This window comes from Thermobia domestica, chromosome 13 (genome assembly GCF_964235325.1).
Source record: "Thermobia domestica chromosome 13, izTheDome1.hap1.1, whole genome shotgun sequence".
Lineage (NCBI taxonomy): Eukaryota > Metazoa > Arthropoda > Insecta > Zygentoma > Lepismatidae > Thermobia > Thermobia domestica.
The window spans coordinates 75,280,354-75,424,532 of record NC_137466.1 but is presented as its reverse complement, the minus strand read 5'-3'; the positions used below and the strand labels follow the sequence as shown (position 1 = coordinate 75,424,532).

Here is a 144,179-nt window from a genome sequence, read left to right as displayed (position 1 = left end):
GCAGTATATATATATATATATATATATATATATATATATATATATATATATATATATATATATATATATATATATATATATATATATATATATATATATATCACACACTAGATCACACGTATGCACAAAAAAATCCTCGCAATACAAGTATTTGATGGAGAGTATTGACCTGCAACGTAGTATTATTTTCAGGCAGTAAAATGTCCTTTAGAAGTTGTTGTCCACTCAATTTACGTCATGAGCTCCTCCGTGGCTAAGCGGTTAGCGTACGCGTCTTTGACGCGGGAGACCCGGGTTCGATTCCCGGCGGGAGCTCATGTGGTTCGGATTCCACGTTAATCAGTAGGTTCGCGTCTCATATAGCCTCGCTGCTGAACGGGACGTTAAAATCAACTCAACCAACCAACCAACTCAATTTACGTCATAAAAAATCAGAGAATCCCTAACGTCATTTGGGGAATCTGAAAACTGCAAATTTGGATAGAGCAGGTTAAGATTCTTTGTCGATATCATGCCGCATCACGTCTACAATCAGTAGTTTGTGCAATATTTAACTCTAAAGTTTGTTTTCCCGCGCTTTCGGCAGCCTATAACACATAAACGACACACTTTTCGTCCTATGTGTATTGGAACTTTTTTTGTTTGTTTTGCTCTCAGGAATCACCCCTCTGTTTTTGTACAACGAATTTAGCGCCATACTGTGTAACGTCATCAGAATCAATTTGACCACACAAACGGGACAAAAGTAACTGTTCTCAAAAACAGCACAAATTTTCTTGGTTACCTCATAATATTACACCACGATATATTCTACATACAGGGCGTAAATCATGCCTCCCCCTGGTCATTTCAAGATGAGTTTAATGTTTCATTCTAAACGTAGCTTCTCCTGAAATAGCATCCACCCTTCAAGTAACTGCCTCCCCTACCACGGTATGTCCTAAATCCGCCCATGCCGTAAAGTTGTCTTCCAACGGATATTAAGAGTTTTATTCCAAAATCCAAAGCATTAGTAAAAGTACCCACACAAGTACGACCCCTCAATTGTTTCCGTAATATCGAAATAATTTTAATCTGAATAAAATTATACCGAAAAACGTAACATTCAGCCTTATTGTAATGTCTGGGTGGACGGTTTCTAATAACGCAAACTGCATTTCTGTCGATTTCAAATATTGAACTGAAACCGAACGAAACAGTCCTCAAAAAGAGCCCAACGGTTCTTAAACCGAACCGAACCATTCTACAAACCGAACCGAACAGTTTACAAACCGAACCGTTTCAAAACCAAACCGAACCGTTCCCAAACCATACCGAGCCGAATCGTTCCCAAACCGTACCAAACCGAACCGTTCCCAAACCAAACCGGACCGGTTGGAAGTCCAAACCGATTGATTCGGTTGAAACTACAAACCGAACCGAAACCGGTTAACCGGTTCTTGGAACACCCCCCCCCCCCCGCCGATCATTAAAGTGAATTGTTACTTAGAACAGTCATGTGACTGCAGTGCAAGTGGCGGAGGAACTAAAAAAAAAAAAAAACTTCCTACAGTCCACCTCCAGTTATACATGACATATGTGTACAGAGTCTGGTTGCACCAGCAAAACCGCTGATAATAGACCTTAGCGCTTTAGCACGACGCCAGTGGTACCACGTACGTAGCAGATCCATTTTTCATTAAAAGCGACAGTCCGATGCACGAAGTATTCCCTATTCTGTATTCTCAGAGACATGTACATGTTGCTGGTTGGTGTCAACTCTTGCGGCACGCATGAGTCCATTTTTTTTTTTTTTTTTTTTTTTACTTTACCGACTACGTTGTGCAGTCAAACGACAGTGGTGTAGTGTATACCTAATTTGTTTCAATTGTATAAACACTTTTTTGAGGGTACGCTTTCATTATGTTCCTGAGAATGTCATCAGAATATACTGTTGATCGGTGATAGGAGAGTTCATTTTTTAATGTTGTTTCAATGACTCAAAACTTCACAAACCAATGGTGTATGGAACGTTAATTCACCACTCCTGGTTCAAGTTAGGGATGCGCCCGATACAAGATTTCTGGCTGTCTCATCTCGAAAATGTGCTGTAAATGTGATGTCTCGACTCGAAAAATGTATATTTCACTATTGGAAGAGCCGTACCTCGACTCGAATTTTGTCAGGAAAATCCTGTCTCGACTCGTCTCGTGCGCATCCCTAGCTCAAGTGCATTGTTTATGTTTTTCGCGCCTAAATATGCAGAATGTCCCAGCTTGGACTGTATAGAAAATTACTCACTTGTGTGCTGTCCATAGTGCACTTTCACATGACGCTTTTTAACATCTGCCAAGTAACTGGTCATCACTGCCTATTTTCTAAAAGTGTACAGAGTGTATGACGTCGCTCATGTAGCCTCTTTTCATTTTTTGGTTGTAGTACAGAGAGGTTGGGTTCACCATTGTATATAAAAAGGACATTTTAATTCCGCTAACTCAATACTATGTTCATAATGTTTATACCAGCATTAAATCTACAATCTATGTCGTTTACATTAATTTTATTTATTATTAGCAAGTAATCTGGAGTATAAAATAAAATTTTCCTTGTCTTGGGTGGAATCCGGACAAAATCGTAAAACCTTGTGATAGCTTATAGAAGACATGATACACAATCACAAATTAGTTTTCGCGTAAAGGTGCAGTGTTCAAAATTTTAAAACTTAAATAATTTAATGTTTTTACATTAAATTAAATTATGTTACATCGCAATCTGACGAAAAGAGTGTCTTTTAAAAACATTTAAGTAATACATCTAGTAGTAAACATTAATGAACTTCTAAAAACAAACAAATACAGTAGCATAGTGCTTGTGAGAGACTGCGAAAGCCGTATATGAAAACTTCAGTAGTTGGAATACTTTCTAGTGATCAAGTTGGAGGAAGTTTGAGCTAATTATGCAAAATAAAATATAAACTTGGTATCCAATTGAGATGTAAAAATATTAAAGATCCAATCTTCAGAATATTTAATCTATCGTCTACAAATTTCACTATACTGTAGTAGAAAATAATTCATATGAATTTGAACATTGATAAATACTCTCTAAAAAAATCCTAAACAATACTCAAGATAAATATTTTCCTTTTCACTATTAAAAGGATAATGTTATGTTTCAGCCAAATAAAAATTCAGCTATAGAAGAAGGGTAATGATTATTTATTATTATCTATATAGAAAGAGATATTTCATGAGAAATTTGAATGAAATTTATCACTTGCGATGTAATACAAATATAGATATATTTGATAGCGTAATTTAGATAATATTATTGGTGCACTTCTTAAGAAAAAGATATTGAAATAATCAAAGAAACAATATATTTAAAAAAAAAACTATAAACTTATCATGTCATTTAGTGAGTAAAAATGATGAAAACCAATCTTAATTATATTTAATTTAATATAATTTTAGGTAATGAGAATAACAATCTTGTATGATTTTCTATTAGATACATAGTAACGATGATGAATTAAGTGTAAGAAATTAACTAATACGAGGAAAAATACAATTAGAATAGAACAAATAAATATGGAAGATATATGTAGAAAGATGTATGTAGGGTATGGGGTATTGAAATGCACAATTTATATAAAAAAGAAAGATTGACTAGAAGGTAAAGATGTTAGAGAAGATATTATCGAGGAAGTTCACAAACCAGCAGAAAAACTTTGCGAGATTAGATTTTGTTACAAAAGGAATAGATGATTTATGGCAATCCGATCTTGTTGAAACGGTGAGTGGTATTAAAAGGTATTGCTAAATTGAGTAAAGGTTATAAATAATAACTACCGTTGATGAATTTCTAAATATGTGTTTACTATTCGAGTTAAAGATAGGATTGGTGTTAATTTTACTATACCGTTTAAATCAGCATTAAAATTGAGAAAACCTAATAATTTACAAACCGATTAAAAAAGAATTTTATAACAAAGACTTTAATGAGTTGGTGAAAAAACACAATTTGAATCATTACTCAACTTATATGGTTAAAAAAAGTTCTCATGATAAAATGTTTTTAACAGGTCCCTTAAGCAAAACACATGGAAATTTTCCTATTCAAGAAAATTATCAATGATTAAAAACATTACACGAATTGGTTTATAAGTATAATGGTAAGGTACACAGAACTATTTAGCTTAAAACCTGTAGAAGTAAATAAGGAAAATGAGCAAATACTATTAGAAAATATGTATAAGAAAGAATATGTGCATGTTAAACCTAAATATGAAGTTGGTGATTATGTTCGTATAAGTAAATCTCAAGATTCGTTTGGGAAAGGATAGTCATCAAATTGGTCAATAGAAGTATTTGTTATTAGTGAGGTTTTTCCATCTAACACACCTACGTATAGAATTAAAGATTTAAATGAAGAAGAGGTGCAAGGAAGTGAAGATTTTTACGAATGAGAATTACTAAAAACTAAATATAAATATGAATGTATAGTTGAGAAAGTTTTACGTAAGAAAGGAGATAAAACATAGAAGATTCATATAATAATTGGATAGATGAAAGTAATACTGTAATGTGAATTTAGTAAGTCTAACATTTTTGGATATCTATATATATAAAAGAGAACGCACAAATCCTTTGTGAACTCATCACGCTAATACGGCTGAACCAATTTCTTTCATTTTTGGGGGGTTATTAGGATTTGGACCCTAGATGGTTTTTATCATATCACTTTAATTTTTAATTACCAGTGTCTTGAGATAATTGACCATTCAAGTGTCCATACGTACAAATCCTTTGTTATTAGTTCATCATAGGTAAAAATAAACGTATTTATATGCAACCCGCATGACCATGTGACTCGGCGGGTTAACATAAATGACAGGCGCTATAATTTTAACATTTACTGCAATTTGAAAGCGAAAAAGTAAAAATTATCTAAGTAACAAAGTTTATTGCGTTCCGGGGTGACCGCAGCGAAGCGGGGTGAACGCTGCTAGTTAACTATAAAAGGCTTAAGACAAAACTTTTGCGAAGTCGAGATCACGAGGGAGAAAAAATTTCCAATTAATTTAAAGTTCAAACGCAACAGATCTAAGACAATTAATTTCGAATATAAAGTTGCAGAACCAAGTAAATCGTGTTGCTGGTAAGTTTGTCCCTATTAATAGAAAGCTATGTTAAAAACTTAATTCTTGGAATTTAATGACTTTAATAAATTAACATATATATAGTAGAAGTAGTTGCTAACATAAAAGTGGTCCTCCGAATTCGGTAAATCGGAAACGGAACTCTTTATTCGTAATTAAAGGTGATAATAAATTGCTGTTACAACAAAATACGAAGTAGTGGGAGTTCTGACTACTTTAAGCAATCAACATATTTATATGATAAAAATAACTGGGTAGAAAAGTAAGCAGTCAAACAATGTAGCAAAATACTATGAAAAAGGCGATCCGGTCGTTGCTTTACGTATCTAGAAAAAGAAAAAGAAACGGAGGAAGAATAAAGATTATCTCTAAAAATAAAATTAAATTAAATGATCAAAGTAAAAACGATAGGATGGAAGATTTAACGTAATTGATTTGAAAAAGCTATGCATGCAAAGAAAAGGAATAAAAGGTTATTCCTTACTAAGAAAAGATCTTTAGTAATAATCTTATTAAACAGCACAACGACGATGGAAACACATCCTCAATCAAAACCTTAAGTATTTCACAACAACAACTTGTATTCAATAATATTTGTTAATACCCTTACTGTGAGGATATATGAAGTTAGTAGTAGAAAATGGATCGATCTGGGCCATATGAGGCCAACATAGAACAACTCAGGAGCCCCTGGGAAATTGAGCACCTTACACCGTGAACCCACGGTCTTTTACGACCTCCATTTTAGGGGTGAATTTATTCCCTTTTATGAGCACTTTTTAGGGGGTGTACTCGTTCTCTTTTATGGCCAATTTTTAGGGGTGAACTCGTTCCCTTTTATGAGGACTTTTCCAACCCCTATTTTAATTACGAACACACAGCAGAGCAGATAACACATAACATAGCAAGGGTGTATTCGTTCTCTTTTATGAGCATATTTTTCAACCCTTATTTTAACATAGCGAAACATAGCGAAGATTAAACATAGTCTATTTTAAGGGGTGTACTCGTTCCCTTTTATGATCACTTTTTCAACAACTATTTTAACATAGCAGATAATACATAAGATACGTAACATAGCAGGGGTGTACTCGTTCCAACCCCTATTTTAACATAGAGAACAACTCAGGGGCTAGTAGTAGAAAATGGATCGATCTGGCTCATATGAAGCCAACTTAGGCCAACATTGGCCAACTCAGGAGCCCCTGGGAAATTGAGCACCTTACACCGTGAACCCACGGTCTTTTACGACCTCCATTTTAAGGGTGAATTTGTTCCCTTTTATGAGCACTTTTTAGGGGGTGTACTCGTTAAGGGGTGAACTCGTTCCCTTTTATGAGCATATTTTCCAACCCCTACGTAACATCAGACTACGTAACATAACAAGGGTGTACTCGTTCTCTTTTATGAGCATATTTTTCAACCCCTACGAACACATAGAAGAACAGATAACACATAAGACTACGTAACACACAGTACGTGACATAACAAGGGTGTACTCGTTCTCTTTTATGAGCATATTTTTCAACCCCTATTTTAACATAGGAGATAACACATAAGATTACGAAAACATAGAAGAGCAGATAACACATAAGGCTACGTAACACACAGCAGAGCAGATAACACATAAGAGTACGTAACATAACAAGGGTGTACTCGTTCCCTTTTATGAGCACTTTTTAAGGGGTGTACTCGTTCTCTTTTATGAGCACTTTTTAGGGGTATACTCGTTCTCTTTTATGAGCATATTTTTCAACCCCTATTTTAACATAGCAGATAACACATAAGATTACGAACACATATAAGAGTAGATAACACACAGCAGAGACTACGTAACATAGCAAGGGTGAACCCGTTTCCTTTTATGAGCATATTTTCCAACCCCTATTCTGAACATAGCAGATAACACATAGAAGAGCAGATAACACATAACACTATTTTAACATAGTAGGTAACATAAGATTACGAACACATATAAGAGCAAAAGACTACATAACATAGCAGGGTGAACTCGTTCTCTTTTATGAGCACTTTTTACGGGGTGTACTAGTTCTCTTTTATGAACACTTTTTAAGGGTGAACTCGTTCCCTTTTATGAGCATATTTTTCAACCCTTATTTTAACATAGCAGATAACACATAAGATTACGAACACATATAAGAGCAGAAGACTACATAACATAGCAGGCCTCCATTTTAGGGGTGAACTCGTTCTCTTTTATGAGCATATTTTTCAACCCCTATTTTAACATAACAGAAATGACATAAGAATACGTAACATAGCAGATAACTCAAAAACGCAGGTCAAACTCAAAAACGTGAACAAAGGTCAAACTCAAAAACGAAACAACATATCGAGGTGGTGTTTCCACATTTAGCAATTGGTCATCAACTACTGACCATCGAGGTCAAAGATCAAAACTCGTAAACGAAGCAACATATTGAGGTGGTGTTTCCACATTTAGTAATAGGTCATCAACTACTACAAGTTCCAAAAATAGTGGTCATCGAGGTCAAAGGTCAAATATTTAAACCCGAATAACTCTTAAACGGAGCTACGTATTGAGGTACTGTTTCCAAATTTAGTAATTGGTCATCAACTACTACAAGTTTCAAAAATAATGGTCATCGAGGTCAAAGGTCAATCTCGTAAACGAAGCCACATATTGAGATAACGTTTCCTCATTTAGTAAATTTGTGTGATCTATTCAATTTTGTATCAAGCAGAAAAAAAGTGAAGAAGGAATAAATTTGAGTGGCTTATTTACTTTTGTATTAATGAGAAAGAAATCAAAGAAACACAATTTTATCTCAATATGTGGATTCATTTTCGAGTTATTAGGTTTTAAGTATTTTGACCTTTGACCTCGATGGTCATTATTTTTGGAACTTGCAGTGGTTGATGACCAATTACTAAATGTGGAAACAGCACCTCAATATGTTGCTTCGTTTACGAGTGATTGGGTTTTAAGTATTTTAACCTTTGACCTCGATGACCACTAATTTTGGGACATGTAGTACCTGATGACCTATTGCTAATGTGGAAACACCACCTCAATATGTTGCTTCGTTAACGAGTTTTGATCTTTGACCTCGATGGTCAGTAGTTGATGACCAATTGCTAAATGTGGAAACACCACCTCGATATGTTGTTTCGTTTTTGAGTTTGACCTTTGTTCACGATGGTCAGTAGTTTGGGGACATGCTTGTGTCATTTCTGCTATGTTAAATTAAGGGTTGTTAACGAAATCAGTGCTACGTTAAAATAGGGGTGGAGAATGTGTTCATAAATTTGTGCTATGTTAAAATGTTCAAATAGGGGTTGAAAAAGTAATCATAAAAGGGAATGAATACACCCCTAAAAGTGCTCATAAAAGGAAACGAATCTTATGTATTATCTGCTCTGCTATGTAATTTCAATTAGGGGTGGAAAAAATGGTCATCAAAGAGAATGAATGAATACACCCTCTAAAATGATTATCTGTAGACCGTGGGTGTTCGATTGTAATCTTTGCTCGTTATGTTAAAATAAGGGTTGGAATGAGTTATCTGCTATGTTACGTATTCTTATGTCATTTCTGTTATGTTAAAATAGGGGTTGAAAAATATGCTCATAAAAGAGAACGAGTTCACCCCTAAAATGGAGGCCTGCTATGTTATGTAGTCTTCTGCTCTTATATGTGTTCGTAATCTTATGTTATCTGCTATGTTAAAATAAGGGTTGAAAAATATGCTCATAAAAGGGAACGAGTTCACCCTTAAAAAGTGTTCATAAAAGAGAACTAGTACACCCCGTAAAAAGTGCTCATAAAAGAGAACGAGTTCACCTTGCTATGTTATGTAGTCTTCTGCTCTTATATTTGTTCGTAATCTTATGTTACCTACTATGTTAAAATAGTGCTATGTGTTACCTGCTCTTCTATGTGTTATCTATGTTCAGAATAGGGTTGGAAAATATGCTCATAAAAGGAAACGGGTTCACCCTTGCTATGTTACGTAGTCTCTGCTGTGTGTTATCTACTCTTATATATGTTCGTAATCTTATGTGTTATCTGCTATGTTAAAATAGGGGTTGAAAAATATGCTCATAAAAGAGAACGAGTATACCCCTAAAAAGTGCTCATAAAAGAGAACGAGTACACCCCTTAAAAAGTGCTCATAAAAGGGAACGAGTACACCCTTGTTATGTTACGTACTCTTATGTGTTATCTGCTCTGCTGTGTGTTACGTAGCCTTATGTGTTATCTGCTCTTCTATGTTTTCGTAATCTTATGTGTTATCTCCTATGTTAAAATAGGAGTTGAAAAATATGCTCATAAAAGAGAACGAGTACACCCTTATTATGTTACGTACTGTGTGTTACGTAGTCTTAGGTGTTATCTGTTCTTCTATGTGTTCGTAGGGTTGAAAAATATGCTCATAAAAGAGAACGAGTACACCCTTGTTATGTTACGTAGTCTGATGTTACGTAGGGGTTGGAAAATATGCTAATAAAAGGGAACGAGTTCAACCCTTAACGAGTACACCCCCTAAAAAGTGCTCATAAAAGGGAACAAATTCACCCTTAAAATGGAGGTCGTAAAAGACCGTGGGTTCACGGTGTAAGGTGCTCAATTTCCCAGGGGCTCCTGAGTTGGCCAATGTTGGCCTAAGTTGGCTTCATATGAGCCAGATCGATCCATTTTCTACTACTGAAGTTTTAATTTATCAATTGGAATGTTAGATCACTTATTTAAAAAGGCAGGAAGGAAGACTTTAAAAAACTTGAGCATTATAATATATTATAAACACACATGCTATATATATCTTTCAAATGATTTGTTGATGTCTTTAAGAAAACTGCAATGAAGAATTATTTGTAGTGATAATGAAAATATGAATAATTTTTAGGATTGTGAAAATTTTCCCTTAAAAATTATTTATATGAAAATATAAGGATAAAGTAGATTGATTTATTATATCAAAATGTCAAGATTTATCAGAAAATCTTATGGAACAATTTGATTCAAAAGTAAATTGCTATATTACATATAAATATCAAAGATTTTATAAAAGAAGTTACCGATAAAGTTAATTGGAAGAAGTATAATTTAACCAAGATGTGACTAAAGATTTTATTAGAGAATTTGAAGATGAAGTTTATTTTCGTGGGAAATATTAAGGTAGTAAATTTTTAGAGGAATTTATACGAGTATGCTAATAAACTTGATTGGAGACGATTTTCTACTAATCAAACTTTATCAGAGAATTTTATAAGAAATTATTGATTTCTTATAAGAAATTTTATAAGAAATAAATACGATTGAGAAAAATATAAATACGCCAAAAGTTGACAGATAATTTTTAAATGAATTTTTGAGTACAATTAGATTATATTTTAAGATATAAAAAACTCTCAAATGATTTGGAGATAAGTATTAGGGGTTGTAGCTGGCTATCATTATTACTAAACCACCTTAACATACTTTTAAAATGATTTTTATATAATAAATGTGAAGAAACACTGGAATTTAATACATGATAGACTCAAAATATTCATGATCATCTTGAACTTTTAGCAACAATAACAGAAAAACAAATATTGTTAGAAGAAAAAGAAATGGTGTTAAACGAACAACATATGTTATTAAAAGAACAGAAAGATTTTAAAGGAAAGCTATGGGATAGTAATGAAGAAACTGTAGAGGATAGTGAGGGTTATGATGAGGTATATTCGTAAAATGAGTTAGTTTTTGTTATATTATTAGTGACTTTGATGGGTTATTCCTATAAAATCCGTGTTCGTAATACAACGTGTTGGTAAACAGGGATTTTGCAGATCACATAAATAGTAGAATGGAAGTCAGTTCGTCTTTGGTGTGATGTAGGTATTGACGCCTTAACCTGGTATCCAACAAAGATCAGGAAATCTCTTCCAAAACAGAATGTTTCCAATCTTAAGATTGTAGAGAACAAACTTGCAGATTGTAACACCCGTGGAGCAGTCCGTCTACTGTCAGATGATACTGTTGCAGTCCCCGACATTTCTGTGTTTGAGACGCTATTGGAGAAGCATCCAGCCCACCCTGGTGAATTTACTTTACCGAATCTTCCAGATGACCCAAAAAAACTGTCAAGGAGTTTCGATTAATGAAGTTAAGGTAGCTATTAATTCCTTTCCATCTGGTAGCGCGGGAGGTCTCGATGGTCTTCGCCCTTCGATTCTCAAAGATCTCCTATCCTGTCAAATACTTGAATCGAGGGAAAAGCTCGTAAAATCATTATGCGATCTGTTCAATTTAATTATTTTAGGAAAAGTTCCCTTGGAAGTTCGGCCATTGTTTTTCGGAGCCAAACTTACTGCTCTAAAAAAGAAATCTGTCGGAATTAGACCTATTGCCGTTGGTAATGTCTGGCGCAGAATATCAGCAAAAATTATATGCTTCAGAATACGGGAGCATTTTAAGAACTTTTTGTCTTCCCATCAACTTGGTGTTTGTACTCCTAACGGAGCCGAAGCAGCTGCACATGCAACCCGGGTTTATGTTTCCTCCATTCACAATGCTCCTAAGGCTATCTTAAAGCTGGATTTTCGCATGGCATTTAACGAGCTTCACCGGGACTTTATGCTCACTACAGTTTTGAATGAATTTCCTTCAATCTATCCATATGTTTACCAATGTTACGCTCAACTCAGTGATCTATTCTTAGGTCAAGACACTATTTCATCCCAGAGAGGAGTACAACAAGGCGATCCCCTGGGTCCAGCACTTTTTGCTATAACCATTCATTCCTTGTGAAATCAATCAACACTGAATTAAACATTTGGTATTTGGATGATGGAACTATCGCTGATGAACCTGAAGTAGTTCTTTCAACTCTAGCACAGATAAATGAGAAGGCATCTGTACTTGGCCTATATTTGAATTTTCAAAGTGTGAAGTTGGTTTTCTTGGGTCAGACGAAGCCAAGTTCGACCTATTATTTAAAAAAATTGACGAAACTGCTCCAGGAATACGTCTCCTAACTAACCAGGATGCCTGTCTTCTAGGCGCCGCTCTCACAAAGGAAGCTTTTACCAATGTCCTGTTAAGCAAAATATCGAAGTCAGAATATTTTTTTGTCTCGACTCGCCTCGATTTCTGTCCATGCAGATTTCTTTCTTCTACGTGCCTTTTTGTCGATCTCTCGTTTAAAGTACTTCTTACGATGCTTTCCATCTTGGAATGAGACTCCACTACTGGAGGAATATGATCATATCCTTAAAATGGGTCTGGAGTCAATTTTAAACTGCTCCTTAAGCGACGAATCTTGGATTCAAGCATCCTTACCTGTGAGATTAGGGGGTCTTGGTATTCGGCGATCCGTGGATATGGCAATTCCTTCCTTTTTAGCGTCCTACCACGGATCTTTTCGTTTAGTCGAGGCTCTTCTTGCGCAAGGTTACCACCTAGACCCAGATGGCACAGTTCACGAAGGCTCTACCAAATGGAAAAATTTAACAGATACAGATCTTCCAGAAATTAACAAAAGAGGTTCTCAGGCATCTTGGTACACATCAATTGCAGAACATTTTCATGAACTTCTCTTACAGTCAGTTATTGCTCCAGAGGATAAAGCCAGGATTCGTGCTGCCTCATCCCTACATGCTGGGGCATGGTTGAATGCAATACCCTCCCCACCATTAGGTCTTCATATGACTAATGAGGCATTTCGAATCTCTGTCGCCTTAAGATTAGGTTCAGATATTTGTGAGCCACATCGCTGTCCAGCTTACGGGGATCAAGTTAACCAATGTGGTCTGCATGGCCTTTCATGCATGAAGAGCATGGGTAGACATGCTAGACGCTCCTCTGTGAATGATATCATTTTACGAGCCCTTACCACAGCTGGAATTCATTCCATACGTGAACCTTCAGGATGTTGTTCAGATGGTAAACGACTTGATGGCATGACATTAGTTCCTTGGTTGAAAGGCAAATCTCTAGTATGGGAATTTACATGTTCAGATACATTTGCCCATCAAGTCTCCCTTTAGCCGTTATGAATGCTGGAGCTGTTGCTAGTCGTAGAGAAGTAGAAGAGCAAAGGAAGTATAACAACCTCCTTGATAGATTTATTTTTGCTCCAATTGCCATCGAGACTAGTGGTACTTGGGGATCTGCAAGCCTTGATTTTATTAGAGAAGTAGGCAGACGCATTTCTATCGTTACTGGAGATATTCGTTCAACATCTTTCCTAATTCAACGCATATCTATTCCTATCCAACGTGCCAACGTGTCGTCGGTTCTTGGCACCTTACCACATGGAAAAGAACTACATAAGGTGTTTCTTCTCTAACACAAAGGACAACACTGAACATTTATACAACTGGACGACATACTATACAAATAAGGTGTAATATCATTGGATGGCGTAGAAAAGCAGACAGTAACACTAGATATGATGCCGTTGATAGGTGGTTTTCTACCCCTTCCTTTGGTTTGACTGTCGAAATATATTTCCTGCTGACTTAATTATTTTTCGCAATTATTTCATAAATTTATTTAATGTAATTGTTACAATTTTATTCAAATTATTATATTTTTCTGTTATTCTGTTAGTCATTATTGTTCCATTCCTCATTTATGTCTGTTGTTATTTTATTTGAATGTCGAATAATTTAGAATTGTAATAAAAAAAGTAGAATGGAGTATTTAAATAAATAAGGATGGTAAAAAGATTTATTCTATAACAAAAGAGATGAATTTTAATAGAACTGTTAAAAATTAAATAATAAAAATTAAATCAAATTAAGTGCTGGAAGTAGAAAACAGTAGAATGGAAGATTTAAGCAAATATACTGTAATTGAATTCAAAAAGCAATGCAAAGAAAAGGAATAAAAGATATTTCCAATTAAGAAAAGGAGAACTCATTAATCTGATTAAACAATATAAAGGGAAAAAACGAAAATCAATATAACATTCTAAAACAATATGAAGATGAAGAATCAAAAATACAAGGCAAAGATGATATTATGAAATACATTATTAGCAAACTAGAGCCTAAATATGTGGTAGAATATTTTCAAAACCTAACAAACAATACATAGAAGTATGATAATCGAGGTGCTTCATAAATCAAACAAAGTGTGGAAATAGTTTTCAAACTTTAAGAACTTACCTGAAGCCTATTTATTACTTTAGAAAAAAACGGAGAAACAATTCATATTGCCATCCACTTTCATATTTCTTCATTCATCATTTTAAAAAATAAATATAGATTGAAGAAATATACCGAATATATGTAGTAGATTAAAATTAACGAATTACTTTCATTTAGAAAAAGAGATATTTGAAGAACCAAAAGTAAAAATTGAAACATTACAAATTGATGTAAAATTTCGAAGTTCAGCATTTAAAACAAGATTAGAAACATGGAGATTTAAAACAGATTAAAGTACATTAAAGCACAAGAACAGTATAAAGCACATGATACTCTAGAACAGTACATTATTTCAATATCAAAAGCTTTAATAAAAAGAATGAAAACCATCCTAATGACACGTGGTTCGTTAAAAGCTAATTTTTAGATAAACTGTCAATATAGGAAAGGAAAAGAAATTCAAAACTTTAATAACAGAGAAGTGCAACAATCAACCAATTTCGAAGGCTTCTCAACTAATGCTAAAGAAATATTAGGAACAAGGATGGATGAAGTTGTTGCGTTCAGTCGAATAATAAAATTTCTGTTTAAAAATGTTCGTAAATAAAATCTCCCATTTAAAGACGATAAGAATAATAGCGGAATAACGTTCGTCTTTTGCACTGGTTTATCTAGCGCTGGTAGTTATTCTGCTCCCCGCTTATAGCGCTAGTTGTACCTGAAGGCACTTGCAAGGTGATCAGCTGTGGCAGAGCACAGTGTATCAAGTAAATGGATTGGGTGTAGCTCGTAAATGGTCCAATATGACTTTATAATATGTAGAATATTGAAAATGGATTCGTGTTAAATGTAGTGGAAAGAAGAAGTACATAAATTACTATTTGTTCTTTGGCTAATGGAGATTTAATACCAAATTTCTAACCACTAACTTATACATAATTAGATAATCAGTTTTGAGACAAAAGGTGAAAAAGTGAAAAATAAAATGAGTGATTCGTATTTTTTTTTTTTTTTTTTGTATGTTAGAGTTAAGTTGCTTCTTTGACGAAAGTTGTTTGACATGCTTTGTGTTCTGTGCATTGGTGTCTGTTATAAGAAAATGGAAATCCATTTTGAGTGGGCAAATGCCTTTTGAGTGCGATTAATGATATTGGCTAGGTTTGCTGTTTGATAACCTGTTCGATTAGTCTTTTCACATTTTAAATTTACAGCTAACCTAAAAAGGAAAAAAGCTTAACAGAATAGAACTATGAATGTTTTCAGAGCTATTGCCTTATTGCTCTTTATAGTGGTTTTTTTTTTTTGCTACTTCAGCTTTCTGTCAAACAAACCTTGAAAAAAGCTTGAGAAATATATTGTTAAATATTGAAGTTATGAAAGAGACAGTGTTAAGTGAAGACGAATGCTTGTGTCTCTATCTATATTAACTTGTTGTTTGATATACAAAAGTTATAATAAAGTTGTTTGTTATTTGTTATGGGAATTAGTTCGTTAATTCATTTGAAATTAAAATTGATAACCTGCTATGCAGCTTAATCGTATTTCGCGTTCACCTGTCGTATCACCGTTCATTTTTCATATTGGTTGTTTTGTGTTGTGTAGCTTCTTGAATTAATTATTTGAATTTTGGGAATTATTTGTGCGAAACAACCTCTCACATAAATTATATATATCTTCATTGCGCAACAAAATCCAAGTTAGAGTTTCTGGTAGGGCTATTATGAATATTAACTTTTCAGAATTATCATTTAACAAATATGCACTATATAGAGGATCATCAAACATAGAAGTGTCAGATGAAATTAAAAAGAAAAAAAGCAGTTATTAATGTAAAAAATGAATTTCAATATATAGAAATTTATACCCTTCAGAGTATCATAACGAATGAGTACCAAAACGTGTTGAACTATTGGAAAATTTATAAGAAAAATTAAAAATATTCATAAGTGACATTTCAAAAATTGAAAGAAAACTCGATACAGGCTATCCATTAACATTTATACAGACGATAGAAAATATATGGTATGCATTTTGTATCATACACAAGACCAAAAATATGTAAATTTAGTATATGTAAAAGAGGACAACAAAACTCGTTATTGTTGGATTAAAGACTTGAGTAGATTAGTTTGCGCTCAAATAACTAAGAGTAAAAGAAAGATGTATCTATAAGAGATGTTTATTATATTTATATTCGCATAAAAAGATTAGAAACACATAAGAAAGCTTGTTCTAGTCATGAAGCTATCAAAATAGAATTGCGAAAAGAAGATACATAAGTTGAATTTAAGAACTTGTAATGTACGATGAAAATGCCACTTGTGATTTATTCTGATTTTGAATGTTTACTGCATAAGGTTATGGGCTGTAAACAGTGTTATCCAGAAAACGAAACATATGCGAAAAATATTAACAGCAGAAGCCATGCAGATTCTGTTATTGTAAAAAGTAATGGAACTAAAATAAATGCAGTTGTATGTAAAGGTAAATAAGCTAGAAAAATTCATAAGAATGTTAAAGAAAAAATCAAAACAAACATCAAACATATATAAACAAAATAACGATTTAGCTTTAATGCGTAAATAGAAAAAAAAAGTCAAGAAATCTGAATAGTGCACTTACTGTAAAGGAGAAAATACTGCAAAAAATAATAAAGTTAAACACCATGACCATTTAAGTGGAGAGTTTGTAGCGGCATCATGGAATAATTATAATTTAAATGGTAAAATGTCTAAGTTTGTACCAGTGATTATACATAACTTAGCAGATTACGATCCTCACTTATTTATTAATGAGCTTGGATGTAATAGAGAAAATAGATATAATAGCTAATGACGAAGGACGATATATATCAATCAGTAAAAAGTTGCAACTATTAAATTAAAATTTATAGATTCATTTGGATTTGTAATTTAGTTTAGACAAAATATCATCAGACCTAACAAGAGAACAAATGGTTCATACACAACATGTTTATCCTGATCAAGGACAAATTAAACTTGTAATAGGAAAAGGTGTTTATCCATGCGATTACGTTGATGAATGGAATTAGATTAGAAATAGAAAATTACCGCTAAAAGAAACATTCTTCAACAAACTCATAACACGGATATTAGTGAAAAAGATTATGAACATGCAGAAACCGTTTGGAAGAAGTTCCCTTTTGTGCCGGAAGTGCCACTACACCCTTAAACATCTTCCATCATGTACCGTGGTGTGGGATCATCAGTTAGTAGCTCAGAATATAATCACTAAATGCTTACTAAAGGGATCTAACATATGGGAATGAAAATTGATGTCCAACACGGCGCTTTACTGTAAAGGATACGTTTGAATTTAAATTAAATTCAAATGCTTCAATTTTATTAAAAAGTGACTAGTTGGAAGGAAAGGTAAAGACATGTTTAAATTATAAAACAAAGGAATACCACTAGCCTGAATAATTTCTGATCGACTGGTGTCTTAATCGTCATCTGGAATGATGAATGGATTTCTCTTATATCTTTTCTCTGGAGGAAACTGGCAACACTAGATCTAGCTAACAACTGGAACCTAATCCTGTTAAGCTGCTAGGGTATTTGGATCTTCTATGGTGAATCTGCGATGAAGGTCGTTCTTCATTTCTACTTCACTTAATAGATGTTATAACAAAAAGTTTCTGCAGCAATGAACTTTCAGAATGGTATTCAATCGAATATGGAGATAGGCTTCTCCAATGGAATGGTCTCTTCTACACTCGATGTGATCCTCCTCAAAACTTCATGATGAATACCTCTTGCGTACGTGTTCTTCGTGTTTTTTGTTTATAAGAAAGCGATGACCTTTGAGAACAATGAATTGGAGAGCATCAGGCTAGGCAGAGGGTATTGCACCAGCACAGGAAAGGAAACTAGTCTTGCATTTATTGGTATCTTTTGTAATGATGAAATATATGCTTACTCAAATTGTCTGAGAATGTACATCATAAGTAAAAGTTCTGTCTTGATAGAATTAAAGATTTCAAAGATTCTGTTAAAATTCAGTCGTAGAAAGAAAATAATCTGATTAAATAATGAAAATTGAATTTAACAAATTAAGACAAAAGAGCACTCAACAATGCGTTGCATCACAGTTGTCTTGTCTTGTCTTCACTTTAAAAAAGTGCTGAAAAAAATAAGAAGGGCACCAGGATGACCAATTTGTGCCATAAATGCTACAAAGAATATGGTAGTAAGTTAAAAAATTTCTTCAGTAGAAATTGTACTAGTAAACCTTCTTGAATATGTCAACACACTTTTATATATATTTTATATCGAGATTCCGGTTTTTTTAAGAAATTGTATCATAGCTTTAATTGGTATTCGTTGATTAGAAGCTAAAATATGTTTGTATGAAAACGGAGCATAACCTAGATGATTATAAAGTTGAAAAAGAAATTGATTTCTAAACGATTCAAATAGATCACATTCGAATAGTATATGATTCATAGTTCCAATGCCTCTGTCACACCAACAATGATAAGTTGGTTTTTTTTTAATTTGGTACAATTTAACAGGAGTTAAAGCCGTTCCTAAAAGCAGTCGATAATACAAAATTATTTCTTGCCGAGTCCAAGATTTTATGTGTTTCTTGAGTTGTTCTTGTGATGATGACGATATAGACCAGTAAAATTTTCCTGGTAGGGTTTTTTCAACGTCATACCATTTCCCTAATTCTTTATCGTGGAATTCTTTGATTGTACGAAAAAGGTTACATGGCGCAATTTTGATGTTAGTAGGATTTCCTGTTGAACATGATTGCTTTGCAAGATTATCTATTATATTGCTATTTTCTTCGATATTTACATGTGCCTTTATAAATGCAAAATGAATCTGATAATTATTCTTAGACAAATTTATGTATAGATATTTTATATTTAAGAGTATCCATGTCATTGATTTATCCCAATAGGTATATTGTAACTTCATGAGTACACTCAGCGAATCAGAACATACCACAGATTTTTTGATTTTGTGTTTTTTTATGTATAGTAAGGCTTGTCTAATAGCGAATGCTTCTCCTTCAAAAATAGTAACTTCTTTCGGTAATTTGTATTGGAGGGAGATTTTATTCTTCGGGATGTAAACTGCTGCTCCGACATTTCTATCATTGTACTTTTGCATCACAGTTACTTCACACTAATAAAACACTGGCAAAACAAAATCACCTATTATTACCAAACTTGAACAGTTAGAAATATTACTTAAGAAACGAAATCTTCCTTACACTCGTAATTATCCATGGATAATTCAGGCTTATCTAAATTTTAAAATATTAAACACGAGGGTACATAAAGTTCCATCTCTTCCATGCTTTGTCTGGAAATATAAGGTTAATACAACACAAATAGCAGTGATGAAACCGACTTATATCTCGGTATCAAACGAAGATCTAAAAGAAAAAAATTATCAACATCTATGGAAAGAATTTAAACAAAAATTTGATGAAGATGCAACATTCATATATACAGACGCATCAAAATACAATAATATCAATGTAGGAGCAGCAATATATATACCATCCAGTACAACAACACTCAAGTATAAGTTACCCATTAATACAACAATTTTTGAAGGAGAAGCATTTGCCATCCGGCAAGCATTATTATACATCAAAAAATATAAAATAGAAAAATCTGTTATCTGCTCAGATTCATTAAGTGTGCTGACAGCATTAAACTCTATTCACTGGAACAACTCTACAACCTGGAGCATCCTGAATATTAAATATTTATATCGTAACATGACTGAAAATAATTATAAAATTTATTTCACTTTTATTAAGGCTCATGTTAATATTGAAGTAAATAGTAATATTATAGATAAAGCGGCGAAAACAGCATGTATAGAAGGACAACCAACGGATATAAAACTATCATCCAGAAATTATTTTAATCTCATCAAAGAATATCATAAGGACGAGTTAAACAAATGGTATGACAAACAACAACCACTACCTGGTGAATTTTATTGGTTAATTACTACTCCTCTTCAAAATTCAATGAAACAAAATATTAAAACATGGACTCGCCGAGAAATTATAATTTACTACCGACTTATTTTTGGAACAGCGCTATCACCTTTAAAATTATATCAAATAAGAAAAAAACCCACATATCATTGTTGGTGTGATAAAGGAATAGGAACTATTAATCATATTATTTTTGAATGTGAATTGTTTCAATCTCTACGACCCCAGCTATTAAAGCAGTTATATTTTTATCTCGGATATGCACCTTTCTCCTATAAATACATATTAGCAACTAACAACTGGCTACCAATCAAAGCACTAGTAACTTTTTTTGTAAAATCTGATATAAATATTTAAAAAAAAATTACTACATAATATTACTAATGGATCATATGAAATACAGCGAAGTAATATGCAACAACAAAAATACTAGAAAATATTTTTATTCATCTTTTTACTAACCCAGATATAAATTACGACACAGGAAAACCTGACAAACATTGCATTCATAGTGGAAATAGATCAATAGAAACAGCAAATCAAAATGGGAAATATATTGCTTTATTGAAAGTTTATACTATTTGTGGTTTATAAATTATTTTTGGAAAATGAATAACGAATTTATTCCACATTTATAGCATATACTGGTGAAAAACCTGGTGCGCCCATAGAACACTGATAATAGTGAACAAGACAAGACAAGACAAGACACTAATAAAAAACATTGGACAATAACATGATTTATATCTAAAACTATGTGTTGTTATTAGCATGTGTGTTCGAGAATTTTCGAAAAACATGTTTTAAGGCTTATGGCCTTGACCCTGCTTAGTATATAACAGCTTCAAATTTAGCTTGGGCTGCAATGTTGAAGATGACATGTATAAAATTAGAATTATTAACAGATTATAATAGGTCTTGATGATAGAAAAAAGTATAAGAGCTGGAATTAGTCAATGTTTGAAAAGATATAAAAGCAAATAATGGATATAGGGAAAGATTAAAATGAGAATAAAGAAGATTCATTCCTATCTAAGGTATTTAAACACACAATCTGTATGGTTGGGCAATGATCAATATCTACCGTGTAAAGGTTTCAGAAGGTTACGTGAGGAAGAAATAAAAGAAGAGTTCACAAATATACTAGATAATTGCAATACTGGTTATATATTAGAAGTTCATCTTGAATATCCAAAAGAATTACATGATTATCACAAAGATTATCAGTAGCTACTCAAAATATATGACCACCTGGCTTAAAACCATCAAAGCTATTAACAACTGTATATAATAAAGAAAAATATGTAATTCACCAGTGGCGGCCGGTGGATTGTGGTTTCGGGTGTTGCAGTACGAACGATCGGAGACAGAAGATATAAAATGGACTCATTGACTAATCAGCAAAACTTTAGATGCAAATGCTATGTAACATGTTAAATTAAATAAAATTCTGTTTTTTAAAAATAAAAAGCAGAGCATTTAATACGATTAATCACCTTATTTAATTAGTAAGCAGTGGCGAAGGGTCGTAAGAGGCCCTGAGGCCCGGCCTACCCATTTACTTTCAGAAATTATTATAATTAATCATTTTTTCTTGCATAGAATGTATGATATTTTCTAAGTTGAAAAAAAAATTGTTCGATAAAGAAACCATGGTTAGCACCACTGCTGGGAGGCTCACCGAGCAGTGTCTCAGGCGGCAGTAGAACTACCGCCAAGCTACTCAGAAAATTCCGCGAGAGAACGTGTTGATGATAACCTGCGAAATAGACCGGCCTCAGCGCTTATCGACTTTCGTTTCTACATAAAACGTTTCTCTCGAGACCTTCGATTTCGATTCGATATATCAAACAAATAAAGAGCAAGAGAACGTGGGCCCCATTCCGTTTAACTTTGCTTAATTTTGCGGACTCTAACGCAACGCAAAAGCTGGAACAAGTATTTGCTACGCTTATTATCACAAACTAATGCCCCTTTATTCTGTTACGTTGGCGCAAACCTGTACGAAATCAGACTCGTTGAGTTCATTAGAAAGAGTGTGTTTTTTTGAGATATTGTGAGTGGCGTTTTTTTCTTACATTTGCAAAAGAGAATGAGAGAAAATGTCAGTAAGTGGAAAATGTCAGTAAGTGGAAAATATCAACATAATATAATTCCTATTAAAGAATCCTCTATGTAAGTGGTCTTTTGAAAATTAAGGATGTGTTATTAAGGAACGAAGACCAACCAACGCCTGTGTTGGAAATAGAACAAGTAGAGGACAAGAGAGTTCTGCACAGAGAAAAATACGTTCTTCAGACAGCGGTATATTGTACAAATATAGGGTATCCTCCTGCTTACTATAGAAATCAGTATGGAGCATGCGCTATCCGTATGCTACATAGGCACTGCCCTTAGATGTTACATCATGCCATTGCAGGATGTCTGACATCTAACAGTTTCCCGTATATCACATGCATATACTTATGTTACCTTCGTCAGCTATATGTTATATAGGGCCTACGTCCATTTGTATGTGAGATTCTGACCGTCTACATTGTTTCAAATGGAAAGTACGTATAGATGGAACACTTATACAAAAAGTATTATAAAACATGCGTTTTCAGTTATACGTCTGCTGTACGTTGTCCAAAAACTACAGGAATTACGCATGTAACCTATCTTTTTAAGTACGCCACCTACATTTTTTTTTGTCAGTGTGCATGCATTGGTACAAAAAATATTTGGAGTTGTTGACATATAAAGAGCACGATATGAAAAAAAATATTTGTCTTATTCTGTTTTTAAGGGGGAATCAAGTGAAATACAAAATGAGTTGATTGAATGCTTGTCATGTGTTTTGAACAATATAATTAAAGACGAAATTTTACAAGCAGAGTTTGTCTCAGTACAAGTAGACTAAACAACATGGGCCTTATGCAGAGTCGTTCTGACGCGTGATTAGTGCCATACTAAAGAGATCGACCAACATGTTTCCTGGAGTAGTCAAACCTTTAGTATGACGCTAATCATATGTTAAAACGGCTCTGCATAAGGTGGCATATGTTTCTTGTAAAGCACAGATAATGTGATAATAAATCTTCCCCATCCGATCACGCCCAATTAAAACAATTAAACTCCATTAAGGCGAATTAAGATCAGCTATGAGTCACATACGTGAATTTCATTATGGAAATTGAGATCCGGATCGAATACGTGCTGTCGATGGACTACAATTACGTTAAATTTATGTGAATTTCTCTTCTTGTGTTTCTGTAGTAAAATATTTATGTCTAATCTTTTTCATTTATTATTATTATTATTATTATTATTATTATTATTATTATTATTATTATTATTATTATTATTATTATTATTATTATTATTATTACTACTACTACTACTACTAGTAGTAGTAGTAGTAGTAGAAGAAGAAGAAGAAGAACATTGGGCGTACCCTCTTGAAACAATCACTTCTCGCCACTGTTGGTAAGTTCATTCTTCTCTCGTTGATTGAAACAAATCTGGCTAATACATGCTGGTTGAACTCTAGTATTCTAATTGTCAGGTCTTTTTCGATGGAAAGCATAACCAATGGTGATAACTTTCTTGGGACATTCAATTTCTTGAAAGTGTCAATTCTTTTTGATATAAAAAAAAAAAAACTTTTCTTCTTTTACTGACGCCATAGGTACAGTTAATATTAATTTCAGAAGCTTTGTAGATTCACCAAATATTTTTTCTAGATTATGGTGAACAATTCTAGCAAACTCAGTCCCTGACAGTGATCCGAATTCGTCTTCAGCAGTGGCGGTTGGTGACAATTTATTAGGTAGTGACAGAACTATATTATTATTATTATTATTATTATTATTATTATTATTATTATTATTATTATTATTATTATTATTATTATTATTATAACATATATAGAATTTCAATTTAATTATAATCGATTGTGCTTACATTATCAGTAATCAGGTAGGTACTGGTTCTCTTGCTTCTTTCACTGAAGTTCTATTCTTCTTCATGCCAGTCAGTTATGTATTGAAGTGAATTCAGAAATCAAATTTGGGGAATAAATCTTGAGATGCTCTTATTTAACTAAGTTTATTATTTATCTTGTTGATAAAAAAGACACATACACACTGATATTGAATAAAACACGAGTACACTGTTTAAAAAGAAACACTTCACTTGCACTGTTTATTCTCTTCGAACTTTCAAGTGAACACGTTTGGTTGACTAGTTAAGATGCACGACACTGAAACTCCATGCGACGATTTTTCTTGCTGGAAAAGTCGTCGATAATTATTTTGTTAAAATTATCTATCTCATTAACGAATGTCTTTTCACATAACAACATGCCTAATGCAGTTAATCTTCCCTCTTTCATGGTATTCCTTAGGAAAGTTTTTATTCTGTTCAACATCGAGAAACATCTCTCTGCTTCTGCTGTTGACATTGGCATAGTTATCAATAACTTTAAGAGTTTAACTGTTTCTTGAAACATGTCGCACAATTCATCGTCTATAATGAACATTAAGAATGACACCGCGCCGTTCTCAGTTCGCGTCTCGAATAGCACACTTGAAGTTCGCTTTTTAATTTCTTTTCCTCCAAGAAGGAATATTTTTTAACCATCTCACTGAGATAATTATCGGGGAACTCCTTTTTGTAATTGTCAAATTCTTCTACAGCAAATAATCTCGTAGCTACAAGGTGCTCAGTGAAGTGAAATCTAGATTTGATCTCCACTAGGATTGAATCACAAACTTCTAATGCTAGTCTTTTTTTGTCGTTATAGAACGCCTCACTTCGTCATATTTTTGCACATGGTCCGTCTCTTGCAGTTTCTAATTCGGTTTCTACTTCCTGAATAATGTTGTCAATTTGTTCTCTGACTGACTGCATACCAAGTTGAAAATTATGCAGATGTTCTCGAACCTTGACAGGATCAGTACATTTCTTCTGTAGTTGGCTGAAAATAGTTTCTACGTGTGGCATAATCTTGTGGGAAAAAAAAAAAGAAGTCAACCAAAATACGAACTTTTCTTCATTTAATAATAGCTTATACGCGAAGATTGAGTTAAGGTGGTTTGTAATGTTATATCTTCACAGTTTTCTATTGCTAACATAACATCAATTAGATCTTTCCGATACTCGTAAACTGTATTTACTCCACAAGACTGAAAATTCCACCTGGTGTGAGAAACCCGCGGCAAGCCCTAAGCAGTGTATATGAGATCGTGAAATATCGGCTGCTTTCGGATTCTGCGTGACAAGCTTTCGTTGTCACGAGCTAGAAGCAATGGAAAGCCTTTCCCGTACACAGGGCGCGTATATGGTGATACCGCTGTGCCAAGCAGCATTCAGAAGCAAGGGCCTGGTGACAGTCACCGAAGTAGAGTTGCCACCGCCAGGTCTTGCGACTAAATAGATACGGCAGCGGGCAGAAAAAAGGAAGAAATTCAGAAGCAGTTATATTTAACTCGCTTTCTTTTAATATTCTGAATCTTCTACATCTCAAGGCAGTGACATGTCACGGCGTCACTGCCTCAGAGGCCGCCACTGGTCTTCAGTGTAGACTGAAGAAAGTTCGCAGCAGAGATTAATGTTATAAAAAATGTACATTGAACAATTCTAGCAAACTCAGTCCCTGACAGTGATCCGAATTCGTCTTCAGTGTAGACTGAAGAAAGTTCGCAGCAGAGATTAATGTTATAAAAAATGTACATTGAACACGCTTTATTCACAATTTATCTAGGAAAGTTAAATAAATTGTGGAAATGTATCTAGTGCATACAGCATTACTGCCATAAGATGTCCTGTAAATTTAAACCGTTTTTTTTTTCCGAACACTCTCCTGAATTGCACTCTGCTTGTTTTGTCTAAGCCTTAAATATTACGTTAGCATTCCAGAGAGCTAGTTCATTTTTATTTATTTATTTATTTATTTATTTTAACTTTCCATTTCATACACGTACATGTTTTTAAATAGTGCTTCTTACTTTTCCGTGGCACTTAAACATCTGTCAAAATACGATTTGCTAATTAAGGGGGTGGCATGTGAAAGTACCGCCCAGAGCGGCGAAACTACCAGCGCCGGGCTTGATCACACACTATTAGAGAATATCTACAAATGGGAAGTCGGTTAGCTAAAGAAGCGTGAGGCGCATGTAGATTATTATTTTAACTTTCGTGCATTTTTAAAACTCACTTTCGTTTTTGTTGAAGTGAAATTAATCGTAAAGTATAAAATATATATGTTGTAGTCAGTGGCGTATTTACGATTTTGTTTCGGGGAGGGCTTTGCTAACTTTCGGGGGGGCTTTGCCTGAAAATGTGAAAATTCTGCAAGATATTTCATATACTTTACTATAGTAAGTAAGATTTGGGGGGCTTAAGCCCGGAAGCCCCCCCTAAATACGCCACTGGTTGTAGTAAAAGTAAAGTTATTGTTAAGGCTCTGTAATCTAAATGTCATATTATTGTTAGTAACGTATAACTGAATCGATTGCGTTTACACTTGTACTTTTCTCTAGCTTATACACAGCACTATGAAATTGATCATTAGAGCGAGAGAGGGAGAATTTTTCTTTTTTTCTGGGGGCGACTTTTCACTGAGAATTGGAGTCTTTTCGTCTTCCATTTAGTGACTTTATGTATCAACTTTTTGGCAACGCTGGCGGCAACACACGAAAAACAAGAAGACGCAAAGCGGAGGTGAAGATGGTAGTGGTGTGAGAGTCTTTTTTATATAGAGAAAAGTGAATCGTTGTAATCTATCCGTAATATTGTAAGTAAATAGAACATGGCTTCATTTCCAGGAACTTTGGCCTTTGATGAATATGGTCGACCATTTATTATTATTCGTGATCAAGATAAACAAAAACGATTATCTGGAATTGATGCATTAAAGGTATGTTCTAGAACGCTTAGAAGTAGTGTGTTTCAAATTTACTTTATTGTGGATAATACATATGTATTTTATACATTATGAATTACAAATATAGTATTATTTCATGAGAAATAGCTGAAAGTAAGTGGATTTGTGGGTATAACTATGTCAAATTAGAAGAATATGTGAAAGTTAAAAACAGAAGGTAATTTCGATATGAGCGAACCGGTTGAACAATACTGGTGAAATATTTACTTGGAAATTGATAATTGTATTCATTTTAGGAGTGTGATTAATATTTATAACGCTGATACGATATGCGTACGTTCAGGTGTCATATGGTTACTAAATTTGCTTATGAAGTTCTACCAACGAGATTTTTACCCCTGTTACTATTCATTAAAATCTGTAACATGAGCAGTATTTTATTTTAAGCAATTTATACGATTATTCCACTCGTCTTAGGAGCGCATTTATTTCATTATATTACAAAATATCAAAAACTAGTAGGTAGTTTAGGAATTAGTAATATTCTACAGTCCGCAGTTTAAATAAAATCATTTTGCGATTTGTAAATAGTTCATATGTTGAATAACTTAAGAGCGGTAATACTTTACAGTGCTGGTTTATCTCTTCTAGCATACTTGGATATCCCATATCATTGTACGTATTAAAATCCTATGTATTATCGGTACCTTATTACCTAAGAGTGGTGATATACGTTGGTAACTAACAATATTACCATGTTGTTCCCTCTCACTATATAACAAGAAACCAAAAGTACATATAATATAAGAATATCGAATCTACGCATACCCACAATCACTAATACGCCTTCACCCGATGTCATTCGGCTTCGCCCTGCAGGTCTTTATTTTGACTCGCACAGTGACTAAGACCGATTCATCTGACTCGTTTCCCGGAGCAGTTTAGGAATCATTTCCCAAGAACGATTCAGTTCATCAGAGCAGTCTAGGAATCAGTTCCTCGGAACAGAACCTGTTACTCTCCCTCAGAACTCCTAGACTACTCCGCAGAATAGAAACATCTTGGGGAACTGCTTTGCAAACTACTGTGGAAACCGGTTCAGATAAATCGATTCTTAAACAACCATAATTCACAAGTTCTCCAAAATGTGGATCAAAAACAGCCACAAATAAAATTAACATATTTTAACTGAAGTGAAAACCAGGTTTTAAACTAACCCAGTTCAAGCTATTCATAATCTTTAACTACGATAATTCTCAGCTAAAAAATTCAAAAGGAAAAAAAGATAAAATGCGGACAGCTTGTATTCGGAAGTACATGAGGGCTACCGCCCCCAACCCCCCTAAAATATATCTGGACAAAATAAATCCTATAAAAACACATTTAATAACTTTTTTAAAAAAATGTACAAATGCCAAACAAATCAAGAATAAAAATGTCAATTAACAAATTAAAAACACTTACCGCTAATGATAGAGATCTAGCATGCTCGTCGACCTCTACATGCAAACCAGCCAACCTATTAAACCACCTGATTCTTTAACTAGAGTTTCTAAGCAGACCTCCCGTCAAAACGTTAGCCAATCGGAGACAGTTTTAGTACTTAACGTTTTTGCCATACCAGAACACTCATGAATAATATACTCATGACTACTAATTCCACACACGTAAAAATAAGATAACAAGAACACTTGCCCAATGCTCAAGTTCACATTACTGAAAAATGTTCCTTTCCACACGGACGCAGATTTATTAAAGTGAGCACTGTTTCTGTTATTACAAAAAAAAAAAAAAAAAAAAAGTCACTTTTACCATACGTTGAAAATAGCTTCAACCCAGCCAGAGTAGGGTGGTTGATTGGAGAGACTGTGTTTCGTCCTTTCCTGCTTATTGTCTAAAGATAATTACACCAAACAATATAGAGTTAGCGCAAAAAGTATTCATACACCTACAAAATGGAGCAAAAATTAAACTAGTGGATAATTGAAATGTTCCTTCCAGTAGGTAGAAGTATAAGTTTCTTTGTTCATTGTTTTCATGATGTTCCAGTAAATAAAATTGTTCCTTTTTCACAGCTTTATGAAACCTATATTTTTTCGTTGTGATTTCCTATATTTTTTTCATTAGCATGGAAAGCCTGGAATTACAACGTTGTGAAGACTTCACATTCCGTCTTTTCTTTCACTCAATGATAATTTTATTTTCGTGCGAAACAAACTGTGCAGCCCTGACAGTTGATGCAGAAACCATTCCTACTGAGAACTGGTCGCCAGCTCTAAATTTCTAGTCGCCAGTGGCGACCTGGCGGCTGGAAATTTTGCGCTCTGCGCGTAAATATTACTTCGAGAATGTTCATTAACACACGTATCAAGTGCTAAGCTGAGTGGGTACACAAACATATCATAAGACCACGCCAAGTAATTCGTGCAATCACAAACTAAAAATTAAATTTAGTGAAGCTAGATTATTACATCTGGCAACATGAATTTCCATTTACGATCTATAATTTCTGCCAAGACTAATTCTTTACATTTTACTTTATAGTACAACGAACTCCATTGCCATTTGAAGTACTCCGTCATAATTAAAATTCTTCCCCATTTACAAATGTTTCTCTACATGCTTGCACAAAGCTGCTAAATTTAAACAATCAACATGGCATCTGTCCGCCACACTTTATGTTAACGCAAGATTTTAAATAAAATTTATGATTACCTACAGGTAAGTTAGTCTCCGTTATCAGGGTTAATTGATCGAGAATGTTTGTTAATGAAAATAAAAGAAATATTGCATCTCTACCTACTTGGGAAGTACCATGTTAACTATGTCAAATATTAATCAGAGTAAAATAAACGAATTGATACATGAGAGATTACTCGTTAACTGTCGCTTACTTTGTTTTGGATAAATGAGAGGATGTGTATGTGTAGAAAGGGAAGGAAGAAAAAAAGATAAGGTTTATCAAAATTTATTATTTTTATATTCATCATCTAATGATTTGATTCGAGCTAAGTGCTGAAGAGTAAGTTGTTGGGTTTTTGGGAAGAAAGGATAAAGAAAACTATCCTCAATTTAGCGAGATGTCAAATTTGTTATTCTCATTTGAATGACTGTTGATTTTTTATTATTTCAGTCCCATATTCTGGCCGGACGCTCTATAGCAAATACGTTGAAAACGTCATTGGGCCCAAAAGGATTGGATAAAATGATGGTATCCGCAGATGGAGATGTGACTGTAACAAATGATGGAGCAACAATTCTAAAAATGATGGATGTGGACCATGAAATTGCGAAACTAATGGTTCAGCTTTCACAGTCACAGGATGATGAAATTGGTGATGGAACCACCGGTGTTGTAGGTATGTATGACGTTTAATGTTGTATATGCGGGATTTTTATTTATTTATTTTTTTTTTTTTACAGCAACGACCAAAATAGTATGATGTTTCTTAACTGATGAGTGTAGTTAGAACCATAAGGTGAAGAAGTTTTGTGACAGTATAGTATGTTACGAAATTTTTAGTTTGAATCCGGCGTCCCTTTTCAGCACCAAATGATATGAGTTCCTATTGGGAATCGGTCCGAGTCTCCCAACTAAGTAGTTCATGGGTGGATGATGAATGATTCTGAAAGCGTACATAGCCGAGATCTGGTATTTTAAATTTTGGAATTCTGATCATTGGAGTAAATTCATATAGGAAATTAAAGTGTTCGTGTATTACCGGTAGAGTTTTGGTAAGGTGTTACTTGTATGGTTTGTGTGGAAGAGATTAATAGTTACTAATAATAATGTAGCAGAGTTGGCTGGTTTAAACCAGCTGGTTTTTTACTCTAAAACCAAAGTTTAGACAAAAAGAAAAAAAAACGAAAAATGCTTTAAATTGTGTGAACTTCATGGTGACGTCTCCACATATCAAACCATCTGCATTACGTTTATCTACTTTTCACCTTTTAATTAAGGGGTCCCGTGATCGAACCACAACCCATCTTTCAAGTGTAAACCAAGTAGCGATTCTAGGTGTCCCTTTAAACGAAAGTCTTCTCCGTGATAACCTTGATATCTCAAGGATGTTAAGCCTAAACATACGAAACGAAACCTAACTATATATTTCTACTTGCCTGAATGCCTGTTGTTTTATAAAGAAGCCAAGGTTGCTTAAATATATTGATAGAAATTGGCAAAATTTATCAACTGCCTACGTAGCTTCCAACATCAGCTTTGATTAAACTTTGTTCTAATTTTATTAAATGATACCTACATACCAAATTTGTAATTTTAATACCTCAGTTTTAGCGTAGTGATTATGATACGTTGACCTTAAAATTTTACATACAAATACATTTAAAGTAATAACAGGATTTTCCCAATGGCTAAGACGAGAGTTTCCCGATTTATATATAATTCTGGTATAATGTTTTTACTTGTGTAACTGTTTATCTTTTTGTCCTTCTGAAATGTCTCTTGACAATTATATTAACAACTAGGCCTATTTAAAGATCAGTACAACGTATATTTATCAGTCCTTCGTGAGTGAGTCGGCAATCTCATTTGTGACCAATTAGTCCCGGTTTCGTGTCGAAATGGACAATTTCTCTTGGATGTAAGCCGAGAAGCGGTTTGGATTCCGCTTTGTAACGTGCCACTATGTGCTCCGTCCTGGGCCGCTGGTTGTAATAACCAGGACAATTATTAGAATGCGGGATTCGTACTTTATATGTATAATTGCTATATTTTACAAGTAAGCATTTAAAAATATCCATGCAGAATTATCAGGAGGTATTCTATATTTTGAGTGCATTTCAGACTAGATCTAACTTAAATATTACCAGAATAATGCAAATTTCTTTTAAATTAAAAAAAAGTAGTGAAATACTAAGGTAATTTGGTTAAGTAAAAGTAACTGATTTTCTAACTTGTCAAATTTTATAACAAAAATCATGAAAAATTATATATGCAATACAGAAAAATATTGAATGAAATAACATCAATATTTAAGCAAAATTGAAAAATCCAAAAATATATATATCTAAATTGAATTGTACTATGCTTTCTTTTGAACAAGATTACAACTTTCGTGTATGAATCCAATAAATATGATAAATAATATACCTCGTAATATTTATAAATCCAATTATAAATTCAATATTTGATCTTCAGGAAAAATTTAACAATAGATATTGAGAATATTAAATAATAAAGATTTTACACTCACCCAATTAAATATGCTTTGAACAACCATCAAATACCTTCAGGAGGACAGTTTCGAATTTCCTCTGTTAACTCGATTTTTATATTATCACACCAATTATAGATATTTCGGTATAGAAAATAGAACTTTCACAAATATAATAGGTTGATTTTTTGGTAGCTTTTAACAAATTCACAAAATTCTTGAAATTTATATCAAATTATGTTGGTGCTATGTTTGATGAGTATAATGAATATTGTTATTGTTACTGAAATTAATATCAAAAGAAAAAGTAGGAATACCTCCTGAGTATATATATATAGAAACATATTGAGAATGAATTTCTGTAAAATTTTATGAATAGATAGGGACTATTAGTAATAACTAATACTTATTGACTAACTAGAGTAGTTGGGATTAATAGAATGTTAGGTAGTGTGATTGAATTTATGGGGGAATTTTTTTTTCTTTAGTTCAGTTATTTTTTCCGTTTGGTATGTAGTGAATAGAGTAAGAGTGATGGTTAGTTAGAATCAGTAGTTGATTAATTAGCTGGTAGAGTAGTAATAGTGACCTAGAAAGATTAACAGAATCTATCTATTCATAATTAAATTTGGGATAAGAATACTTTAAAATTATGGTTTAAAATATAAATAAAAAGTTGTGCCAACTTTTTACAGCCGGGAGGGCGATATTTGTTACGTGTGATGAGATCACATTATAAAAAAAAAAAGTTATGTCAATGATATCCTAGATGGTTATGCTTTCAGTACCTACACTTCAGGGTACTAGAGCGCCTCTAGCGGAAATCTTTGAAAAACATACGTTCGAATGAGCTGTAGGAAGTTTGAACAGCCATTCGAAACGATATGTCGAACTGGGCAAGGTTTATCTCTGCTTAATGTGAATCTTTAACGGTTTCATGGAAGTTGTTTAGCCGAAAATTATCGTGATTTAAATTTCAAGAATTATGTGAAAATTGTTAATAGTTATCAAAATATCAACGTATTATATTTGTGAAAGTTCTATTTTCTATACCGAAATATCTATAATTGGTGTGATAATATGAAAATAGTGTTAACAGAGGTAATTCGAAACAGTCCTCCTGAAGGTATTAGATGGTTGTTCAAAGCATATTTAATTGGGTGAGTGTTAAATCTTATTTATTTAATATTCTCTATATATATATTGTTAAATTTTTCCTGCAGATCAAATATTGAATTTATAATTGGATTTATAAAAATTACGAGGTATTTTATTTATCATATTTATTGGATTCATTCTCGAAAGTTGTATTCTTGTTCATAAGAAAGCATAGTACCACTCAATTCAGATATATATTTTTGGATTTTTCAATTTTGTTTAAAAATTGTTGTTATTTCATTCAATATTTTTCTGTATTGCATATATAATTTTTCATGAACTTTGTTATAAAATTTGACAAGCTAGAAAATCAGTTACTTTTACTTAACCATATTACCTTAGTATTTCACATTTTTTTTAAATATATGAAGATGATAGCACTTTTCTGGTAATATTTAAGCAAGTACTAGTTTGAAATTCGCTCTAAATATAGAATAACTCACGATAATTCTGCATGGAAATTTTTATATGCTTACTTGCAAAATATAGCCATTATATATATAGAAATTACGAATCCCGCATACTAATAATTGTCCTGGTTATTATAACCAGCGGCCCAGGACGGAGCACATAGTGGCACGTTACAAACATTTTTTTTTTTTTTTTTTTTTTTTTTTTTTTTTTTTTGTCTTTGTCATATTGGAATTATAAGGATTAGGAGGTGTTATATTTATTATATATATTAGATTTATTACCGAAAGTTGTATTCTAGTTGTGCAGATTTCATATTTACCAGTCAACTCATATATATTTTTTTTGGATTTTCAATTTTGCTTATAAAGTGTTGATATTTAATTATAGATATTTCGGTATAGAAAATAGAACTTTCACAAATATAATAGGTTGATTTTTTGGTAGCTTTTAACAAATTCACAAAATTCTTGAAATTTATATCACGATAATTATTCAACTATACCACTTTCTTGAAAACCGTTAAAGATTCACATTAAGCAGAGATAAACCTTGCCCAGTTCGACATATCGTTTCGAATGGCTGTTCAAACTTCCTACAGCTCATTCGAACGTATGTGTTTCAAAGATTTCCGCTAGAGGCGCTCTAGTACCCTGAAGTGTAGGTACTGAAAGCCTAACCTTCTAGGATATCATTGACATAACTTTTTTTTTTTTTTTTTTTAATAATGTGATCTCATCACACGTAACAAATATCGCCCTCCCGGCTATAAAAAGTTGGCACAACTTTTTATTTATATTTTAAACCATAATTTTAAAGTATTCATATTCTAAATTTAATTATGAATAGATAGATTTTGTTAATCTTTCTAGGTATCTATTACTATTAACTTCCACCAGCTAATTAATCAACTATTGATTCTAACTAACCATCACTCTCACTCTATTCACTACATACCGAACGAAAAATTAACTGAACTAAAGGAAAAAAAATTCCCCCATAAATTCAATCACACCACCTAACATTCTATTAATCCCAACTACTCTAGTTAGTTACTAAGTATTAGTTATTACTAATAGTCTCTATCTATTCATAAAGTTTTACAAAATTTCATTCTCAATATGTTTCTATATATATATACTCAGGAGGTATTCCTACTTTCTTTTGAAATTAATTGCAGTAATAATAACAATATTCATAATACTCATCAAACATAGCACCATCATGATTCCAATAAATCTTGGGCTTCGTTACATCTGGTTGATCTTCGTTACATACATTCCATAAAATTTTCCATGGCGGAATTTGGACTAATACAATTTTTTACAAACATTTTCGGGACATAGATACAAGACATCCAGATCTGGAACACTAACAAAAACATATATTAGAAACACATTAAAATATTTTTAAAAACAATTTAATATATTATCTCTACTTATATAATGTTTATCTGACTAGATGGTTTGTAAGATTTTTTTTTATAATTCTGACTAGATTAATTATTTCTACTTTTTTTTTTTTTTAACTTCAGTTGGGAATCATGTTCAGAAATATGCTTAATACATTTAATATTTATGATGCATTTCCTCTCCTTTCTCTATACTTCTTTGTCAAACTAACATGACTCTTACGGATATCTCTGGGATTATCTACATTAACAACTCTTATGGTATTCCTACCCAGAAAACATTCGATCTCGAATGGTCCACACCATTTCGCACACAAAGATTTTGTTCTTTTATCTTTCATTGATGATAATACCTGTGATTTAATTAATACCTTGTCCCCCACATTATAATCATTATCTAGCCGGCGTTGATTGAATATTTTCTTTTTACGTTGCCATGCTCTTTCCATGTTATCTAAAGCTCGATTCCATAACTCGGGATCCCTAGGATTCAAGTCCAACATACTTATATTCCACTTAATGTCCAGTGGATTACAAACATTATAATTAAATACTAAATCCATAGGACTGCATTTCGTATCCTCATGGATGGCATTATTGACAGAAAATTCTATTTCCCACAATCCTTTATCCCATGAGCTTTGTTTCTTTCCAAAATATATTCTTAATGAATTTTTTATAGTTGAGACGTATTTTTCACTAGGATTTGAAGCCGGGTGATAAGGGGATATACTAATATCCTTAATACCATTTGCATAAAGAAAATCTTTGAATTTAGCCGATGTAAATATTGAATGATTATCATGACATATGCTAAAAATAAATCCATTTCTACACATTAATTTATATAACTTATTAATCACACTTTGTGACGACAAGACCTTAATTGGTTCTAGAAATACTCTTTTAGAAAAGGAATCGACAACTATCAAACAGTAACGTCCTGACTTACTTTCAATTAGTGGTCCTAGTAAATCTACTGCCCAGAGTCCATTAACTACATTCTCATACTTAGATACTAGCTTTCCAGTAGGTTTTCTATTAGGGCTCTTATTTAATTGACAATCTGAACAAGTGGATACGTAATCTTTTATTTCCTTTAATATCCCATTCCATGTAAAACGAGCACAGATCTTAGCTATTGTTTTATTTATACTAGCATGAGAACCTGGCAAAATATTTGAATGAAAGAATTCTATTATACTAGGAACTAATTCCTTGGGCAAACATACTTTGTATGGATTTCTTATGGCTCTTGTTTTCTTACATAATATGCCTTGGATTAATTTATATCCTTCTACTTCCCTTTTTGCTTTTAATTCCCTTATAATATTACCTAATTCAGGGTCTTTTAATTGATGTTCTTTAATTGATATATTAGCAAAAGGCATATTCCAAAGGTTAATTAGACAATAATTATTTACCTGTTCAGAGTGAGAAAGTTCAGTTTCCATTTCCTCAAAATTATTCTGATCATATAACCTTGAAATAAAATCTGCTGTTATATTCATATTAGAGGATATAGATTTTACATCAAACGTAAATGCAAATAGTCTGTATAATAATGATCCATAACGTTTAACCCTTTTCATATTCCTCAAGGCATACACAAGTCCAGAATGATCCATTCTTAATTCAAAAGGTTTATGCAAGTAAGTACTAAAACGTTCCATAGTTTCTATAGCTGCTAACATTTCTAGCAAGTAAATCGGCTTATTAAAGTCATTTTTCTTTAGACGTCTACTATAGAATGCTACAGGTACCAAGTTATTATTATCATCATATTGTTGTAGGACTCCCCCTAAACTTTTGAGACTGCTATCCGTATTGACAATAAACTTCTTATTTAAATCGGGTAGTTTCAACATTACCTGATTTGCAAATAATTCCTTAATATCTTCCAATGCTTTTTGTTGTTCCGGTCCCCAAACAAATTCAGCAGAAGCCGCCCTTAAACGTTCAATGGGTTCCATAACCTCATGGAACTGCGGGACGAACTTTGCATAGTATTGTAAAAAACATGATAAAGAAATTAATCCTTTTTTTGTCTTTGGAGCAGGTAACTTTCTAATTACTTCTAACCTTGAAGGGTCCATGTACATTTTCCCATTTTCAATAATAAAGCCTAAATATGATATCTTCTTTGAAAAAAAGGTACATTTCTTTGTTGATAAAGTTAAACCTTTTTCTTCCAATAACCTTAAAACTTTTTCCAATAATTGCTTATGGCTTTCTATATCTGAACTTTTGCAAATTAGGTCGTCCATATACCATTGAACCCCTTCATCTTTCAAAGGATACAATAAGTCAGTTAATATTTTAGATAATACATGACTCCCTGCTGCCAAACCAAAAGGTAAGACTTTATATTCATATAAACCCCTATGCGTAAGAAATGCTGTTAGATGACGGCTTTCCTCTGTTAAAGGTATGGTTAAATATGCTTTCCGTATATCCAGATGGCTAAAGATTTTACCATCAGATAATTCAGACAATATGTCTTCTATCCTTGGTGTGAACTGAGTATTTAAATAAAGATGACGATTCAAATCAGAATAATTAACTATTAATCTCTTTGTTCCGTCATTATTATTTACTAAAAAACAAGGGAAAGCATAATCACTGTTACTTGGTTGTATTAAATCAGCCTTTAACATCTCATCAAGAATTTTATCCATCTCTCTTTGAGAACTCCGTGATAACGGGTAAGCCTTCTTACGAATAGGAGTGTAGTTATTTAACTGGATTTGATATTCAAAGTCTTTAATTTTACCAACATGTGATGAAAAAACAGAAGGATATTTACTAAATATCTCGTTAACATACCCTTGTAATTCAGGATTAGCTTCTAATACAACAGGATCCACCCTCAACGGGCTATCCATCTGGTCCGACTGGATGTTGGGACTGCTATCCAAGGATGGACTCATAGATGTGGCAACACTGCAAAATCCCTGTGCTGGATCTCCCGGATGTCTACCTCCATCCGTATCAAAAGCCTGAACTGTGGACCTTTCCACCAAGTCTGAGTCACGCAGAAATAGTTTAGAAGTCTTATGGTCTGGTTCACTGTAAAATAGATCACACGAACGAGTATCTCGATTTAAACAAGGGGGGTGGATATTTAATGTATAATGTAACTGTACGTCCACTCCTTCCAAAGGGAGAATTAATTTATTATTCACGAAATCAATGTTCGCTTTCAAGAATTTTAGTTCATTTATTCCCAGTATAAATACTGGTTCTAAATTTTCAACTAGGAAAAACTTTAGTCTGTAAACACGATTTTTAAACTTAATGGGTATAACTACGCACTGATCCAGTGTTAACTTTTGTTTATCAACACCTACACCAATGAACTTCTCATTTATTATATTCACTGGGTAATTCAACTGCCGATTCCATTGAATAAAGCTTTGTCTATTAATTAACGATGCTGTAGAACAAGTATCTAAACCTCCTCTAATACTTTTACCTAAGACAAATGCATCGACAAAAGCCGCAGTCAATGTTCCCAATGAGAAAGTATTTCTATTTTCACTTTTATTTCCATCAGCACTAATTTTAATCCCATCAATAGTATGTTCGCTTTTATTATTACCTTCTATTTGTTTATAATTACTAAAAGAATGCAAATCCTCTCTATATAATGGTTTGCTATTCTTACTGCTGTTCCCTCTAGAGCCGCCATTGCATGTAAAGTTTCCATAATATTGCTTACGCATTCCTGTTTCACATTCCCCCACATTCACAGGATTCACATTGAACACCATATTCTTTTCTCCCAAATGTTCACTATTATGTTCCCCTCGGGATCGAGTCCGGAACCCCTCCATAGGAGTCTTCATCCGATCATTATATTTCGTACGTGTGTTGTAACCCGCACTACTATTAATGTTTCCACCTTCTAACAAAGTTTTTTCTGAAACCGTTTCTTCCCTTTCTGGAACTTCGGACCTCTCACTTTTAGTCATTAACCGTGACCGTCGACTATTCCCTGCAAAGCGTCTTTTATCATTGCCATTTTTATATCTTAACTGTTTGTTATTATCACCCACACTACTAGGTAAACCATTAGTTTGAACTCCGGTTCCTATAATCTGAGTCGGAGCCCTTAACCGGTCACTAATAGCTGCAGAGCGTCTTTTCGAGTTCACATCCATATTCAATTTAACTAACCGTTTATTTAAAAGGTACTGTTTGTTAGAAGCACAGTTTGCAATGCGATGTTGTCCACCACAAAAATAACAATTAATCTTATTTCTCGGATTTTCACTTTTTTCCGAATTCCTCACCAGTGCGGTATACATTTGTAAATTACGTTGATATTTTTCGTATTCCATAATATTACCCATAAGATCATCTAATGACATTGGATAGCTATATCTATAAATTTCAAATTTAATTTGAGGTTGCATCCCCTCCATAATAATATCCAACAATTCACTAGATCTACTATCATTTATAGCTCCGTAACATATTTCATAAGCATCACAAATATTATTAACATACTCAAGCAAATTTTCTTTAGGTTTTTGTATCACCTTCACATAACGATTTATAAGTTCTCGCCTACCTAAAGGAGTTATTAATCTACGAAACAAATATCCTGATATTTGCAACCAATTATTAGTCATTTCATACAATGCTACTAGCTCCTGATTTAAACGACCTTCAGCTTTACTCAAAGCTGCTATCAAAACAGACTCAACCGGGAATATTTTTAATTTAATTATTCTAAGAACTGTCACTAGAAATTGAAATAACTGTATATCGTCTGTTCCATCTGTTCTTGGGATATACTGTATTTTCTCATTAAACAAATTACTGGAAACACTTCCATTTAATTTATCAGCCCGTATTTGGAATGGCATAAAACTATTAACCAAAGGTTCGCTACTTGCATTTATTTCTTTTACCTCTATCGAGTTTTTATCTACAAAAGGATTTGTACTAGGATTTTCTTCTTTTTCTTTTATGTCAGCTGTTTGCCCCAGGTCAATAAACGGGTTTGTGTCTGCACTGACACAACTAGCACTATCTACAGACATAAGCGGTTGGAACTCGTTATGCAACATTCCACCCTCTGCTAAACTCGCAGTGGTGTTACTTGCTGTAGACAATGACTCAACCATTTTGCTGGGTTTATAAACAGCAGAAATTTGTAATGACCTTGACTCCCTTCCGGAATCTAAATACGATAAATCCCAGCGTTGACCTTCAGTCTGCGGTACAACAACTCCTGAATCTCCATTTTCAAATCCATTCAAAAATAAACGTGGTTGATTTCTTTCTTTCTTAAATTCCATATTAATTACCAAGCAAATAAAAAGAGCTATTCTAATGCAATTTAAATATCGAAAATAATTACTATTCCTTACGGTAAGCGACAACCCTTTAACAATCATTGGCAGTTTTATTGCTATAGGCTATAAATTTTTACGTACTCTGAAAATACTGACATTTAATCAATCCTAACTGAACTAATTGTAATATCCTCCTTAACATAATTCAAAATAAATAGATATATACAGATTGATCCTGAAAAATGTCCATATATTTAATAGCTTACTTAACAAGTTTCCCACCTTAGTCAGATTTTCCCAAACAAAACCCGCAATTTTAACATGTCTTTTACTTCGTTTTTTTTTTTTTTTTTTTTTTTTTTTAGTTAGATTCGAAACGATATGTTTGTTACGTGCCACTATGTGCTCCGTCCTGGGCCGCTGGTTGTAATAACCAGGACAATTATTAGAATGCGGGATTCGTACTTTATATGTATAATTGCTATATTTTACAAGTAAGCATTTAAAAATATCCATGCAGAATTATCAGGAGGTATTCTATATTTTGAGTGCATTTCAGACTAGATCTAACTTAAATATTACCAGAATAATGCAAATTTCTTTTAAATTAAAAAAAAGTAGTGAAATACTAAGGTAATTTGGTTAAGTAAAAGTAACTGATTTTCTAACTTGTCAAATTTTATAACAAAAATCATGAAAAATTATATATGCAATACAGAAAAATATTGAATGAAATAACATCAATATTTAAGCAAAATTGAAAAATCCAAAAATATATATATCTAAATTGAATTGTACTATGCTTTCTTTTGAACAAGATTACAACTTTCGTGTATGAATCCAATAAATATGATAAATAATATACCTCGTAATATTTATAAATCCAATTATAAATTCAATATTTGATCTTCAGGAAAAATTTAACAATAGATATTGAGAATATTAAATAATAAAGATTTTACACTCACCCAATTAAATATGCTTTGAACAACCATCAAATACCTTCAGGAGGACAGTTTCGAATTTCCTCTGTTAACTCGATTTTTATATTATCACACCAATTATAGATATTTCGGTATAGAAAATAGAACTTTCACAAATATAATAGGTTGATTTTTTGGTAGCTTTTAACAAATTCACAAAATTCTTGAAATTTATATCACGATAATTATTCAACTATACCACTTTCTTGAAAACCGTTAAAGATTCACATTAAGCAGAGATAAACCTTGCCCAGTTCGACATATCGTTTCGAATGGCTGTTCAAACTTCCTACAGCTCATTCGAACGTATGTGTTTCAAAGATTTCCGCTAGAGGCGCTCTAGTACCCTGAAGTGTAGGTACTGAAAGCCTAACCTTCTAGGATATCATTGACATAACTTTTTTTTTTTTTTTTTTTTAATAATGTGATCTCATCACACGTAACAGCTTTTAAGCTTATGTGACCCCTTCCAGCATAACCTTGTTGTTGCATAATAACACCAAGGTGAAACAAACTAATTTCTGTCCATATCTAATATAAATACATAGCGTAAATTATTTTTTTAAAAAAGTTTAAACCAGAAAAAAAACTTTTTTTCAATAAAAACCATGGTTTATGCCAACCCTGTAATATAGTTAATGCTACGAATATAACTCCCTGTAAAAATATGCCGTGATTTCTACGAGTCACATGTCAAAAAAATGTTTTTTACGCGGCGTTCGCAACACTGATGAAGTTTATCATGCTGTAGTATTCTATGCTTGTAATGTAGAATGATCCAAGTGGAGTTGCGTGGCAGGAATGTGAATGGATGCTGTAATACAAAATTCCGGCCAAATATGAGGTGAGATCTGTCGTAGATTTTTTGAACGCTAAAAAACAAAATGCAACTGATATTCACCGATGATTGTATGCTACATACGGAGCGACAGTAATGAGTGAAGGAAAAGTCAGGCAATGTGCAGAGTTTCAAAAAAGGCGTTCAAATATTCATGATGATGAGCGTTGCGGAAAGCTTAGTGTTCAGACGAAGAATGAGGTGGAGTGTGTTAACGTGAAAGTACGATCTAGTCGCCGTTTCACAGTAACTAAACTCGCCCAAGAGTTTACAGAAGTGTCTGCGAAAAGTGCATCGAATTGTGATTAAGAGAGGTGGATGCAAAGAATTCTAATATGCTCACAAAGAGCAACAGCTGTACGTGATTTTTTTGCCTGCAGCGGGGAGGATGCGGATGACCTGCTATTTTCTCACATAGTGACGGGAGATGAAACCAGGATATCGTACGCAGCTAGGGAATCGAAACACCAGTATGTGCAATGGCGGCATTCTGGTTCTCGTAAAGCGAAGAAATTCAAGCAAACACCATCAGTTCACAAAACCGTGGCAACCGTGTTGTGAGTTCCAAAGAGTGTGATTCTTGTGGAATTCTTGGAACCAGGACGAACAATTGCAGTGTATTGCAAAACACTGAATAATCTGCGACGTGCCATCCAAAATCGGCGAAGAATGTTACACGACTGGAATTTTTTTGATCCATGACGCCCGCCCACACAGCCCCGACCTTGCCTCCATCAATTTCTTCAATTTTTTTTTTTTTTTTCACCTGAAAGAGTAGTTTGCGTCGAAGCGTTTCAACGGCATTGAAGTGCTCAAGACATCAGTTCTGGACTAGGTGCACTCTCAGACAGCAAATTTTTACACAAAGGATACACGAAAACTTATGCGATGCTACTAGATATGTCTGGAGACTCATGGTGACTACGTTGAAAAATAGCCAAGAAATTAATGTTAATCACAATAGATTTCTTCTTCCATTTTTTTTTTCTTTTCGATTCTTTGTTAGAATATACAGGGTGGGTTTAAAATAACTTGGTATTAAAAACATGAATTTTGTAAAATTGATTCTAATTTATTAGAAAAGCACTTACGTGTTCTTCGTTACGTAAAATGTAAAAATATGTTAAATCTCAATATAGGCACCTGGTCCGCGGTGGCTCAGTGTTAGAGCGTTCACCTCTGGTGCTTGGGGTCCCGGGTTCGATCCCAGCCCCCGCCAAGTGAACTTTGTGGTGGACAAACACCGCGTGCGTGGGTTTTCTCGGGGTTCTCCCGTTTCCTCCCACTTTCTTCATTCCACCATTTCATTCATTACTCGTCATCACCGTCACCTTTAGCCTAACCGGCATAACCGTGGGACGTAAAACTCAGATTTCAATATAGGCACCTGTGTTGTTAAACACCACCAACAATTGTTCTTTTCTGAAAGAAATGTTGGGATGTTGGCAATAACATCTTTAATGTGTGCCGCCTGTTCCTCCACTGTGCGAGTTTTGGATTTGTAAACGGCCCTAATGTAATCCTCGAGAAAAAAGTCAATCACATGGAGTGAGAAATGTGAACTTCTTGCTAGCCATTTTATGAGGTTCACGCTGTCCGAGACATCATCCATGAAACTTCTGGTCCAACCACTTTTGAACAAATAGTGCAGAGTTGGGTGGTGCACTATCTTGCATGAAAATGAAGTCATCAATGTTTTTCTCTGTAGCCCACACATAATCTCGAAGCATCCGAAGGTAGTAATCGGCATGCGTGGTATCGCAGATGGTATTGGCCAGTGGGTCTTGTCGCTGTCATTCCGCACCGTGTTGCCTCTTTGGGACGAATTTGCATCTTCTCAACACTTATTTGGGGATCATTATCACGTGATGCCCAGTAATGGCAGTTATAGCAATTTTTGAGAATATCTCCAACATGGAATACGGCCTCGTAACTTCACAAGGTATTTTGAAGCGATATTACCCAATCTTTGTCCCAAACCAACCTTAATTCCTTGAATTCCATCCTTCGATCACAGTCCTCGGGTTAATCTTGTACACCGTGAAATTTCCATGGGCGAAAATTATTCTCTTACGCAAAACCACACCTCGATAATTATTGCATGCCTCGATAATTCACGAGCTGGCTAGCGTTTTGTTTCTGGCTGCGGGTAAACATTTCTTGAACTCGTCACATTTTTTCCGACCGTGATATGGATGGGCGGCCACTGCTTCTGAACGAATTGTAACTATTCACTCCATTCACCGTACACCTTCACCTCTGCACTAAAACAATCGATTTTCACACTACAGTGGTGGCCAAAAGTTTGGAAGCACCTTCCCGGAAACAGCATGTTACACTTGGGACAACCTTATATTGGCATGACATTCCGAAAAAAATATCGGGACTAGAAACAAAGAACACGTCGGGATGTCCTTTAGCCTCATGGGGATAACCGTGGGATGTTAGAGGTCTCTGTAGCGAAAGGTTTATTAATATCTCTAAATTCGCCAAAAACATATAATTAAGGGGATTAAGGTCTTCGGAAGGAATGTTTTGAATGCTATTTTATCAAGACAAAAAATCCAGGACAATTTAATATAGATAAGAGAAGCATAAACAATGAGATTGCATAATTAACAGTCACAATTATCACGTTTTCAGTTTTGTTTACAAAAAGTTCATTAATTCATTAAAAGTTCATAAATAGATCAGTAATAAATATTTAGAATTATTTCGTAACTAGTACTTGCTTCCGTTGGCTTTTTCACTTATTTTTATATCAGAATATTGCACCGCATTACCAAGTATATATTTGAATGATAAATGAAGAGCATTTTTACATCAGTCAATAGCTCTACTACTTAAACTTATTCTAACTATAAAACATATGTATGGTGTAAATTTGATTACGAAGTAAACAATCATCAGCACGTGTTGTTGATTTCTAAAGTTATTGCAAGAAGCTATATCCTGCATCAGTCAGGGTTTGCCCAAGTGGGCCTAGCCCGAAAAAACCTGCCTGAAAAGAAAACAAGAAAGAAAAAAAAAAAAAACAACTTTAAACCCACCTGGGTTTTTGAGCTTTCTGTTAGTATTGGTACAACTAAGGTGATCACATTGAAAGTGACTTTTATCAGATTTTGAATTTTTCTTGAGTGAATTAGATGCTTTGACGTTAAAGTATACAACATTCAGTATAGAACGTTTATAAAGTTCTGAATGTATTGAATAAATAAATAAATAAATAAATAAATAAATAAAAAATTACCTTAGCTTGAGATAATTATAGAACAAATTAGTGTATGGATTATGCTTATAGCGTATTTGAATAAAATGTGCATTATTATATCGTAGAAAATACTTTCCGTGAATGTGATCGGCGATGCCGAGGGACATTATCCGTCATACGTTTGACGGGTTTAAGGCCATAGATGCCGGTACTACCAGTAAATATGTAAATACATTAGTAAAACTGTTTTATTTCTTATCTTTGATGGTAACACAAGCATTCAGTAAATTTTGGTTTTCCAACAACAACAGTTTAGTTTAGTCATTTGTTGCTACTCTTCAAATAAGTATTCTGTAGAATCAACACCAGCAATAGCGTAAAAATTCTTGTCAAATTTAAGAAGCTTAATGCTTGGAGTTCCGAAGACTACATAATGCTTACTATTTTAAGTACTTAATTCAAACTTCCGTACTAGTGGAAATTTCGATGTACAGTAAATGCTTTTCGGGAAAACCCGTCGTGAAAGAAGTGCTCAGGAAATTCCCGCAATTGAACGCACAAAGCTTCGGAAGTGAATACTTCAACAATAAAACTGTTTTACGGTGGAAGATATTTATTTAATATACGTTAAAACATTTATTTTATAAAACATGAATTATATTTTTGTTTTAAATTAATATATTTGGTATTCATATTTGGGGAACGTCACAGGCTCCTGAGATGACTCGATCTACATTTGTTAGTTTGTCGCCTGTACCACACACACTACAGGGTACAACATTTGGTCTTTTAAGTGTAAATTTTCAGGATATAAACACGAGACACTCTAAATTTCCTGTATAGATTTTGGCGGCATACAAGCTTATATATATATATATATATATATATATATATATATATATATATATATATATATATATATATTTTAAATAACGGATATCTACGCTACAAAGAGCAGTTTTCCGTCTTTTAAGTTGAAATTTTCAGAGAAGAACGACAAGACACCCTAAAATAGCCGTATGTATTTTGGCCGCGATCCAACGTAAAATTTCAAAATGTCGGCCATTTTTCAAAATAGAGGGTATCTACGCTACAGGTACAATTTTCGGACTTTTAAGTTGAAATTTTGAGGGTAGAAGCACGAGACATTATAAATTTCCTGTATAGATTTTTTTTCGTCGATCCAATGTAAAATTTTAAAATGGTGGCCGTTTTTTACAAAACAGCACTGAATAGAAAATTGTTCCAAGTTGTGACAATGGCAATCTTGAAATGTAAATCATTTAACACTTTTACTCCAAAGACATTGAAATATTTCGAAGGAAAAAAAAAAGCAGAAAATACCCATATAAGCCCACGTGAGTTGGATTTTTTTAATTTTTTTTTTTTTTTTTTTAAACCTTGGCATCAGTAGGTAGGAAAAATAGTGGTTCTTCTTTCAGTGTTGTTCATCTCATTCAACAGTTTTGAATCTGCAAATAATTACGAAGTGATATTTATGTATTTATTATACATTTTTATTTATTTATTTTTGTTCTGTGAAATTTTTCAGTAATTAGCTATTGACTTTTCGAGGAAACCAGGCGTCTTTGTTGAAATTGTCTAGGCCAATTCTAGCGACTTGCATTAAGTACTTTCTTGTGTCTGATTCTTTAACAACCTGCGTTGGTTTCTGTCGTTAAATCAGTAATTAGTAAAAGTTAAAATTGTGTTCTTACTTACATGCTTACTTTAAATAGTAAAATTTAATTTTTAAAGCTAATTTCTTACATAAATAAAAGCAGTAGAAGTCCATGTTATATTTGGTGCACTGTGTTAATATTTTCGGGAACTTAAATCAATAACTGTTTTAAATAATTACAAAATATGCAAAACTTTTATAAATATGGAAATCATTTACTATTTTAGTTTTGGCCGGAGCCCTATTGGAACAAGCAGAACAGCTATTGGATAAAGGCATCCACCCAATAAGAATTGCCGATGGCTTTGAGTTAGCTGCTCAGTGTGCAATTCAGCATCTTGACCGAATCGCAGAGAGTTTTCCCGTTGATCTCAACAATTTGGAGCCTCTTATTCAAACTGCAATGACCACATTGGGGTCTAAAATGTAAGTACTGCAAGTAGTATGTATGTGTAACAATCATATCATACTTAATTTTAAAAGGATCATGCATAAAGATGTAATTAATTCCATTATTAGCAATTGTTTTATTATTACTGTGCTATTTCAGTAATTACTTAGTCTAGACAAAAGTTTTCACACACTTGTGGCTAGATGGTTCGCATAAAAAAATATGAACATGTGTATGCTTTGTACGGAGATTTATTTGCTATATTTCGGCGCATAAGCCACAGGTACAGTCTGCAGCAAAAGACCTGCAACACGAGCATGTAAGTTTATTGCGAAACGACGAAGTCTTTTGCTCCGAAATAAGTGTGCAGGGGAGGACGCCGAGGTTTCTCCTGGCGTGATTCGTGCCACTTAGACGTTATGTTGATTCCCTGCGCTGCTGCGGACTGTACAACTTATTCAAAATATCGGCCACAGACAGTCACCCAGACATGTAAACACGTTGGCTCCTCGTCATTGGCAGCACATACTACTGGAAATGAAATATTGCTACTGCTTTCAGAAAAGTGTTTCAATGCAATGTCAGGGTATCACCTCAAGCAGACTTTGACTTTCGATTTGGACTACAAGTAGGCCCAGAAAGGCAGGGGCTGCCAACGGGCGATTCGTCCCAGTGATAAAGTTGAAAACATGTTGGAGCCATGTCTTCGTTGCTTTATGGTCGAAGTTGAATTCCGTTGGAAGACATTAGGCCCACGTCTCATATAGCCTTGCTGCTGAAAGGGACTAAATTCAAACCTAACTAATTAATAAGTTGAAAACCACAAGGGGGTCTACTCGTAGAGGTGAGTTTTTTGAACAGTTCGTAATTCGAAAATAAATAAAAATTGTATTACTTTTGACTTTATGGCATAAATAGTTTGTCCTGAAATTTATTTATTTTTTTAAATTTTATTTAATTTATTTATTTATTTGCTGATTTTATTTATACTAGGTTTCATTAATAACCTGACAATAATGCTTAACTCATTTGTTCTGAACAATCCACAAGGGATAGTCTGCTCTTAGAGTGAGTGAGTTTTGCACGGTTTTCTCAAACTTTCCAGTCGATTTTGTTCATATGTCATTAATAACCTATAATGTTGCATAAATTACTTACGAAATTATCCATAAGAAGTAGTTGACTTTTGGGGATAAGTTTCTTCTCTAGTGTTTTTCTCAGTAATGACTGGCGATTTTTTTTTTCATACAAAACTATTCCATTACTAACTTGATTATGGCATAATTCGTTTGTCCTCAAAAAATTTAGAAAGGGTAGTTTCTCTTGAGGGGTAAGCTTTGTTGGAGGATTTTGTTAATATTGCGTAAGTAAATGATCAATTAATAACCCGACAATACGGGATAGGTCATTTCTGATATAACAGGGTAGAGGGATATTTTACGTTTCGGGGAGGCGGGAATGTGTTTCTTTTCAGACGTTTTTCTCAAAAACGACTCAGGCGATTTTCTTAATATTTCATAAATAAAAATTTGACTAATGACCTATAATATTGACTGAATTATTAATTATGAAAATATCCATGAAGGTTAGTGTACTTTTGGGAGTGAATTTTCTTCGGACGGACTATCCCGAAAACTCCCTATAATTTTGCTTGTATTTCACAAATAAATGTCTCAGTAATAACTGCAAAATAAAATGATTTGGTTTAAGGAATGAGGGGCCAGCGCCTTTTATTATACTAATTACGCAGACGTGAAACTTAGTGATTCCATGATACGATTGATACTCCCACTATTCCGTCACCGCCACGAGATATTGCTCTCATTGCACTCTGGCAACAATCTCAGGCAGTTCCTTATACGATGTTATATACCCTGTCATTTTGGACGTTTGACTCCTCAGTGGGGAGACCCTTTTCGTTCGTGAACAAGATATTTTTGTGTGATTTCACCTGTGAACCGCTGCTCTGACCCTGTCGTGCCATAGGTATGGAACAAGGAAATGTATTTGGGATGTTTAAAGGCCCGAACTTGTTCAACCATTTACCCAGGACATTCTTCATGGATTCAGTCTTATTTCTTTCATCATGACATCGTCCTTCCGCACTGGATTTTGTTGTAGTTAGGGGCACATATTTGCCAAGAGCGAGTGTTTGGATTTTCTTTGTCAACAACAAAGTCGTATTGGACAAGACCTACAGTTTTAAAATGAGATAACTATTGTAACGCATTTGACGTTGTCCCTCCCTCACCGTTAACTCATGAAATAATGGGACATGTGCTAACCCCTAGATCAGCGAGGTGGGCGTTTACAGATCAGAGTTAAACGGTAAACAATATATATACTTAGAGGATCAGAGTTTCCTGTACGGATCTTCTTTAACTCTGTATATACCTTGCGGTCCATCGCGGAGTCCGTTTACTATCCAGTAACTCAAGGACGTCTGATTTAAACTCAGCATCTCGCGCAGTGGAAAAAATCAAACTACAATTTGTATATGAGTAGTTAACAGATGTACAGTTTTAAGCCCGTGGTGAAAGTTATTTTTTTTCTATCAATTCACAGCGTTAACAAGTGTCACAGACAGATGGCAGAAATTGCAGTAAATGCTGTGATGGCTGTAGCTGATATGGAGAAGAGGGATGTGAATTTCGAGCTAATTAAAGTTGAAGGCAAAGTGGGAGGAAGACTAGAGGATACGATGTTAGTTAAAGGAGTAATTGTAGACAAGGATTTCTCTCATCCACAAATGCCAAAGGTAGGTAGTTAAAATTTTTATTTCATATTAGAATGTTGTTATTGCCCTGTTATAATTATTACAATGATTATGGTAATGATGATTACGGCGGCACCGTATCGTTGAGAATTTATAGCAGAATATGGTTGATGTTCAAAGTTGGGTAGTTTACAGTGCATTGTGCGTGGTAAAGAGTTTATAATTATTCCTTTGGTATATTTTTCTAATGCAAACTAGTAGATAATAAATTGAAAGTAGGGGTTTAAATGCCCCCACCCCACTTCGTTATTCCATTGTTTATTGTGTCTGCTACTAAAGAGTGTATGCAAAAGAAGATAAATTAAGGATGAACCTGAAAATAGAGCGAAAAATATGCAACAGGAATCGAACCCAGGTTTCGGGTACCTGGAACAATTGGGTAATCACTCCATGCCGGCACGGTAAATTGGAGACCGGATTTCGATTCTTGATTCAGTCGCACATTTTTCGCTCTTTAAATTTCATTAAGTTCGCTCTTATACACAAACATTCACGAAAAAGGTAAGTTGTCTGTTTATATATAAAAAATATATCTAATAGAGTTGAACGTGTTACTCCACAAAGGGACCTGACTCGCTTCGCATGCAGTTATATAAAGAAACAAAGATCCGGCTTATTCCCTTTGTATAGTTAATTCAAAATGTAAATTAAAAAAAAAATAAATAAATAAATTCCCGAGCTGAATCTTAAACAGGGTGAGATGGAAATCTGAAGAATATAATTTGGGAACGAATGGAGATATCGAGGTAAAATGGGGAGTTATGTATTGAGTGTGTGATGTAACAAAATGTTCAAAATACAGAGTCCGGCAGGGAGGTTTGCAGAAAGTATGTAGGAATTGCTGAGACAACATCGTTTTAATCATGAGTAAGAAGACCAAGGTCCATTTATCGGTGATGATAAACAAATGGTGTATCAGGTACTTGCAACCACGCAACAGCTTCATCAAAAACCTCTGCACTGTGACCGATTAGATTTTGGTGTGCCTTATCTCGAACCTGCAGTTTTTTTTTTTTTTTCGTTCGTGAAAACGAACAGTCTGTTAATACAAATCGCTACGTGTCATGTGGACGTGATTATTGCCTGACAGAATTGATTAAACGTCGTATTAACCTCAACAATGTATTGTTTGAAGAAGATGGGGCCATTTGACATATATCAAGAGCAACTACGGCTTTTTTGAAAACATTTTACTGACACCTGATTTCGTTGCGTAGGGATTTCGAGTGGCCTCCTCGGTCACCAGACCTACCACCTTGTGATTTTTTTATTACCGTGGAATAATATCTATGTATTTAACTTTTTCCTTGCATATTTACAGCTTACTAACAAAAAACCTTTTCAATTATAATCTACCCAAAGCCAGATATATATCCAGAAACATCCCGAAACAACATGACTTCTTTTCCTTCTTTTTCTCGAAGGCATGTGTATTGAACCATAGCAGTTTCTGCCTTCAACAGATATAGATCCAAGTCCCATATAGCCTCGTTGTTGGAAGGGATACTAAATTAATCTATTCAACCATTCATTACAATAGCGTATCCTTATTCACTTAATCTTTGGTTGGTTTCTCGTAAGGCTTTGATCCTGTTATGTAACTAAGTAAAGTGTAAGGAATCGTACATAAGATGCTCTGGATATTAACCTCCTCTGTGGATTTGTGCAGTATACTGTACATCAAACTTCGGTATGGTTTAGGGATACTTACTGATTTATTTGATATATTTTTATCATTATTCGTTTTAACATTTATTTGGACTCTTAATGTCCTTTATAATGAAACTTTTAAAAATATATACTTGTACTTTTCAAAATGTACATTTTCCTTCAATGAGTGTAAAACGAAAACGTAAATTTGCCACGGAGGAGGTTAAGTAATGTACACATATTGAGTTAAGAGTATATATATATATATAATTTCTGAATTCTATGTTTAATGATGCGAAATAATATTGAATTTAAAATATTTCTTTTCAGGTGTTACGTGACGTAAAGTTGGCAATTCTCACTTGTCCGTTTGAGCCACCGAAGCCAAAAACTAAACACAAGTTGGATGTCACTTCGATTGAAGATTACAAAGCTCTTCGCCAGTATGAACAGGATAAATTTTCCGAAATGGTGCAGCAGGTAAGTTGCTGATCGTTGCCTGCAAATAATGATCAAATATCGACTTCATAAATTTGAACAATGCGGTTAGTTCGCATATTTTCTCATTCGATTCGTAGTCGTGCACGTTTTAGGATAAATTTTAAAAAGGGTTCTTAGTAATTTCTTGTGAAGTATGCAGTGGGTCAAATAAGTTTCCGTACACCAGGGATTAGTAATTTCAAAATGTTACATCATCTTAAAATAAATAAATAATAAATCGCAATTACATTAGCTGAATTTGTTCGTGTCTACTTAAAATGTGTAAACATTATAGTGATGGTATTGAATATACCGATAGTATAACTAACGATTTAAGCTAATTTGCTGAAAATTCAGGTCAAAAGAGTTTCCGTACACGGGACAAATATACAAAAGAAGGAAGCAAAACACACACCAAACAGCGTCTGCAGTGATTACAGATGACAGTAGCGTACTACTGCAGTTAAATTTGGGCAAGGGAGACCTACAGAGGCAGAAAACGACTTGTCAGCGTGGAAGTGCTAATTCCAATACGTGAACTAATATTAAAATTAAGACAAGAAGGTAAATTTCTTAGAAACATAGCAGAGACAGTAAAGAAATCACATTCCATAGTACAGTACATTCCAAATAGGTATATTGGAACAAATAGTTGCAAGGATCGACCGCGCAGTTGCCGTCCAACAAAGGTAAGGGTTAATCATGAACGTGTTATTTTAAGAACTATCCGAAATGAACCCAAAACAAGTGCTCCAAAACTAGCTAGTATGCTTGAAACTGACTATGGTGTACAAATGGTTCCTAAAACAGTTCGCACTGTCATCAGAAAAGCGGGATACAACAGTCGCATAGCCAGAAAGAAACAATATGTTAGTAAAGCAAACGCCAAGAAATGTGTAGAGTTCCCAAAAGCTCATGTGGACAAGCCAATTAGTTTCTGAAACTGTTTTATTTAGTGAGGGGAGTAAATTCAACATTCATGGATCCGACGTAAGAGTTATTGTGCTCAGGAAACCAAATACGCACATGGGACTGAAGTATGTGTCCTACTATGAAGCATGGAGGTGCTGGTGTGCTCTTTTGGGGATGTATGAGTGCAGTTGGAATAGGAAATTTGGATTTTATCGAAGGTACAATGTACCAACATGTTTACCTAAACATTCTGAAACAGAATCTCCACAACAGTGCAAAGAAACAATATGGGAATCTTTTTTATATTCCAGCAAGATAACGACCCTAAATATACTGCATGAAAAGTGAAAGACTGGTTGTTGTATAATGTGCCGAAACCACTACATACTCCTTCACAATCCCCTGACTGTAATCCTATTGAGCACCTGTGGGATGAATTAGGGATGTGCATTAGGAAACATAATATTAGAAACAAAGACCAGTTGAAAAATGCATTACGTGAAGAATGGAGAAGCATCTCCCCTGTAACTACATCAAAATTGGTCACTGCAATACAGAAACGAATGCCAGAAGTACTTAAGGCCAAAGGAGGCCAAATTGATCACCAGCTGCGGTCGAAACGCAAAGTGGTGCCCTTATTTATGTGCTGATGTGTAACATGGTCAGTATTTCGTGTGTGTTTGATTTTATTCTGAATTAAATACCAAATATTTTATTTTCTTATGTGTATGCTTATTATGGAGTTCCTTATAGAAAACACATAAAAATTGTCATTTTTTTTCTGTACTTCGTAAGATATATTACATGCCCGGAAAACAACTGTACGGAAACTTTTTTGACCCACTGTATATTTCTTGAAATGTACGATGTACCATAGAAATATGGGGGTTTAGGAAATGGACCCTATGGAGTATCGTTTAGCTTTCACTTCAGTTTTTCGCATACCAAAGGAACTTACACAAAGCTTGTGATAATAATATATAAGCATGGGAATCAAATGTTCAGTTCTAGTAGAAAGTCATTAGATCCGCTGACGATTTGTTTTAAGTAGTATAGTGCAGTTTCTTGTTCTGTTTGAAGAATGTTACTACGATTTCTGAATAAGTTTGGGTTGGCATTTTCCGACCTCTCAGTGTAAATGCCGTAAAGCATGATAAACTCAAAGCGCTATAAATGATTCAGAAATTCAGTTAGTAATTATCATGTGTCTAAGATGACACTTAAAAAAAAATCCTCTGTGCATGGGGACACGTGGTGTTGTTTTGTAATCTGTCTCTTGGAGACCGGCTAGTGTGGTAGAGAAAGGCTGATAACTGTAAGGATTGACCTTGCATGATGATCTGTGCACTCACCATTGCGCCGGATTCAAGTCCCAGACGTGATTCGGAGCCCACGTTGGGGTAGATCCTGCCCTTCATAAACTCGATATTGCATAATGACGTAAAAACTCAATTCATCCTTCTGTGTGCAATTTTTAGTGACGAATATTGCTGATACGTAAGAACAGCAAATAATAGAAAATTCGTATTACTATCTAAAATGAACTTACTAGCTCGATAATCGATAGTTACTAGCAACGCACATAATATTAATTCTATATAGAATCTTGCCTATATATATATATATATATATATATATATATATATATATATATATATATTGAGACACGAATCCCGGGTTAGAGGGGAAGATCGGGTTCGAGTCCTCGTTAATCTATTGTGTATATTACTTCACAGAATGTAACGCGCGCACATTTTACCACTTTAAAACCTTATTACGTGTCTGGGCGTTTACATAGTGAGAAGTGAAAAGTAACTTCAAAATTGGTAATTTGCTTGAAGGCAACATTGACAAATGTTGGAACTACATTATTAATCCCTACATACAAGAATTTAATTAGCATGACTAGTAAAATATACATGGGGTATGTTCTGTGTAGTGATATGTTGATAGTTAATGTAATTCTTATTCTGATGACATTTACCGAGCTTTTGTGACTTTTCGATGTTGTTTAGGTAAGAAAAAGGTGCCGAACGGTTTCTTTTATTCCTTATAATAAAGTAGTTTGAATGCGGCTTAAATTCCAAGATAGGTAGCTGACACACTTGCAGAGTAATAAGTAATGCATATCTTACGGGAAAATACGGGTTCTACGAAAAGAGGCGCAGCTTTCAAGGTAGAGTATAAGCTACATATTTTCTTCCTTTTGTTTTCTAGGTGAAGGATGCAGGGGCGACGTTAGCAATCTGCCAATGGGGTTTTGATGATGAAGCGAATCATTTGCTTCTCCAGAAAGATTTGCCTGCTGTAAGGTGGGTTGGAGGACCAGAAATAGAGGTACGTTTGGTGTGTTTAAGTCACGCATTGTGCAATGTGTTGGAATGCTTATCTAAATATAATTAAATACTGTTAAAACTAACGATTACACTAGCCTGCGATGGTTCTGTTTTTCAACATTTGATGATGGATTCCTAGGTATCTTGGTGGGCTTAATCCAAAAAGGACCTTAGTTTGTCTCCATCACGTCAGACTTGTTACAAATGGCATATGTAATATATGTCGAAAAATGTCACAAATATGCGACGTAATGACATAGTCGTTTCTTATATGGAACACGTGGTACTGTGTGGTTTAGAAATGGAAGTATATAGTAGAATGTAATAGAAAAGAAATACTCACGAGTTTAGTCTTTGTGTCGATCTCTTTAGATCAATAATGCTGTGTTTCTGGCTTTTCCGCGCGATTTCTTTTCTGGGTTCATCTCGGTGCAACGTCCAGCAATAGTCCGCCATCATTGTTGTATTCCGTCGTTCTTGGTAACGCTTTTCCATTTCTTGGATATCCTGATGGAATCTCTTCACTAACAGCACCCAGATTCTCACGAAATTAGTCCAAATGGGAATGTAGGAAATGAACCTTCAAATTCCTGGAACAGCCTAACTTTTCGTACTTCAGCAGCATAGTGTTAATGATGGACTTGAAATTCGGATCCTTCTTGTTGCCCAGAAACTTGGTTACTACGCCTTTAAAGGCAGCCCAGGTTTGTTTTTCTGTAACCGAAATACACGAGATACGCTTGTCGCATTAATGTTATCTGTGCTTTTTACCTTGCCAACATGAACTCAGCACAAATGTAACAAAAGGAATCTGCAGACGTTTGACAGCCTCTCGACGCCATGTCGAACACTGTATGTTTGTTGTTCCGCCGACACATACTTTAGATCGCAGAGGATACGTACGAACGGTTGCGCCAGCAAAAACAGTTGCAGTGTACAACCAAGGGTGCTCATTAGGGGGGAAAAATGGGGCGTTTGTCATCCTAGAGGAAATTGTACTTGGGAATATCGAAAACCCAATATAATTTTTACATTAGTTACAACAAAATTTGGAACTAGATATGAAATGTCGCTTATACTTACCCCCCCCCCCCTGGAAACCACAACATGGTCGCCCTTGTGTACAACACTTTATAACGAGTGCTGCCATCTGCCGGTTTTTGTTGCCAGCGTTTCGTTTTCAACATAATTAAAAAGATGGCGGTATTTCCTATGTCCTGACATCTGTCTGTACGTCTCATATCTGTGATGTTTTTAGACATAACTCATTCTGACACATTGCGATTTGCAAACAATTCTGATGTGATGGAAGCAAACTACGGTCATTTTTGGATTCAGTGCACCAAGATACATAGGAATTAATTATCAAATGTTGAAAAACACGACACAACCGAAATAATGCAGGCCTGTGTTATCAATATACTACATCCACATTTTGAAAGTAACCCTTTTATTAAAACAAAACTAAAAAACTAACAGTATGAAATCAGGTTGTTACGTTAGTTTTCTTATTGCAGTATGAGAGATTTGAAGTTTAATAGCCGTTGCAATACGAAGGGTATATGAGACGTAATTAATACATTGTATATTGTATTTCTGATTGTAGCATGTTCATTGAATTGAGATTTGGTTAAGATCTTTTGAATACTTAACCACAATAAGTTTTAAAATCGAACTACTTACCTTAAATAAACTTCTAATCATAAGAGTTTTCTTTTTGTGTGTTAGTACGTTATGAAATAATCTTTTGAGGGGAAGTGTGACTTGATACGAATTTATGTGGTGGCAATCCGGATTTTAGTTTTCGTGATATTAGTTTGAATAGCTTCCAGCAGAGGACTAAATGCCTGGAAGCTAAATATTTTCTGCTCCTTTAGCAACGACATCTTAGCTCTTTTGTAGGAAGGAAGATCAAGTTCATTAAGTTCATTTGAGAATGAAAATTAACATAGTTTATCTTAACAAGAAAATGTTAAAATGCAGTTAATTTTCATTTGTTACGTTTTGGTAGATGTTCTACACTTAAAATTTAGTATTGAAATTCAGAAGAATAATAAAAACGTTAACGCATGGGCTTGATCCTGAATTGCTTCATGCAATAGCTCTTTAGGGGCAGACCCCGTGCAAGAGAAAATTAATCATAATACGACTATGGTCGTTTAATAATTAAACGGCCATGATCATGATAATAATGATACAATTTGCTGATCTTGCACATTTTGAAAGTTTTGCATTCTCTGATATTAACACGGTGTAATTCGGAGCGGTGGATTTTCTTTTCACTTGTATGTATATATAATTTGCTGATAGAAATCACAATAGCAATGATGGTAACCTAGCTTCATTTGGTAAGGGGTTTTATTTGCAACCCATCAATGTTGCACTCACAAAACTATAATTGTCACTGCACCTTAGAAGTCTTTCATTTCACACTTTTCTTTTTTCACTACATGCATGAAGTTTTCTGTTTTTAAAGCTTTATTGGTAGTTTTATGTATTGTAGTGTATATATTATTCACTTCAACCTCTAACATAACAGGCAAGCCGTGACAATACTGCTCTCGCGATAAGACTAGAACAGATGTCAAAGAAACGAATCAGTTTTTCTGTGCATGTTTTTTCTCTACCGAGGGAGGTGAGGTGCCAGCGTGAATGATCACTAACGCGGACCAATGGGTGTATGTGTGCATGTAGTACCTTATTATGGAAATTTTGAAAGTAGTGAGCTAGGCATGTTTTACTGCCCTATTGGGGAAGAGCGATTAGTGTCTTCCAAATGGCAATATCTATCTGGTACGAATGGCCTGCATCAGTCTTGGGTTCCGTTAATAGAGGTAGGCAGGACATTAACACACTATTGACTCCCGCCGGGGAACTTTCGAGATGCTTCCCAAGTGGGCAAATCAGCATACCCAGAATCTGGGCGGTGAAGATTGGACACATGCGAACCTCTGGGCTGTTCGAACGATCAGAGGAGTCGGCCAGGAACCAAGATCCCCTCCGGTCAGCTCGGTGTTCCTGTGTTGGGCTGTGGTCATACTATGGGATTCGGTAACTTGAAGATAATGTACTCCAAGAAGATGAGTTTGTCGTATGTTTGGGTGCCAACCCTTCTTATGCTGGTAGGCTCCTACTCTCTAGGTATAAAGGTAACCAAGAAAGTTCTCTTTTTGTGGAGGTCTGTGTTCAATTTACGCTCACGTGAGTTGAATGCAAATAGAGATGAGGCGAAGGTCAGTTGTGCATGAGGCAATATCCAACGTACTACCTGGTTGTGGCAGTTCAGTTACACCGTGAACTTGCGTAACGACAGAGTGAATATGGAACCTCCACAGAGCGTCATAAAGACGTGTATGATGTACGAGTTCAAACTGGGGTAAATCGCTGCTGCAGCGGGGCGGAAGATATGCCAGGCCTTTGGTGAGGATGTCGTGACTACGTGGACAGTGCAGCGGTGGTTTAACAAATTTAAGGACGGTGAAGAAACACTCGGACTCACCACGTGCCGGAAGACCAACACATGTACAAAATGAAGGTCTTCAGGCAGCAGTTGAGGTGAACAGTGACCAGATATGTGAGGAACTGGAACTACAATTCAGTGTGAGTGGAAAAACCATTCAGTAACACCTCCATCAACTTGGGAAGAACTACAAGTTTGGTCGATGGGTCCCACATGATTTGACTTCGGGCGAGAAGACAACGCGAGCAGACACCTGTGTTTGGTGTCTAGTCTGAGGGAGGAGCCATTTCTGGACAGGATGTTGGCATGTGATGAGAAGTGGGTCCTGTACGAAGTTTCATGGCGCCATCATCATTGGTTAGCATCCCATGAACCGGTTCCAAACAGCCGAAACCAGCACTGTACCAGAAGGTCCTCCTGTATGTTTGGTGGACTCCTCGCGGCATCTTGCATCGGGAACTGCTACCAGCTGCTCAGAGCATCAATGCAGTGTACTGTCAGCAGTTGAGCCGTGTTCAAGAAAAACTCAAAACTCTGAAGCCAGCACTTCTGAATCGCAAAGGGGTCCTCCTGTTACAGGACAACGCTAAGTCCCACGTGGCTAGGATGACCCGGGACACGATTCTGCGCGTTGGATGGGAAACACTATTTCATCCGCCATACTCCCCGAACATTGCATCGTCCGATTACCATCTGTTCCATTCTTTGGACAATTAGCTTAGAGGACACCAGTTCAAATCCCTAGTAGAGGTGCAAAATGCACTTGATACCTTATTCGCTCCACGACCCACCAAGTTCTACCGCGATGGAATCCATGGCCTTTCGAGAACGTTGGAAGGTCATCGATGCTAATTGGGACTATTTTTGATCTTCCAGGTACGTCTTAGGTAACATATCGATGTTCGAAGGTGGTGGGTGAAAAAGCGACAGAACTGTCTTGGTTAGCTTTATAGTATAACTGTTGACACAATTGCCATTCTAATGTCTAGTGGGTCTGACAGTAACGCCATTGTCTGATGGGGCTTAACCCATTTATGCCTGTTAGGTGAGAAAAAGGATGCCGATTAAGCGTGCACTAATAGGCAGTTCTTGCAGTTAACGGACCCGCCATAAGTGAAAAGATAGGGTGGCTACATATCAGGTAACTGGAAAATTACGATTATAGTACACACTAATATCATTTATGTCTGTCCGTGCATGTTGTGGTGAGGAAATGTTTGTCTCGGACGTACATATTACGCATCTGATACCACAGGATTACGATCTACTTAATTTTTATATTTTTTTTATTTATTTATTTTTATTTTATTTTATTTATTTATTTTTTATATATTATTTATTTTTTTGCATATGACAGCTATATATGGCAGTGTTGTCAGAGGTAATGTTTTACATGAAATTCCTTGCATGTGCTTGTTTTTCTAGAAAATATGCTTTATAAGTCATTTTCGGTTCAATAGAATACGTAAGCTAATGAAACTAGAACACCAAACCATCCAGGTGGCTGCTTATATAATTGTCCTCTTTAAATATAAAAGAATTAAGGAAACTTTCAATATTAAAGAATAGCGGAAACATTAATAGGTTTGCAGTATAGGGGACTGTTTTCTCTGCGAAATTTCAATACTGTATTTGTAGTTTTTACGGTATTGAATCGGATTCCTTTCTGTAGCAGGGCCGCGGTGGCTCAGTGGTAGAGCGTTCACCTCTGGTGCTAGGGGTCCCGGGTTCGATCCCAGCCCCCACCAAGTGAACTTTGTGGTGGACAAACACCGTGTGCGTGGGTTTTCTCGGGGTTCTCCCGTTTCCTCCCACTTTCTTCATTCCACCATTTCATTCATTACTCATCATCACAGTTTCCTTTAGCCTAACCGGCATAACCGTGGGACGTAAAACTCAGATTTCATTTCATTTTTTCCTTTCTGTAGCAATTTCTTGACGTCTCCATTATCCCCTTCAAATCTTAACAATCGTATGTAATAAGGAAACAAATTAAGAAATGAATTATGCCTGCTGACGACTGTTACTTGTCTCAATGCCTGCTTATGACTGTTACTGGTCTCAATGCCTGCTTATGACTGTTACTGGTCTCAGTAACAGGGTTGTGGTGGATCAGAGTGACCGTGGGGCGCATTGACAATAGAACTGTTTTGCTAAGTTGTATTTTCTAAATACTAAATTACAGAGAAATTGTAAAAAATTATTTTACTTGAGCATTGTTTTAAAAAATGGAAAAGGGGATGTGGAACTACAACTTTAGATTAATCCTTATTTCGGAAATGGTTAATCTTCTGCATGTAAGGTTTAACATTTTTTGATTTTTTTTTTTTTTTTTTTTTTATTAATATGTATAATTCACGTATAGATACGTTCTTTTGTATTTATAGTATGGTCAGGAATTTTACTACTCAATTTGCATGCTTAAAGGTATAGTCCCCAACATCGCTTTACTTCATACTTTTGTTTACTCTAAAAACATTGCTTATGGACAAGACAGAACAAAGTATTGTGTTTGTGTAGAAATAATTTCAAATAGATATGAGTGTAATGCATATTTTCAATTTTTCCGTGTTGTTAATTTCGCACAATTACTTCTTATTTCAGCTGATAGCAATAGCTACTGGTGGTCGCATCGTCCCTCGATTCGAAGAATTGTCACCAGATAAATTAGGTCATGCTGGATTAGTTCGTGAACTTTCGTTTGGTACCACCAAAGATAGGATGCTAGTAATTGAAGAATGTAAGAATTCCCGCGCTGTCACTATTTTCATTCGAGGAGGGAATAAAATGGTAAGTGTGCTACTTTTTTTTCATTAATTAAAGAGTATATTTTCAAAGGCTGTAAAGATACGTAAAACGGTAAAGGATAATTCACAAACTCTGACGTTTTTCTTTCTGACAGTAAATTATAACTCGTAAATTTCATGTTCATTCGTGAAATTATGTTCTTTAATTCCACCAAAACTTAATCAGATTTGGGAGTACCCCAATCATACCAGTGATGGCATTATTGAACTTCGTATAGGTGCCTTCCATTCCAACTCAGGCAAAAAAAAAAAAAAAAAAAAAAAAAAATCCCATCACTATCTCAGATATTGTTGAAACTTTTTTTTTATAGCAACTAGACATGTTTTTAAGAGACCCATATTTTTTTCTTTTGTCGAAAAATATTTTTCCGCCAAGTAGTGGGCCACCAAAGACGGGGAGTACAATTTATGAATTGTAAAAGACATGGAAAATCCGATCCTGGGGGGAACCGGCCCCCTAAAGTTGATGTGGGCCCCCTATTGTATTTATGAATATACAATATTTGGCATAGTTTGAATGCAATTTGTCTTAAAATCCTCATATATATATATATATATATCTTCTGCATCTGAATTCCCCCCTCCCGTCAAATTTGCAGAGAAATCGGCGCCTTTGCGCATATGTATGTAACAAATGTTGCTTTTTGCAGACTTATTAAATCTACACTTTGAATTGCAGAAGCTCGATTTTGGGGGAAGCATGAAGTTAGTTTATGGTGACCCGTTACTCCCATAAAAACTTCGCCATTTTCCGAAAGCCTTTTTTTTTTTTTTTTTTCCTCCGGAAGTTGTCGAATTCAGTTCCAGGCAACAAAACGAGAGTAATACCCGGAGTTTGTACTTGCACTATACTCACGAATTCTTCTGCGGTTTTAATACTGTGTATCTGTTTTTGCCTAAGGTTATGCCGCGTTGCCACATTCTTTACCCCCCCCCCCCCCAATACCGTCGCAGAGACCCTAGCACGGCCGGTTTCACTGCAAAAACACTGCTTTATCGGACTGTCTGCATCTCGAACATCTGAAAGCGATTTTTGAAGTGGGATGCAACACCATCAGAAATCACTGACACGGTTTGGGAAATTGTAGACACTTATTTTCACGTATTCGAACCTTTTTCTATAACCTATATTTTCGCTTTTCTTCGAGTATTTTTAGAATCTTGTCTATGGCTGTGAGTACATCGAGTCGAATCGTGTGTTTTGTCGTCGCTTATTACAACAAAACTGTCAGTTGTTCCATATTCCGGTGATAACTCTGAATTTCACTTTGCAGAATAACAGTCCAGTTTTCAACGAAGTCCACATGAAGTAATATAGAATTTGTATCTTGAAATTTTATACGGTGCTTTACGGTAGCAATTAATTCTCTTTGGATTCCCTTGATGTAGTCATGAATTACAATTCTTACAGTTAAACCAGCAATGTACGATACGATTTATTATTATTATTATTATTATTATTATTACCAAATCATTGTTTTCCCATATGGCTTACGTAACACTTTCATTTTCAACAGGATCAATAATTAGACTACACACTTATTCCTTCTACTCCAGGACATTCACCACATTCTTGAAGACAGCTGTCATTTTCTACGGATCATACTACGAAAGGAAATAGGTCACTCAAGACAGCTTCAATACGGGTTGCACTTTTGATTTGTCGCAACGCAGTAGCAGCTAACTTAAAATTTGCACAATACACACACACACACTTCCCTCGAAGGTTGCGGACTGACCCGCTTTAGTCGAATATTATAAAATTCCGAGTGACCCATTCTCAAGGGCGCCGATTTCTCTAATTGGGGGGGGGGGGGGCATTCATAAAAAAAAATATATATATATAACAATAAAAAATATATATTAAAAATATATGGGGCCCTACACGAGCTTGGGGGGCCAGGCCCCCTCGACTCCCCCCCCCCAGGACGTCGCCCTTGCCCATTCTTATGCTGCGATTGTTCTGTTTAAAATGTCTGTAAATTTCTTTGATGGAACGTGTAAGAAAATGTTTCGATTTTATTTTTTTTAATTTTTGTCCTTTTTCGATCACTGTAATGACATCGCACTTAATTGAGACTCTGCAGCATTCCAAATCATGACTGAGGTAATAGTAGTACAGGCTTTTTATGGATCATCAGAATTTATTGGATGGCCATTTTAAGTACACTTAAAATTTGTGTGTTCCGTAATCGTAATTTCCATCTCAGATTACTTCGGTTTAAGAAAATGGAGGAGTAGGGGGAGGCTCATTTTACTATTCGAGAGCTTTTTTTATCAAAATAATAAAAAAAACAGTCAAGAAAACCTTCTATTATTCATTTAATTAATGTGAACCACAAACATCATCAAATCATTGCACTTTTACTGTTTCCAGTGTTGCTAACTGACATCAAAGTTAACGAAACTTTGCTAACTTCAAAAGGCTGTAGTTAATTCATGAAGCATTGGTCGAGAATGGTATTTGGTGTGTTTATTATTCATATAAAGTTGAACCATCTGACAAAATTTCAGAATTTTAGAAGATGGTGTTTTCGAGAAAATGGCGCCCAAAAATGGCGATTTTTGAAAATTTTACAATTTCTCGAATTTTTTGCGACAAAATGGTTGTACAGGTCTTACCAACCGTGAAAACAGAATTTTAAAATTCGAATCGGAAGTGCTCGAAAAAAAAAAAATTCGCGAACTTCGACTTTTCAGATAAACTGACGTTCATTTGTTAATCTATGTACAAAAAGATGCGTATGCGCAAACCAAACTATGATAAAATATAATTTATTGATATCAATATTTACATACCAAAACAAGAATTATAATTCTACCTGTCTCCATAGCCGAATGGTGGGGCTCCGAGTTGACCATTTTCCATGTCTTCTACAATTCATAAATTGTACTCCTCGTCTTTGGTGGCCCATTACTTGACGGGAAAACTTTTTTTCAACAAAACAAAACAAAACAAAAAAAAAAAAAGGGGTCTCAAAAACATGTATAGTTGCTATATAAAAAAGTTTCAACAATATCTGAGATGGCGATGGTACATGCTCTGTCTGAATTGAGATGGAAGAAATTTAAAAAGTGCTCTTTACTATGTTAGAACTTCAGTCTTAAAAAGGAGGTAAAAGGAACCTGGAGTTCTTGGTAGGCACACATGGTGAACCATTTATACTTGGTACGCCCCTTGTAACTTTTAAACTAATATACAAAGAACGCTGAAATTTTTATACCATGCAAATATCGGCAGCTGGACATTGTTCGGTATACTCCTTGATACCACCGGAATCTTCAAAGTGATGGAGAGGAATCGATTTATCATACTGGGCAAGAATTAGAATGTGGAAGCAAACACTTGTATCATAATAGAGACAATTTACGAATGTATGTTGGGAAAGGGCAAGGGAATTACCGGGACATCTGCAAGACATTATCTGTAGTATACACTTTTCGTGTTATCGTTCTCAGAAAGAAACACTACACCATTTCTTAAAGTGTGACTAAAGCAATCGGTGGTGCAGTGGTAAAGTGCCAGACTTCCAAATGGAAAATCTTGGTTCGATTCCCCATCAAGTAGTATGATTTTTTCGCATAAAATAATGGCTGCAAACAGATTCATCTTCTGATGGAGAACTTACAAAGGAATCACTGGCGATAGTTCGAGTAAACAGTGTGTGCGTTCTACATCATACACTGCAATGATAAGTATGTTCGTATTTATATACGTCCCGCCCATCTCTCTCTCTCTTAACGTTTCCCTATCCTGTCCTTTGCATCTTTCACTCCCCCCCCTTCCCTTTCACACACACGCACCTCATTTTCCAAAGTTAAAACTGAGCAAGAGCCCGATATACCTGGTTTGGAGAATTTAATTAACTGGAAACTTTGGCGTCGTGTTTTTCGTGCTCTGGGGATGATATCTCCAGTCCTGGTCATCTCTTGACAGAAATATTGTTTAAACGTAAGGGAATAAGTAAAATCTTTTTTTATCCTCTGAGTTACCGAGTCTGTCGAATTACTGGGTCACTACGGATTTGAATCTTCGACCCAGTGGTGGTCTATAACCTAACCAACCTCATCCGACTGACACGATTATCCGTTTGAGCTCTTAGCGTGTCCGGAAGAGATGAAATCAATGCTGGATGTTCGGAACAGGTAAATCTTCGGAAAAGACTAGAAAATGTTAACCTCTTTGGTTATTTGAAAAGAAAATTTTATTTATACTATTGTGCTGCCAAAATGTCTTGAGCCGTGGCAAAAATGCGAACTAACGCTCACACCCACGAGAATATGCACAGGGCGCCCAGGTGCAGGAAACATCATTCAGATGGCCACTTCGAATACTTCTTTGCGCCCAAGTGAAATCATGTCCCTTGCCTTTGTTGAGAGGGTGCCTTCCATTTCAATTCAGGCAGAGCATGTACCATCACCATCTCAGATATTGTTGAAACTTTTTTTATAGCAACTAGACATGTTTTTAAGAGACCCATATTTTTTTGTTTTGTCGAAAAAAATTTTCCTGCCAAGTAATGGGCCATCAAAGACGGGGAGTACAATGTATGAATTGTAGAAGACATGGAAAATGGTCAATTTCGAAGCCTCACCATTCGGCTATGGAGACAGGTAGAGTTATAATTCTTGTTGTGGTATGTACATAGGGATATAAATAAACTATATTTTATTATAGTTTGGTTTGCGCATGCGTATCTTTTTGTACATAAATTAACAAATGAACGTCAATTTATCTGAAAAGTCGAAGTTTGCGAATTTTTTTCGAGCACTTCCGGTTCGAATTTTAAAATTCTGTTTTCACGGTTGGTAAGACCTAGTTACCCGCTTTCCGAAAAAAAAATTTGTATCGCTTCTGTGGTCAACCATTTTGTCGCAAAAAATTCGAGAAATTGTAAAATTTTCAAAAATCGCCATTTTTGGGCGCCATTTTCTCGAAAACACCATTTTTTAAAATTCTGAAATTTTGTCAGATGGTTCAACTTTACCTGAATAATAAACACACCAAATACCATTCTCGACCAATGCTTCATGGATTAACTGCAGCCTTTTAAAGTTAGCGAAGTTTCGCTAATTTTGATGTCACAGTTAGCAACACTGGGAACAATAAAAGTGCAATGATTTGATGATGTTTGTGGTTCATATTCATTAAATGAAGAATAAAAGGTTTTCTTGGCTGTTTTTTTTTTATTATTTTGAAGAAAGAGGCTCTCTGAAATAGTAAAATGAGCCCCCCTACTCCTCCGTTTTCTTAAACTGAAGTAATCTGAGGTGGAAATTACGATTACGAAACACACAAATTTTAAGTTTACTTGAAATGGCCATCCAATGAATTCTGATGATCTATAAAAGGCCTAAACTATTACCTCAGTAGGATTTGGAATGCTGCAGACAAAGTCTCAATTAAGTGCGATGTCATTACAGTGATCGAAAAATGACAAAAAGTTTTTAAAAAAAATCGAAACGTTTTCTTACGCATTCCAAAGAAATTTACTGAATTTTTAAACAGAACAATCCCAGCATAAAAATGGGTCACTCGGAATTTTATAGTATTCGACTAAAGTGTGTCAGTCCGCAACCTGAGAGGGAAGTGTGTGTGTGTGTGTATTGTGCAAATTTTAAGTTAGCTGCTACTGCGTTGCTACAAATCAAAGGTGCAACCTGTATTGAAGCTGTCATGAGTGACCTATTTCCTTTAGTAGTATGATCCGTAGAAAATGACAGCTGTCTTCTTCAAGAATGTGGTGAATGTCCTGGAATGGAAGAAATAAGTGTGGTGTCTAATTATTGATCCTGATGAAAATGAAAGTGGTTACGTATGCCATATGGGAGAATAATGATCTCGTTACAAAAAAAAAAAAAAAAAAAAAAAAAAAAAAAAAAACTCTGCCACTTTCTGTTTTCGTATCGTACATTGCCGGTTTAACTGTAAGAATTGTAATTCATGACTACATCAAGAAAATCCAAAGAGAATCAATTGCTATCGAAAACCACCGTATAAAATTTCAAGATACAAATTCCATTTTACTTCATGTGGACTTCGTTGAAAACTGGACTGTTATTCTGCAAAGTGAAATTCAGAGTTATCACCGAAATATGAAACAATTGACAGTTTTGTTGTAATAAACGACGATAAAACACACGATTCGGCTCATGTACTCATAGTCATAGACAAGATTCTAAACATACTCGAAGAAAAGCGAAAATATATTTTATAGAAAAAGGTTTGAATACGTGAAAATAGGTGTCTACAATTTCCCAAACCGTGTCAGTGATTTCTGATGGTGCTGCATCCCACTTTAAAAATCGCTTTCAGATGTTCGAGATGCAGACAGGTCCGATAAAGCAGTGTTTTTGCAGTGAAACCGGCCATGCATGGGTCTCTGTGACGCTAGTGGGGAAGGGGGGGGGGGCAAAGAATGTGGCAACGCGCCATAGATTTAGGCTAAAACAGATACACAGTATTAAAACCGCAGAAGAAAAAAATGAAATGAAATCTGTAAGTTTTACGTTCCACGGTTATGCCGGTTAGGCTAAAGGAGACGGTGATTATGAGAAATGAATGAAATGGTGGAATGCAGAACGGCACGAGCTGAGATTGAACCAGGGACGCCAAGCACCGGAAGTGAACGCTCTACCACTGAGCCACCGCGTCCCCACTAAAACCACAGGAGAATTCGTGAGTATAGTGCAAGTACAAACTCCGGGTATTACTCTCGTTTTGTTACCTGGAACTGAATTCGACGACTTCCGGAAGAAAAAAGGGAAAGTATGCGACCGGTAACTGGTATTCAACGAAGTTATCTTTGGCTTTCGGATGATTGCGAAGTTTTTATGGCAGTAACGGGTCACCATGAACTAACTTCATACTTCCCCCAAAATCGAACTTTTGCAATTCAAAGTGTAGATTTAAGAAATCTGCAAAAAGGAACTTTTGTTATACATATATGTATGATAACCAATGGTGCGTAGCAGAAATATTATGAATAAATCATGAATTACGTGAAGTTTAAGTGCTGTTTATGCTTCCACATGAACCTTCAGCAGGGTACAGGTTTCCAGAAGAGCATAAGAGAAGTGAAAATAAGTGTTTTGTGACTATCGACAATGTGCTACGCAGGGGCGGATCCAGGACAGACTTCTGGGAGAGGGGGGGGGGGATTGTAATACTGCTACTTAGAGCTACTTTTAAGAGCTCCAAACTCTGGGATGGGTTTTATTTATATATAAATAAGAAAGTTTCTTCTTCTGGGGAGGGGCGGCAAGATCCTAGATCCACTCCTGGATGAGTTATGAGTGAACCAACATCTATCGGAGCATCTGCACGGTTACATGCTATTAGCAAAGAAGACAACAACCAAGCAAATGATTGGTCAAAAAAAAAAAAAAAAAAAGTGACATTTTGTTTCCGAAGACCATTTTAAGTAAGTGAACTTGAAATTTGTGTGTTTCGTAATCGTAATTTCCACCTCAGATTACTTCAGTTTAAGAAAACTGAGGAGTAGAGGGAGGCTCATTTTACTATTTCAGAGAGCCTTTTTAATCAAAATAATAAAAAAAAAAAAACAGCCAAGAAAACCATTTATTCTTCATTTAATGAATGTGAACCACAAACATCATCAAATCATTGCACTTTCATTGTTCCCAGTGTTGCTAACTGTGACATCAAAATTAGCGAAACTTCGCTAACTTTAAAAGGCTGCAGTCAATCCATGAAGCATTGGTCGAGAATGGTATTTGGTGTGTTTATTATTCAGGTAAAGTTGAACCATCTGACAAAATTTCAGAATTTTAAAAAATGGTGTTTTCGAGAAAATGGCGCCCAAAAATGGCGATTTTTGAAAATTTTACAATTTCTCGAATTTTTTGCGACAAAATGGTTGACCACAGAAGCGATACAAAATTTTTTTCGGAAAGCGGGTAACTAGGTCTTACCAATCGTGAAAACAGAATTTTAAAATTCGAACCGGAAGTGCTCGAAAAAAATTCGCAAACTTCGACTTTTCAGATAAATTGACGTTCATTTGTTAATTTATGGACAAAAAGATACGCATGCGCAAACCAAACTATAATAAAATATAATTTATTTATATCTCTATGTACATACTACAACAAGAATTATAACTCTACCTGTCTCCATAGCCGAATGGTGAGGCTCCGAAATTGACCATTTTCCATGTTTTCTACAATTCATAAATTGTACTCCCCGTCTTTGATGGTCCATTACTTGGCGGGAAAATTTTTTTCGACAAAACAAAAAAATATGGGTCTCTTAAAAACATGTCTAGTTGCTATAAAAAAAAGTTTCAACAATATCTGAGATGGTGATGGTACAATTTTATATTTTTTTGCCTGAGTTGAAATGGAAGGCACCAGAGGCGTATTTCATTCCCAAAGTTGCAATAATTAACTGTTGCTCTAGTCGTTGTCATGGTTCGACTTGTTCCACTTAACTATACCTACGGTAAGTTGGTGACTGTTTCCATCATATCAATGTGTCTCTCTGGCTCCCTATGGTCTATCTACCTCTGATATCACACAGTTTCAGAGATATACAGGGTGAACCACAAGACACGTCACAGTAGGGTATGAAAGTAGAGATTGGCAGACCACCAGTGAGCCTAAGAGGGACATTGGTATGTTGGAAACAGTCACCAGCGAAACGTAGGTATAAAGATCAGGTAGATGACAGGGACTTACGTCCCCAAGTTCATTAAAACATTGGTAAGACCTAATACATCAAAATTGTATTGCAATTACATTTGTACGTTATTCATTGTTGTAGCAGTGACGTCATGAATTTATTACATACATTGTTAATTGTTAATTCTTAAATTTCAGATAATAGAAGAGGCGAAACGAAGTATTCACGATGCCTTATGCGTGGTGAGAAATTTGGTGCAGGATGACCGAATAGTTTATGGTGGTGGCGCCGCAGAGATTTCATGCGCTGTAGCAGTATCTCAGGAGGCAGATAAAGTAAGAGCTATTCACTAGTATTAACATTACGATATAACAGACAGAAAACAAAATGTTCTGTTTGGAGGGGTGAGTTCAAATATAAAATTTATATAGGCAGGTATTGCTTCGACATTGAAAGATTATGTAACATGGATTTCTGTATAGACCATTCACTCTTGTTCTTTAAATAAAATTCATCGTATATGAGTCTTATGTTAACGTTCTTCAGAATACAGAGTTCTGCTGCTTGTCTCATTTCCTCATGTTACTCATGGTCTCAAGAAAAGCATGCTTTAAGTCAGTCGCAGTTACCGGACATAGTAATAGTAGTGTAAATCTACACTTCTTGAATACACAGCCATTATTTGAAATGAAGTTAGAAAACAAATTTAGTTCCGAAAAATCCTGCGTAGTAGACTATTTAAAGGAAAGTAAACCGCTGCTCTATATGAACTATACAATATTCAATCACCATTCACAACTCCGCACGAAACATGTAGGGGACAGAAGTCGAAGAATGGAAAGTGTGAATTTTAATAATGTGGTAGCTATGAGATATTAGTAGTCGAGCTGCTACGAAACTTTCTTCGAATACAAATAACGAAGTTCTTGTTATAGTTATAGTATATATAATATAGTTCTTTGTATATTTTAACGTTGTTTTAACATTTTCTGTCTTAATTTGTAATAAACTTATATATATATATATATATATATATATATATATATATAAGAGAGAGAGAGAAAGAGAGAGATCTGGAGGTTCAAAGTGTATCAAGCACAAGAAAATGATAGAAGAATATTGCTTGGCATTGTCTGGCAACATTGGTATCCATGTTTGTTTTCTGCTGTGGAACACCCCTTCACCCTCGTTACTCCGGAGTATATCCGCAAAACATTTGCGAGAACTTCGCGCAGAATTCAGCTGTGTTACAACATGGATGGTGATCATACCGATGTTTGACTTAAGACTCTTTAAGACTTCAAGGTAACCGTGTATAGACACAAGAGGTTGTTCAGTCTACATTTGGCCAATTTCGACTTACCTAAAAATTTAGAAGAATCCATGGTGCCAGGTCCGTAAGTGCTCAAATGTGTTTCCCTTGGTTCCTAACAATAGCCCGACAGCGTAATTTCCACTGTAATAGGCTTCTCTGAAGAACTGGGAGGGGAATCTTGTCCCATTCCCTTTGCACAGCTTTCCAAAGTCCTTCCACAGTTGTCACATGCCATTTTCCCAAAGCCCGCTTCAGCAATCCAAATCCACAATAGTCCATAGGACTTGCATCTGGAGATTTAACAGGTACCTCATTAAAAGGTATCACCTGCGTACCACTTGGCTCCTCCATCTCACTGTAGAATGCGAGGGACGATCGTGAGGTGTGTGATGAGGCCTTGTCCATGTGAATGCGCACCAGAGTGGCGTCATTTCCGTAGATTGTTGGAATCTCATGCTCGTAGATCGGCCGCATGATCTGCTCTTGAAAATACTGCGAATTTATTTTGCAGTTCTTCGCCACCCTACGAATCTTCAGTTTACCTCGGTAACAGTAGCCAGTAACGACTATGAACCCTCTTGGGAACGATTCTTTACAGACGGACCTACCTTCTGAAGTTCTTGGCGCCTTTCGGTACATGACAGCTCTCGGTTTGCCGCAGTCGGAAAGGTAAATCCATGCTTCGTCGAGCGTTACGACGTACAACCACCTTTGTTTTGCCAGATGCCGTTCGTACAGCTTCCAGGCGTTACACTTTCGTTCCTTTTGGTGGGCACCCGTGAGAAGATGGCCGCGAGCTTTCATGACTTTTTCCAGCTTGAGTTGATAGTGTAACGTCCGGCTCACAGTCCGCAAAGACACGTGAAAACGATTAGCCATACACCTTTGTGTTGGCGGATTTTCTTGCATTGCCATTTTGCGAAGTTTCCTCAGTATGGTGGAGGCGGTCTTGGTGCATTCCCGCTTCCTAGGCAACTTCGTTGATGATCCAAATGGTGGAGCTTCGTTGCCCTTGTTTTTTTTTTTTTTTTTTTTTTTTTTTATTCCACTTAAACTGATGTTGCAACCATTCTCCTTGCACTGTTTTCTAATGACAGAAACACTAAAGTAAACGTCATAAAGAGCCGCAACATTGCCTTCCCAAAACCGGCTTAGTTTGGGCGGCATTTTGGTCACAGAGCGTAAACCCTCATACTTGGAAACAAATTTAACACAACACTCACAACAATGGTCCTGTTTTGTGCGTTATTGTCGTCCGCGCGGAAAAACAACTCCGTTCCCAGGAAGCCACTGCACAATACTGCAGGACTCCACGAGCCAGATCGGGTGAGTGCATTCTGCCCGGGAGGGGGAAGGAACGAAATCGGCCAAACGTAGGCTGAACAATCTCTATACTGTCGACCGTTCCATACAGCCTGGCTGCTGAAAGGGACGTTAAACTCAAAATCAACTCAACTCAACTATACTGTTGAAACTAAGGGGAGGGGATACACCCACTTCCGGACCACCCTATATGTAAATAAGTGTATATATTTGATAAATTGAAATGTTGCAGGTAATCTACTAATTCAGGGCTTATAGTGAGTCACTTTTTTTTTTTTTTTAACTAAAAGTTACTTTTTTTTTTTCAAATTTGTCACTAAAAATTACTTTTTCGTGTTATTTATGTTTTGCATTGGTAGTTTCCTAAGAAAAATGCAGAAAAAATAAATAGAAAAAGGCAGAAACTTGTTACTTATTACTCTTCTGAAGCTTCAGTACTTGCTGCCAAATGTAAAACAATCAGCTTTATTCTCACTTCAGCTTTTATTCTTTCTAAAGTACAGTGGATGGTTGGTGGATGCTTAAGCTGTCAAGGTGGGGTTGAGAACCCTTCTGTGTCTATTCTTTTTTCTGTCATAATACTCTTTTAGTTTTCTCTCGTAATAGTTAACGCTTCGCTCAACTTTGTGTGTGTGTGTGTTTGTGTGGTTCGTCTTGTGTTACGCTTCTTGTATGTTCTTCGTAAGAGTAGGTGATGAATATTTCACGCTTTGAGAGCTCTCAATGCGAAGTTAAATATAATATCTGGAATGAAGACATTCGGAAATAGGCCAGAACTGGTTCCACTTATTCAGAAGCTTCTTACATCTGCTAAGTCTGCTTACCGTAACTACAAAGCATACTTAGAAAACCTAATAAAGGAGGAAGCTCAAAAAGAAGTAAAGAAGAAAAGATTAAACAAAACAATAAACAGAGAGAGGTGATGGAGAAATTGACAGGGAAAAAGGGGCATGATGAGATTTTGGTCACTTTTTCATGTGCGTTTGGTCTCTCTTCAACTATTTACAAGAGACCAGACCACTATGAGCCCTGCTAATTTTATTGCACAACATTTTCTGATAAAATATTCCGCATATAGATCTGAATCGATGATAGCTTCGGAGTGATGTTTCAATGTTCAGTGTTTAGTAGGAAAATTCCCCGCAGATCTCGGACATTTGCTTCTACAGTGTTGTCAATGGAACAAAGTTTGTTCATATTTAAATCTTTTACCTTTAATTTCAATATTTTACGTTTGCGAATTATATGTGTCACTAATCTTTTCGCCTGTTAAAAGCTTCAGAAATTTCGAATAAATGTAAAGATAACTGGTATTTTCGACAAAACTACAATTACTTAGATGAGATTCCCCGCTCCTCCTCACAGCTTTCAAGTTTCTTAGTGTGTTAGTATAAGAATACACAAAAGAATTTAAAAGCTAGATGTTTTTTAAGGTTGAAAGTTTCATCGTCAGAGTGCAGTAAAGAGAGTAAAAAGTATATTGGACAAAAGAAAAAGTAGAATGACGTCTCTTTCATGTTGAATGTTGTTCATATCACTCAATATAGGTGATGATAATATATTATTTCTTTTATCCTTTTTCTTTCCTTATTCTGATAACGAGACCTTTTATGTTGAAAGTTCATTGTCTTTGAGTAATATTTCAGTGTTTTTGTATATGTAAACGCCTTGTGTTTTACTGTTCTGCCCATGCCGAGAGTCGTGTTATATATCACACGAATTTTGAAAGGATCAGTCAGAGTAAGAAGAGGTGAGAGGTGGAATTTATTTATTTTGGACCGTCTGAGAAGTTTTTAACACTGTAACGACTATTATGTTCGCTGCTCATTACTGACGGCGGGTCCAATGGACTCGTCACGGCTTGTAGCGTTTTTTCTCGAGTCAAAGTTCAAGTAAAATGACATTAATTGTTTTTAACAATTTGAATATTTTTATTGGTGAATTCTAACTAAATTTTCTTGCTTATAACTAGTATTTACAATCATTCAACGTGCTTCTTAGCCTTGGTTACTAATTAGCATCCACTAACATTTGTTAAACAGAACCTTTGAATGTTCGTTACACACATTTTTCTTACATTTGGAGCACACTGTTTTGCTTTTCCTATCGAGTTTCGATGGACAAATGTGACATCTCTTCTTACAATTCTTGTTGGGAATATGAATGTCCTCTTCATTTGCACATCCTGCAGCTCCCTCCTCACCTATTAGCTGAGTACTGTTTTCCTAAGTACTGTAAGAATCATCATCATTTTCCAGATCTTGCGCCTAATTCTTCGGGATGCACTGTTTGGTATATAATAAAAGCATTCAGTGCACTGATGTCTATCATGTTATAGAATATGATCATTGGCCATCGGCGAGTTTTTCTTTTCCCTGAATAATTGAGCACCATTTGATCCAGTTTATCGACCCCAAACTTTGTCTCGTTGTATGTAGTTATAACTACTGCTTATTTTTTTTTTTTTTTTTTTTTTCTTTGCAGTGGAATTGTCTATTTTTGGCTGTTCATGAAGTGAACTTAGCATAATTACTACTTTATTTCTTTTGGGACAGTAGGAAGCTAGCATAAGTTCATCTTGAAAACCGAATAAAGTGGAATTGCATTCTCTTCATTTCGAGGACACAAACTCCGGAGGCAATTCTGGCTTGTTTTTTCACATCGTTCCGACAAGTGTAAGCTTTCTCTCATGTAGATCCCTGGCAAGATGAACACTAGTGAAGAAATTGTCGCATGTAATATTTTTCCACTTCCTTCTATTTCCTTTACCAATTCTTTCACAGCTCTTTCACCTTGATTCATCTCTTTCTTTTCTCCAATTTCTTTTCCGTTGTATATTTGAGCCTTCCAAACATACGCTGTTTCAGAATCACAAATCAACCACAACTTAATTCCATATTTTCCAGGTTTTGATGGCATGTACTGTCAAAAGGGCAACGTCCTTTGAAAGTAACGAGCTGTTCATCCACAGTCACACAACCTGGAACATATGCCTCCCTAAGATACACTGTTCAAGACTCAAATACGTCCCTGATAGGCTCCAGCTTATCTGATAATTTGTTTTCTTTCCTCTGCGTAGTCAAAGTGCATCACTCTTGTTATTGCCTTGAATCCGTCACGACTCATTATTTGAGAAAAAATTGCAAGCCCGTTATTTTTACTATACATTTCACTCAGATCTTCGTTCTTGGACTTGAATACACCGATAAGAATCACCTCTCCAATATATTTCTTCAACTCTTCTATCGTCAGCTCTTCCCATACACAAGATGGCCTTATTCGTCCAAGAGCAAATTTTCTTCAAAAGTGGGTCTCGAAAAAAGAAAAGTAGATGCAGGAGTTTCACATCTTCGTTCTGCCCATTTTGTTGGTCCTTGGATCTCTTTGATAATATTACATGCTTTCAGTCTTCCCTTTGTGCTAGTTACTGGTTTTGAGCACCAAATTTCTTCATTATTCCTCGAAATATACCATCTGCTTTCTGCGGTACTTGTTGCTTCCTCCAATAACACTTCTTCATACGATTCGGTTTCTCCATTGTCTAAGGTATCTGTTTCTTCTTCCACTTGCATATCCTCTAGGTTACAGGTTGATATCTCAACTGCGTCTTGTTCACCATCATCACTTGACAGAAGAGTCAGAATCTTCTGAGCTTTCCAGTTCTTTTAAAAGTATACCTCGCACTTCTTTTGTAGAGAGTCCCTTTGTATGTCGAACGAGAGACATTTTTATATAGTCACTTTTTCCAACTACTCGTAACGCACACTTCACAAATTGTCGCACATGAAAACCTTGAATCCACAAGAAATATTGTGGGCATCTAATACATTTCTCTACATTCCTCAGTATAACACTCAGGCCGTAATCATTCTACTAGGTACTGAAACATTTCTAGTGGTATTAAGTACTAAACACGAAGTAAATCTTCTGCGGGAGTAGTCTTTTGAATTGCAAAACAGAGTACTACCTAATTATTACACCTAATATTTTAGAATTCAACCTGGAATAATAGTAAAAAAGTAGTTTTCAATACTGAATGCGTAAGTAACACGTTCCTTCAAAATGGGTTGGCATGTGTCCCGTATGTACAAGACTCCATCTGTTATCTACTTTTGTAATTCTACAGATAAGTAATAAAGAAAAAGGAACACTTAATTCGAAGTAAAATAAATAGGTTCCAATAGAACAACACATGATCGAATATTACATGTTGAGTGTTGACTCGTTTTATCTTTCTGCGTATATGCTATTTACGCAATAAATAGAAAAAGTTATACTCTACACCTTATATTCGTAAAATGTGGAGACAGTTTCCACGAAGGAAGTCATTCAGATACATATTTTCCGCAGAAAGAAACAAACTACATATAAATAATATGGTCGTCCGTCCGTAAAGGGACTCATCCATAATTGTGACGAAACTAATTGAAATTGAAAACAAGCAAAACAGAATCTTGATTGTCTTTAAAAATGATGAAAAGTCGCGGGCGCTGTGGTCGCTAGGTTGTGGTGTTAAAATATAAAATAATAATAAAAAAATTGAATTCGGGTCTAACGGACCCGTCCGTCGTTATAGGGTTAAATAAATAGAATACGAATCTAAATTGCTTTCATAATTTTATTTATCCCTAAATGAGTGGACTGATAGGGGAATGAATTGAATATGTAAGACACACGAAAGAGAGAGGAAAATGTGAACCACTGAATTGAAGGGTTTATGATTGAGTTTCTAGCGTCTAATTTCCCGAGCCAGAAGATTGTTTCTTTTAAATATGCATTACAAGTCATAATGTTAATAAAAGCCTTAGGTGTGCATTGATAATGTAAAAACGTATTAACGAAATCAAAGTACTCGAAACATTAGTTTATACCATGCCATCTATCTTGCTGGGAAATTTCAGGGAATGCATTACGGAGCGTTTCACGTAGTATATTAAATGTTTGTTCCACTTTGTGATTAATAACCTGTGTGTGATTAATTTATGAGGTCTTTTATCCTTCAAGCGCATTGATTATGCATCTTGCAGTATACTGAAAGATGTATGACGAGGTGCGCAAGATTAATATTACACTCTGAACCATTGGGAAGATAACTGTCAGTGGACTTCACATACTGATGTGAGTGAGACATGAAAAGTAAGAAACACAAAATTTGTTTGAGAATGTAGGAGGGAAGCACAATTAGTAGGAAACAATCATATGATTTGATGAGAAGATTGTGTTGACTCACTCGAAAGGAGAGAGAAAAAGATTGTCTTTATCAGTATAAGTGCTCGTCAGATCAGTGTTAGATAAGTTACTTGTTGTAACTTGAAAATCATCCCTTCAGTTTTGTTCTGCACCATCTCTAAAGGACTAACGCTATGTACCATAACATTTTTTCTCTGTTATTACTAACATTATTTGGTTTTGTTATCTGTAGTACTTCTAACACGCTAATCTGCATGAAATATGTTTTGTGTAGGTCGTATAAATATAAGGGCAATGGTGGTACGTGGTTTATAGTTAGGGAATGGCATTAAATTATTAGTGACAGTAATTTGATTTTCAGATTAGACTAACAGGAATTGAGGTAATAGAATTTATGCGAATAGCAAGACAGATACTGTAAATTATCCTATGCATTAAATCTGTCAGTTCGTCTCAGATTATAGGGAAATAAGGAAGAGGAAGAAACGCGTAATAGTGTAGTACTCAAAAGAATTCAACAAAATTCCTTTTTTCTTCTGACTATTTTTTGCAACTGCTCATTGTTTCTTCTTTTCATTTGTATAATTATAACCAAAAACATTGCAATGAATATATTCGCTCATTATTTCTTCTGTATGTCAGTAAATACAATTTCTTCAATATTTATCTGAAAATCTTTAGTCAAAATTTTAGGCAGAAAAGTGGACAATGAAACTGTAGTGTAGAAAGTTCGATGAAATTGGCGGTTAGATATTCACAATTTCCAATTACTGTGCTTAGTGTGTAAATATTGTTGAAAGTTGTTTTTAGAACGCTTCATATAAATTTTGTCTTGTATGCAGCACGTTCATGTATTTTAGGCTTTTTGTGGATGTAAGTGAGCATGGAATACCGGTACATACCATCAAAATTAATTTTTCGTAGGACCTTATTCGTCATTGTATAGTCGCCAGCAAAAGTGTATAACCCCTGTCCCTAAACAGGCTGCTACGAAAATAGGATACACTTCTGAAAGTGAGTGGAGTACACATTGAAAAGAGCAGTGATTTAAAGGGCTTTTATTACGCTTCCCAGTTTTCGCTAATATCTTAGCAGACAATATAAGAATTTTTGTAAGTCTGTATGAGAAGTCACGTAAAATCAAGAAAAGGAAAAAATATATATATACTGTGAAATTCAAACAACTAATTCATGTTAATCAGGAACGAACTCGTAATTTCGTCACAAAAGTAATTAATGAAACTCAGTTACAGTAGGTGCATATGATGTGATGTATGACACACTTTTCTTTCGTTACAGATTTCTTCTCTAGAACAGTATGCTTTTAGATCTTTTGCCGAAGCCCTGGAGAGTATTCCTCTGGCACTTGCCGAAAATTCTGGCCTTTCTCCTATTCATACCTTGACAGAAATTAAAGCACGACAAGTGAAGGAGAATAATCCTGCTTTGGGCATTGATTGTATGCTGAAAGGAACAAATAGTAAGTATCTGAAATATGGAGTTCATTACATGATATATTTGGCCTATGTTGTTACTTGGGAAATCTGGCTGTAATTAAATTTTGTTCTCATACCTGCAATCTGAAATTAATACTGAGGATTAATTTAAAACCATGCTTTACTGTTCAGTTATTTCGGGCGCTTATAATTGACTTGTAAATAAGCACTAAAAATAAGAAGCGTAAAATCATAACAAAGTACATAATATCTTAATTTGATTAGGGTAGAAAATTTTCTGGCAACTGCTCTATATTTTCCGTAAGTTTGCTTCGGTTTTCATAATGTTTCTTCAGGCTTCCGTAAATGAAATATAAATGGAGTGAGATTAGTTAACAGACAAATGAATATAGAGTGTAAGTCAAATAAACCACAAATATTAAACCGTCACACGTTAAGAAAATGATACAAAAACCGAGTATGCAAGATACCAAAGAAGGACTTCGCTGTGGGATATTCTACATCAAACTTAAACGTGAATGCCTCTCTTTCTGATTAGTTACGTATGTTTGGATTTTAAAACGATTGAAATATGCGGGGTGGTCCTACATTAAAGTATAACTTAATAATCCTCAGTGTAATCTTCAGTTAATACGTTATTCATCATATCAACAGCTCGGGGAAGGAGGGCAAATCCAAAAGTGTCACTTTAGGAAACCGCATTCAAACTGGAGAAGCAAAAGATAGAAGTGACAAATACATTATAAAACATTTTATTAGGATTTGTTTATGTACGTCATAAATATTGTTAATCATCATCTTTGATTATTTTTTAACGGATCACCCATATCTAATTTTAATTAGTTAAATTTTACGGTTTAACTGCATCTTGCTAGAATTTTCCTATACTGATAGACAGATTCTCTGCTTTTATCGGTAGGTCGGAGTCGTATACTGGAAAATCATTTCACATCACAAAATGTCATCCATTTTTTTTCTTTCTTTTTCTTGTACAAAACGGATGAATGAAGGATGAAATAGTAAATCGTAATAAACATGAATATTGTTAATCAAAAACTTATGGAAGTAGGATACGGCTTCCTGCAAGAACTTTTAAAAACTTGAACTCTCTTCTTTAATATTCAGTAAGTGGGACACCTTTCCAATACAATACACAAGGATATTAGAACTGCGTAGTGTATAGTATGCCTAATAAAAATGTAGGCCTCATCCAGTGTGACAGCCGTCTTCCGTTTTGTACCCGCCAAATGTCTTTCCTACAGTTCGGAGCAATTTGTCTTCGGTTCAGCAGTGTGGTGCAGGTCCGGTCCTTTTGTATGCATCGCAAGCAAAGACTGCGATGAATATCTCGATTAGCTGGCAGTGTACTGCACTATACTTAATCTCTGGCTTTCTCACGGTGGCCGGCCAACCGACGAATTCCACGAGACACTTCAGATGATACTTATGTTGATAACCTCGAACAGACCTCTTTTGTTCCCGAATGTTTTTTTGCGTGGGGCGCATTTATATGTGCCTAGTCACGATATCTTTAGTGGATGAACCATTTTCCCGATTGTACTAAAATGCGCGAGAGAAAGAGCGATGATGCACCCTTGTCAATAATGACTCACTTCCAGCGGTATTTCATTAGCACCAACACGATACTCTGGGAGCTACAAGCTGAGAGACCACAATGATAACGGTGACAGGTTCGTGGTTCTGTCCAAACTACGCGGGACAGCAGCGTTGCCAAATCGGTTGGACATAAACGGGATAACCTGCTGTAATCTATAGTTTGTAAATTGTTCCTTACCTGCAACTGTTAGAACACTGTCGTAAACACAAAATGAATAAACTTAACAAATCGTGTATGTGGAAGAATGTATACCTAATCGTGTAACGTGGCTCCGCGTAGTGTAGTCACTAACGCTCTCGTCTTTGGTGCGAGTGATCCCGGGTTCAATTCCCAGTGGGGACACTCGGTCGAAAAACATGTAAAAGCTTTTTCAGGCCAGTCATCCTGAAAGGTTTTCCTCATTTACACCAGGCAAATGCCGGAATGGTACCTAACATACAGATTCCAGAGCGCCTTTCTTCTTTCCCTTTCCTCGGGTAGTGTGATCGCTGAGGGACGTAATCCCTCATACATGATGGGCTAACATGGCCATAGATGCCGAAAGCCCAGAAATCTTAATTCCTAATCCTTAATCGTGTAACGTAAATTCTAATACTGTTATACAGTGTATCTTCGAAGTGTCAGTGACAACATTTGTAAGCAATATTCCTAATTTATATTAATGGTATGAGTTGAACACTTATATGTGCATAATCATTTTATCTTTATAAATATGATAAGATTTAAAAGGACATATTTTGTAATCCGTAGACAGTTATTCCTTTGCTTCTGTAGCTTAAAATGTCATTTTCTCGAAGATAAATTTTCGTATTCTCGCTTTTCCCTCATGTTGCTAGTATATTACAGCGTGAAGAATCAACACAATTTAATATGCAATGTCGGTGTTAAAATGAAATGTTTCTACGTCCCACGGTTATGCCGGCTGGGCTAAAGGAGACAGCGATGATGACAAATGAATGAAGTGGTGGAATGAAGAAAGTGGGAGGAAACGGGAGAACCCCGAGGAAACCTACGCACACTGTGTTTGTCTATCACAAAGTTCACTTGGCACGAGCTGGGATTGAACCCGGGACCCCATGCACCAGAGGTGAACCATGGCTCTAGCCACCGCGGCCCGAGGTGTTAAAATGAGATATACTGGCTCTTTAAATAAATAACGCACCCTTCAGCATCCTAAAGTGACATGGAACGTTTCGTTATAACTTCTGTGGTTCATCAGGATGCAAAATTATAAACTGTAGTTTTGAAGCCGGAATATAAAATATTATGTTTTGGCTCTTAAGTACAGAACAGTAATGATATGTAGATTTACCTGAGTCGTGTACTGCAACATACATTATTAGTTAGTGTTTGGTGGTAGCTTTACAGGTAACTTTAGTTATTCATGTTGGGTGTATACACTAAGATATGATATTTGAGTTTCTTGTTAGTTGACCTGAACTTTAATACTGTTTTTGTATGTACCGACGTTGATATTGACATCGCTTACGGCGGATGTGGTTAAGCTTGTTACTGCCCTTATTCACGGATAAATTCTTGCACCTACGAGGTGTGGTCAAAAAGTACTGAACCTTATTTTTTTCCCGCGGGAGACTTTCTTCAGTGTACATGTAGAGGGGACACTCATGCGCAGCCGTGATTTTTTTTTTTTTTCCGCCCGCAGAAACCGTCAATCGTTGTCAGTCGGCCAACGAGTGGAGACGTGTAGTGAGCGGGCAGGGTGGATTGATTTAAATCACTTAATTTTATATTACACATAATAATATCTGGAAATGTACCAATCTTTTTAAGACCTATCTTCTTCGGCGCATCATTGATAGCGCTCAGGAAGAAAAGTGGAGGGATACGCCCAGTAGCTGTTGGAAATGTTTGGAGACGTTTGGCAGCTAAGATAATTTGTTTACGAATGCGCGAATCATTAATAGATATATTGTCCCCATACCAACTAGGCGTATGCATACCTTCTGGAGCTGAAGCTGCCGTACATGCTGCTAGAATGTTTTACTCGTTTCCACACTCACAAGGAGAAAGACTTGATTTAAATAAATAAAAAAAATCAACGATTTTTTTTTAAATCATGATCTTTTTCCACCCTGGTGAGCGGTGAGCGTGTTTTTGACAAAAACTTGATCAGCGACATTGCAGCAAATTTTGTCAAAGCTTGGCAGTACCCAAGCGGAAACCATTCACAAGATTCAACAGGATTTCGAGGACGATACCATAAGCACCTCAGGCATAAAGCAGTGGTAGAACAGTTTCAAAAACGGCCGCACATCAGTGGACAGTGAACCGCATTCGGGTAAGCCCTCAACTAGTCGGAATGACAATGTCATTGAGCAAGTGCGGACTGTAGTCTTGCAGGACTGTCGTATCACAGTCCGAGGAATTGCGAATGATATAGGGGTAAGCATCCGATCGGTACATTCAATTTTGAACAAGAATTTGGGCATGAGGAGTGTGTCTGCGAAATTTATACCGAAGCTGCTAACAATGAAGCAGAAGCAATGCCATCTGGATATCGCACAGCATATGCTGGACAATGCAAACAATGACCCCCATCTTTCTAAACACCGTGTTCACAGGCGATGAAGCATGGATTTATGGGTACGACTCAGTTTGAGTCAAGACATAATGCGGAATGCGACGGCACAGTTGCTTACCACTCCAAAATCTGCGTTCCAGAAGTGTTTCCAACAATAGCGGGAGAGCGTTAGGGGAAGTGTGTGCATTACCAAGGAGAGTACTTTGGAGGGGATTAGTGCTTTGGATTTCCAAATCAATAAATGTATTTCTTCGAGCGGTTCGATACTTTTTGGACACACCTCGTAAATCACATTACGTTGTGTACGCCACCAAATAAGATAATAGAGCATACGTGATAGTTGCTCTATTAAACAAGTTGTCCGTCCAATAGCAGTCGATGTTATATAGTAATCAGCTAGTAGTGATATCTGCTCCTATCATTTGGTCCGTTCTCAATGGCTTTGAAACTTTTGAATTGATTATAATAAAGTTTTTACGACTTGAAAAGAACATTATTTTATTTACACTTTTATTCAGAATTATTACTCATTCTGATCACTGGGAAAAGAAGTTATACGTGGAAAAACACTTGATCTCATTGTATGTATATGTGACAGATATTACAAGAATATGAATATTTTTACTTGAATGAAAATTTAAATAGCATTGTGAATCAGTGAGAACTAGCTACAGTCGGTAAATGTAAATAGAATGCTGTTGGTTTTCAGAAATAGTAACCTTTTTTTTTCTTTCTTCATTATGATGAATATCATGATACTGTGTAGTGAGCTACTCTTCAATTTATACTCTGTAGTGAGTTTAAATAACTTTAGTTGTCATAATTTAAGAAGTATGTATAATTTAAAGGGTTTATATATAACCATGCTGTACACGCTTTCGCTACCTTTGGAAATTTTCGACATGAAATCTTAGTTATAAAATGTGGTTAGGAAAAGCATAATAGTTATTACTTAAGGAATAGTAAGATTCAAGCTAGCTTTACTATATTATGTTTGCGTAATCGTTAATCTGAACAGGGTTCGATTGATTAAGAGTTCATTGTTCCTTTCAAATACTAAGGTTTTCCGTTTAATATGGGATCCAAACCACTACTCGGATTTGTATCAGTCAAATACTTGCACTAGGAATAGAGCCCGGGGCTAAATGCGCAGAATTTGAACTCAGTAGGCCTAAATTCAAGTATTAAGTTCCGTACTACAGACGTGTTCAAATTATTAGACTCAACATTCAGTTTGTGAATATTTTACTGTTCTGTAACTGTTCTAATTTCTTGTGGTCAAGGCACATACTTTTCTATATTAATAAAACAAATGCGTACGTAACATTCAAATATAAATACTATACAGTGTGTGTAATTAAATTGGAAACAAAAATAAAATGGAATACTTACAAAAAAAAAAAAAAACGATCTCTCACACACAGATCAATATTTCGTTATGGAATCCAGTATTCTTTATCCTTTGTGGCATTTCAATTCAGGATCATGATACCATAAATTGTTGGGGATCTTCTCGACCAATTGATGTTTGGTTGTAATATGCATCTTTAGTTTTTCCTTCATGAAGCTCTAAGGGTTTTCAATCGGGTTCATATCAGGACTATTGCCCGGCTACGGAAGAAAACTAATTTCGTTGTTCTCGAAGAATTTTGTCACAGTTTTGCCCCGGTGGCATGAGGCTTCATTATGCATAAAGATGAAATGTGCGTCATCAAACCAGACAGCAGTTTGGGGAAGGAGTTCTTCTTGAAGAACTTCTAAGTATTCGCCGTGATTCATTGTTCCCTCCTTTATCCGAAGACAGACATCACACCCCAGACCATGACTGAAGTAGGATGCTTCACGGTTTGTTGGAAGCATTCCAACTTTAAATCCTCCCCAGGTCGACGTCGCACATATTGTGAACATTCATCAGACACGAAGACACATGATTCATCGCTGAGACACCTATTCTTCAATCATCAGCAGTCCAGTGTTCTAGACCTCGTGCCCATTCGAGGCGTTTCTTTAAATGATTGGAGTAATTTTTGCTTTCTTTCTTGGCCTGAGTGCTTTTATTCCCTCAACACAAAGAATCCTTCGAACATTTTCAGGCGAAATGTCTACACCATACTCAGCCATTGTTATGCTTAAGTCTCTAGAAGTTGCGTTTCTGTTTTGCAGAGCCAATCTTTTTAGTTTTCTGATACCTCTTAGCGATAGCTTTGGTTTTCGCCCTCACTTCCCAACCCTATTTGGCTGATACATTTGCTTCTTGCTCATCGCAACGGAGATTTTACTCACAGATTTTTGCCCCACCCCAAGTCTACTAGCAATTTGTCGTTGTATATATCTTCCTTCCGCCAGAAGTGTTTTGACAACTTCCACTTTACGCGAAGAAAGGTCACTGGCTTTTCCCATTATGCCGCGGTTACATGACTTCACGGAATAAAAGATTAATACACAAAACACGTCACGATCACTTTAAACTGGCCCATTCGAACTGTTGAACGGTTTGAACTGCTTACGACTGCAACCACAATACTTCAGATTGTAACTTGTTCATAGAAACCACAATAGCTGTCTACAACTGAAATACCACTTTCAGAACTCCTTCCCCTCTGCTGTTCAATGGTGATATCACCACTTCAACTTTGCAGTTTTCGAGCGTGAGTCTAATAATTTGGACACGTCTGTAAAATAGTTGAAAAAAAAAAAAAAAAAAAAAAAAAACGCGTTAATTGTAGATAAGTAATATTGGCTTCCTCGAATTCCTATTCCTTGTGTGTTAGTATAATATGTGTTATTCACTTGGTCCTACTTTGCTATTAACCTTTATAATCAAATGTATGTTGTAAGATTTATCTCCTAATTTCTTGACCTATTTAAATTTGCAGATATGAAAGACCAACACGTGATCGAAACTCTTCACAGCAAGAAGCAACAGATATTGTTGGCGACCCAGTTAGTAAAGATGATTCTGAAGATAGATGATATAAGATCTCCGGAAGATGCTATGGGATTGTGAAGAGGAGGAATGAGAGTTATTTATTTGGTTCGGTTTTCGAGGCAGTCCAGTAACGCACACCTACTGGGAATCTATATTGCCTAATATGCTCCCAAACTTCATTCCACAAACTCATTTAAAAATTAATGAATTTATATTTGTATTACTAAAGTTGAGTTTTAGTCCGTTAACACACATTAAAAAAGAAAACATACTGTCTTTTATCAGGCTTACATCATTTCGCTTAATTTAAACCTAAAATGCAATCTTGTATCTTTAATCTAATTAGAGAAGAAATGTACCCAGTGGTGCTTTGACAGTTTTTTTCATATCGGTGCTCACATTTTGTAGTTGTTGTGCATTAAATTTATTAGTAACATTACCGTTATTGTTTTATTGATGTATATATCCTAAACTGATCGAAGTATACATTTTACTCTTTTACAGCAATACTTTATTTTCAGAAAGATAACTTTGTTTTTTGAGTAAATTTATTTCGTAATAACCATGAGACAACGTACTTAGATCTTCTTTAACCCTCTCGAGACAGGGTCATTTTCCTAGACTTTCAGTTAATGAATTATAACTCAAAGACTGTTTACTCGATTGATATGGTTGACACTGGTAGTGTTGCCAACGGGAGGGAAATGTAGGGGTAAAAATTCATCAAAAAAATCCCTGATCAAATTAAGATTTTTTGGAGCTGTCACTACTGTCACCACATGGGTCCAGGTCACCTCAAAAAAATTCTTTAATGTGTCGACAACTATCAGTGAAAACGTGAAGTCGTTGGCTACCAAACAAAGAAAAAAATTCTTTCGTCGTACACACGAGATTTTGACACTTTTTCTGCCTCAGAGGCAAAAGTCAACAGTTGTGCAGGTGCTGCAGCTTCCTTAATTATTTTATTGGAACTTTCTATTGTCTGTTGTGTAGAGGCTTTCAGATACTGCTGCGTTTGTTCCAATGTAGTCAACAAGAGGGAGGGGAAGTCGGAAGTTTACCGAAATTTTCACCTAAAATCGGGAATTAAAATTTTCTGTGGCTGGAAACACTGCTATCAGACAGACGCAAACTATCTTAACCCGGGAACGGTCGAGTATTGATTTGTGACGCGAGCGGTCGACAGGTGAGCGCGGCGCTCACTTACAATAGACTCAAATAGTGTGACGTCATATCCTCTTCGTTGCCATGGTGATCGCCATTTTATTTTCTAAACAATAAGTAACCTAAATACCTAAAGGACCTAAATGCAGAGCAAAAACAGTGATGAAATATTTCGGAATTGTAAACATTAGAGTAAATGAAATATTTAAGTTACTTTTTAAGTATTTCTAATCAGTACTCAGTTTCTAATCAATGAAACTAAAAAAACAGGAATATAAAAAAAGAAAACAAATGTACTCATCTTGTTCATAATCAGATATTAACCTTAAATAATTCTGAAAAAAATTTGATTCATTAATATAAGTATCATAATATTGCATACGTGAACAGGATTAATGCTGTTTAGATTATATGCTGAACCATTCATAATTGGATGTTTTCTTACTGCACTGTTTTTTTAAGAAAAGTTGGTAGGGAATATAAGAAAAGATCTGAGCTTTATACATTGATGGTCCAGATTGAAAATTTCCAAAGGCTTGGTTCTTTTGTAATATTGTGCACTTCCATTGTCAGGAGTGGGCATGAGAAAAGTAAATGTTCGAATAGAATTAACATTGTTCTAAAAGATTTTTTCTTCTTTAAAAAATACTATATTTTTAGTTTTCCTTGTGCCGACAGTTTGTCAGTCTGCACGTTAGGGAGTTTATATTGTGTATAATTGCTTCTTACGGTGGATTACGTGATAATGACGTTTACATGAATTATTTGATTTCTATCTTATCACAGAGATGTGTCGCTTTTAGAAATAAGTTACTTAGATATTAGTCTTTCTTTATAAATTTTTTTGATTTTATTCATAGTTTCTAAATGTATTTCCATATTCTAAATCTGTATCCTTTTCACCAACTTTATTAGTCGTTAAAACATTTTATAATTGTAAATAAATTTACAGCCATTGTCCTTGTTCGTACTAGACTTTAAAATACACCATTCGCTTCACCCATTTGTGTAGAAAAAAAAAAAAAAAACAGCGATCACCATGGTAACGGAAAGGAAATGACATCACTATTTCAGTCTATATAATCGTTTCTATAGCTGTTTATGACTTTATATGGGATTTATTTTGAACACATTTCTATATGTTGACGTTTTCTGGTATTATTATTATTATTATTATTATTATTAATAATAATAATAATAATAATAATAATAATAAAATAAAAAATTGTAATGCGTTTATATAAAACCGTTTCTTATACGTTATATCTATTTTTATAATCAGTTTTTTGTGAAATCAATTTCTGTTATCCCATAAACAATACGATTAGTTGATGATAACTATCGCATAAAATTGCGTTTTTATTGTCATTATCACATAAGGATTACATTTTCTAAAAAAAAAAAAAAAAAAAAAAAAAAAAAAAAAAAAAAAAATACATAATTAGAGCGAGTTTTCAGTATATGCTCGTCATATGTTCATACTAATAATATTTTGAGTTGGAAATTTCTAATGAAATTAATGATATAAATATCTTAGTGTAAACACTACTTATGTCTCTTGATACATACAGTAGGTATTTCAATGTCTTACTCCATGTATTATCACTGTCTTAATGTCATCCATTACACTTCCTACAGATGCTGATAGTGTATTTCCACAGATTGGCACTTCACAGGCAGCATATCGTACATTTTTTTTTCTTTTTTTCGCAAGCCATAACTGAATCTGCTCCTTGTCCATGATCTCGGAAAAATCACTCACACCGTCGGTCGACACGTGAGCGTGGCGCTCAGAAATAACGCATAGTCACATTTATAAGGCCAGTGATACTCCAACAGAAGAGAATGGAAAGGTTACACTTGACTCACACACAAGACACAAGAGAGAGCTAGACGGCGCCTCAAGTCGGACATCACTAGGGTAGCTTTGAAACGAAAACATAAACCAGGGTGAGTGCTGCGCTCACCTGTCGACCGTTCCCGGGTTAAACTTTGGTACCCCACTAATATGTCGTAGAAGTATCGTGACTGACAGTATCTAATAAACTAAGCATGTAATTTAAAAAAAAAAAAATCTCAATGTACAAGGTGTACAACTTTGCTTCCGCCGTTTTCCGATAGGTGGCTACAACGGTAAGTAGCGGTCGAAATAAACAGATCGGAGACGTCAGGCAGTTAGCTTGGACCTCTGTTGACATAACCCCATTCAAGCATTAGTCGATTTGTGTGTGCATCGTAAAGTTGTTCTCGATTGAAAATGTAAGGTTACGAGCCAAATTCTCGCCATTTGCGAGAGGTTCTACTTTTGTTTTAATGTGAAGAAAACTGGGGCTGAGTCTCATTGAATGCTCTCAAGTACTTATGGTGAGGACGCTATTAGTGAGAGAACGGTGACTTGAACGTCGAAGACCGGCATAGTGGTGGAAGACGAAGTTTCGAAGATGCAGAATTGGAGACATTGCTGAGTGAAGACTCGCGTCAAACTCAAGAAGAATTGGCACGATCATTGGGAGTGACATAGCAAGCCATTTTAAAACGGCTCAAAGCCATGGGTATGATTCAGAAAGAAGGAACTTGGGTCCCGGATGAGTTGAAACCAAGAGACGCTGAACGGCGTTTGTGTGTTTGTAAACAGTTGCTTCAGAGGCAAAAACGGAAGGGATTTCTGCATCGCATTGTGACGGGGACGAAAAATGCATTTATTATGATAACCCTAAACGCAAAAAATCATGGGGATATCCCGGCCATGCTTCCACGTCTACGGCCAAACCAAATATTCATGGCTTCAAAATCATGCTCTGCATTTGGTGGGACCAGCTCGGCGTCGTGTAAAACCAAGTGAAACAATCACAGGTGATCGTTATCGAACGCAATTAATGCGTTTGAGCCGAATATTAAAGGATAAACGGCCGCAATACTGCGAGAGGCACGACAACGCTCGACCCCACGTTGCAAAAGTGGTCAAAACTACTGTACTTGGAAACGTTAAGATGGGAAGTCCTACCCCACCCGCCGTACTCTCCAGACATCGCTCCCTCTGATTATCACCTGTTTCGATCAATGGCGCATGACCTGGCTGACCAACACTTCCGATCTTATGAAGAAGTCAAAAAGTGGATCGATTCGTGGATCGCCTCCAAAGATGAAACATTTTTTCGACGTGGCATCCGTACGCTGCTCGAAAGATGGGAGAAAGTAGTGGCCAGCGATGGACAATACTTTGAATAATTCCTGGGTAAGCAATTTGTTTCATTAAAGCGTCATATTTTAGGGAAAAAACGGCGGAAGCAAAGTTGTACACCTTGTAACTAAAAAAAAAAAAAGAGAACAAGGTCTATTGTACTTCCCCTAATTATCCAAGTGAAACTTTCTATGATGCGTTGTGTAGGCCAAAGATGTTTTCAGATACTGGTACTTTTGTTTCAATGTAGCCAATAAGAGGGAAATTTTCTGTGGCTGGAAGCACTGCTACTATATAAAGGCAAACCATCTTAAAATTTGGTACATCACTAATATGTCACAGAAGTTCATGTCGATATCTCAGAAACGAAGCTTGTAATTTAAAATATATATATATATATATATCTCGTGCGCGCCCCCTAATTACCCAATTGTAACAATCTGTACTTGCTTTTGTTTAGTAAGGACTCATGTTCGACTCGCGTCAGTTGACTTGCGTTCGTACGTATAGGTAGGGATTTGTAAATTTCGAAAAATTTCAAATTTTTGATTGAAAAATAGGGAAATTTTAATTTCCCTAGTTGGCAATACTGAGTTCTAATTTGTCTAAAAGTTAGATATCCATATGAGGTATACACCTGGTAAGTCCTAAGTAGATATCTCTAAAACGAAGGATACTGAAAACACTAAAGAAGAAAATTTGAAATTCGAAAATTCTCGGAATTTTTACTTCGGGCTCAAATTTGAGAGGGAAATTTGACTCAGAAAAAAAATTACCATCAGGATAAACTGTGGTCCAACCATATTTGACATAGAAAAAATCATCCCGATATCTTGGTATTCACATAGCAGAAATTATGTGTGCTACTTTCCCGACCCTATCTAGATATAGGTTAATGTTAGTAGTTTTAAAACTAGTGTTTTGTTTTTTTGGCTCGAAGATAATCAGTTTATAAAATACAATAATTAATTAACTGTAAATTTACTGCTGGGTGAAGTCATCCTGTTTTCCATAAGAATTTATCTTCGGTAGTTCTTTTCTATTTTACTTAATAGTGTTTCTTGATTTGATGCCCACCTTGTGCTATCTTGTCAAGAAAGTAAATGTACACCTGTTTGTTAGTCTGACATTTCTGCACCGATTAATGTGGAGAAAATGAGAAATTAGTCAAAGCTATATCGTTTTGTGGGAAAACGCAACTAAAATCTGGAATACATTATCGGAAATCAAGAATGTGCGAAAAAAGTCGGGAAATTTGAATTTACGTTTTTGACAATTATTGTGCTTATTTGCTCGAGGTGAACCCTTTGTGTCACCACATTTAGATTTGAAAATTCCAATATGATCACAAAATCGCATTTAGCCATTCTTTTGTTTAGAACGCAATTCATCAGTCATTTGTAGTACACGTTTGGTTAAAAATGTCTCTCTCTTTGATATAGGAGGCTGGTAAATTTGTTTTATTAAACATAATTTCCATTCGTAAAATTCAACATCTGTCTAAATCATCTTAGGATTCGAGTTTTTTTTTTAATAGAAGAAAAAGAAGAATAAAAGTACACTAGAAAATCGGGCGGATAACTGTCAGAAAATTTCCAAACTGTAGCAAATGAAATCGCGAGGGAACAACCCTTGTGCGTGAGGGAGCGAATGAGAATTTATGTAAATGAAGGAAGAATAGTTTAGAATAATTTGTAAAGTTTACAAATTTCTTTAGCAACCATTGCTTGGCTCAGGTTCTTAATATTCTCCAGAAGATATTTCGTTTTTTCTTTATAGTAAAGTTAGTTTGAGCGTGATTCTCAGTTTTCAATTTTTGCTTCTACGTGTTTACTTGCCTACATAAGTACACGTCTTAACTATCGTCGAACATAGTCGTGTAGTGCTGCCATTATTTATCTTTCGTGTTTTCAGATTCTAACATACATCATGCCGTCAACTAATTTTTGAGAAAAGTGGAAGGATGAATTTCGCTGGGTAAAAGAAGGGAAGACAAAATTAACTACAGAATATGTGTGGTGTAATACTTCATTTTCGTTTGGCACCATGGGACGTACTGCTGTTACTAGTCATTCAGAGAGCAAGAAGCATCAAAACCTTGCAGCAACTCGACAGAAGATTCGCAGTAACGGATCATTTCCCAAGAAAGTTCAGTTGTTGCCGCATCTGCGTCACATGTAGACGTACCTGGCACCAGCACTGATCCTTTTTCATGCTCGTCAAGTGAAACACGCTCTCCCACTAGTACTTCGACCCTGGACAAATATAAACTGAAGACTAATGTTACACAGGCAGAGATTTTGTGGTGTATAAACGCGGTGATGAATCACAACTCTAGACAGTGCTGAAATTATTGTTCTTTTCACTAGGATGTTTCCAGTTGCTAGCGAGTTGAAATTGCACAAGGACAAAATGTCATATATCATCGTATGTGGATTTTGTCCATATTTTTAACATAAACTTAAATCCTTGTTGCAAGAATGCAAACATTATGTCGTTGGATTTGATGAAAGTTTAAATCCTGTTGCGCAAATGACTCAAATGGATGTGAGTACACTTCTGGGACGACAGCAACAACAGTCAGAACACGGTATTTGAATTCTGTTTTTGCGGATCATAGTGCAGGTACAGACCTACTACATGGTTTGCAGAATGTATTGCAATCGCTTGAACCATCTAAGCTTCTGCAAATTTCAATGGATGGGCCGAACGTAAACTTGGCACTTTTAAGGCTAATTGAAAAGGAACTTTGTGTGCCACCCTTGGTACAGATGCTTCACGGCTTTTTGAGCTCGTGTGGTCTTAACGTTGTTAACGGTGGTTTGAAGACTGGCATACAAAAACTGGATGGGATTTGTATTCTTTTGTTAGAGCCTTGTATAACTTGTTCGAAATGGTACCGGCAAGACGTGCTAAATATTCTGAAATAATAGGTTCATTATTATTTCCTCTTCCATTTTGCCACATTCGGTGGGTAGAAAATGCTGAAGTAACAAAACTAAGCCAAAAAATATTACCGGATATGAGAAAGTACGTTGAGACTAAGGGAACAAACAAAGTACCCAACTGTAACAGTTTCAGAATAGCTAGAAGTTTGAACAAGTTCTTGCAAAATTAGCGCTTTTTCAGTCTCTTGCTGAGGACTGGGAGCCTTTCCTGACGGACTATCTGTCAGACACTCCCATGACTCCATTTCTACATGGGAACGTCACTCAGTTATTAAAAATATTGATGTCATGCTCCGCTAAAAAAAAAAAAAGGACAGGAAGAGCATCGAGATTGATGGTAATGTTAATTTACAGTGCTGGAAATTGGTATAAAGGCAGAGGAACATTTCAAAATAGAAGAGGGCAAGAATGCCAAGGATAGATAAAGATGATATATTTACAAGTAACATTGTAGACTGTATAAAATCAAAGGCATATTGTTTGCTAATACGTCACTGGCACGCGTAGTTTACACAAAAATATAAATTAGACTATTTTCGGGTGGAAATTAGTATAAAGGCACTCATGGTCTTTGACAAAAAATAAAAGTTCGGCATTATGTTTATGAGATACGTTAGTTGTTGCAGTGGAATCGCTGACAATTCTTCTCGTATCGCGTTTTTCAACTCAGCAATCGTCCCAAATTACCGTCCATTGCTCACAAGGATGTCCCATAGGTTTTCTATCGGGTTAAGATCTGGGCTTCTCGCTGGCCACTCCATAACCTTGATGCCCTTATCTTCAAACAACAGTCGGGTTGCTGCTACCCTGTGGATAGCAGCGTTGTCCTGCTGGAAAATCAGGTTCTGATCGTCAAACTCCTCATACGTCCGCAGCAATTCTATTTCTAACATCTGTATGTACGTAGATGAATTCATTTTGGTGTTGAGCCATGCAATGTCGGAGGTACCTTTAACACAAAACGCTGCCCAAATCATAACACTTCCTCCACCAAAATTTCTGTTGATTTGCACTTGCTCCTCTTTCCTAAGGTGATGCCAATAGTATTGAAAACCATCCGGACCATCTAAATTGAACTTCTTCTCATCACTAAACACGTGATTCCATTCGGATGTCCATGACATATATGTTTTCGCAAACTGGAGTCGCGCATGCTTGTGCGTCGCACTAAGAGATGGTTTACACTCCCGTTTCTTGAATATAAGATGTAGATCTTGATTCAAAATTTGACGTATTCTTTTGGATGTGACAGGTAACTTGCAAGCAGCAACAATTTGGAAGATGACATTTCCGGCCCTTGCCTTGCGCACAATGAATCGTTTCGCAGCCTCCGAAAGTTTTCTCGTTCTACCATACTTCCCGTTCTTGCTGTATTGTGTGCCCAATCGATTGTATGCACAGACACTTGCTTGTTCCTCATTCGACAACAATTTTCACGAGGCATGGCCCACACAACAGCTCACAGACGTTCACACCCGCGCTTCTCTTATTGCACTGTTTCAGCTGATTCTCAAAGGCTCATCAGGAGTAATGCTGACAATGTAGAGGGTGCCAAACGACAAGTAACCATGGGTGCCTTTATACCAATTTCCACCCGACAATCGTCTTATTTCTATTTTCGTGTAAACTACGCGTGCCAGTGACGTATTAGCAAACGATATGCCTTTGATTTTGTACAGTCTACAATTTTACTTTGTAAATATATCGGGCCTTATGCAGAGTCGTTTTGTCGCGTAATTAGTGCCATACTAAAGAGGTCTACTAACATGTTTCCTGCAGTAGTCAGGCCTTTAGTATGATGCTAATCATGCGTCAAAACGACTCTGAATAAAGCGGTACATCTTTATCCATCCTCGGCATTCTTGCCTCCTCCTATTTTCAAATTTCCCTCTGCCTTTATACCAATTTCCAGCACTGTAGTAACTATCAAGGAAATTGACCTTGGATATGCAAGTAGATTAGCACTGAGGAAATGTACAGAGGTTAATGAAAAGGAAATGCTGTGTTTCCGTAAACAAGTTCATGAATGCTATCAGCATTTTGTTTCCAAGCTGCAGCAGAGTTCTTCGCTAAAGTATTTCCTTACAAAAGCACTGACATTTCTTAATCCCTTTACCGTTGCTCATTCACAAGTAGCTGTTGAACAACGTTCGAAATTTTAGTGCAGAGTAATATTGTCTCAGCGTCCGATGCAGAAAAGGCAGACAAAGAATACAAACTTGAGTAGGTCAAATACATGTGCTAGACAAAATGGAGTCTTACAGAAAAAGTGAATACAGACTTGATGACTTTTGAATGAATATCTCATCACCAAATGATATATATATCTGCAAGATAGGAAAGATAGCCTAATTCTTTTCCATAATGATGCAGCCTTAGAAATGATCTTTTTCGTAAACAAAAATAATAGTAGAAAATTTGTCAGAGGATTCTTTATTGGCGCAGTGTGTAGTATATGATGCTGTCAGTGTAGTTGGTGGCGTACAGGCCCTGCTTATCCCAAAACAGATGATACCATCAATGAGAAATGCATATGCGCGATTCAAGGAAACCGAAGAACGCAACATGAAAGTGATATCAAAAAACGATCGCAGGCCCGCTGAAAAAAGAAGAGCACAACAGACTTAAACGAACTGGAAGCAAAGAAACAGAAAATCGTAAATCAATTGTCAGGAGTTGCTACCATAGAAGAGATGAAGTTGCGTGATTAGATTACTTCATTGCTTATATGAATAAGGAGAAACTTGTAAGATTTGCACATTTTTTCATTACATTTTAACCTTTCTTAACTTTACGATTTTTTTCTAATGTTACGGGATGTGAAGTAAGGAGAATCTAGGACATCTTTATTTCATGTGGAAATTTAACAAGTATCAATGGAAGCCAAGCAGTCTTCAAGAGTTCACTGCCTGATGTTATTAACATCAATATTCTGTTGTACGTTGCTAGCTGATTTTACATCGAAAGATAAATTAACTATTGCTTTGCTGTTATTGAGGAAGTCTTTGTACTTGTAATAAACAGTGGTAGCGACCTTTAGAACCGTCACCCTTTTAAGTCTCACACGCGACGCTTTTAATTTGCTTTGTTAGATCAATTGTTTCTCTCAATTGGTTCGACCTCATTGGTCCCTCATAGTCTGGCTACTACAAGACATTGTCCGTTTCGTTCGTTTGCCCACGACACGATGTTACAAGAAGGAAGTAATGGTTATAGAAGTAAGTACTTTGACTCAGGTGAGTCTCATTTTGGTTCGTTTACCTGACAACGTTAGCAAGCCCGGGAGGAAGTTTGAGAACTTCGTGTTGAGTCGACATGTAGAAATATGGACTTAGTCAATGTCAGTTTTGGGTAATCGATCACGCTCAGGAAATCTTGTGGTGTCACCACCATCTCATTCTGACGTAAGAGGGACAGTAAGGTCAAAATCAATTGAAAGAGCACGATCTTGGTCTTTGGATCTCAACCACAACGCAAGACACATCGGAGTCTCCCTGCCTTTGGGTCCGGCATTTATGCCATGGTCGTTTGTCAGACAAGTTTTCAACATGGATGTCAAGACAACCCGACCTGCAAGTCACTGGAACTTCGAGGACAGCGCCTAAAGATCACCTATGAGTAAGGAGATTGGAACTACTTCGAATTAGGGTGAGACTGTTCTAAATTAGTTGCTATTCCTTTGCTCTATCTATTACTTAACGCCCTTATTACTACCAATTCTCAATGAAAATGGATTGGTTATTTTCAAATTATTTTAACACTAAATTCATATTCGTTACCCTATCTAATTTTGCTCATGGTTCTAGTCGCCTAAAACTAGTGGTGGAGACACCCCCATTTAGTATGTGCTTTATTGCAATAAATTTGGTATTGTTATCCTGCACCTCTTAGGTACCTCTCATTCTATCCCGACATTCAAGTGATAATGTAACACTTAAGAATGGTCGGGAAAAAGTCAGGAAATTGCTGAGAAAAAATGCTAGGCATCCTAAAGTATATGAAGTGATGAGAATGTATTTAGGGTGGCGACAAACCTGGAAAACCGAGAATAAGGGAATTCTGCTAAAAATGAGATTTTAAAAACTTTGAAAATTTTAAGACTGTTTCAGATGTTATTGAGTGCTTTATCTTTTAATTGGCAGCTTCAGACTTAGAAGCTTATCTGTGTTTTTCACTAACGATGTGTAACAAAATTATGTTCTGCAGCTGTGCGCATTATCTTTTGCTTTTTCGCGTGAGTAGTGGAGTATCAGATCGGTGAATCATCCACCAAACGCAGTTGGATCGACGATGCAATAGTAAATTAATTATCGGCGCGTACCTGATTTTTTCTTACGAAAATATCTAATTTCATCGGACTTGTTCTTTAAATATGGGATACACCTATAGATATGAAAGTTTATTTACTACTTTGTGCTTTTAATGCAATATTTATTGTTATACACAAGTATTACCTCATCAGGATAGCAGTGCGGTTTTGGCGGAGGGCGCTGCTGTTGTGTTCACATCAGTTTTTGGCAAGCGCGATGGGATAGGGAAGCAGACAGTGTCACTGCAATGTATGCAAAGGTTTTTAAAAGTTGCTGTTTAGATGTTACACGAGCCTAATCTGTTTGCGCTTAATAAAGAACGACATAAGTTATATAGTTGTTGCTGAATGCAGGAATGGTTCACTTCCTGCAGTAATGTAAATGTATTGTTCATAGTGACACATGCATGGATCATGGTCGTCGTGCTTGGTTTCCATTTTTTTTCTTTTTAAAGCAAATTCTGAAACACAGGTTGTAGTGAGAAATACGATGGAAGAAATTAATTATGATCATATTAAGGTTACCATTTCAATCTAAGTTTTGAAAGATATTTTTGAAGTTTTTTTTTTTCCTGAAGAAAATTCTAACAACCTTGCTTATAACTAGAGACCGGATGTTAGGTTAAATGCCTATTGTTTAATATTAAAGATCTGATTAAAAATAACGTTTTAAAGTTTATATGGGGGGTTATAGTTTCAATTTAAGCCAATTTTATTTTGCTTATTTCGCCCCTTCCTGCCTAAATAATTGCTTTAGTGCCTAATGTTGCCTATTCTATGCATTTTCTTCAAAATAAAACTTTATTGCGAAAATATATAATTTGGTATTTCAAGAAAGGATGCTGCCTCTTCCGAGAAATATAAGTGGCGTTTATAGTGATATTGACCGGTGATAGGGTGACCCGAAGACCCTTCAGCAACTTAGCTGGGATATACTGTCATGCAATATATTCACCAGACCTTGCGCCAACATATTACCACTTGTTTCATTTTCCCGACAACCACTTCCGTAGGAGATCCTTTGCAAGTGAGGGAGAACTGCGGAACGCAATCACGGACTTCTTTGCATCCAAGACTGCCTAGTTTTATCACCAGGGTATTGTGCAGCTGTAGGAACGTTGGCAAAAGATTTTAATTGCTGATGCAGATTATTTCGAAACCTAAAACTATATACCGTCCACTGTTTTGCTCTTTATGACTGCCCTAGAACGGCAAGAACTTTTTTGGTTACCTTGTATTTATTTTTAGAAGTTGAAAACTTAATATTATTTCCTTACACCATTTAAAGGGAAAAAAATATAGGGCGTCCTAATGCTATTATTTCTGTGCCATTGCTATAAAGTAAGTATTATAGTTATATAAATAAAACTATACTAATATAATTGAATTGTATGAATGTCAAAGTTCATCATAACAATGGGCGGCCCGTTTTAAAGCGCTACTGAGCTATACCCCCCCCCCCCCCCACGAATTTGTAGGATTATTACAATTTGAGTGTGTATATTTTTAAATTTATTTTCAATGTGTATTATAAATTTATATTCACTTTTTCCGGTACCTACACGTATTTTTTCGTTAATATCTTGTAACAATGCTCGAACTAGTAGAGAACGTACCATAAGTATGGGTCTGAAGCTGAGCTTCTGCCTAGGACCGCTGACAGAACAGTAGCCAGTGCTTCTACGGTGTGAGTACGGTTCTGCGTTCTGCGCATCCACCCACTACTCGCTCTTCCGAATGTAAGCGAGACACATGAGAAATAGATCGTCTGAGGGTGAAATTAATTCAGTTGATAACACTACAAAATCAGTTTCATAGAATTTTGGAAGAAAAATGCAACTATACTTGAGTTAACAGGACTCCTGGTTAAAATATTACATAAAAGTCAGTAGGCGGAAAGAAGAGTGTATATACCGGGCGCGTATAAAAAATTCGGGGCCATAGGCCAAATCTGTTATAAATAAAGACCAGATACTTAGGCATTAGAAACCTGGAAAATAGGCATTTAATTAAAAAAAAAAAAGGCACTAAAATGTAACTCGAAAAAATAGATATATATACTCAATATAATTAAAAAAAATATAGATAATGTTCAAAGATTATAGAAACATACCTAAAGCTTGAGATGTATTCCACGCATACTTGGTAAATACATTTTATACAGCACTTTGTCACTACACATAACAGTCTTTATCAGTACACATGGCAGTCTAAGTTTGCAAGAACAGCACACCGCACTGTGATTCACCAAAGGCAGCTCCTTCTACCGCAATATAGTCCACTCTTTGCAACTGCTGCGAGCAGAGGTCAGCAGCGATGGTCTGGCCATGTGGAAAAAGCTCAATGCATCACTTACCAACAATTCCACCACACAGAGAGCATAACCTTTCGAGGGTGCAAAAGTGGTCTTAGGTGTAAGGAACAAGGTTACATGGCGACTACCAATATCTGGTACGCGTGGGAGTGTCATACAGGATCCAATATTCGTCACCAGTGAGCAAACAATCAAAGATGGGTGTGTACAGGTGTCGGATGAGCAACAACAAAAAGGCTGTCACTCATTGTTCCTTGTTGGCTTCCGACAATGTGTGGGAATACTCACTTGCTTAACTTGTATAACATCCCTAGCCCATGCAGACGCAGTCTGACCGTTTCAACGTAAACATGGAACCTTTCTGCAAGTTCATCACACGTTAGACCATTGTCTTTGATGATTGCTTTCAGAACTTCCTCATGCAACACACGTAGTCCTAAACTGCATGATTCATCCGACAGACTCAAATCTCCCGAACGGAATTTCTGGTGGTGCGTTCGATCATGGCATTCTCTCCAAGTGCCTGGCGTATGTGGCAGCTGAACAAACACGTGAACAACTTCGATACTTCCATTTCTCTTTTGACACTGGACGAGCAATGACTGCTATGCGTGCGCAACTGTCTGTATTACTGAAAGTCAATGGTAATACTAAGTCCCGATCGCTTGGCAGGCACGTTTGTTAATTCGTTTCCTCTCTGTAAGTGCATGGTCCATGGGACGTCAAAAACGGCAAGAACTGTTTTGGTTACCTTGCAAATAAAAAGTAACTGGATTGTGGCAATGTTTGAATAAGCTACAATATGTGTTACGAAATAAAGCATGTGTGAAAACAAGCTCTTTCTTCGTCATAGAAACAAAGGTTTACTTCATGGGGTGTATAATGCTAATTTTCTGTTTCTTGACGGCATTACGGATTTAGCACATTCAAAGTCAACTACTAACGTAGACAGTCTGTAAAATGACAAAGTTAGTACTTACAGTCATCCAGAAAATAGACCGTAAGCTATACAAAATTTAAAAAATGAAGAAAAAAACTTTTCCGTTGCATACCTGAAGCTTCCCTCGCTTCTCTACGTAATCACCCCTTCATTTAAACATTTGTATCTGTTCACGAGCTTTAGAATTCCCATGTTATACTCTTCTGCCGCCAGTTAAGCTAGGTGGTCACTGCATTCCCCAACTCTTCAGTACTTCCAAAACATACAGTCGAGAAACGCTTTCAGGTTAGGGAAAAGATGGCAATCGCTAGGAGCAAGATCCGGACTTACACGGTAGATGATCAAAAATTTCTCATCCGAATTGATCCAGCAATTCTTGAGTTGCAACAGCAGTGTAAGGGCGGGCATTGTCGTGAAGAAGCACAATGTCCTCTAGAAAGCATTCCTCGCCTCTTGTTTTCGATGGTTCGCCGTAGTTTTCTTAGTTTCGCAATAACGACCTGCATTGATCGTAATGCCTTTTAGCATGAAATCCACCAAAAGAACACCTTTACGACCCTAAAAGACTGTTGCCATGACCATTCGTGTTAAGAGTGTGTTTGAATTTTCTGTCTTTTGGGTGATGAGGGATGATGCTATTAAAGTGATTGGCACTTACTCTCTGGGGTAATGAGACACCCAGGTCTCATACTAGTCATAGTTCCATCAAGAAAGCAGTCTCCATCTGTGTGATATATCAAGGATGTCAATGCTGAGCCCATTCTCCGAGTTTTGTGTTGGTCACTTGCTGTGGAACCTATCGTGCAGAAATTTTGTTGTAGTCGAGATGTTGCGACACAATTTCACCAACCAAAGAACGAAAAATATCTGGAAACAGGATGTGCAATTCGTCGAGAGTGACGCACCTGTCTTGCAAGATTCTGTTGTTTACTGCAGTTTTCAGGCCTTCTGTGACGAGTGATGGACGTCCAGTTCGAGCTTCATCGTGCACACTTGTTCGTCCATTGTTGAACATTTCACTTCATTTTCTCACATTTCTTTGGTTCATTACATTATCACCCTATACTGCTTTCAGTTACCTGTATATTTCTGCTAGTTTCACCTTTTCAGCGTCCAGAAATCGAATAGTACTCCTTACGTCACAGTCGGCAGGATTTTCGATCACAGTTCATTTTGACCACCCAACTGCACAAGGGGCGACTTCTTGCAACCTCCACTCAGTGTTATGAGCACAGCAGTTAGGGAAGCCAGTTGACTCTGAAAAGAGAAAGAGTGAGCTACGCAGCCGTCTTTTATTTGAATGCAATGATCACCTGGCTTAATGAACTGGCGACAAGAAGAGTATACAGGAATTCTGAAGTTCCTGAACAGTTATGACTAATGTTTAAATGAAGGTGGTGATAATGTAGGAAGCTTCAGGTATGTAAGACTAGCTGAAATACCCATTCTTCGCATGGGTTAGATAAAATAACTACGTACACAAAGCGAACGGAAGGAAAATATCGGTCATCGGTTACTTTTACATATTCCGGTAAACACAAAAAAACTGGCCCTCCAGTCAATGGGGTTGTATTTGGAAGTAACGCCTGTGGAAGTATCACCATTCATCCCAGTGACTGAAGGGGGCATTTGAGGACCTTGCTCCTTCCCGTGCTACAATTTTTCGGTGAATTCAGAAAAGGCCGGACATCGCTTAAAGATGAAGAGAGAGCTGGACGTACGGCAAAAGCAGTGTCAGATGAAAACATTGCCGCTGTGGAACAAATGATTCGAGAAAATCCTCGAACAACTTTCAAGGACATTGAATCTACAGTGAAGATTGGATCGCTAGCAGTAACAAAAATTCTTCATGATCATCTTCGGCTCAGGAAGGTTTCATCTCGTTGGGTGCCTCACACTTTGAACAGCAGAAGCGTATGCGTGTGCAATGGTGTGAAGAAATGCTTGCAAGATTTGATGGAGGCAATTCTCGACGCGTCTCTGACATTGTTACTGGTGATGAGACTTGGATCTATCAATTTGACCCTGAAAATAAACGCGCCAGTCTACAGTTGGGATCTTTCCAGACGAAAATCCACCCACGAAAGTGAAGCGACCGCGAAGTGTGGGGAAGAAGATGGTCGCAACTTTCTTCTCCAAATCTAGCCATGTTGCAACTGATCCACTTGAAGAACAAACGACTGTTACTGCTCAGTGGTACACCACTGTTTGCCTAACAAAAGTGTTCCAGAAGCTTCGGGAACGGCGTCCAAGAACTGGATTGCGTGGGATCCTGCTTCATCATGACAACGCGTCCCCACACACGGCCAACATTACAATTCAGTTTTTAGAATCTACGGTCAAACTTATGACTTATCCGCCGTATAGCACTAACCTGGCCCCATGTGATATTTTTCTGTTTCCCAGGATCAAAGAACGCATGCGTGGGAAGAGATTTTGCAGCCCTGAAGAAACTATAGTGGCTTACGAGAACTTTCAACACTTGAAGAAAAAGACTGGCAACACTGCTTCCAAAAGTGGTTTTCGAGGATGCAAAAGTGTGTACAGTGTACTTTGAGAAAATTTAAGTGTTAAATTGATTTTAAGTATGTAAGTTATTTCACATCTCAAAACTTTCGTAGTGACCCTCGTATAGCACTTGACCACTTCTTCCTTAGTCCAATATTATGCCTGCTAGTTATCTTTTCTTCTTGTATGCCTCTGACTGGCAATTCTTGACTTGATCTCTCTGGTATAGTAAGCGTCTCTCGTCAAAAATACTTCCGAGATGTTTGAAATCATCTATCTTTTCAAGTTCTCTTCTACTCTGACCCAATCAGGTTTGCACTTCCGCCACTCTCAGATTGTCATCCGAATCAGGGTCCGCTCCTGGTAGTCTTCACGTCTGTACACTACTCCTGAAGTGCTGCATAACAGGAATGTAATTAGCGTTTATCTTCAGGACTTTTCTACGTATACAGCTTAGTCTTTATTTTCTTAAACCACGTATTCGTCACCACCATATGTTGCCTACAGAAGTCGATAAGAATTTGACCTCGTGCGTTTCTTCTGTCTAGTCCAAATGGCTCTACCACCTTATTCACAGCTGCTGCTACGCTGTTGAAATCTCCCATCACTACGGGGCTGACCTTACCTCTTCCCTGCTGATGCGGTATGTCACTAATCTAATCTAATCATATATTACTTCTACTTCATTGTCATCATGGTCGGTTGTTGACAAACACTTGTATTATCAAAATATATACTGGTTTTGCACTTAGTTTTACAAACATCAAGTGGTCGCTGCAGTATTCCGCTTCGGCTACGCTTCTTACTACTTCGTTTTCATTGCTATCACGACACCATTCTCGACCTTAACGACATCCGAATAGAATATTGTATAACTCGATATTATCTCACCTTTTCCTGACCATCTCACTTCCCTCAAGCCCACCATATTCGGTTTACATTTATCCATTTCCATTTATAAAGTTACCCGCATATCATAAGGTTCGTACGTTTAAGGTTCCTATACTGGAATGGAAGTTATTATTTTCTCCTCGGATGATTCTTCCCGTAGTCCTCATCCGGAGATCTGAACGAAGGACTACAACTCCGAAAGAAAGAAAGAAAAAAAAAACCCTCCTCTTCGTCCCTCCTGGAAAAGAGAGAACGTGATAATATTCCCTTTCCGTCTACCCACATAGACATGTTAAAAAAATTAATAACGAAAATTGTTCTGGTCCAAAATTGTGATTTTATTCGAAATCTGGATTCCTCTGATATCAGGATTTTTTTGGTCATTAGTTTCTACCTATCTAAATCTTCTCCAGGATTCCTCTGGTTTCCTCCGAAATACCTTCCTTATTCTTCTCATATTTACCCCTTGTAAATGAAAACGAGAACTCAATTTATGTAAAAGCTTTATTTTTATGTACATGCTATAAGAAAATTTACAATGGCCAACTCACTTGTGCTACAGTAATGAGTCTTTGTGCACCTTAAATAATGATATGAATCGTAACTATAAATATTATAAAGTCATAAATATTATTACATGTATGATACACATTCTTTCAGTTATGGTTGCAATTTGTGTGAAAGCTATGGCAATTACTGCACAAGTCACCTCAAAGAACACCGACATACAAAATGTTAACTAAAAGCCTCGTAAAACCACAGTATACAAAATATACAACGATTATTATTTATAAAAAGCCATATATTATACAACCAAACTGTTTCCAACTTACCATCACATTCTTACAAGTAAGTATCTCTACTTCACGAGAAAAATGCATTACAACTTAACAAATCTCTCACACAGTACAAACTCCTATCCTACACACAAGCACCCATTTTCTACCTTCTTCAACATGGAATGCACAAAAGTTGTTATAGCAATCTTTTATCTTAGGTTATTGCAAAATTACAAAGAGCTCACAGGTGAGTGAAATAACAAGTGATCCTGCATTGATAGGAAGACTGGGAATTTAAATGTACGGTCATTGTACTGTAAAATTAAAATTTTTTAAACATGATATACAAAATAAAAGCACAGAAAAATAAAATCTAAAACGTTCATTATTCTCTTATATAAACACACATTAATTTATAGCAAAAACCTTAAAAACAATTTTTATTTTGAACCACACACATTAATTTGTTCGTAATGTCGTTAATAAAATACATGAGAAGGTTTACAAACATAACTACTATATTATATAGATTTTAGGTTGTAGTAAACGAAAGAGCAATTCGAGGAACATGATTGACCGTCAACAACTAACAATATTGCAAATTTGTCCAAAACTAAAAAGATATATACATAAAATACATTTACGTGAACATAAGCAATATGTATTTACACGCACATACACAAAAAATATTTATTTCAATGTTTGTTGTCATGAATATCAACTTTTCTCAGTACTGAAATTAGAGGTGAAGATTATTTCCTGATTAAGTAGCTAACACCTTATCTTGCGTCTGCAAGATTTTTTATGCGAATATTTGTAGTTCAGCTTATCAAATAAATCCCACAAAAGAACTCTGGAATTGTCTTCCCTAGCTATCACGTAAACGTATACAAAACTGAATTAAGATTCAGCAAAAGTGATTCATACGGAACCTATATTCATAGTTCCCTTCTGACTGTTACTCAATACAAATACACAAGTTCTGGTAGCGCTGCTGATCATTCAGTAAATTACTTTTCTTTTTAACAATCAGTTACAATCATACGCAGTCTTATTAGTAATCAGAAAACCAGGACGGAAGACTGAACTTTTCTTTTGTTGTAAGTATAGCTTAAGTAGAATAAATGTCATTCATTTTATATAAGAAATTTCTATACAAGCAATCTCATTTAAAAGTATATTCATTTTCTCATTCACACATTTATGGACATGTAAGAATTTTATTTTTGGGATAAGAATTAATAATCATTTCTTTTTAATCCCTGCACGAGGAAAATTACCCTCATACTTGAAATACAATCAATCCATACAATAAATTATGAATCAAGTTGTCTCAAAGAAATTATTGCCTATTTGGATAACTTTTATCGGATGAGAGACGTTGAATTATGCTTATACTATATATATTACAATACACTTTGGCCACCCCTACAGAACTTGAAATAAAACATTCATAAAACATCGATTATGACATCGGATGAACGAGTGGGTGGTGAATATCGAAGGATTTGTGATGTTTGCATCTTTATGTCACGTTTTCTTATGAAAATCGTGATGCTTGAGAAGAAAGGCGGGAGATGAGCGAAGTGTGTAGAACAATTACTCTAACAAATTTCAGGTATTCCACCCCCTACCTGATCTACATTACACATATTCGAACGAACGACCTTTGCATACTGTTATTAAAGACTACGAAGTACAGAAAAAGGTGAATACCATTTGGCACCAATTCTGCATTCTGAGGTTTCTTCAAGGCACCTAAATTATTTCAATGGACTAAAAGTGACTCAATCTCTGAGATTGGACGTGAAAGCTCAAGTGTTATTCATTTTTGCATTTACGTGCTTGACTACATTACATATAAAAAGCAATGGTACAATTTCATGTTAGTCTCTCAACATGTCAACTACAGGTATCCGGCCTCTATAAAAGACATCTAAACGTTCATCCTTCATGCAGAATAGCACTCATACTAGTATATATATTATAAAAGTACTAATTCATCCTGAACACTCATATACACGAAGAAACTGTACCATGATGAGGTAAAGAGAAGAGAAAGTCCGTTTCTTGTGCAGTCTGTGATGGTGATATTGAACCTGAAATTTAAAAGTAAATAAATAAACTTCAAATTTACTAGTAATTTGGCACTGGAACTAGAGTTGTTAATAGTAACGGAATCAGAAATGTTTTGGGGTTGGGTCCCAGAACCTAAAAAATTCGGCGCGCTTCACGGAAAAGAAGCAAACTATATTTCGACATTAACAAAAAATTGGCTACTTACCAATGAACCCTCCCTTGAAAAAATTTAAAGATTTTGACGTTTCGGAACTCTCAGCTGGTTACTTCCTCAGTGGCAAGGTAAAAAGGATTAAAACGGAAAGGAGATAAAAGGAGTAAAACCAGGAATACATACCACTATATAAAAGTAACGTACAAAAAAGATCTTGAGATGAACAGAACAGAGTGAAAAAGAGAATGAATTGAATAAAAAAGAACGCGGTGTCTATGTTGGGCCACTACTGCCAGATCCAAAGTATGCATCAAAGGTAGGTACCCAAGTTCGATCAATGTTGCCAGTATCAAGGTTCAATGCAGGTTTGTATTTATGAATAAAAAACGATTCTCAAAGCAAAATAATAATAATAATAATAATAAAAAAAAAAGAAATTAAAGAATCAAAACTTATTTCTCTTTTCTTTGTGATTTTGCTTGAACTTTAATATCAGTTCCAGAACCCTCAATCGATTTTCTTAGAAACCAATTTCAATTTCGATTCGGAGATCAGAAACACTTTTTTTCAGAAAATTTGCTTTAGTGTAGAATCGTAAATTGTATATCAGAAAATCTCCTTAAGTTTCAGTAACTGAAATAGTTTTTCTCGGCAAAATACGGACAGATTCGGGAACCCAACTCCAGTATAATCCATTTTCACCTCTGATCCGCTAACAACCCTGGCTAGAACTTAAAATCATAAGCTGAAATATCGATACACACCGTTTCAAAATAAATTTTAAATCTCACTGTACCTTGAGCAGCTCTTCAAATGAGTGATTAGTAAGGATACCAAAATGATAACGTACACGTAAGAAAAAACTACACGGTAAGAAAATAGCATCAGGGTTTTCTACCTTCCTTCCATAACTCAAGTAAAGAGTGAATATTACAAATCAAACCTATTTTAATTTACAAAATCAGTCAGCATTTTTGGATCAAAAGATCCAATATATTTGAATCAAAAATTTTCTTGTAGGCCTTATATCTGGAGAACTACATAAAGTGTAGCCAAACCCAAAATATCACTTAACTCAGTATGATGTGCTTATTCCGTAAAAAATACGAAAACTCGATCTAGGGGCCGTTCAAAAATTTTGTAGCCCCCTGATCCAAAAACTAATTATTGGCCAAGATCTTTTGATCCAGTCTCTGGATCATTTCTAAAATTTTTGTTGTCTCTTATCTCGTGAAAAGTTTGGAATTTGTACAATTTTTTAATAAATCTAAATTCACCAATAGCTGTTGTTTCAAAGGTGTTACATACTACTATAAGTTGCTTTAACATATCATTCCAAGTTATTAGTCTTTTGTTAAGCGCTAACGTCAGCAATGTCATATAAGGAATAATTTAGAAGTTTACAAAAGACAGATACTATATCTTCTGATTTCTTTTATTATTATTAATGTATATCCCATCAAAGGAATATTTTACAACGTATATACCGCTATTTTGCAGTGTGTCCGCAAATAACTTTTATTTGGTTAAATTCTCTCTCAATAGTTTGTCTAATCTAATAGTATGTAACAGTGGTGTAACGTACGACATGCTATTGAATAGTTATTGTAACCATTGTCTAGTAATGAGTTTTCCGATTGTGGACAAAAAATTATGCTTCATTGACTTTAGCAAACTCTTATTGTAAGTACAGACTGCATTTACTTAATGTTTAAGAGGCTTGTTTCATGTGTTTTTCCTAATTCTCGTTACAGATAATTAGAAATTTTACTGCGAAAATTTGACTAAATCCTAATTTTAATGGTCGGTCAGTTGGTAATTAAAGGTATATATAGGAAAATATTTCACATGCACACAAAGTACGTCAAGGTCTGCCTTAATGCCAAGTTAAGATGCACTGCTCTAGACCCTTTCTATTTCAAGTGTGCCCTAGATGGTGCTGCAGTAGATTGTTTTCTCGTATCTCCCTCGAAAGAGGAAGGGCAAGTAGCTGTGGCCGACGTCCTTCAATAGTTGGATGCGGACAGGGTTGCCATATTGAGTTTTCACGGACTTCGCTGTGCACTGTCTTGTTGGCCACTCTATGATCTTCACTCGCCAAGACCAAACGACTGAGTGACACATTGGCAGCACAGCCGAGGCCATTCACTTCTGTCCCCAAAGCAAAGTAAAGTTTTCCTCCGTAAGAGGGTGGCGGGGATAGGGCCCAAGTATGTTCCACATATTTTCCGAGAGCACACTTGAAATAGAAAGGCTCTAGTGATTGATTTTTAGTCGCATAGAAAAATCAAATGAACAATAATGTGCTACAACTAACGCGTGAATATAGGGCACATATGTTTTATCAAACACTTAATATCGCTATTGTTTTAATTATTATTTCCAAATTTTTAAAAATCTTACGTGTAACCGAATTCAAAACCACACCAACAACTCCCTATCGCTATGCATTAATTTTCAAATCTCAAATAGGTATGAAATATAATTGAGATTTTCGTGGTCAGAGCACAAATTTTCAGCTGTAACAAAATGTTCTTCCCCACATTAAGGTAGCTTTTACTTATCACAGATGTGAAAAGTGGTTATTCAATTCGAGTTTGATGTCCATTTTTAGCACCAAGACGCTAACAACCCATCTCTCTTTAAATGGGTACGTCTGCAACCGTACGAGGGAAGTATTAACACTTTAGCTTAAAATACAGTTCTCAACTAGCCGAAGGTGATTCATCTACAGCCTGCATAACAAGCCTTAAAGAGTTCGTGGTCATTTTTCTTAAACAATACTATACACATAATTACTTTATGAATGTAAGGAATACCTATTTAAATGAAACTTACTTGCCTCCATATTCCTTAAGGTACAGCAGGAGAATTGTAGTTTCTGAATGTTCCGAAATACAAAATGGAACCTCTTTTTGCAACAAACGAGGCTTCTACTTGATCTTTTACTGATAATTGCTTACACATTTTTGGCAACGTACAACTTCTTGTCGAATAAACATAGTGAATTTATTTTTTGGTTTGTTTACGAAAATCTGATGATCACAAAATCATGAGGAGTTGCACATAACCACTTAGAATGAGACAAAGCGTTGTCAGTATATCCTATATATAATGCAAAATAATTTCTGTCTGTTCGTCACGTTCCTAAAAGTTCATGGTCAGGCTCAATTGTCGCCAGCTGCGCTGGCACCCACCTCCTACTTGACGCGAACAGATGGAGATAGTGTGCTGGCAATTTGCAGTCGAAGTAGGACAATGGCCGTAAACACATCTAGATTTGAGCATTACAAAGTTAAATGTACGATTTTAATTTTTAGCGTAAAACAAGCTGAAAGTCTCGGGAGAGAATAACTACTACTAACTATTATATTATCAAGTGACTCTCGATTTGTGATAAACTCAGTCATATTTTTTTTTTTCTTTCTTTCATTACGTTTATTCCACAAGATGTACGCAGCTAAAATATATAAGAAATAGCCAATTCATTATTAAGTAGAAGCTTTGTCTAATGGAAAGCTAAAACCGATTTGGTTTTCGAAATATCCAGAAGCTAAAATTATCTACCTGACAAACCTTGAGGTAAATTTAATGCGAATAACCGTATATATTGTGCATCGGCAGTGGTTTATTATAAATTAATAAATCTAATAAACTGATAATTTTCAGTTTTTGTGTAATACGCAATTATGTATAATAAGAAGCAATGTCACGTGTACACCATGTGAAGGAGCTTGGTTTAGCACATGTTTTCAATTTTTATTGGAATTTGGCTGCATGGTCTGCCTCTTCATTACCAGCTATGCCAATATGGCTCGGAACACTGCAGAGTTGTACCTCATATCTTTGTGCTAAAGATGTATAGTAAAATCGTTCAAATCGTTCCCAGGCCGCTACAAAGGAAGCGGAACACTATTGAAGGAAACCGCGTGTTTCTTTGTTACATGGGAGGGATAACTGAACATGTCCTTCCAGTTGAGGGTGGCCTGCCAGTTGACCTGCTGAAAAAGAAAGCGATGTTGCAATTTTCACACTTTTGCTTACTGATTCTTTAGTAGTCTTCGCAGAAAGACAGATTTATCTAGTTTTTTCGTTACTTTTGTTTTCATTGCATCCTCCTCCTTCCGTCTCCTTTAGCTTGAAGGGCATAATTGTGGGACGTTAAACAAATATTTCATTTAATTTGAATTCAATTTGGATATGTTGCAATGAAGAGAAAAAAGAAATCAATCATTAGTTTCATGATATGTGCTTATATTACTCTTAAATATAGCATATTGTTAATATTATGTAACTTCCGTAGCGATAACGCGTGTACGAACCAAACATGTTAAGTGGTTCGCCCCTGTCCTTCCACCTGCCCATCGCAAGGCAGTGCCACAAAAGCCCGATGAGAAAAAAAATACAATCTTTCTTTGCCACTCCCAGAAATCCGTCCTTGACCGCCTCTGTCCATACTATTATACTGAATTCCTTTAATGATTGTTGTGTTTTATTATTATTATTATTATTATTATTATTATTATTATTATTATTATTATTATATAATGTATCCATCGGTAATAAAAGTTTAGCGATGGCAACAACTTATTACTTCGACAACGAACACGTGCCATTTATGGCTTATTTGGAGTGTTATTTATGAGGGCGGTTAGGGTAAATTTTCTGCTTGAGTACAAAGGAAGCCGGTTAGGGACCAATAGAACGTCTCGACTATATATAAGAGGATTTGTCGGACGAAAGGATATTTACATTGCACATCAAGGAGGCTGCTCAAAGCACAGTCACAACAGGTTACGGTTCTGCGTATATGAGTGCAGACATAGCGTAAAATACGTAAAACTGCAACAAGCTCGAAAATGAACACTGATGAAAATGCGTGTAATTCATTAAAACTGTGTACGTGTAGTTGTAAAAAGGCATCTCCGACAGAATCAGCGTGTCTGGAACAGTCAGTGAAAAAGACAAAATTTTGAAAACTGTGTACGAGACAGGGGAACTCTTGTTGAAATTTGTGTTTGACTCCTTATACTGTGCCAAATAACTAAACATAGCTATCTTCCCACGGGAGTGTGGGTAAAAACCCAACGGACAAAGGAGGAACTTCGGCTGCAAGATCATCCAAGACTTCCCAACCACGAATTCCATAAGGCCTGACAGCATTGGGTTGTGCCTGGCATCGTCGGTAGTGCTCTCTAGCTTTCGAAGAAAGAAAGAAAAAAAAAATCGAGGCATCGATTATAGATGAGCAAACTAATAAAGCATCAGCTGATGACGGCGTTGGGTTGAAGATGGATCGTATATTTCTACACACAGGCTGAAATGGCTGGTACGGAATGCACCGGTCGCAAAACTTATACCAAGATTATATACAGTGTTCAGTTAGCGTAACGTCATATACAGTTCGTGTCTACAGAAGACTCGTTATATCTAATCAAGAAACCTATGAAAGAATTTGCCTACAAAAGCAAGTACATCAAGACGTCAATTTTTAATCCTAGAACCCTTGCACCGAAACAGCAAGATGTTTTTACGAAGTGATTAGATCTTGATGTGACGAATGTGATTACTTAACCTTTTAAAAAAGGCCACGAGAAAAGCGAATGACACAGTGTAGAAAAACACATGAAGATACAATAAATTCGACAGGTTCACGCTAGCTTTTTAAATATTAATTATTATTTAATAGCTTTCTTCAAGTAAATAAACACTAAGAATTTAAAGAAAATAATTTAAATAAATAATTGTTAAGAATTGTGTACAGGAACTAGGTACAATATAAACCATAAAAACACAAATGAATCAGTCATTTGAGAAACACCTCATGTCCATTTTTGGCCAAAATTGAGATAGACATATTAAATTGTTGGTGAAGGCTAGACAAATCCAATACGCATAGAACAACTCACCTCCGCTTAGTAATCATGGTGATGGCGCATTAGAAAATATCCATTCATTTGAGAAACACCTCATCTCCTGGAAATGTGTTGTTTCTCAAATGACAAATGTTCCAGGGAACGCTAAACCACGTCATATCATAAAAGCTATTGACGACCACATAGCCTCTTTTCTCCAGAAAGAAGTCCATTACACCAGCAGGTCTTACAAATACTTGAACGCAGGGTGGAAAAAAATCATGATTTTTTTAAAAAAAATCATTTTCGTTGATTTTTTTTATTTAAATCGATTTTTTTGATTTAAATCAAATCTTTCTTCTCGTATAATACAAGTCGCGAACTGAAGAAAAAGCATTAGGAATTAGTATTAAATGCTAATTATGCCATTTAAGTGAAAGTATTGGGGTTGAATTTTGAATTATCCCCAATCGTTAACCTATATCAATCCCAAAGAATGTTTCTTAACCCTTTTAAATTATAGCTCTTTTCAAAGGTAAATTATAGACTTTCAGTCAAGCAGCTACAGCATCATCCTTATTCATCCTAGGATCATGGTACATACATCACTCTCTTTAGAATAGAACAGCTTTTGAAACGGTAACATTCACATTTCCCTATCATGTTCCTGAAGCGGAAAATTTTGAGAGTAATCGGCATCTTTTAAACTTTTTTTTTAAATTTTTGATCCCCTCTGGATTCCCCTGTGTTAACGCACAGATCTCAAAATCAACTGGGAAATACTAAGGGGTGTACTAAATGTGCGTACAAAATTTCAAGCTTCTATCTTGAGTAGTAAGGGTAAGGAAACTATTTAACAATGAGCTAAGAACATCCCCACAATGCTCCAGATGACCCGAATGTAATATAAAAATTTCCTCAGACATCCTTATTTATCCTAGGATCATGATTTGTACATTATTCTCTTCAGAATGAAACACATTTTCAAACGGTACCCTTCAAATGTCTCCATCGTGTATCTTGGGGCGGGTAAATCACGGAAAAAGGAATTTTCTGTTAATTTTTTTTTTTTTTTTTAATTCTTACCTCTGTGGACCCCTCCCCCTGTTTTAAGGCAGAGACTTGAAACAAATCTGAAAAATACTGAGGAGTGCACTGAGTAAATGTGGAAAATTTAAATCTTGTAGGTGCAAAAGTAAGCCCGCGAAAAATAGTATTCCCCAAATACCCCAGATTGCCGTATAAAACAGAATCTCAGGTAACAGTTTCCTGAGACATCCCTATTTATCCTAGGAGTATAGTACATACATCATTTTCTTCAGAATAGAACAGCCTTTCAAACGGTACCATTCTATGTCTCCATCTGGGACGGACAAATCACGAAAAAAGCTAATTTTTTGTTAAAAATATCCTTTTTTAAAAAACATTTTTGCCCCTCTGAATCCCGCTGTTTCCACGCAGAGATGTGAAAACATCTGAAAATTATTAACTGAACGCGTGTGCAAAATTTCAGTTTTCTGAATGCAAAATGTAAGCCGCCAAAATATAATATGCATAACAAAAAATATCTTTTTAAGTTTATGACGTCATCACATACTATGCCTCAACGCAGAAAGGCGTGAAAGCATATGTAACGTGTTCTAAAATGCCTCCAGTCTTGAAGAAAACGAAGTAAAAAGCCTTATTGGTACTTTTTTAATCGAATAATGAAGATTCTACCCTATCACCTAAAAATAGGTGATATAACTTAAAAGGTTAAGCATTAAGGAAAAAGTACAGCAACGTTTATCAAAATGACACCTTTTATCACAAAAGTTACTGATATTTGGCAGGGGCCTATTTTTAAAAACTCAGAACTAGCTTGCCGCATGAAATACACAAATTTCGCCTAAAGCTATAAAATTAACAAACAAACAAAAAAAAAAAAAAAAAATGGAGAGGGGATAGGACCCCTCTAAATACGCCCTATTATCTGGGAACAAACAGACACGCACAAAAAAATTTCATCTTAAATGTCGATGGTGATTTCCCCGTTGGAATAGTTAACGATTTTAAAACCCAAACCGAATGTTACGTAAAGAAGAAAATAGGATTGCTCCGTTACCTGTTCAAAACGGGATTTTCCCTAATCATCCTTTGCATGACACTTGTTTTCATACTATACTGTACATTTGAGTCTCATTGTATTATGATTATTAGCCTCCATAATCGAAATAATAGAACAGAAGTGGGATTTTACTTATTATCACTTTAAATTAATTTATTTCGGAATTCGATTTAAATCAGCGATTTTTATTAAAAAAAATCAAGTGATTTAAATCTTGATTTATATCGTGATTTAAATCAGACTGATTTAAATCAATCCACCCTGCTTGAACGCTAACCTTAATGTAAGAATTATATGGCAACTTTTCAAAGCAAAAATTTCCAGACTTGAGTGTTGATTACAAGATTTATTTGAAAATATTTCATGAGCATTTTGACCTAACTTCTGGGAGGCCTCAGATTGATTCTTGTAAATGTGAGGAACTGTCTGTCAAAATAAAAAGTCCATCTTGAAGTGATGTAGCTAAAAGAGTATGTTGCAGAACTCCTTGTGCATAAAAGGAGATCAAACAAGTTTTTCAAAGCCATTGAAAATATTAGACAAAAGTGTTTAACGGATGAAAAAGTAGGTGGGAGCTGCATGGACTTTATGCAAAGCCTTCAACTTCCTCAAATACCAGTTCAAGAAATATTTTACTTACGGCAATTGACAGTGAATGTTTTTAATATTCATGATGTTGCAACCAATAAAGCCAAGTTTTATGTATATCATGAGGGCTTAGCTAAGAAGGGGCCGAATGAAATTTGTTCATTTTTAGTTGATTATATCAATGAAGTTCTTGATGCTGATGTTAGGCATCATGTTTTTTCCGATGGTGCACCTGGAAAAAACAAAAACACCGTGGTTGTGCGGTTTTCTCTTGCCCTTACAGAAACTGTCCGATTAGACAGTATTCATCACTATTTTCCTATTCGAGGTCATTCGTACCTTCCGTGTGACCGCGACTTTAGTGTAATCAAACGAAAAATTAAAACAACCGACAGGATTCACACAGTAAAACAGTATGCTGAACTTATATTGCACTCTGCTGCTTTTCAGGACAAGTTCCTGGAAAAGCAGAAGAGTGAAAAAGTAAAGGATTTTAAATCATGGTGTGGTCAATTTTATATATATATATATATATATATAATATATATATATATATATATTATATATATAAATGTAATATCTATGGAGACTCAAGCAAGGAACATCCCAAGGGAAAACAAAATTCAACATTTCAACTTGTATGGAGTTTCATTACTCTAATAAACATGTAGGCCAAGTTAAGTAAAAAACTTTATTGGTGGACTCAATGAACAAATTTTGACTTGAAAAAGCCGGGAACTGGTTTACCAGAGCTTCCAAAAATCGGTGCCTACCCGCAAAAATGTGTACCTATCAATATCGATAAAATAAATGACCTCAAGAAAGTCGAAGCCTATATACCTGCAGACATTGTTGGTGAATTTTATTCAAAAATTTATGACTGGCCAACTATCGATATGGATGACATTGAACTGTTTTAAGAAACAATGTTTGGAAAATGTGTATATATTATTTGAAAAATAAAATACTGATTTTTATTAATAATTTGAATTGTTTTACCTTTTATTTCATGCCGGATAACATATCGTTTAGTCAGTCATTTGAGAAACAACACATCTCCAACGTTTATAATTTTTTAAATATCAAAATAAAAATAATAAAATTTTATTTTGGCAAAATTAGCTTACCAAACCCCTGTAGAAACATAAAAAAATTCAAAAAATATATGATGTTAAATTATGGAAAAACTGAGTTTTTCTACATTTCCCGAAAGTTTACTTTTTTGGATATGAGGTGTTTCTCAAATGACCGATTCAAATAAAATGGATTAAGTTACTTCAAGAACCTAATATCTACGGTCCTCCTTATTGTACCTACCGTAACATCTATAAACATACACTATTCAATCAAACTCACCAGTTAATGACTTATTTTTCCACTGAGTAGCTATTTCTGTATATTTCCTACTGATATTACAGGTACTTTGACTTGTATCGCCGTATCATAACCTCCTTTTGACTGCATCTGGTTCTGAATGGCATGAAGATGAGAATTACCAAGATGAATATCACCTGAACCAATATGTCCTGTATGCTGGAAATTGGTAGGTTCGCCGATCATCGATCTATCAATACGTCGTCTTCTCTTCTGCAACATAATGAGCACATACATAAATGTTGATTGATTGATTTGGAGTTTAAATTGCAAGTCAACTGCACACAATAAAATCGTTCAAATATATATTTGTCAAAGATCAGTTATTCCATTTCACTGAAATATTTACTGAAGTGCCGTTCTTTGCCCGCCCTGTTTTTTTTTTACTTCACGGCCCCTGGTTAAGCCGTGTAGGTTAAAGAAGCGATGATTAACGAAAGTGAATTATAATGAAATAATAAATGGAATGCGAATATGGGACGAAACGGGATAATCCCGAAGAAAAGAAAGAAAAAAAAAACCGCTATAAGCTTGTGTGGGCGGAGAACCACGAGCCACTTGAACCGTTCTACTACTGAGCCATCGCATCCCCCCCCCCCCCCGCCCTTAAAAAAGCTTCAGTTCAAACATCTAAAACCTATACAAACCCTGAATGGAACAAATTCACTCACACAAGATCGAATTCATTGAACTTTCCGAAGTTTCCTCACCTAAATCCAGCGACTGACTAACACGAAAAAATCTGCCTTGCGTCTACCTTATTTTATTCAATATATCTCCAAAACTCATGGAAGTAATATATTTGTATCATGTATATCAAAAACTTCTATATATTCAATTTCGTGTCTGTCAACGGTCCAGAGGAACCTAGCATCAATATTTTAACTACTCACTCCTTAGGGAAGGAATGACTAAAAGTCACAACAGAGAATGTTCGTAGCCCGGTTATAAAGTTTTCCGAGAACTTTAGATGAGAGGCCCTGGGTGAATCAGTGGAAGAATGCTCCCTTTGGTCCGTGGGGATCTTGATTCGATCCCAGCTCTCGCCAACTGAACTTCATGATGGACAAACACCGTATGTGAGAGTTTTCTCGGGGTTCTTCAGTTTCCTTCCATTTTCTTCATCACCATTTCCTTTAGCCTACAAGGCATACCAATGGAACGCAAGATTGAAAAATTAACCTTGGAGACTTAAGGCCGTAAACTTCAACTGTCAATTATCGAACACCATTTCAATTTAGTCTGGATCAACTGACAGATGAACTAGGGTTAACCTTGGATGCACATTTTTAGTGTTTAACTTCGTTGATTTTGGTTAGTCTGCAGTAGTGAGCCAAAGGTTGTAAAATTAGATTTTCAATGGTGCAAAGTAACTTGAACTATGTTCAAGTTAAAAAATTTAATTTTGAACTTCGTTTGCAAAACGAATCGTAATTGGAACTTCGTTTGTGCAGATGGCCGTTTATAGTAACCTTGTTTCCTTTTTCTATCCCTTCGGAGTGGAATGTTTAATTCGTGCAACTCAATGTAATAATAGTCTACTGAGTACTTAAAAGACATGTTATCACGTTCCTATACAGCCAATACAATCATACTGAATTCACGAAAGTGAATGACATTCGGATTCTGAAAACAAACTCTATGTACAAGATTTCACGTATTTATATCCTAGAATTCGCGTACCCAGTTTTCAAAAGAACAGTCACAACAGTAGTAAAATACTCTATGCGAGAGTCAGTTTGTTTCATACTCTGCTACAGTTCCGTGAGTTCATGGTAATAGCCTATAATTATTCTGAGAGTTCAATGTATATCATTGTAATCGGTCGAGCAGTTAAGGACACTGACGGTAAAAAACAATTAGCATCCAATGTAACACTATTTAAAAGAAAAAAATGAAATCTTTGAGTTTTACGTCCTACGGTTATGCCGGTTAGGCGAAAGGAGACTGTGATGATGAGTAATGAATGAAATGGTGGAATGAAGAAAGTGGGAGGAAACTGGAGAACCCCGAGAAAACCCACGCACACTGTGTTTGTCCACTACACTATTTAAAAGACCAAAACATCTTGTAACAAATTATAACACATTTTGGCCTCTTCTTTGGTGTGACTCATTTATGTACTTCTAATACTAATGAAATATTTTTCTTCTGAAAAATTCAAACCCGAATAAAATTGTCAGTAAAATTAAAATGTAGGATCACTCTACAATTCCAAGTTATGATAGTCAAAAACTGGAAAAGGTTCCTCTTGAAAGACCATGCTGAAAAAAAGCATTATACAAATGCTTTCGTGTTCTAAAAATATTTTCCAGTTATGCCAGTATTTGAGAAATGTTCAAATGTTCAACGAACTGTACAACATTTTGTTTTAAATATGGTGGCAAATGTAAAGTATGTTTTAGGAAATTGTAGCTAGCACTATTCATTATTATTATTATTATTATTATTATTTTTAAAGTGGACAAGTATTAAAGTTACAATATTAAACATATTTTATATTTGCTACCTTCTTTCAGATAGTACATTCTAAAATTGAGATATTTCACAATTATCGTTATAAGCAAAATGTATTTTCAGTACACCCAACGTTTGTGAAACACTTTTCAACTCCGTAACGGTTTTTCAAAAACCGGAAGAGGTAATCGATGTCTATCACTTTCGGTTGCAATGAAAAGAATGGAAGCATTCTTGGTACTGAATTCATGTATTTAAAAAAAAAAATCTGGTTGTCGCTATTTCTTATTCGACTTTCACAGCTTCCGGTTTCCACATATATAAAAGACAACTCATTTTTGGAGCGCTGAATCTGTCAAAAGCAATTTTCGGATATCCCTTACCGTTTTTGCTGTATGGAAATAAGTATTGAAACCGAAAGTACTAGTAAATTCGAACCACTTCCGTTTTAGTAGTGTGTTGCGGATGAAATGTTATGTTACTTTGAGACGCTGAAACCCGCTTGTCGCAATCTATTATTAACATTTTTGCTTTATTGCGATAACCGTTAAAACTGGAAACCATTCGCGCTTTTTAGTGACTACTTAGCTCAAGTTGGATTGTGTTTTATACTCAGCCGCTAAAGGGAACCTGAACCCATTAATATAACCCTTCCCCTATTAAGTACTATCTAAAGCAGTAAGAGTGCTAAGAGAAGTTCATATTTCATTAATATAATTATGCCCCATGAAATGGGATAGCACGGAATATTATTCTCCCACGAAATCTTTAGCATTCTCAATCATGTGACTAGTATTTGAAACAATTCTGAAGACCATCAAACAGTACCACCCATTAGGATTTTGCTCTGGAATTACATTGTTAAAGTGCGCGTATATGAGTCGAATCTCAAAACTAATTATAAGTAAGAAAACTCATCCAATACATGCCACAGTTTAATAGCGATCACCGTTAAAACCGCTAACGGTTAGGAATTAAATTTCTGGGGTTTCGGCATCTATGGCCATGTTAGCCTGCCTCTCAAGAGGGATGACGTCCTTCGGCGATCACACTACCTGAGGAAAAAAAAGGAAGGAAGCGGTCTGGGACCTGCATGTTAGCTACCATCCTAGAATTTACCTTATACTTCTTCGACCGACTGTCCCCACCGGGAAACGAAATGAAATGAAATGAAATCTTTGAGTGTTACGTCCCACGTTATGCCGGTTAGGCCAAAGGGGACGGTGATGATGAATGAATGAAATGGTGGAATGAAGAAAGTGGAAGGAAACGGGAGAAACCCGAGAAAACCCACGCACACGGTGTTTGTCTACCACAAAGTTCACTTGCCGGGGCTGGGATCGAACCCGGGACCCCAAGCACCAGAGGTGAACGCTCTACCAGTGAGCCACCGCGGCCCCACACCGGGAAACGAACCCAGGACCACTAGCATCAAAAACGAAAGCATTCGAGACCACGCTACACGGGGCCACGAATAGAGGATCAGCCTTATAACGATATTGTATATTTTACATGTAATCTTAAATATCATTTCTTTTATTTACGGGCAATATGTGCTATTGAAATATGCACAAGCTAGTTAGAAGAAGAAAATATGAAAAGAAGCAAAGATTAATTATTTTCTGATATTATTATTATTTTGTTAACATGGTAATCTGACGATGTGTGTTATTGATCGTCATAGAAACGAGAAACATAAGATATAACAGAAGATCCATTTTGTAGAATTAATATGTATGTTATTTAAAAGGTGTAAATGTTTAATTCATTACAAGTTATAATAAAAAGGTAATATCAAGATGGTGTGTTCAAGTGAATTTCAGAAAAATGTAGTAGACTAGATTATATTTATATTCGAACTGTGGGCTAAAGTGTAACCCTGAATATACTAAATTAATATATTGGTTACAGCCTAGGATATGAAATCTAATCTTTGAACTCTGAATCGATTGCAAAAAAACCTCTTATTGCACTGTTATCTTTATGAAAATCAGAACAAACAGAAAGTAATACCATATTTATGTGTGTATGCCGCGCCCATCAATTTTCTCAAAAAACAACGGTACAATGTATTTTTCATCCCACTTTTAATCATTAAAATCGTTATACACAGATTTTTTAAACCTGCAGACGACAAGATCCTCTAGAATTGAATTCCATGCTTGAATAATCCATTCGCACAAAAGGCGAAGTGCAGTTTTCTTAATTCGGCCAGTTGGCGTAGTTTCGAGTACTGCAGTCGCCGCAAGTGGTTCTTGAAAGGCCGGTTGATGCATACATCCAAAGGTTGCAGTAGAGATGTACATCCACCGAGAATAACAACCAAATCTGTGTTCCCTTTCTGAAGACGTTCCTTAATCACATCAGTTAAGTGTCCACGAAAACTATGGAGAACCACATAGAAGGCAAACGATGGAGAGCACTACGACGTCTCTCCCAAATACACTGCAGCCAGTCTACTACCAACTCGTTATCCATCCAACCTTTTTCCTGTGCTCTTACAATAATCCCGCTGGGAAAATCCATTCCTTTTTGCACTGTTTTTCTTTTGAACACAACAAAGGGTGGGAGTTTCTTGCCATCAGCTAATATACAAAGCTTAACAGTACAACGCTGCTTCTCGTTACCGCTTGTTACAATGGAGACTGTTCTTTGTCCCTTATTCTCCACAGTAACATCGAGTGGCATATCAAATAACACACGTGTTTGGTCCGCATTGCCGATTTGCTCTAATGAATAGGAATTTTCATTCCGAAGTCTGATAACGTGGCGCTGGAACTGGATCATTTTTTCCTCGTATATCTCTGGCAAACGCTGAGCGATTGTTGTTTTCCGTCTGAGTGAGAGACCACGTCTTTTGAAAAAACTTTGTATCCATTCTCTGCTGGCTTTGAAGTCTCTTGGATTTATGCTCATTTCCCTGGAAATTTCAATGGCTTTCAATTGGCACATTTCTGTTGACACTGTGTACCCAAATTGTCTTTTGCTCATTATAAAGTTACGCAACTGCTATTCTAGTGCGGGGTACTTTGCCTTTTCACCTCGAAAAGCCATACGATCAAGCGAACAGTTTTTAAGCTTGTCTTTATCTTTCTCCAATCCCGAATGCACGATTCAGATACGCCATATTTTCTACCAACGGCACGATTCCCATCAGCTTCAGCTTCTATTATCAGTTTTTCTCCCGCTGTAAATGATCTTATCTTCCTCGCGGCACACATGTTTATGTTCTTAACAACAGCACACAAATCACAGACTTTCATGTATGGTGTATCGGTACTCACCAACGTAACACGGGGTACTTGAATGTTAATAGTACCTGCTTCACAGGATAACAAATCCGACTAGGCTTCAAATACTACTAGTGCCATGAATTTACAAAAGGATGCCCGAGCGCCTACGCTGGAAGCTAGTCAATTGTCATCAGCTGCAATAGCCATCCATTGATCCTTATTGGAAACTGGTGCATGGTGGAAGACTTGGCCAACAGATGGTAGTACATGTACGGTATTTTTGTGATCGGCCGATCATGTAGATGTAAGATGAGCTGTAACTTGTCATTTTACATTAAAACTTTCCTACTCTTGTAAAATTACAATATTCCAGTATTAGGTTAATAAAAACTACCCGTGATTTTAAATGCTTGGTGGCTCAGTCAATTCTACATTTCCTCGTATGCCGCGCACCGTTTTTTGACTTTGTTTTTGTACAGAAAAGGTGCGCAGCATACACGGATAAATACGGTAGTAAATTTTAACTTCTGATTCTGGCAGTGTTGTGGATGGTGACTATGTTTCCTTAGATGCTGAATCGACTGCAAAAAGAGTGTATCGATCTATTATCGTTTCAGTTCTACGGCGAAAAATGTTGAAAACAAATGGCTAATTTCAACCACTTCCGGTTTGAATTGGAGGTTAACTGAGATGGAACGTATTCTTGAGACACTAGATCGTTGCAAAAAGTCACTTCATCATCTCTCTTACCGTTATTGGACTGATATTTGTCGACAGACAAGTGGACATAGTCGTTCGACAAGACTTCCAACACTTACGCATAATATAGTTTAAAAGTCTAATAATATGTGAAGTCTGGCTTTGAAACTATGAATTACACCGACAAACATAATTGCTATGGTAAAACAATACTAATTTTCAGTTAAGGTAACAAGCACAAATTAAATTAGTTCTACTCTACAGCAGTACGATTACCTACGTAAATTCCTAAATTATTGTGTTCAACTATCTTCTGATAACACTAGTTAACTGTAACATAAGAGAAAGCAGTTGATCTTGAAGGAACTGTGTTCGCTGAACTCGAACATGCACTCAGTTTTCCCTTATCGCGACAGAGGAACTTTTGGGAAATTCTCCTCAAAAATGTTCCTTTTTCGCGTATATCATAACCTTAGCTCTTGTCCCCTTAGGAATAATAACACAAGAATTAAATCAAAGAAACCTTGATTGATACTCAAACCTTCCAAGTTTCAGAACAATCGCATTATTATTTCTACAGAGATATTTATATGTCTATGCTTTCAGATCTCTTGATTTGGTGGGGGAAAAATATATGTGTTCCATTACCACAAGCACAGACAAAATAGAATACAATGCAATTTACAATAAATAGTAATACAAATATACAAAAATCTCATGACAAAACCATTAAAACTACCAAAATGCACTAAACTTCTATTGAGTTACACAAATGTACACTACTTCCTTCTTTTCTAAGAAGTATTGCATTCTCTAACAATCCCACATCATTGAAGGATTCCATCGTCCCTGGTCTGTTTTCTCCATTGCTAATAGGTCTTGGTGGAATCTTTTCCCCTGTTTGTCGCTGACAGCACCTAGATTAGCAGGAAAGAACCTAAAATGAGTGCGTAAAAAGTAGATGATTAAAGACATCCTACAACCCAATTCTTTATATTTCTGTAGCATATCCTCTACGATTTTACTGTTATTCTCCGCTTTGTTATTGCCCAGAAATCTGCGCACAACACATTTAAATACTATCCAGGATGCTACCTCGGCACTGTTTACCTTGCCTTCTAAGCTATCATCAAGCATGGGTTTCCTAATCTGGGGACCAACACAAACTCTTGAAATCGTAGCATTACTCAGGTTAGGAAACTTATGTCGCAAATGCCAGTTGTGACCATGGCTTTGACAAAGTTCTTCATAAGTTCTAACTATACGAAGTGGTGGCAGTAGTATCTCATTAGGATCTACCAAAGAAGCATATTTGACGTTGCATCACCCAGGAACGTAATTCACTTCGATAGAAATATTTGATAATTTAAGGAAGACAACGGAAAGAAGTCGGAAGATTGTATGTATATATATTGGGATATAGACCGTACGTATTAACAAATATACATTGAATTTCATTTTCATTCATTCCGAAAGTTTAGGTAAACTTCTAATTCTACATAGAGTATACTGTTGAATATTGTAAACGGTCATGATTATGTGAGCTTGTGGTAATGAATTAAACAGTTTTTCCCCAAATCAAGAGATCTGAAGTAGGGTGCAATGAATAATACACACAGTATAGGATATAAATATCTAGAAATAACGCGATTGTTCTGAATCTTGGAGGGTTTATTGAGTATCAATCGCGATTTTCTTTGGTTTAAGTCTTTCATTATTATTCGTAAGAGGTCAAGAGCAAGGGTTATGAAATACGCGAAAACGGGACATTTTGAGGGAATTTCCCAAAAATCAGACTGTCGCGAGGAAAACTGGACGTGATGGAGGAAAACAGAATGCATATTCGAATTGAGAGCGAAAAGTTCCTTTAAGATTAGGTGTTTTCTCTCATATTACAGCAAAAAGTTAAAACTTGTTGACTAATGTAATTCACTCTCATATTATGATTTAATAGTGTCGTTATGACTGCTGCAATCTATTTTCAAAGCTGAGGGCCAAAAAAGGGCTGTACGAAACTGAGATGAGACACAGAAAATAAAACAGTATATAGTGACAGAAAACTAAAAAAACATTGAAAGCGATAGGGGTGCACATGAGTAAAACTAAGAAGTACCTGCTGGGTGGGTTGGTTCACACAACACGAAAACCACTGCACCCAAACATCTCCTGTCATGTTGGATTGGTAAGACATTGAGTTTATCACAGTTTCCAATCGCCTTCCAAGACGCCACTCCTATATAATAGTACTTCTGAAATAAAGAATGAATTACATAAAACATTTAATACACAATGACTGCAGAAAACTGAAAAATAAATGAAAAACCTCCTCTTGGGCACAAAGCTCAGAAGGGTATAAGCAAACAAATTGGGGCATGTATGGACACACATCTCTATCTCTGTTGCAGTTTTCAGTACAGAACTTTACTCACCAAAATACTGTTATCTCGCGCGAGCCGGTACCGAACACGTAATATAACCTAACATTTGTAGTTGTAAAGGCACAACTGGACGGTGTTATGCATCAATTGACCAAGCGCCGAAACATCGTTCTGAGATATTGAAGGAAAGACAAACAAGTTACTATTACGATCCTGTTCTTGGCGCTTGGTCGAATAGCTTTTTCTTAAACATTTAAGCAAATAGTAGGGTTTCAAATATTATATTATATTGTTCGTGCGGGTGGACAAGAGATGGCGCAACGAACGGAGCGTCCCACAGTTCCGTGTATCCACACATGTGTTGCAAACCCCTGTCATCGCGTATCGTTCGTAGTATAGGGCAGTGGATTAAAGCGTCAACAACACCAGTTAGTAGTTAAGTGAACATGGCGCAATTTGTGCCTGATAAAGTGTTTTTGTGGGGTGTCCTGCTGCATTACTTTAACATGCAAAAAAGTGCGACTGAAAGTCATCGTATTTTGGTGGAAGTGTATGGTGACCATGCTCTAGCTGAGCGAACGTATCAGAAGTGGTTTGCACGGTTTAGAAGTGGTGATTTCGGCTTGGCAGACCAAGAGCGAGCTGAACAGCCAAAAAAATTTCAAGACGAAGAATTGACAGCATTGCTCGAGCAGGATTCGTGTCAAACGCAGGAACAACTTGCAGCAGCATTAGGCGTTGATCAAACAACAGTCTCCAAACGCTTGAAAGCCATGGGAATGATTCAAAAGATGTCACATTGGGTTCCACATGAATTGAAAGACAGAGACGTTGAAAGACGAAAAACCATTTGCGAATTGCTGCTTCAACGACAGAGCAGAAAGGGGTTTCTGCATCGAATTATTACGGGTGATGAGAAGTGGATCCATTACGAGAACCCTAAACGAAAAAAGGCCTGGGTGAAACCAGGTGAACCAGGTCCATCACAACCAAAACGAGATATTCACTGTGCAAAGGTTATACTGTGCATATGGTGGGATATGAAAGGTGTGGTGTACTATGAGCTGCTGCAACCGGGTGAAACTATGAATGGAGAACGTTATCTACGACAATTAATGCGTTTGAAGCAAGCTCTGGCCAGAACACGACCAGAATGGGAGAACAGACATGATAAACTTATTGTTCAATATGATAACGCTCGCCCACATGTCGCAAAACCGGTCAAAACCTATTTAGAAAATGTCGGATGGGAAGTTTTACCCCACCCGCCGTATTCACCAGACGTTGCTCCTTCGGACTACTACTTGTTCGATTGCATGAACAACGATTTGATTGGACAGCGGTTTACTTCTTCAGAAGATATCGAAACATGGGTCTCTGACTGGATCGCTTCCAAGGATGAGGACTTCTTTCGCCACGGAATCCGTACATTGCCTGACAGATGGGCGAAAGTGGTGGCTAGCGATGGACAATATTTTTCTTAAGGTATTTATGTATTTTGTGTTTGTACTACAGCTTCAATGTGTGCGTACCAACCGCACGAATTAATTCCTAGACCAAATATATATATATATATATATATATATATATATATATATATATATATTACATTATTTAAAATGTCTCCTATACACTGATGTAAAAATCTCGAAAATCGAAAAATGGCGCTAGGTCAATTGATGCATAACACCGTCCTACTTATCCTCGAAGAACACAACTTACATTATAACACATCCATGTTCCCTGGAGATCGATATTTCAAAGCCTAATCAGACTACTTCTGCCAACAAATAATCGTGATTTTACATACTTGTATTTGTCGAAAATCCTACGAAATGCCTATGGCTCCATTCCGTAATGGTTGGAGACAACACAACACAAATTTTGCATTTAAATTAGTCATATCAATTATTGAAAAACAGAAGGAAATATTAAAAGTTGAGAGAGAAAGCTGAAAATCGAGGAACGTGGAAGAAACATTACCAGATCAAACTTTAAAACAACTCATTAGTCTAAACCTGCCAAAAGGCAGAATAAAAATATCAATTATAATTGCTCTTTACATGTTCTGTGTTGCGTTGCGCTCCACAATTTTTGCAAAGTCTTAAAAGAACATGGCCTCTAGAATTCTTATCATTCTTGAAGAAAAAACTTACAGAGAAAACAAAACAGAATTCTAGAATAGATTTACAGGCTAGATTTCCCCGCTAGTTAGCTTATACAGGGTGTCTACTAAAATTCCAAAATGAAATTTCGTGACTTTTTCTTTCCCAAACCATAAAATTTAGTAACATTTTTAATAGCAAATTTGGCTGCGAATTGAGCCGAATTTTCATGCATGCGATAGAAGCGTACTTTGCTTGCGATTTGATAGAGTCTGAAGCTGACCATAGACATTTTTGGTGGTGAATTTTGACATTTTATAAAACAAAATTTTCCAGTCTATACTTATATTTGTACAGATGGAAAAAATCGTGACCTAAAAGCTAAATTTCTTGACTTTCATGACCGTTTACTGATTTCATGACTTTCGTGACCGACAGACACCCTGTTATAGACACAAATTATTATATATACGTGCCCTAAATAAGCAGCCACTTATCACACGGCAATAGCAAGTATTTAAACACCAAGCCCGCTAAAGGAATACTAATGTGAGCGTTATGAATACAAATGGGTGTTTCTTGCGTTCTTAAATTATTTAGCCTATAAGAATTCTAAATGACATCCCAGTTTAAGAAGGGCACAGTTTTTAAAATTTACAGAACAAGAACTTGGATTGCGAAAGAGGAACTTAAAAGACATCCGAATACACACGGATCTTTCCTGTAAAATGAATAAGGCGAGAGAATACCTAATACAGACTCTGTACTTGTAAACACACAAGACTGTACCGTTAAAACATGGTAGCAATAATAGGTAGCGTTGTAAGTCGTAATTCTCAATGATCGACGTATTCGAAAGAGGTCTAAAAAGTGTCCGACTTGTTCCAGTGAGCTGCCTGAAGTAACGTTCTGGCAGCGATGATACTATTAGAGAAAAGCATTACGATATGGCGGAACTTTCAGTTAGTAAGTTAGGAAGATAAAATTGTTATGATGTGATATGTAAATTACACGCCTGCCCACCATCGCTGACGCGCCTACTCCTTATGGACGCACCCCCTTGGTATCACTGACCCTCCTGCTGTGCTCCTGCCCCTTTGTCTGTTAAGCGCCCCATTCGCGCTTTTAGTGGCCACGTAGCCCAAGTTGGTTTGTTTTATACTCAGCCCTAAAGTGAATCTGCACCCATTACTGTAACTCCTCCCTTATGAAATACTATCTAAGGCAGTAAGAGTGCACTTCCTGCAAAAAGTTCATATTTCATGAATATAAGTATGCCCCCATAAAAATAGGATAGCACGGAATATTATTCTCCCAAGAAATATTTTGACATGATTCTCAATCATGTGACTAGTGTTTGAAACAGTTCTGAAGACCATCATACAGTACCAGGCAGTAGGATTTTGCTCTGGATTTGTATTGCTCAAGTACGTGTACATGTGTGAGCCAAATCTCAAAACTAATTATAAATAAGAAAATTCATCCAACGCATTCCACACATTTTTGTAAGTTCGGGGAAATATCCGGCTAAAATAAATAAAATTATGTGAAACAGGATGTAACACGGCTATGACAAAATCCTTCCTACTTTCATTTCCATCAATATTCTTCCAAAAATACAATTATTTCAGGTAATAGTATACATGAGAACCCCCTGATCTGCGTTTCTTCTGTGTTCTATTACCAGTTCTACATGAAATATCATAAATTTTCTACGTAGTGCAATAGTAAGAAGTATCCATGTGCACAGGACATCCGATATGCGTTAAATTCCTCCTCCCCACACACACACATAGTCATAGATAAAGTACAAGGGCACTACACTAGCAGATATAAAGTACAGGTACGTTCTTTATTTTCGTATCAGACCGATAAGTGTAGTTTTAGACATTATGCTAATTGGCCTGCATATTTTGAAAATATAATGTCAGAATCAAAACCATTATAAATAATGCCATACACCAAATCTTGCACCCAAGAAGCAATTAGTTCCGCAAAAAGTGGCTATCCAAACTTTTTTTTTTTTTTTTTTTACTACCGCCTACATTTGCAAGAATAAAGAGCATGCATATTACATTTTTAAAAAGATATTAACAAAAGACCGTGGTATTGTACCTGAACACAAATGAGAAAGTATTTATTGCCTCTGTTGAACAACACATTTATTAATTTCAATTTCCAACAGCACGTATAACAGCAAGAATAGCTAAACTATAAACGTATTGAAAATTCTTGAACAACAGAACAGCCCTCACGTTCCGTCAACTTTAGATGTAAAATTCAAATTCACTGAAATCTGAACAAATATTTTTTACAGTGTTTTCGCAGAGCTATACGTAATTAAAAGTAATGCGAACAGGTACTTTCAAATAACAATAATTCTTGTACGGCATTGAGACGAACTTTTGTGTAAGTAACTGTTACAGATCGATAGGAATACATTATCATAAAGTAAAATACAAAGTCCATTTGACAAGCTTATCAGGCTAAAATACTTTCATTCAGTTTACTACCCAAATATTCACTGTCTTACCAAAATAATTATATTCTTCAAACTGTCACCTCGTTATACTTAAAGCAACAGGAATTATTTCTGGTTATTCAAACACTACAGTGTACTGAGGAACATGTCAACACTACCTGCTGATAGGTCAGGCGATAACTACAAATCCTCTGTGAGTCTCACAATTTTGACTTAATACATTGCAACTGCAATTATCAGGAGTAAATTATCACAGTCTTTTCAAATGACGGTACACTTTTCGAGGCTTCCAAATAATTGTCCAATTTTACGATACCCTTCCCAAACCCAATTAACACCCTGCAGTCAATCTTGGACCACCGCGGACACTGCCCTCTAGGACACTCCAGGACTCGACAAAAAGTGATTAGTTTTTATTTAGCTTACCACATAAGAATCCATATATATATTACATGGATCCAATGATATTGCGGAGATAATTCGCCGAATTATTCCGTATCGATTTATGTCAAAAAAACGCAAATTATTTTCTTAGTTGCACAACGCAATGCAAAACACGCAAAAGGTAAATGTAGCTGCTCAGCTATTACGATTTCTCGTAAACTAAAAACTCAAGTTTTGCGTTTTGTTAACACAAACTTTTAAGAAATGAAGGCCTCTAGGGCTAAAACAGCAAAATTTTCAGATCGCAAATAATGCGATAAGCTATTATAACTAAAATCAACGGCGCCAACTTTGAAAAATTAATGTGGGTACATATCAATGGCAGGATGGGGAGTGTGTTGCTTGGTTGCTTTTGCAGCAACGCATCTGAAACAAACAATTATGTTTTCGAGGTTAGAAATGTTAACTTCCATCTCAATGTTTTAATTGCTTATTATTTTTAGATAATGGCAAGTGAGAAATATTGTTTTATTTTCTTTCTATCAAACTAAAATCTTGTGGGTGCTGGAGCCCCGGAACACCCACGTAGTCGGCGCGCATGTCTGCAATGCTGATTATCGCAACATTTGTGTCACCTTTAGGTAAACCAGTACGAAATGAGGCCCTAAACAGTTAAAAATTATACCGCCTTATGCAGAGTCGTTTTGAAATATGATTAGTGTCATACTAAAGACCTGACTACTGCAGGAAACATATGTTAGTCGAACTCTTTAGCATGTCTCTAATCACACGTCAAAACGACTCTGCATAAGGCCCATAAAGTACAAGTTTTTGAAATGTTAAAGGAAAAGGAATTATTTTACAAAAAGAGAAAAATGTGATAAATCTTTAACTTTAAGAAATAAACTAGAAATTCTACGTAATCTTTCTCAGGTCGTTTCAATGTCTAATATTAAATTTCCTCAAAGTATTTTAGTGAGAGTTGTAGGAAAAATGTCATGTCCCTATGCTTTCACCACTTACAAAGGATAATTTTCGGAAACACTGCTACAGACATCACGATTCTTAAAATAAATTTAAATACCGATATTTAAGTTCCTAACTTGATTGGTTTCAGAGTTACTGTATTTTTTTATATTAATATAGGGGCGTTATCAAAAAACTTGATAACCTTCATTGCAATCTTGTAGTTTATAAAGTTGACGCACTTTCCTCACAATAATTTAATCATAATAATAATAATTATCAATTTTAATACAGAAAGTTATTGAATAAAGATCAATTAAAAAGGGAAACCTGATCATGTGGCTAGACGAAGCTATTTTGCACATTAATTAATAACTTCAATTGGGTTTACAAAACAATTTGGGTCTTGTAGGCTATCAACTTTTTTAATTACATCCCTCATTTTGAAATTCCTCTACCTCCTGAATACATAACTTAAAAAACGTGACATGATAAGGACCCAGCTCAAAATAGGTATTAAATATATTCAAAACTTAATTTCAAATGGTTCAGTTGTTTTTATGTGATTTAATCACAAAAACAGGTAACTTTAATAATTGTCGTCAACTCCTGTTCTGTTGCTATTGCTAAAAAAGTCCACTCTTCGAACGGGGACATTAGGTTTATGAAAAATATTTGAACCCCATAAGTATAGTGTTTTAATGAAAGTGTAATGATTTTTTAAAAAAATCGATATTGTATTTTTCGCAAAGATGTTAAATCCCTACTTCCTTAGGATACGCCCTTTAATTAAGTCGGCGTGATAAAATTCCAACACAATGTTCAGTAGCGAGTTACAAACAGATCAATCGTTTTTCCGTAGATGCAATCACAAACAACAGACAAAGTCGATTTCAATGTGAAGAAAGAAATTATAGAAAATGCCTCCCTTTCCCCTTTAAAACAGAAACTTTCAAAAATGGTGAAACACTCTGCCTCTTAATTTTAACAGGGATCTTATACACCGAGTTCCATTTTCCTATCTTGACAGCATCGTGAGATACTGTATTTCTTACATACATTTTGAACCCCCTCTTCCACCATAAAATATGTTCTTTCTTTAACTCTTAACGGTTCAGTATCTTTCCTGTCTGCTTCTGGTACTGCTTGCAAAATAACAACATATACCCAGACTATAGTGAGGGGTATTGTGTAATCCCGTGTGCATTTCTTGTTAAAATTGAACTAACACTTGATTCTTATTCTTTCGGTGATGCTTTCAAAATTCTGACACGATTGCCATTTTTTCGTTCATCCGAATCCAATATGGCGGCTATCAAAGATGGCAGCCTTCGCGAATGTACAGCGTTGTCTTTAAAGGCCTATATCTCCCAAACTAATTGACCAAACTTCATGCAACAAACACTAAACAACGTAGAAAATAATATTTTTTTTTAAAAGTTGACAAGAATTATTACTTAGCAATGCAATTAATAACGTGATAAATAATTTTATTTCCAATTTTGCACATTTTATGATGTGTTTTCTTTATATTTTTTAAAATAACAAGTAAACGGCAAATAATTGAGAACAATGTTGTGTACCTTTTAAAAGAGTAATAAATTGTCTTTAAATTGTCATGTATATCATCAGTTTGGTTAAGAAACAACGAAATTATAACAAATTAATATTTTCTTTTTTTGCTTGATTTTCCAACATGAATAGAGTTAGCTAAGAGTAATAAAATAACCAAAGAGTCACTTTGCTGAAGTCTTTCCAGTTGGATGTTTTGATATTATGATACAATGAAAAAGGAATTGAAGTGGTCCGAGTCTGACAGGTTGGCCGAATCCAATATGGCGCCATCAAAATGGCTACCATAGCGAAAACATTGTTCTCGCTTACACCCAGTAAGCACCTATTATATTGATCTGTGGGTGATATTTTTGATGAGCGAAAATTGGTACTCTAGTTATTGCTTTTACGTCTGACAACCGAATTAAGAGCGTGCAAGCACATGTAAATAAATTATCCTCTATTCCTACGTCCTGCTCATATTTTCTTTTGGTATTAATTCAATCAGGTTAAATATTGTAAAACACAATTTTATTTGCTTTAAGACTTAATAGTAATAATTCAACATCTTTAATAAAACTTAAAAAGAACACTTAATGGGCAGTGAAAATTGTTTGCTCAGACAACACAAACATTTGAAAAATTATTAAACTTTGTGAAATCAAAAAATACATATTTAAATTGTATTATAATTATATTTTGCGCAGCATAGCTTCAAATTGCTTCATATAGTTCCTTACAAACTTAGCCTTACACACTTGGAGCAAGTTTTTCGTGACTGATCTTACCTTCAAGATTGAATCCCAACTTCTGAACCATCTTTACTTCGTTGGAATACTGCTTTTGATACATTACGGTGTAAGTTCCGTGTAAAGTGTCTTTTCCTGTGGCTATATCTTCATTAAAGTTGATGTTATCAATAGCAAACTACACTGGCTTCTCTTTAACTGTGAATGGAGGTAAATAAACATTATCATACTGTCTCACTTCTGTCTGCATTGCATGGGCAAATCTAACTTCAATGTCCTGTATTTTCTTATTAGATCAATGTCCTCTATTCTAACCCCAATTCCATAGTTCTCCAATGCATTTACGAGCTGTTTGCTTCTTGGTTTATAATGAATGAGTAGCGGAAGCCCAATGGTTAATGGGGGTATCAGATTGTTGTCGGAAATTACTATCGTCATGTTTTGGATGATAGTTTATTTGACGATCAGATCTACAGCAAGCGACAACCAATTGGTATAAGTTGTGCACGGCTTTATTAACTTTTTAGCTCGTCGTGTTGTCTGAATCTCTGACTTACAGCCTTGTATCAGCCAACGCATGAACTGTTGGAGGATTGGCGGAAAGCTATACCCGTCAAAAGATCCATCAAATTTCCAGTGTTCACTGGCAAGGATTTCGTCACGAATTATTTGTGATGCTTTGAGTATTGCAGTTGCGTTAGCATGAGAAATGTTTTCGAAACTATGAACTCCCTTTTCAATCGTCTTGGAAGCGCAGAGATTATCAGGAGCGTTCATTTGTTGTGGACGGACAAAGTTCACATTTGGTAACTTCTTCTGTATTTGTGATTTCAGATTACGCTTATAGTTGCCACCAACTATTTTTCCACTTTTCTCAGAGAGAAGATTAAGATAAGTTGTATTGACATCCCGCATACTTATTATAGCATCTTTATCCCGATAAAATGTGCATTGCTAGATATTTAGTAATTCGATGTCAGCCAAAACGTCTGCGGAAGATGTTAACAATCCAGTTTCATGTGCTTCCAATAAAGATTTTCTTCTTTCAGTATATGGTATTTCATGTCATATGCATCCCCGGGTTCGTTCAACAAGGCGAGAAGGCGGTACTTCAATTCATCAGAACTATTTTCAACAACGTTCTTAAGTTTTTGCCCCATTGACAACGTCTTCACTAAATGAAGTTCACCCTCAGCCTCTTGACAAAATATGCATTTGTTTTTTTCAAATGAAAAGGTAGAAAACCTTGTTGAACTTAGAGCATCCACTATTGTCTCCGAACTTGCACTATTCACTGTTAATTTCGATGGACGTCCTCTTTTGGCAACCGTAGGCACTATGGATCCATGTTTTAAAGCCTCCTCATATATCTGCTTCGATTTACTAAACTAGAGTAACAGACTTTGTGGAAGAATGCTACCTTTTCCTGCAGATGATCAGGAGATAACGGTTTAAGAAGAGATGCGACAGCTGAATACTGAAGATCACCAAATTTGCTTCTGTCCACTGCAATTGTTATTAGCTTTTCTAGTGATTCAAGAGATGAATTTCGAGTTGCGTCTTCTCTTTTCTGATCCTGGCACACGATACAGAGATTATACTCAAGTTCTTTCGGATTTGGTGACTCCATCTTATAAGTTAATTACAGAGTTTCATTTCTGAAAATACAAGAAAGCATTCGGGAAACACTTTAGAAACGAAGTAAAACAAGTGATAAGATACAATACTTACGTTACAATTGAAATTCGGCAAGTAACCGCACAGTTTTCCCTGCTAACTGTGAGTAGTTCCACTTTCCGCCGCACTTATACTTTGTCCGAGTCAGGGCCAGCGCTAGCACTTTTGCCGCCCTGGGCGGTACTTTCAAATGCCGCCTCTTTAATCCGCAAACCTTATTTTGACAAAAGACGTTCAGGTATTAAGAAAAAGTAAGATACCATATTTAAAAACATGTATGAAAAGGAAAAGTAAACAAAAAATTGAACTATCTCTCTCGAATGCTTACGTAATATTTAAATGACTCCATACATGACACAATATTCAGTATGATCGATTTCGCTGTACGTCATATACAGCAGGGCATACAGAAAATTTAAAAATATATATGGTTTAGTCCGACTAAGAAATTTAATTTTTAAACTTAGTTTATATCAAAAGGTGTTTCCACTAATGTGGAGCATGAACATAATATAGTGAATCAGATATTACGGCAAAAGTAAGTGATTAGCCTAAGCCTTATAGCGTACTAAAACACAATAGAAATACACAAATTTTACATACTTTAATTGAAAAAACTTTTCTTGCTTTGATATGAGCAAATTCCTTGCTTTGATATGAGCAAATTCCTTTATCACATTCGCGTAGTCCAATGTTTCAGCCAATTCGTGTTCCACTGATATCATCACTAGACCACCTAAGCGTGTTTCAGATATGAAAGAACGTAGACAGTTTTTAATAAGCTTAGAGTAAATTTCGAAAAACTTCTTTCTCTACTTGCCACTGTTAGTGGTAAGGTGTACAAAATCATAAGTGCAACACTGACATTGGAAGCAAAGTCATATTTCTTAATTAATTTTAGTCTCTTTTGTTGAACTTTCAGGCATAATTATAGACGATAATAGTTTCAGTTCGTCTTTCAAATCACTGGGGTTAATATCTTTCGATACACCACGAGATCAATCCTAGGAAATATCTTAGGATTTATCTTCGGAAAAATGTTATGACATATCTTGTAGGAAATCCTACCCTTTTTGTGCCATACACGTGAAGAGTTTTCCTGTCTGACCGAATCACGTTTATCAACATTGTGAAATAGTTCTATTTAATAAAAGTACAAAATTGAAGAATTACTATGCTAACCATACTGCACATCTCACTGATATTAATAACAGGCGTTATATTTTTAAATTGGATACCTCTGAAAAAGAACATAAATGTCAGAAGGGTGCTGGAATGCTTTTGGTGTACCACTTGTTACAAGATTTACAAATAAAATTTAATACTTTGCATGGAAAGATATATTTATAAGGATCAAATTTCTGCAGACAACAGAATTAAATACAAAGTAAAACAGCTGTATATTGTTTACAATTGTAGGGTTATTAGTGTAAAATTATTATAAATGTTTTAACGACGGAAAGGGTCCAGCTAATTTTTCTAAGAAATGTTGCAATTTCGGTAGTTTCTATTTACATTAGTTTAGTTTAGGATGGTTCAGGTTAGTTACGGTTATGTTACGTTAGATTATATTAGTATATGGTTCCAGCTAATTTTCAAAAAGTGACAGAATTTCGCATACTTCTATTAATATTAGGTTAGTTTAAGTTAGTTAATTTCATTAGGTTAGATATGGTTAGGTCTAAGTACTTGCATCTTCCATTTCTCCTGTAAATTTTGTATGTTTTGCCTACTTTGGATCCCTTCTGCGAAACATTTACCTAAGTGAATGCATATGAAAGATGACCGGTGATACTATTTTCCACTGCCGGTTTATTTCTGTATAGTTTACAGAAGCTATAGTTTATGCTTACAAGTGGAGCGCTACCACCACGATATCATGACAATTGCTATTCAAACTCGTATCATTGCCGAAACCCACTCGTTTTCACTACATTAACTGACGCGCCTGCTTCCTTCGCTCGCACCCCCTGACTGACGCTCGGGCCCCGGCTTCGCCCTGCCCTGACTGTTAGATAGCATTCGAAGTTTCAAGAGGCCACCTAGCACAACTTGGTTTGCGTTTTTTGCACTATAGTTTTATGCTATATATCCGGACCCCGTATTTGTACGCAAATCGTAAAAGAATTGTAGTTTATCATCAACTGCTTGTGATGGTTCTCTTGAGGGATTTTATTTATGCTATGTGAATAATTTTCATGTCGGTTAACGTAAATCATTTAGGAAACAGTGATAAATTATAATTTTTCAACAATTATTTCGAGTGGTACACCTAAAGTTAACCTGTACGATCAGACGATACCTCATCAGTTGTGTTTTCACTTGTTTTGTTTTCACTTTTTCTCACCTGATGTCGCTTAAATCGAAATCTTACGAATTTTCTTTCCGAAATAGAGCATGCTCTAAACAAGAGAAATCTCATAGGATTGTTCAGAACACAGGAAATGACATGCGATCTGATGCCATACACGTTGAGATTTTGACTCTAGGACAAATCGTAAGAGATTTCCTAGGATCTATCCTATAGTGTATAGCCCGCCTTATTTGTGGATCTTCACTAGCTTCATCCTCTGCCTCATACTGAAGCTGTGTCTCCTTTCGATTCGAGCTTGCACTGTATTACCTATCCGTGGAACATCCATATCTAATGCTGATGCCAACTCCATCGCATCAACTAAGTAAGGTTGAAACTTTGCATAATTTCTGCTCCTCTCAAAGTATTTATATATATTTTGAAGAAACCCGACTGCATCCGAAACATGAGAATCAATGCTTTGGATACTTTTGCTTACTATGTTTATGTGGAGTCAAAAGTCATACCAGATAACGAGTGAGCAAAGAAAGTAAAGCCACGCAGCTGGTTTGCTATACATAGAGAATCGCAGGCGACCATTCTATCTGTTCTATTGTCATTACTTATTTGAAGTAAGGCATCATAAACCTCTCCTATTTGATATCTAAGTTGAGTTAGAGCATCAATTCGGGTCTCCCACCGTGTGGTGCTGAGTAGTTTTAAAGTGAGGCTGCTAATATGTTCCTTTAGTATGGCCCAACGTTGAACTGATGCAGAAAAGAAGTCATAAACTTTTTTTTTTTGCTATAAAAAATGAAACGGTGGATTGAGGTGTTCTGCTTGCATCTTTAACGACAAAGTTTAGTAAAGGAACATAAAAGGCTTAGGAATGTACTTCTAATATTCTCTTCTGAATACCTGAATATTTACTTTTCATATTGGAACCATTGTCATATCTTTGGCCCTTCTTGTCTTCGACAGGAAGTTCATTTCCTTTAGCTGTTTAATTATTACTTCTGTCAGTCCTAGACCAGTGGTGTCTGTTACTGGTACGAAACCAAGAAAGTGTTCGCAAATTTTTTCAAGGCATTGTATGTATATAATTTGTACAAAACGATTGTTGTCATTTGCTCTGTACTAGATATATCTGGTGTACAGTTTAGTATTATACTATATGTTGCAGCTCTCAACAAAGACAGTATTTTACTTTCAATTTACTCACTAAGAACTGGAATAATTTCATTTTGAACATCTTTTCCTTAGAAACGGTGGTATTTATTTTGTCCTCCCATGATTCTTTTAATGTGGTCGGCTATGATGCTGTCAAATTTATATTGCTTAAATATAAAAACAATTATATATAACGTGGTCTCTAAAATATAATTGTTATAAGATATGAAGAATTTGTAAATTGGTTAAAAACTCACTGCTAGAACCTAGATGTCTCTAGGTGTTGTAGGCTAGAACTGCTTGTCTCAAGTGGGATCGTACCTTTCGCATACTTGGAGTGAAGCGTTAGAATATTGCTGAATAGAAAAAAATATATCAAAGACACTTGATAATCTTATCCGCCCTAGTTGAAAAGCTTATCTACGCCGCTGCAAGGGAAATCTTGGAACGAGATACGTGTGGCTAGTAGTTTGATCATTGAAAATGAAGGAGGAATGCTCTGAATTTCCTGAGTGAGTATTTTCGTGAATGTGAGTGAATTAAATTTAATTACATTCTCAGGTGAACACAATTTTATTTTTCCATGTGGACCTATTACGAACCATTATATTTTGATACTATTCTTTTTTTTAAATTTTGCCGCCCACTAGACGTGCCGCCCTGGGCCGTGGCACGGCTCGACCCCCCTCGCGCCGGCCCTGGTCCGAGTACTAGAAAGTTCCATAAACTTCTATTGAATTCTGATGGAACGTTCTAAAACCCCATTGAATCCTAATGCAAAGTTCTAGAATGTTCGAGAAAGTTTTAGAACATTCTATAATTTTCAAGAAAGTTCTAACATGTTCTTGAATTTTCGGGTAAGTTCTAGAACGTTCGGGCAAGTTCTAGAAAGTTCTATAATGTTTGAAAAAGTACAGAAAGTTTTAGAACGTTTTAATAAAATGCATGGAAGCCTCTAGAACCTCCTATAACTTCCCATTAGAATTGTATGGCTATTTCTGGAACTTTCTAGAAGTTTTGCATAAATGGTGATATACTTGAGGTACTGTGCATTCACAAAAAAGGCCATCTTTGATAGCCGCCATATTGGATTTGGATAAACGAAAAAATGGCAACCGTGTCAGAATTTTAAAGCATCACCGAAAGGACAAAAATCAAGTGTTCAATTTTAACAAGAAGTGCACAGGGATGTGTAATTTTAGACATAGCGCACCCCACTACTACTTCCCGTGTAAAATTCACCAGAGTTGTTACCAGGAGACAATAGCTGCTCTACCATCGCAGAAAGTATGAACACAAATAACCATAACCAACAATACCTGAAAATAATACTCTTCAAACGCAATAGGTAAGATCAAAAAATGTGTAGCCAAATAGTAACGAAAACTTCTAAGGGTTAAGGTAACATGATAAAAATTCAGCTCAAATTAGATACTAGATATATGTACCTAGGTATGTTCTAAGATTCATTTCAATCGTTTCCCCACGGTTGATGCGATTACAACACACTAGATACTCTATTTTTTACGCAGGAAACATATCATTCAATGTGAACAAAGAAATTATAGAAAAGTTTCCTTCTCCCCACAAAACGTGAATTCTCAAAAACGCTGAGACTTGTTTCCCCTTATTTTTAATTCGTACCAAGTTTCATCTTCGTGGCTTAATAGGATTGGGAAAAACTCATTTTTTCATATAAATATTGACTCCATGCCTTCCCCTTCGGATACGCATTTTAATCAAAGTAACATGCCAAATACCCGGTTCGGGGTAGGTGGTAAACAAGGTTTGGATTTCTATAACCTGATATACTTTTATCCTGGCATCGTTTTGCATATCTAGTAAGCCCCCCATGTTTATATTTGCTCCAAAGGAGCTTCTTCTTTTTCCTCTGTTCTTTCATCTTGCTCTAATGCCAAGTGATCAGTTGGAGTTCGTTGCATGTCTAATACAAGCTCAGCTCTTGTGGGAGGTGTTTCTTCATCTTCGCCACTAGGCAGATCTTCAATATCTGAGAATTCTAAAAAAATTAAAATATCTGCCGACAAATCTAAAATTATATACAGTGAAACCTCTTTAAAGCGGACAGCCGTGGGGAATCAAAAAATGTCCGCTATAGAGAGGTGTCCGCCTTAGAGAGGTTTCAATATTTTCTTACGTAAATTAATAAACAAGGTAATATGCAATTAGAAAAAAAAAATATTTTTGTATGAATCACGTATTTATGAATATCACAAAAATGTTACTGTACGTGCATTACCTTGCGTCATCCAATTCCCTACGTTCGAGACACAACATGAGAATGAGATGTTATAGTTCTCTGCACTTTACAGTTATCGCTACTTACTACGTTTTCAGTGTGTTGCTTTAATTCATGAGTTAATTGCAGTCCAGTAATGACTTTTTTTAAAGACAATATGCGTACCCGTGGTCAAAAATACAAACTTGTCTTCTGTTTGGTTAGAGATTCCAGCAGGACAGTAGAATGATGTGTCATCCCAAACAGTGGGCAACTGTAAATCACTTTTGTTTCCGAAAAAGGTTAGGTGGAAGTAGAATTAAAGCAAAGGACATAAGGGTGTTGTGGAACAGAGACCCTTCCTCACGGTTGCTGAACAGACAGTTGAGGAGGCAAAATGTTATCACACCCTCATGTTCTGTATATTTTTACTGTACTTTTCAACTTGTTTGTAGATAAAGTGTCCGTAAAAGGAGGTAGATAATACTTATAACAGACGAGAAAGACTGTCCGTGTCCGTACTAGAGAGTGTCCGCTTTATAGAGGTGTCCGTTAGTAGAGGTTTCACTATATATATATGACGTTAAGGACGGTTTGTAGTAATATTTTTTAAAAAGTTTTATTAACTATAGGTAAAAATAGCACAACTCTATATTCCTTCTGTTTCGGACACCTTACTATTTAAAGTAATGATGCTAATTATTACTGACAGGGTATACACCCACTTTTCCACACTTTCTCATGCCGGATTTCTGTGTTCTAATCTCTTTGCTTCGCTAATCTACTCATCAACATTTTACTTCACAATCCATATTCGTATTTTTTTTTTTTGAAATATGTACCATCATTAACTAAATAAAGTAAAAATCTCCTAAGCCGCAAAATTGTGCTACCTACGAAAAGCGTCCTTATCACAACCATATGGTACATAGCTTTTAAAATGTAACATTTATATCAGAATCCTTGTTATATTAACACTCTAAATCAATTAAAATAATTGAAAAACACCTTAGAAAATGTATAAAAACAAAAACATTAAGTTTAGACGTCATGGCTTCGTTGAGAACATTACATTTGTTTCTTCTTGTACACGCCAAAAATGACCTATCACGAAACATAGCATCTGCAAATCGTTGAACGAAACCTACACAATCACTGCACGTCGTTTCAAAGCACGAAGGTAGTAGGGAGCACTCCTACATCGATTTTAACCAACCCGCACAATTGTGTTTCCCCGTGTTGAAAAGGGGGGAAACATGTTATGTTATTTAAGCTAGACAAGGAAACAAGAGTTTTCTGAACAAGAAAATTGTAAATTTAATGTTTCTACATTTTTTCAATTGGGGAAGAAGTTGGGAGTATAAGATTTCGAACCCTCATGGTTTCATGTAACTAAATGTTTGCCTTTTGTGATTTGTAGGTAAAAAGAGAAAAACTAAATCGTGTTTCGAGTTCATAGTACATAAACGACAAATTGTGC

The 144,179-nt window shown here is 35.8% G+C and overlaps 2 protein-coding genes across 4 annotated transcripts; one reads left to right on the top strand and one right to left on the bottom strand.

Moving 5' to 3' along the window:
• The first annotated feature begins 26,925 nt into the window (after window positions 1–26,925).
• CCT5 (chaperonin containing TCP1 subunit 5) lies at window positions 26,926–87,561 on the top strand. Its single transcript, XM_081735940.1, has 10 exons — window positions 26,926–27,152; window positions 30,253–30,478; window positions 47,520–47,718; window positions 50,249–50,441; window positions 52,440–52,589; window positions 55,719–55,838; window positions 61,902–62,087; window positions 70,946–71,083; window positions 79,876–80,056; window positions 87,070–87,561. The coding sequence occupies exons 1-10, from the start codon at window positions 27,045–27,047 to the stop codon at window positions 87,198–87,200; spliced, it is 1,632 nt and encodes a 543-aa protein (XP_081592066.1). The 5' UTR covers window positions 26,926–27,044; the 3' UTR covers window positions 87,201–87,561.
• Window positions 87,562–105,863: 18,302 nt separating this feature from the next.
• Spec2 (CDC42 small effector protein Spec2) lies at window positions 105,864–132,056 on the bottom strand. Of its 3 annotated transcripts, none has more exons than XM_081735938.1 (4): window positions 131,719–132,056; window positions 126,816–126,951; window positions 118,296–118,526; window positions 105,864–108,255 (listed from the first exon to the last, which is right to left on the bottom strand). In XM_081735938.1, exons 2-3 carry the CDS (start codon window positions 126,891–126,893, stop codon window positions 118,326–118,328), a joined length of 279 nt encoding a protein of 92 aa, XP_081592064.1. In that variant the 5' UTR covers window positions 126,894–126,951; window positions 131,719–132,056; the 3' UTR covers window positions 105,864–108,255; window positions 118,296–118,325. The 3 variants fall into 3 exon arrangements, with proteins under 3 accessions (XP_081592064.1, XP_081592063.1, XP_081592065.1); XM_081735937.1 differs by having other exon boundaries at window positions 131,826–132,056; XM_081735939.1 differs by lacking the exon at window positions 131,719–132,056 and adding an exon at window positions 131,301–131,440.
• Window positions 132,057–144,179: the final 12,123 nt, after the last annotated feature.

Coding starts and splice junctions, on each gene's coding strand:
- CCT5 (XM_081735940.1), top strand. CDS start 27,045: ATGGCTTCATTTCCAGGAACTTTGGCCTTTGATGAATATGGTCGACCA. Junction 30,479..47,519: donor TGGAACCACCGGTGTTGTAG/GTATGTATGACG, acceptor TTACTATTTTAG/TTTTGGCCGGAGCCCTATTG. Junction 50,442..52,439: donor CTCATCCACAAATGCCAAAG/GTAGGTAGTTAA, acceptor ATTTCTTTTCAG/GTGTTACGTGACGTAAAGTT.
- Spec2 (XM_081735938.1), bottom strand. CDS start 126,893: ATGTCTTACCAATCCAACATGACAGGAGATGTTTGGGTGCAGTGGTTT. Junction 118,527..126,815: donor TGAACCAACCCACCCAGCAG/GTACTTCTTAGT, acceptor ATTATGTTGCAG/AAGAGAAGACGACGTATTGA.